Source organism: Panthera onca, chromosome D4 (assembly GCF_046562875.1).
Source record: "Panthera onca isolate mPanOnc1 chromosome D4, mPanOnc1 haplotype 2, whole genome shotgun sequence".
In the NCBI taxonomy this organism is placed as follows: domain Eukaryota; kingdom Metazoa; phylum Chordata; class Mammalia; order Carnivora; family Felidae; genus Panthera; species Panthera onca.
This window is the reverse complement of record NC_138351.1, coordinates 88,555,862-88,673,267: the sequence shown is the minus strand read 5'-3', so window position 1 is coordinate 88,673,267 and position 117,406 is coordinate 88,555,862. Positions and strand designations below refer to the sequence as shown.

Here is a 117,406-nt window from a genome sequence, read left to right as displayed (position 1 = left end):
GGTCCCCGCCCCTGCTTCTCTACGCGGCCGGGGAAAGGCCGGCGCGTGTAGGCAGACTCCTCTTCCTCTTCCGCTCCCGCGGCTTCCAGACACTGGTTCAGAGCCACGCAGAGGCCCCGCTGGCACAGTTATCGGTGACGCCGATCACCCCGGCTCCGCACCCCCCCTACACCCCCCGCGCGGACGCACAGACAACAGCGTGGGCTGTGGGGGACGCATACGTATTTATTATGACATTCTGGACACAAACGAGGCCGCGCAGACCTGGGGCGAGCTCACAACCTGGCGCGGAATCTGTGCGTCCTGGCCAGGGTGACGTGCGGCCGCCCGGCTCTGAGGCGTGGTGGCCGCTGCGGCTCTCTGAAGACTGTGACAAAGGTCAAGGGATTCCACAGCGGCTGGTTCTTTGATCACATGCTGCCTCGGTGGGGAAGGAGCCAGGTAGAGACGGCAGGAGCGAGCTGCGAGCTTCAGCGTCGAGAGCCTCGGGGCTCTGCCTGAACGGCCTGGCAGTTCCACCGACATCTGCTTCTACAGAGACTGAAGGCCACGGCGTGTGGGGGCTTCGGTTCCAGGACCCCTTCCCCATCCCCCACTCACTCTGGCCCCAGGGGCAGCCGCCCCAGCTGCTTCGTCCAGGGGCTTCAGTGCCGCGGGAAGCGAGACCCAGGCCCCCCGTGCTCACCCCGACCGCCCCAGCCGTGGCCTCGCTCGGCATCATCCAGAACATACTTCCACGACGGGCGCGCAACAGCGCGGGGAGGAAGGGGTAGCTTGTGTTTTCTAGCGCCAGCCCCCAGGGAAGCCGCGTGAGCAGCAAGAGACAGTGACAGCGGGGGACCTCTGTCTCATCACCCGGTTCCCCGGTGGGGGCAAGCTCCAGCCAATCCATGGGGCAGCACAGGGACGGAGCTGCCTCCAGAAGTCATCTCTACTGACAAATCCTGCCCCCACCCCGGATCCCGATCGCGCGTGAGTCCAGAGTCGCTAGTGTGCAGGAGAAACGCTGACAGCAGTGTGGGACTCCGGAGCCTGTCTGTGGCCACGGAGTCGGGCGAAGCGGGGCCCAGGGAGGAGCTGGCCCCCGCACCCCGACCTCGCGTGCTCGGCACCCTGCTCCCCAGCTCTGGGCTGTGAGTCCGCGTGCTGGACGGCCACGGTCCCTGACTGCGAGCCCCAGGGACAAAAGCCGGGCCCGAGTTAGCGCGAGGGCGGGTTGGGGACACGACGCTCGTGGCACACGGGGACGGACACCCAAGTTAACGAACGTCGCCGAGCCTCGGCCGTTTGAACAGCCTGCGGTGGATGCGCTTCCTGGTTGTGGCACGACTCGCTTGAACCGAAACAACTTTTCTGCCTCTTTACACATCTGGGTTTCCAAAGTGGCCGGCCTGTCTTCGGGGTACAAACGCGCCCTCTGCTGGGAGGAGGGCGAAGGCAGGGGCCTGTGGGGACACTTGGGGCACTCAGCCCGGCGGGGCCCACGAGAGGGTTTCTCCCAACAGCCTCCCGGAAGGTGTGTTCGGGGACGCGCTCTTCCAACACGCCAGGAACACGAGAGGGTCTCTGGAAAGGGAGGGGACTTACAGACTGGCCCACCAAGTCACACGGCCCGGGTCTCGGCTTCGATCTTCTGCTCCCCGTGTAAGCTCTCTGGGTCCTGGAGCTGGGCCACACTCTGTCGGATGGCGATCTCGGGGCCACCGCCATACAGGTTGTTCAGGTAGACCCAGGTCTCCTCCGAAATCTGCCCATAGTCAGCTCCTGCAGGGCCCAAGAGGGCACCGGGTCGGGGCCGGGCTCACGTCTGCCCCCTCACTCCCTTGATGACGCCATGGTCTTCGGCAGTGGGGGCTCCGGGAGGTGCAGGCCCCGACAGGGAGGGAGCGCAACTATGCGTTTCCGTGCAAAGCGGTGAAATGCAAATCCAGGATGCCCCAGCAGGACGTCTGTGCTCTCAGGACCCCAGAGGGTGCATCTCTGCGCCCCGTTTCCGGGGGTATGGGGTTCACACAAAGGGCAGGTGGAGGCCGACACAGGGCACGGGTGTGAGCGGCGGGGGCTCCTGGGAAGACTGTGACTGGCAGCTGGGGGGCGGGGATGGGGGGGAGCCCGGCCGGCCCAGAAGCCCAGGGCTGGAGCCGGCGAAACTCACCCTGCTTCAGTTGAATGTGGCCGCTTCCCCTGGCCTGTGCGATCCTGCTGTTGTCAATGGGCCCGGGGGGCTCTGGAACAGAAACAGCTCAGGCTCAGCACCTCTGGGCCTCTGCAGCGGCGGGAAGAAACCCCAGCCCCCCCCCCCACCCCCACCCCGGCCCTCCGCCTCTCAACAGGTAAGAGCCATTCTCAAGGCGTCACTCCAACACCTGTGGCCCCCGAGAGGCTGTCCGGGCCGCAGGGGGTCAGTGTGACGTCCTTCCAGGGGCAGGTGTGAGCTCGTGCGTGGAAGTCTGAGAGCCAGAAGGGACTCGTAGCATCCCTGGAGCCCGCATGGGGGACTTCAGGGACCCACGAGCTAGTTTCAGACCCCTCACTGTAGACGGCAGCTGCCACGCGCCGGGCACCCTTCCCGAAACCTCACGGAAGCCTCGACCACCTGATCTGAGAGCCGTCACAGAAGCAGGGGAAGCAACAGCCCAGGTAAGAGCTGGCAGGAATAAGGCTGGGGCCGGAGGTAGGGCTGTAGCTCCAGAGCCCGTTTCTCCATCAGGGCCAAGCCCCACTGCTTCCACCAACACGAGGGAGGCCTCGGGGTGTCCCTGGGACCTTGCCGCCTGACACGGGCTGGACAGCGGTGAGGTCCCTCCCTCCCTCCCCTTTCCCGGAGTCCTGGCTGGAGCTTATGCCCTGAAAGGCAAATGTCCCGTTCACAGAACCCACTGGCTCTGCCGACCCTGCCAGGTCCCCAAGCCCCCCCCCGGTCTGGGAGCCCAAGTGTGGGGCTTGAGGGTGGTGAGGGTGGCCGCAGGCAGGCCAGGGCTCAGGCTCGGCTGTTTCTGACTGCAGGGGACTGCAGAGGGCTCTGGGAGCTGCCTTGTGATGGGGCCTGTCTCCGCCTCTGTAACTCGTGGGGTCAGAGGACACTGTGTCCACTGTCTTTCCTAAGAGCTTGAAGCCATCTATCCACTAAAATCTAGTATTTAGGGCAAGAGAACCCTCAAAGGAAAGGGCCTGGCAGGAGGAAAGAAGGCCTCCTCTGGGCACCAGCAGGGACGGGAGAACAGGAGAGAAGGGGAGGGAAGGGGCGGAGCCAGACGGCTTCTCTCCCACTACAGCAAGAAGGCGTGGCTCCAGGACACTGGGTGGTCTGGCCCCTGCTAGGTAGCCCGGTGGGGACAGCGACCCCAGCGCGCCGGGCTGGCATAACACCCAGTGCTCTTCGCTCCTCCAGGAGGCGGGCGCTCGCCTAAACCTGCTGGGCAGCCACCGACCACCCCAGGCACCCCCTCTCCCGCCTCCTGGGGCCCTCCCCGCAGATCTGAAGCCCCAGGGCCCTCCCGGCGGCCGGGCGGAGTGCCAGGCCCGTGCTCCACTCACCATTGTCCTTGCCCTTGACAAAGGCTTCCCACTCCCGGAACCACTGCATGCTGATGCAGTAGATGACGCCGGGGGACTCCTCGGCCTGGAAGGCTTTGTTGAGCTGGGCCGGCCAGGGGAGCAGAGGGGAGGGTCGGCGGGATGGTCCCAGCACCCCGCCAACCCGCACCCTCGACTCTCAGAAGACACCAGATCCTCCAGGCAGAAACCGCGGGGCCCCCAGACAAGCTCAGAGGAACGTCCCCCCGCGGCCCCGCCACCCGATGTCTTTTCAAGGACTTTAATCCAAGGGAGAAGGCACGCAGATGCGGCTCTCCCGCACTTCACGGACGGCGGCCGATCACTCCCTCGTTAACTATTCTGACGCGTTTTGTTTTCTCGTGGGCACAGAGCGCAGTGTCCTTTAACGTCTTTCACCTACGCGTCTGCTACAGGATGATGGATGGCCCCCGGTCGCCTGTTCTGAACAGCCCCGGGGCCGGGGTGTGCCCGGGGCCCCAGCACCGCACTGCACGAGCCCCTTTCCTACACGGCATCGCCCTGGGTCCTGTTTTGCCACCTGATTTTTCTCACTCAACGCCCCTTTCGGGGTCAGTGGGTAGCACCCATGGTTCTCAGTGGGAGGGGGAAGGGACACTGCCAGCGTCTGGAGGTCATTTTCGTGTGGCTGGCACGGAGGCGGCCAGGGATGCTAACTGTCCTATCACCCGCAGTCCAGTCCCCACGACAAAGAACCATCCAGCCCCGAGCCACGGTGCCCGTGGCTTACCAGCACACCCGGCAGATGGACCTGAGCCTCCCGAAGCCCGCCCTCCTGCTGGTAAAATCTTAAATGTCCGGCCAGGCCTCTGGCCACTCCGTTCTCCCCACAGAACGCGTCTTCCAGACGGAGCCTGGCTGCACGCGGCTCTTCAGTCCCCAAATCCCCGCGTGGCCCCAGCGGAGGCGAGAGGCGCCCCACCCCCACCCGCACGCACCTTAATGAAGGTGTCGATCTCCGTCCGCCTGCGCTTGGCCAGTGCCTCTATCTCCACCTGGCAGATGGAGCACACGTACAGGTGGTTCACGGCAGGGCCGCCCCCAAACCTGCACCGGGAGGGAGGGCCAGGAGGGGGGAGCGGAGAGGGAGGGGGAGAGGGAGAGAGAGCGCGAGCCCTGAGGGGCGGGTTCCAGTAGGGGAGGCAGCAGAACTTGCCAGAGAGCCACGACCGCCCTCCACGTGGTGGGTTTCTCCTCCTCTGGGGAGGCTCCCCAACGCTGCAACCCTGGGTGCCCTGTGCACAGCCCGTTCGCTTTTCTGTCTTCCTCGCCAGTCTGGCAAGGGCACCCGTGTGCCAGCACGACCACGGCACCCGGCACAGGGCCTGCCCCGGCACGGGTGTGTCACAAACAGATGTTTAATGGCTGAAGAGGGATTAACGTTCTCGCTTCCTCTCTTGGCTGCTGGGCGGGAGCCCTTGCGGCCAAGAGCCCACCCGGCCAGACCCCGGGGACGATGCCAAAGGGACGCAGAAGGTTGTCCCTCTGCGGGCAGGAGGGTGGAGCTCCGCGGGATATGGGGACACATCTCCCTGTGGGGCTTGGCCCACCGTCCTGCAACCGGGCAGAGTCCGCGCCTGACCTGCCAGCGGCCGGGGCAAAGCCTGTCCCGACCCGTCTGAGCACGTGCTGGGCATGGCATGTCCTGCCCACCTGTCCACAGAGCCACCTGGGCCTGAAGGCCACCCGAGCCGGGCCTGCCCCAAGCCGGCGCTCCCAGGACTATCTGTGACAGGGACCAACACGCTTGCTTTTGCCTGAGCCGGTTTTGTCCCTCCTGACCGGAAGGATCCAGCTGGATGCCCACCAGTGTCTTTTTCCCTGCAGTTCGTGTGCCAGGGAAGCCCCTGCAGCCGCTTCTGTGCGGCTCTGCCCGGAGTGGAGGGCGGCGTGGGGCCCACGGTGGCGTCCGTTCCCCGAGCTCCTTCCCTGCCCCGCCGAGCGCCGGGCCCTCCCGGAAGAGGCAGGCACGGCACCTACCTGTTGTAGAGGTGTTCCCAGACGTTCTGGGGCAGGATCACTACCAGGTCGTCGATGTAGTGGTATTTGTTGGGCGGGATGCCTGGGGAGGAAGGCAGAGGGACGGGGAGCTGGGGGCTCGGCCGCCCGCCCCGCGCCCCCACCGCAGAGAAGGCGCCCTCACCTCCGTGGGAGCAGAGGAAGGTGTGGTTGGTGATGGGCCCCGGCTCCGCGAAGGTGTTGAACTTGTTAAGCCATTCCCGGGACACGTAGAACCGCAGCAGGCTGGGCTCCCGCATGGCGGCCAGGGATACCACCTGCTGCCGCTCCCGCACAGCCTCCTCGCTGCTCTTCCTGGGGCAGGGGTGAGGCGAGGGCCGGTGGGGTGGGGTAGGGCAGAGGTGGGAGGGGGTTGGGGCAGGAGCATTGCGCGCAGCTGTGCCTGGGCTCACTCCATGCAGGGGCACCAGCCACAGATGGCAGAGGTGTGTTCGGGGCCACCTACCACCACTCCCCCTGCCTGAGCCCCACCCCTGCCCGAGTTCCGGCCACCGTCCCCTCCCACGGGACCACCACGGAAGACCCAAACTCGACTTCTTGGGCTTCCCACTTTCCCGCGGTGGCCACAGGGCTCTTTCTTCCAAACTGAAACCCTTGCTGCCTGAGTCTAGAGCCCTTCCAGGCCCCACCCACCCTGACGGAAGCCCCAGGGGCCAGGGGCGGGACGCCCAGGCCCGCAGGTCACCAGCTCTACCCCGACGGCCCACCCAGGGCCCCCACCTGTAGAAGAGGACGTAGGCCTCGGCGTTCTGCACCACCGTCTCGTGGACCTCGGTGACATACTGGTCATCGAACTCGTACCACTGCCCGTTGATGACGTTCTGGCAGTAGGCGATGTAGTGGCCACCTGCGGCGGGAGGGGCGGGAGGGGCAGGCGGGTCACGGGTGGCCTAGGGGACGGGGACAGGGAGGGGCAGGGGTGGCCGGACTCACTGCCTGCTGTGCCGTGGTGGCAGATGACAGAGAGGAGGTCGTAGGTGGTGATCTGCGACGTGCACTCCTTGGCAAGGAATGGACGCAAGTCAAGTCCCTCGAGGGGGAAGGAGACGTGGCTGCTGATTTTGAACGAATACATGACCTCGTGCCGAAAGCGCTTCAGGTGGATGCACAGGATCTGCGGGGACCGGGGGCAGGTGTCGGTCCCCCCAGACGGGGCTGGCTGGGGCCCTGCGAGCCCTGGTAACCAGGCAGGGTCTCAAGGCTAGGCTCTGGGACACCCGCCAGCCCGCTGTTCGGTCCACTCGGGTCTTGCCATTCAGGTGAAAACAAGGAACCTAGCGGCTAGAGCCTTCCAGAGGCCCAGGCGGGTGGGTGGGTCACACCCACCGAGCCGCCTGAACAAGGGAAGAGCCCCACGTGGGAGCCGAGCTGGCTCGCCGCAAGGCACGAGGAGAGGCACGGGTGACGGCAGGGCCACGCCGACGGCTGCCGAGACGGGCGTCCCAAACCTGCTCGGCACGGCCCCGAGCTCCCGCCTCTCGGGCACCGCTCCTCTCTGCTCAGGTTTCAGTGAGCCCGTTCCTGCCTCGGAGCTTTGCCCGCCGGCTCCTTCCCCCCTCGCCCCCACGAGGCCCACACAGCCCCCGCGCTCAGGGCCCACTCAGACGGACTCCCCCAGAGAGGCCTCCCCGCACACCCACCGTCCCCGGGGTGGCACCCTCCGCCCCACGCCCGCCCCAGTCCCACTGGGACTGGCACAGTGCGGGAGGAGCTGAGGGAGGGCCCACGTCGCCGTCCAGACCCCTCCCAGCAGGCCTCTCAGCCAAAGCAGTGGACTCCCCCCTGAAGTGGTCAACTCTCCCCAGCCCCGGGCTTCTTGGGGGAGGAAGGATGCTCAGTGACAGGCAGTGGCGGGGGCGGGGGCGCTGCTCCACTCACCTCGGGCAGCCGCAGGACCTTACAGTATTTCACCCCGTTCCGCAGCCTGGCAGGGACAACGGGCGAGAAGCAGTGAGTGTCCGGGTGTGGGGGTAGAGCGGCACCCTCCCAACAGGGGCACGTCTGTGAGGTCAGGGTCAAACTCCCCGGGCGAGCAGGGGAAGTACGCGGGACACAGACGGACGGAGGGGTCGGAATGGGAAGCGGGGGAGAGGCCCCAGGACACACACACACTTACTTTTTACACCGTTCACAGCTGTACATGTTGTCACCTAGAGCAGTAAATGCAGACAACGGTTAGCGGGGACAGGGAATGGCAGAGGTGGACACGATCATTTATGCTGACGGCACACAACCCGACGGGCTGCCTGCAAGAGACTCACTTCAGTGTTAAGGGCACACAGGCTGGGAGAGAGGGATGGAAGGAGACATTCCCTGCAAATGGAAACCAAGAGAGCAGAGGTGGCCATATTGGTATCAGATAACACGGACTTTCGGTCCAAATCCGTCAGGAGAGACGAAGAGGGTCACCATGTGGTGATAAAGGGGTAATTCAAAAAGAAGAGGTAACTATTGTAAATATATGCATCCAACCCCACTGGACCTAAATATGGGAAGCGAATATTAACACAACTAAAGGCAGAAAGAGTCGGCAATACGGTAACAGTTGGGACTTTAACGCCCCACTTTCAACGCTGGGCAGATCATCCAGGCAGAAAATTAATAAGGGAACCAGACCTGAAGGACTACAGACCAAGTGGGCCTAACAGACACAGACAGAACATTCTACCCAACAGCACCAGAATACACGTTCTCAAGTGTGCACGGCACATTCTCCAGGACAGATCCTTTGTGGGGCCACAGAGCAAACTTGGAACAAACCTGGGAAGACAGATATAGTATCCAGATCTTTTCCAAACACAGCGGTATGAAACGAGAAACCATTAACGGGAAGAAAACTAGAAAATTCACAAACATGTGGACATGAAACAACACACTCTTCAACAACTGACGGGTCAGAGAAAAACTCAAAAGAACTCAGGAAGCATCTCAAGACAAATGAAAATGAAAATATAACATACCACCACATATGGGATGCAGGAAAAGCAGTCTAGGAGGGAATTTCATAGCAATAAGTGGCAACATTAAGAAAGCAAACAGATCTCAAACAACCTTTTTCGATGAAAGAGAAAATGAAAAATAAACTAAGGCCAAACTTGGCAGAAGGGAGGAAACGACAGAGATTAGAGCGTAAATAAACAGAGATGAGAAAAAAACAATAGAAAAAAAAAGATCAGTGAAACTAAGAGTCGGTTTTCAGAAAAGATAAAATTGAAAACGCTTTTAGCTAGATTAGCAAAAGCAGAGACAGAGAGGATGTAAGTAAATTATAAATGGAGGGGGGCTCTTACAACTGACACCACAGAAACACAAAGGATCACAAGAGGCACTGTGTCCAATTCGCTGTACCCCAAATTGGATAGATAACCCAGAAGAAACGGACAAATTTCTAGAGATATACAACCAAGACTAAATCATGAAGAAAGAGAAAATCTGAAGAGACCAGTAATAAGGAGATTAGAACAGTATTCTTTCCACCTTGCAATAGTAGTAAAAAGTAAAAACTTCCCAACAAAAAAAGTCCAGGACCAGATGGTTTGCCGGTGAATTCTACCAAACATTTAAAAAAAAGAATTAACACCAATCCTTTTCAAACACTTCCAAAAAGCTGAGCAGGGAGCACTCTCAGACTCATTTTATGAGGCCAGCAGCACCCTGATACCAAAGTTAGATAAGGACACTAAAGGAAAAGAAAACGATGGGCCAATATCCCTGATGAATGTTGACGGGAAAATCGTCAAAAAAAATTCTAGCAAACCGAATTCAGCATCACATTAAAAGGCTCACACACCATGATCAAAGGGAATTTAAACCTGGGAGGCAAGTATGGTTTATCACACACAAATCAATACACAGGATACTCTACATTCATAGGATAAAGGGTAAAATCATCTGATCCTCTCAACCCAGAGAGGAAAAGCATTTGATGAATTTCAACACCCTTTCACGATAAAAGGTCTCAGTAGGTTAGGTGTAGAGGGAACACGCCTCAGCATACCGGAGGCCACCTAAGACAGGCCCACGGCCAATGTCATCCTGAATGGTGAAAAGCTAGCAGCTTTTCCTTCAAAATCAGGACCAAAACAAGGGCGCTCACTCTCACCAGGCCTATTCTAGCCAGTACTAGAAGTCCTAGCCAGAGCAATTAGGCAAGAAAAAGAAATAAAAGACGTCCAAAAAGGAGAAGAGGAGGTAAGGAGCTCAGGCTGCCTGTATGCGGATGACGCGATCCTACACATAGGAACCCTAAAGACTCCCCCAAAAAACTGTTAGCGCTGACAGATGAATTCAGGGAAGATGCAGAGCACAAACTCAACATATAAAAACCAGCGGCATTCCTGTGCACTGGCAGTGAAATATCTGAATGAGAAACCAAAAAAACAAACCCATTTACAATCGGGTCAAGGATGATAAGACACACAGGAAGACGTTTAACCAGGGAGGTGAAAGATCTGTACGCAGAAACCACATGTCATCGATGAGAGACACGGACAAAGATGGCCGTGAGACCGTGGAAAATACAGCTGTTGGCCTCTGCCCCAGGTTCCTGGCTCACACTCCCTAAGGTCCTTCTACTTTCCTAAGTGGTAAGAGCACTAGAAGCATCATCTGTTCTGATATTTGGTCTTTGATCCTTTGACCCCACTTCCTGGCAGGCTTCTAAAGGTCTCTTGGAATTTCCTAGGTGATGGCAGTGGCTTTTGTCCTAACAAGGTGACTCTGGATGGCTCTGGGATTGGGGCTGATCACCAGAAAGACGGAGCCATGATTAGAAGTTTGGAATTTTCAGGGGCGCCTGGGCGGCTCAGTCGGTTGAGTGTCCGACTTCGGCTCGGGTCATGATCTCACGGTCTGTGGGTTCGAGCCCCGCACTGGGCTCTGTACTGACAGCTCGGAGCCTGGAGCCTGCTTCGGATTCTGTGTCTCCCTCTCTCTTTGCCCCTCCCCTTTTTGCTCCTCCCCTCTCTCTTTGCCCCTCCCCTCCAGATGCTCTGTCTCTCTCTGTCTCTCAAAAATAAATAAACGTTAAAAAATTAAAAAAAAAAAAAAGTTTGGAATTTTCAGCCCCACCTGTGTCCTACAGAGGGAGGGGCTGGAAATGGGAGTTTATAACCGATCATGCCTACGTGAGGAAGCCTCCATAAAAATCCCAATGGCATGGCGTTTGGCCACCTTCCAAGTTGGTGGACGTGTGGAGACGAGGGAAAGTAGCGAGCTCGGAGGTCAAGGAAGTTCTGCCCCTTCCCACATACCCTGCCCTGTGCAGCTCTGCCGTCTGGCTGTTCCTGAGTTAAATATGTTTTTTTAACATTTATTTATTTTTGAGAGAGAGAGAGAGACAGAGTGCGAGTGGGGGAGGGGCAGAGAGAGGGAGACACAGAATCCCAAGCAGGCTCCAGGCTCCGAGCTGTCAGCACAGAGCGCGACGCGGGGCTCGAACTCCGAACCGTGAGATCATGACCTGAGCCGAAGTCGGACGCTTAGCTGACTGAGCCACCAGGGTGCCCCTGAGCTACATCCTTTCACGATAAACCAGTAATCCAGCAAGTAATGGCTCTAGCAAATTAATCAAGCCCAAGGAGAAAGGGTTGGAACCTTCGAGCTACAGCCAGTCAGAAACACAAGTGACAACCAGGACCCGTGACTGGCTTCTGAAGTTGGGGAGGGGAAGTCTTGTAGGACTGAACCCTTAACCTGTGGGATGTGATGCTGTCTCCAGTGTCAGAATCGAGGCGGATTCTCAATACCCAGCTGGTGTCACACAACTGCTTGGAAGGGGAACGGCACCACGCATCTGGCATCGGGAAGGTAGTAAGAGTGATAGGAGACTGAGTTGTTCCCACACGGTGACCCAATACATGAGAATAAATGAATAAATTCACGGATCAGAATACTAGATATTGTCAAAATGTCCACCCTACCCAAAGCCATCTATAGATTCGATGCAATCCCTGTCACAATCCCAGTGAACTTTTTCACAGAAATAGAAACAAAAAATCCTAAAATTCACATAGAATTATAAAAAAATCCCAAACGGCCAAAACAATCTTGAGCAAGAACAACGGTGGAGGCGTCCCGAGTCCCGATTTCAAACTACACTACGAAGCTACGGTAGTCAGAACAGTATGGCACTGGCATAAAAACACACACAGGCCAATGAACAGAATTGAGGACCCAGAAATAAACCCATGCATATACGGGCAACTGCTGTCTGAGAAGGGAGCCAAGAATACTTGACGGGGGAAAGACAGTCATTTCAGTAAATGGTGTTGAGGAAACTGGACATTCACACATGTGACAGAAGAATGAAACTGGACCCGTATCTCATACCGCTCACAGAAATTATCCTAAAATGGATTAAAGACTGAAATATAAGATCTGAAGGGACGCCTGGGTGTCTCAGTCAGTTGAGCGTCCGACTTCGGCTCGGGTCATGATCTCGCGGTCCGTGAGTTCGAGCCCCGCGTTGGGCTCTGTGCTGACGGCTTGGAGCCTGGAGCCTGCTTTGGATTCTGTGTCCCCCCTCTCTCTCTGCCCCTCCCTGCTCATGCTCTGTCTCTCTGTCTCAAAAATAAATAAACATTAAAAAAAAATTAAAAAGACCTGAAACCACAAAACTCCTAGAAGAAAACATAGGGGAAACGCTCCCGGACGCTGCCCTTGGCAATGACTTTTTGGATAGGACACCAAAAGCACAAGCCACAAAAGCAAAAATAAACAAGCGGGCCGATATCGAACGCAAAAGCTCTCACAACACAAGAAACAATTTGCAAAGTAAAGAAGCAACCTACAGAACGGGAGAAAACACGTATCGGATAAGGGGTTAATATCCAAAGTACGTAAGGAATTCATACAAATAGGAGAAAACAAAACAAAACAAAATCAAAACCCAGATAATCTGTTTAAAAGCTGGCAGAGGACCTGAACAGACATTTCTCCAAAGACGACAAACAGGTGGCCAGCAGGTACACGAAAAGCCGCTCGACATCACTCATCCCCAGGGAAACGCGAATCGACCCCGCGATGAGGTGCCACCTCACACCTGTCAGAAGAGCTCTCCTCAAGAGGAGATTTGGCAAAATGAGATACAAAGTGTCGGCAAGGACGTGGGGAAGGGGGATCCCTCGCGCGCACCGCCAGTGGGAACAGAAATTGGCGCGGCCATCGCGGAAAACAGTGTGGAGGTTCCTCAAAAAGTTAAATAGGACTACCCCGTGATCCGGCAATCCCACGTCTGGGTATTTATCCAAAGGAAATGAAATCGGTCTCGAAGGGACCAGGTACACATCCAGGTTCACTGCAGCATTGTTCATGACAGCCAAACGGCAGAAGTGAAGCCCACGTGTCCACCGCGAGAGGAACAGGGAAGTAAGACGTCGTCTATCAAGAGTACTATTCAGCTCCAGAAAGCGGGGGGGGGGGGGGTTCTGCCACCTGCCACGACACGGATGAGGAGCCCATCACAGGAAGACAAAGACCATATGATCTGACTTAGATGAGGTCCCCAGAGTCATCAAGTGATGGAGACAGAAGGCAGAATGATCGGCGCCAGGGCTGTGGGACGGGAGAAGAGAGAGTTGCCGTTTAAGGGGTAGAGTTTCCGCCTTGCAGGATGAGAAGGTTCTAGAGATTGATTGCATGATAATATGAATACAGGAACGCTACTGAACAGTACACTTAAAAATGGTTAAGGTGGGCAGGGGGTGCCTGGATCGGTGAAGCAACTGACTTGGGCCCATGTCATGTTCTCGCGGCTTGTGGGTTCGAGCCCCGTGTCAGGCTCTGTGCCGACAGCTCAGAGCCTGCAGCCTGCTTCGGATTCTGTGTCTCTGTCTCTCTTTGTCCCTCCCCAGCTCATGTTCTCTCTCTCTCTCTCTCAAAAATAAATAAATGAACTCAAAAATTTTTAATACAATTTTAAAAAATGGTTACAATGGTAAATTTTATGTTATGTGTATTTTACCACAACTAAGTCTTGTGGGGGGGGGGGTTGTGTTTGTTTGTTTGTTTGTTTTTAAGAAAAAGAGCTTTCCCAAAGGTAAGATGCCAAGCACTCAACAGAAAAATGGGAAAAGTCAGGAAGAGGACATTTTAAAATATGAAATACCAACGGTCAATACGCTCATGGAAACTGTCCAAGCTCATCGATAACCGAGGAAATGCAAACTTAAAAGCACAATATCATTTTTGTGCATCAAACTGTTAAACAAAAGAAAACCAGGTGAAGCCCTAAGGGCCACCAGGTGGTAGGGCTGGGAGAACACGCAGTCCCAGGCCCAGCCTGGCAGGTGGGGGGGGGGGGGGGGCGATAACTGACAGTGAGTTCCAGAAACCAGCCGTATGCTGACCCAGCCAGCCCAGTCCACTCACCCTTCAGCTCATCAGCAGCGAAGAAGGCAGCAAGGCAGTCTTCCAGGGTGACGACCGGCCCCCAAAACCAGCTAGGGGTACAGGATACCACAAACCTACGGAGAGAGGAAAGGGGTGGTGGGGATGCAACCAGGGCCTGGGCAAGACTGAGACCTGGCAGCTTTGGGCCCCGGGAGGCACCTTGGCCCGGTGGGTGGAACGGGTAGAGGTCCCAACGCTTGGGAGCACCAGCCGGCAACCCAGGGTCCTTGGGAGAATGACATCACTTCTCCCTGAGCTTTGTCTTTTCACGTGTGAAGGGGCCCTGATCCCACTGGCCTGTCCTCTGGGCAGAGACGGGCTCCTGACATCAGGCGGGTATAAAGCGGGCTTTGCAGCACACAGCAGGGGCTCTGGAAAGCCGCCCACCGCTCTCCCTGCGGGGTCAGGCCCGCTCTCCAGCGGCCGCCCTCCTTTCTAGCTGTCACCTGGTGACTCCCCTGTCATTACCCGCCTTCAGATCCATGGGCCCACCCACCCAACCCAGGCCATTCCCTCGTGGCTGAGGAAGCCCCCGCCCCACTCAGCCAACACCTGCACATCCTCCAGCTTCAAGGGCCCTTCGGGACTCTGCCCTTGGCCCTGTAACTGCCTGGACTTTGCCGTTTACGGCCTGCTGACTTCCAGGGCCAGGGCAGCGTCGTGTCTCCAGCAGGCGGGAAGGCTGGGGTACCTCCGGATATACTCCACGATGAAGGCGAGCCAGCCCTGGGCGGCGTAGCTGTCCCCGCAGGCGCCCGGCTTGGCTGGCACGTTCTGGTAGATGGCCGAGTGGAGCTTGGCCAGGTCCTCCTTGCCAGGAATGGGCAGCGACAGGTCCTGGAACGTCTCTACCGTGGTGGACACCTGTGAGGTTGAAGGTCAGCCTGGGTTTCCACCTTCTAGGGTTCCGTCCTGCCCAGAACAAGCAGAATCTGTACCCCGAGCCCCAGTCACCACCAGATGGCAGGTATAGGGCGGAGGGTCTGCTCCCTAGTCTGGCGACCGGGGCCCTCCCCTACAGAAAGGCAGGGGGCACCAGGCGGAGCCCCCGACCTGGGGGAGGAGCACCGGGGCACTGAAGGCCAGCGCGTCACTCGTCCCACCCCAGGGCACTCACACGGTCACAGGTGAGACACTGCACGAGGCTAAGGATTGAGCCGTCGAAGATGTCGGAGATCACGCTGCGGTAGTGCTGTTCCTTCCGCCTCCGGCTGCCGGCACTCAGTACCTGGGCTGGGGGCACAGCACGGGACTAGGCCCAGCCCCTCCGGCCTGTCTGGGGCAAGGGGCGGTGCTGGGGCTTGCTTGGCCGGGACCTGGGGGGTCCTACGTGCGTCACGTGCCGGGGCTCACAGTTCACCTCCCGGCGCCTCGGTCACGGTCAGTGAGACGGGGCGCCCCCGCTCGCACCCGGTGGCATTAGGAGGGCTCGGAGACGCTGCTGCTCCCAGGGGCAGCCACGGCACGACCCGCGCTCCCGGCCCCGAGCCGCGCGTGCGGCCGCCCTGCCGACCCACCCTCCCCGCCCGACCCCGCCAACCTTTCTTGAGCACGTACGACGGCCCCATCCTCACGGGGCTCGCCCGAGGAGGGCTGCTGGCCAGCTTGGCGTGGCCCTCGTGGTGGCGCACTGGGCTGCAGGGGCGGGAGGCGCTGCGCATGTGGGCCTCGTTGTCCGGCTCTGGGGGCAGAGAGGGGGCCGTGCTGGGCCGAGGCAGCCACGCCGGCTGCGGGGCCGGGTCAGGAAGAGGGCCCGCCGGCACCTCCTAGGGACCGAGGCGGGAGCCCGCCACGCCTCCTCTGGCCCGTGCCCACCCCGGCCGCCACCAAACCCACAGAATGCCTGTCCTCGCTCCAGTCTCCAGCCGAGGCGCGGGGCCGGCTGAGCGGGTCCGCACCTGCCTCGTGGCCGACCCCCGACCCGAGGCTCCGGTGGTGGGACCCCAGGGGGCGGGAGAGGCCAGCGGGCCGGTGCGCGTCGGCGCCCGGCACACGGGCGGCGCCGGGCAGAGCGGGCCGGGGGCCCCGAGCGGCTGTCTGGCACCTGGGGTCCGGCAGGGGCTGGGGGACCGCGGCGACGGCGGCCGGGCCTCGGCGGGCTGGTCGTCAAGGGCGGCCATGGCCGTGTCCACGTCGGCGTCCTCGTCCACTTGCTCCGAGCTGGTGCGCTGCTGGCCCCAGGAGAACTTGCGGTCCTTCATGCGCTCCTTCTCGGAGATGGCGCGGCCCGCCTCGTCGGGGGTCAGCAGCTCCGCCTCGGCCTGCGAGCCGCCACGGCCCTGCCCATCGCCCTCACCCCGGTCGCTGCTCGAGTCACAGGACAGGAACTCGTCCTCGGACGGGCTCCTGTCGCCCTCGCGCTTCTCGTCCGTGTCGCTCGAGTCTGAGTCCCGGGCCTCGGCCGGTGCCGCCGCGGCCGCCACCACGGGCTCCTTGAGCTCCTCGTGCAGCTGGTCCATCAGGCAGCGCAGGAACTCCTGGGTGTCCTGGAAGGAGCGGCCGCGTCAACGGGGCCGTCCCCCCGGTGGAGGCACCCCCGCCGCCCCTGCGGCCGAGGACACCAGCAGGCCCCTCTCGTGGGTCCCGGCGGTACCCCGTGCAGACGCGTCGAGCGGCCCTCACGGGGGCCTCCGTGGCGGTTCCGTCCCAACCCCCGCTCTACCAGGAGCGCCGGGGCCAGAGAGGCCGAGCCACCCCTCCCCAGTCACACAGCTGTCAAGTGGCAGAGCTGAGGTCCCCACCGGGGCCGTGGGACTCCCCAGCTCGTGCCCATAAGCACCTGTAGCCTGGCCTCTACCTCAGTGTGGGACAGTGAAGGAGCCACGTTTGGCCCCAAAAGTCACCTTGCTGCCTGCAGGCGGGGCCCCTGGGGCGGGCAGGGAGACTGAGGAGGGATGAAGGTGACAGAGAAGATGCGTGTCCACGTGACGACCCAGCTGACTTGGGCGGGGGTGATGACGGCCAGCAGGCCCGGCCGCCCGCATCCTCTACCCTTCCTCTGGTTTCCCCCTGCCCTCCCAGCCTTGCTGCCAGCTCCCATGCCCACCCCTCGCCTCGCCAGTGTGGCCGTGGCCCCGGAGGGAGGATGGCACCTTCCCAGAGACGATATATCTAAGCTGTCCCTCCGGGCCGCTTGGGCCTCAAATCACAGCAGTGGCACTTTTATTCTGACCTCTGACTAGATCGCCAAACCGAGCAGGAAGCCCGGGCAGCGAGGCTTCCAGCACCCGCCCACAGAGCCCTGCCGAGAGCGGCGCACGCAAAGAAGGTGCCAGAACGTGGTGGCGGCGGCTGGGCTCCAACAGCCGGGGGCACGTGGTGCCACGCTGCCCCTCACAGTGCCCGGCGTCAGAAGCAGTGCCCCCGGCCCAACTCCTGACCAACACGAGGCTGGATCACTCAGCGGCCAGAACCAGCCAAGCCTCCTCAGCCTCACGTCACAGACGCGGAGACCGGGCCTCGTTCTCTCGGTTCCAGGAGAGGGAAGGGAGGACTCTGGAAGGGTTTCCTCGGGCAAAGTGTCAAACTCGAAGACCAGAGAAAGTAACCACTAGCTTATCTCGCATTAGGGAGTGGAGAGGATTCATGGGTCCCGTTATCAGGGGCGCGGAAAGGTTCTTTTAAGAAACGGGCCTTTGACACGCCATCTCCTTTCCTTTCTGGCTTCTCGTTGTCACAAGAGTACTGTGCTTGGGTTGCTAAAATCTCAAGCCATGTGTGGAAGCAGGACAGCATCCTCTGGCTGTTAACAGAGGCCCACGCCTGCATCTATGTTTCGGACTCAGAAATGATCCGTGTGCCGTGTCTAAGAAGCAGACGAAGAGGTGTTTCTGGAGTCTGAGTACGTGCTGGCAGCAGCCGGGCAGCCCTTCTCTTCACAGAGCGCCTGAGGAATGGCTCAGCTCGGCCTCAGTCCCACCCTGCCCCTAGGTGCTGTGTGACCTGAGCGAGCTGTAGAACCTGAGCCTCAGCTCCTTACCTAGAGCCTGGGGGTGATGACAGGGCTCACTCAGGAGAGCTCTGTCAGGAGAAACAGGGCTGTACTTGCGTGGCAGGGAGTGACAACTTAATAAATGGTAGATGGTGAGCTGTGATCGTGGAGGATGTTATCGCTTTCCAAAAAGGGTGGTGTTCAGGCAGCGCTGGGCTTCTCGCTCAGGAGCCTGGCGATCCTCCAACAGAGGGTGTGAGCAGAGGAAGCCCAGCAGCCCTCAGCCAGGGAAGGGATGGCAGGCTGGGTGGTGGGGGCCGAGGGAGAGGGCGGAAGGCATTCCCCGCCCGACCGCGGCTCTGTTCCCGGGCCCCGCATTCAGGCTGCAGGAATGGCGACCCAGACAGGGCCAGCTCCCCCCGCAAGCCCAGCAGTGAAACCCCGGGCCGCCGGGCAGTCTGGGGCAGGGACCCGGACATGTGAACGATCAGCTCGGCTTGGGACTGGGGCATACAGGTGGCTGCATTCAACTGCATCTTGGTCCCCCGAGGTCACGCCACGGGAAGGATCACTGATTTCTAGAGGGTTCTCTAGACGTACAAAAACTTGTAATGAAACGCTTAGCAGAAGTGAAATGCCGCCTGTGATCTGGAGAATGAAAAAGCATGTTCTGAACGCAGTGCTGAGGCGCCCGGAGTCTGCAGCCTGCCTGAGGTCAAATCTCCCCTCCGCCATGCACCAGCTGTGTGACCTGAGCCAGTGACTCTCCCGGCTGAGACCCAGCCTCCAGCCTCCTGACCTGCCGAGTGAGGAGAACATCCGCAGGCCCCGGGGGGGGGGGGCTCCAGTGTCCTCACACACACCGAGGGCTCAGGCAGCGAGAGGACCCGCCCCGTAACGCCGAGCCGCTGCTGGTGTTTTCCATGCCGGTCTGGGCTTCAGAGCCAGGCCTGGTAACGGCCCTGGGTGTCCCCGGCACAGCTCGGATGGCCTACCTGCTGGGCATAGCCTCGGAACATCGGGTTGACCAACTTGATCCCGTGAGACAGGCTGGTGGGAACCACGTAGCTTGGGCTGTGGGAAGACCAGACCCATTAGCGCAGGTGGCCCGGCCCGTTCAGGGCTGTGCGGTCCCTCGAGGGTCGGTAGGGCAGGCAGCTGGGGTGGCTGGATGGGACTCAGTGAGGTGTCTGCTGTAACTCTGGGAACGGCTGACTTGGCCAGGAGTCCCTGCGGGCTCGCACCTCCCCACACTCAGGGAAGAAGATGTCAAGTCACGGCTCAGCCGGGCAAAGAACTCCCGACTGGGACGGCATCATTTCCCGTTAGTCCACAACAAGCCGACCTGAAAACTGGTTTCTTTCTGAAATACTTCTTGTGGTTTTTCTAATTTCAAAAGCAATCCATGTCCATTTTTGAAAAACCCCGAATTTTAGAGAAGCCCGACAAGGAGACATCACCACTAACAGCACCACCCAGAGGTAACTGCCGCTGAGATTTCTAGATTTTTCCATGGAAATAGATACACCCAGCAAACAAACTTGGCTCCTGACAGAACCGGAATTATACTGCATCGCGCTGTTTTATGATCTGCTCTTACACTTTGTATATTTCTACGCGCTCCTTTTAAATCATTCCCAAGTTTCCCAGAGAAACGGGTCTAATCCAAACTGCCGGCCTTTAAATTTGTTTCGCGCTGCGCTAAACCCCTGCCCTGTCGGCACCGGCCACCACTTATGAGACTCTCTCCCACGTGGACGGGGTGGCTGGGGCTTCGGAGGAGTCATGGTGAGTGTCTCGGCCTCAGCACACGTCTCAGAAGTGGTCGCTGGCTCAGGGCAACACCAGGTTCGAACGCTAGCTCTACCCTTCCCAAGCTGAGTGACCTTGAGCAGGACACGGAAATCTCTCTGAACCTCAGGTTCCCGTTTATAAAACAGCACTGCCATGAGAATCACACGGGTGAGGCGTGGCAGGTGCACAGCAAACAGCCGAAGGCAGAGGTGGTACCCAGTCGAAGGGCTGAGAGGAAAGTCCCCAGCCCCATGCACCTGCCCAGGGTCAGGGGCTCAGTCACTCACCGTTTCCTGTGCCAGACCTCAGAGACCAGCTTCTGGTAACTTTTGCACAGGGCTGGCTTCTTGTCTGTGCGCACCAGGCCTCCACACTCCAAGAAGAACTGGGTGAGCGGAGGGCTAGGGGCAGGGGAGGGAGCCGGGTCAGAAAAGGAGGGGCGCGTGGCATCGGTTAGAAAGAGCTGGGTAGAGAAGAAAAGCTCACGCGGGGGGCATCCTGTAGCCCCCGGAGCCAGAAATGCCTGCGGATGACTAGAAGGATCCCACCTGTCGTGACTGAATCGTGTCTCCCCAAATTTACGAGTTGAACGCTTCAGAATACGACTGCATTTGGACACAGGGCCCCGAAACAAGGCAATTAGGTTAAAATGAGGTCCTCAGGGCGGGCCTTAGTCCGATATGACTGGTGTCCTCATACAAGGAGGAGATTTGGACACAAACATGCCCAGAGGGAAGATGACACAGGAAGAAGGTGGCCATCTAGAAGGCAAGGAGAGAGGCCTCGGAAGCAGCCACCCCTGTCTGCACCATGATCTCAGACTTCTGGCCCCCAGAACAGACAGAGAATACATCTCTGCTGTTTAAAGTATTCTGCCAGGGGTGCCTGGGTGGCTCAGTCCGTGAAACATCAGGCTCTTGGTTTCGACTCAGGTCATGATCTCAGGGTTTGTGAGTTTGAGCCCCATGTCAGGCTCTGTGCTGACAGCTCGGAGCCTGCTTGGGATTCTTTCTCTCTCCCTGTCTGTCCCTCCCTTGTGTGAGCCCGCTCTCTCTCACAAAAATGAATAAAAAACAAATTAAAATAATAATAATAATAGTAATAATAATAAAATAAAGTCCCCTGACTGTCATGCTTTGTTATGGACGCCCCCGACAGAGAAACAGCGCCCTTCCCTCTCCCAGGGCTGCCGAGCTTCCCGCTTCAGGGCCCCTGGGGTCAGGGCGCGGCTGTCGCTGCACCAACAAGAGAGGACCCAGAACCTGCTGCTCCCACCAGCCCGTTCTGTGGAACCTTCCCGAACCTGAAGGCATCTTCCTTTTCCCTCGTGTTTTAAAAACTTATCTCATTACTTAAGAAATACGTATTCATCGTAGAAAGACTAGATGAGCAAACACTAATAAAGGGCTTTAATCCTACCACGTGAAGACAGCTACCCCGAACATTTAGGTGCATAATGTTCCAGACTTTCCTGCAGACGCCCCCTCCCTCCTTCACACATATGCGCACCGAGTCCCCACCAGGTGGGACATCTGTGTACCGGGCACAGGAAATGCCCTGGCCTCACGGACTTAACAGCCTACCCAAGGTAGAAATGACTAATTTTTTCCCCCAATGGGATTGCACCGCACAAAACTTGTAACTTCCTTCCTCCCCCTTGCCATAGTCTGACCCCTTCCCACTCAGGAAAATACTGTCCTACACTTACTGCAAAGTTGGCCTTTATTCTTTTTTAAGTTTTTTATTTATTTTGAGAACGGGAGAGAGAGCATGAGCAAGGGAGGGGAAGGGAGGGGCAGAGAGAGAGAGAGAGAGAGAGAGAGAGAGAGAGAATCCCAAGCAGGCACTGAGCTGTCAGCGCAGAGCCTGACACGGGGCTCGAACTCACGAACCGTGAGATCATGACCTGAGCCGAAACCAAGGGTTAGACGCTTAACCGACAGAGCCCCCCAGGGTTCCCTAAAGCTGGCCTTTAAATTCGGGCCTTCAGATCGTTCCCTACAAACACAGAACATGAACATGGTACAGGTACCACACGCCACGTCTCAGGTCGCCTTCCCGGGACTAACTCTGACGGAAGGGGGGCTGCTGGGTCAAAGGGCACATGTGCTCCAAGAGGGGCTGATACACGTCTAAATACATGCATCTGTGGGCAACATACACAGCACAGCGTGGGGGCTGCTGCCGCTACTTCCGGGGCATCTGGGGACAGGTCCTGGCCTCCCGGCTCCCAGACGAGGTGACAACCTACCAGTTGGACAGGGCCTGCAAGGCGGCGTTCATGTAGCAGGAGTTGCCGAGGTTCTTCATACCCGTGAGGCCTAGGGAGCCAATGCACAGCGGGGAGGGAGGGTGAGGGTGCCACCGCTCACGGATGAGCCGCCAGGACCCAACCAGAGGAGGACGTGGGTGGCTGGTGTCCCGCCCCAGAAGTCTGCCGGGTTAGGTTACTGTGCCTCCTGCTCACGGTAGCTGTGGGTGCCCGAGCATTTCAGACGGACCGCTCTGCCCTCCACCCAGCCCGGCCCACTGTCCGCGTCGCGCAGGCAAGGAGGCCGGGTGTGGAGGGGCCGGCCTGCCCGGGGTCACACGCCGAGACCGGGGATGAGGACCGGCAGGCCACGAGGACTCGGCTGGATGGCCAGCACCCCAAGGGAAGAAGCCACCACACTCTACGGCCCGTCGGCCACGCCGCCCTCGCCCGCCCACACGGCCCAATGTGCCGCAGAACTCCCCAACCTGCGTGGAGGCCCCCGGCCCGGCCTGACAGCTCCCCCAGCTCTGGGGTCGGCTACCTCGAGGTTTCAGGTCGTCATCCTCGGACTCGGACTCTCCTTCGTCGGCCACGGCAATAGGGACAGCTTTCAGAGGGTGCGAGGGCAGCGGAGGGTCCTGCGGGAGAGACCGAGTGAGGAAACTGGGGAGGCGAGGAAGACGGGGTGGGGGGCAGAGGCCCGCAGGCTCCCCAGGGGGAAAGGAAGCCCAGTCGCCCAGCCCCCGCCCCCAGCCCACACCGGATTGGCCCATCTGAGCCGAGGACACCCCGGAAAGAGATGGCTCTGGCATCTTGTATCTTACTGATGGGAAACTTGTATTTTACTGACGCTGATAAAAACGCAGTTATAATAAATTTGCAAAAAAATAGAAACAACGAATCACGACCTACAATCCAACTTGCCTCAGCCGACCACTGTCAAGTCTGTACACGGTTGCGTAAGTTTTTCACCGTTCGTATACACGCGCCCCCAACACAAGATACTGCACGCACACTGTTGCATAGCCTTTTTTGTAAATAACCGTAAACAGCTGCCACGCTTGCAAACGTGTTCCGTAAACATTTACTGAGCGCCTACTACGCGATGGTCGCTGTGTAAATGCGGAAGAGACACGCTCAGGCCTCCCCGAGCTCCGACCCCAGCCGGCCAACCCCGCGACCTGTGTACTGGCCGGAGCCTGAGGCGACCCTCCGTGCGTGCGTCTGCCAGGCCTACCACCTTTAGGTGCCCCACGGTGCCCTGCTCGGTGCCTCGTTAGGGGGGTTTCTGGTGTTTTCCACAGAGAAGAGAACCGCAGGTCACCGTTCGGCATTCCCCGGGGGGCAGGGTTCGTCTTAGGGTTGGGGGGTGCGGGGGGCTCGCCACAGGCCCGGAAGCATCTGCACTGGCCCCAGGCCCAGGCTCGGTCAAGCCCTGCCCTTGCGCGCGGCCCGCCCACGGCCTGTGAACGAACTCCCTTCCCGGAGGACTTTTGTGTCCTCAACCCCCACCCCGTGTGGGCCTTGGCACGCAGCCGGGGCTCAGCAAGGGTTCGCTGGCACTTGAGAACATGGGCCAGGCACAGATGCCATCTGGGACCCACCAATCCCCGCTCCCCCGACGCTTGGGTCACAAGGCCCTGCCTGCCCCCAACACGTCACTACCGACTGCGCTGCCGCCCCTGCACCCCCTTACCTGCTCCGAGAACTTGGGCGAGGGGCCCGCCAGGGGTGCTGCCAGCCTCTGCTTCAGGAACACTTCCTTCTCACAGGCGTAACACCACACCCGGAACGTGGTCAGGTTCACGGTCAGGTTGTGCTTTTTTGCCTAGAGGGCAAGGTCCGAAGTGAGGCTGAGGACACACTGGCCTAACGGGTGCCCTGAGGCTGCATCCAGCGGCCTCAGTAAAAGGCCTGGAAGCAGAGAACATGCTCACCCTCCAGCCAGGAAGGCCATGGGCGGCCATTGACCATTCACGTGTTTGTGATATGGGTGCACCTGCATTAGCTCTGGTCTCTGTTGCAACCCCGCTAGGCCTGTTCCTATTTTATAGACAGAGCCACCGAGGCCCAGAGCGGGCGGCTGGAGCTGGGAGGCGGCTGGAGCCGGGGTCTGAATTCTGGGCCATCTGCCCGCAGGGCCCACACTCCCGGCCACGGCGCTCACCTGAGCGTGAATGGTGCTATGGTCAGCGAAGGATTCTCCGCAGCCAACATAGGAGCAGGAGACCTGGGGAGAGAGGGAAGGAGAGAGGATGGGGGCTGGACCATCTCCGCCACCAAGACCAGGCCTGAGGCCCTGCCGCCCCACAGGAACACGTATGTATGTACCTGAAGCTCCCGCTGGAAAGGACGGCTGCCCTAAAAGCCGCCCCTGCCCGCCGAGGAAGGTGGACAGGGTGCCCTGGGCTACTGGCCTCCTACAAAAAAGCCCAGGTAGGGGCCCAGCAAGACGTGGGCCAAGCTGTGTGGCGCCCAGACCCTCTCCCCTACTTCCTTATGGTCTGGTAATTGAGACCCACTCGGGACCCGCAGGGGGCCTGCAGGTCTCTGATGGCCTTGCCTTTGGCCTTGCACTTCCCTGTCCCAAATCTAGCCACCCACCAGGCCCAGCAAGTGCCTCCACTGCAGGCCTGCAGCCCAACGATCAGCCTGCTTCTCCACAAGAGATCAGCACCGCACGGGCTTGTGAGGGCCTTCCGGTCACAAAGGACACATCCCTTCCTGCTGGGGGGGCTCCCAGGACACAGGACCATGCCACACGTTTCTTGCTGTCCCCCAAGGGCCCAGACGGTATTCTGCAATCTGCTTTAGAACTGGGTGACGGGCCCTGAAGGCCGAGGCCGGAAGAGTCCCCTGGTGGCCCATGTGTCCTTTTTTCTTCTTTTCTACTTGGATTTGTTTTCAAAGAAATTTTTAGTAGCCATTTTCAACGTGACTTTAAATGTAATAAACATATACTTGTAGCAAATTGTGGAAAATGCTGTAAGAATTCCAGAGAAAAAAATGAAAACCATCCCAAATCGTGCTCCTCATAGAAAGTGGCCACGCTGTGATACAGCTCTCTTTAAGAAGCAATGACAATGAACCATGACTGGATTTTCCTGGATCCCGTCCACAGACCGTGCACCTTGCTAAACCCATTGCAGGGGTCATCTTGTCAAACCCACCGCAGCCCCGCAACGAGGGGACAGCTGCCCAGCGACAGTGACCTCTCCTTTACAGGTGGGGTGACGAGGCCCAGGCTGGCCCAGGGACAGGCCACTAGGCAGAAGAGCCAGGGCTCAGAGCCAAGATGCCTGCATCAAGTCTCACAGCCACATGCACGTACAGACCTTTGCCTTTCGTGCAGATGGGATCATTTGGTCCGGAGTCCTGCACAACCTGCTGTTTTCTCTCAACATTCCTGGTGGCTGCCCAGGCAGGCAGGCGGCCAGCAGGGGGACTTGCTGACTCTGGCGCCCTCTTGGCTCAGGCCGTGCACCTGAGACCTCCATGCCCCGTGTCCCCGCCCAACGATCCCAGCAGCGCCGGCCAGAGACGGACATCCCCAGCCCAGAGTCTAGACCAAGCTCCAGGCCCCCAACAGCGGCAAGGGTACTTTACCTGGAGACAGGCCCACAGGTTCGGTCCAGTAACACCACACGACTGACAGGCTCCCTGGGCAAGGGGAGGGGGGAGGGAAAGAGCCAAGCGTGAGCGGTCGGGGAGCCGCTCCAGCCAGAGGCATCACACACAGACCCCACTGGACGCCGACGGCTGTACCCCAGAGCTTTCCACCGAAAGGTTTTTCTGCCTCGGAAAGGCCTTCACCAGCCTGTCGATCTAAACGTCCTTCCTCACAGGGCACTTTACGCTTTACTGTTTGTATTTTGCTTCCCCAGGTGCTACAAAAACATTTTTAGTAAAATCCTTTGAAACGTAAATAAACAGACCTGTTAATATGCATTTTATCGCACCCTCGACTCTTCCTTTGATGACTGTGTAAGCCTTTCTTCCCACCTAGACTCTGGGCTCCGTGAAAGAGGGACGGTCTGTTTTGTCTACCTCTGTGACTTCACAGAGCCTAGTACAAATGGGACATCAATACGCTTTTTTTTAAAGAAATTTATTTATGTCTTTATAAAGTATATTTTTGAGAGAGGGAGTGACTGCAAGTGGGGAGGGGCAGAGAGAGAGGGAGAGAGAGAGAATCCCAAGCAGGCTCTGCACTGTCAGCACAGAACCCAACGCGGGGCTCGAACTCACGAACCATGAAATCGTGACCTGAGCCGAAAACAAGAGTTGGACGCTTAACCGACTGGGCCACCCAGGCGCCCCAAGGGACACCAATACATTTGAGGAACACAGAAAACACCCAGGTTTCTGGCGTTCTGGTGACAGAGCCTGCTTCTTGTCTACCAGTGTCCCCCTTTCCTGCTTTAGCAACAGGATGCTCGGATGTGGGCCGAGCCCACGGCCAGCCAGCTGCAGACTGGTTCTCGGCTCCTCTGTGGTCTTGGGGCTCGGTTCTAGTCAATGAGATGACAGCGAAAGTGACGCGTGCCATTTCCGGGCTGTGCATCCCCCCCCCGCCCCGCTCCTCCTCCTCCTTCCCCTGGAACACAGATGGGACGGCAGGAGCGGGGGCAAGCACCTTGGACTCAGAAATGAAAGCCACGTATTGGGAAGGGAGGGGCTGCCCTGCCATCGTACGTATGCCCGGACTGTCCTATGACAGAAAAGGAAGCGTCGCTCTCATTTAAGGTGCTGTATTTCAGGGTCTCTTCGTTACAACTTAAATCGTGCCTTAAATAATCTTGTCTGCTGCACGTGTCTAAAACAACAATTCCAACTGAGGCTCCACAATGCCCAAGGTGACCCCCTCAGCGGTGAGGCGGATTCTAAGTGCCCGCTCTGACGGCAGTTACGACACGGGGCTCAGTCAGAGCCAGAGCGCCACCTGCCAGGGATGACCACGGCTAAGTTCTTCATACCTCGCTCCTGCAATCCCTGCCAGTGTGCACAGCAGCTCTTTTGGACAGATGAGGAACCGAGGCTCAGAGGGCAGGCTCTGCTACAGAGCAGGTCAAGAGGGGAAGCAGAGGAGCCTGGGTCACAGGGCGCCCCCCCCCCCCCAACAGGAAAGTGGGCTTCCCCCCCCCCCCCCCCCACTCACGTCTCGGCGGGGATTTTGCGTTCTCACCGAGCCCAGTTTCTAGCTGTATCGGTAAAGGGCCCGAACCTGGAGGTCCCCGTAGGGTTGTGGTCAAGAAGGTGGGACTTGAGATCCGCGATCTGCCTCAGGGTCTCCCGCTGAGGACGCTGGGGGCAGCAGCCCCCGACCTTCCCGCGCTTGCAATCTCTTTTCTGATTTTCTGATTTCACAATTCACTTCCCTCTTCCAGGGCTTCCTTTTTGTTTCAGTCTTTTGAATGACGACGGTACCCTATGCTTGTTTGGTTTTTTTCTGTAAGCGGGCTCACCGCCAACGCGGGGCTCAAACTCAAGACCCCGAGATCGAGAGTCACATGCTCTACTGGCTGAGCCAGCCAGGGGCCCTGGAGGTTTGTTTTAACAGTTCAAACGACACATACATGCTGTATACGATCTCAGGGAGAGTATATAACGTGTAATAAATACATACGCTGGAATAACGTGAGGCATATCCCTCCGTGTTTTCACATACAACGTATATGCATACACTTGGGGGAGGGGGTGTGATTTTTAGGAAAAACAAGATCATACTATACACGTTTCTCTGACACGTTTCTGTCACCTTTTTATGGTCATCTTTCCAAGTCTGCACACAGACACTGCATCTTCCCGTCTGCCGTAATGACACGGTGCCCCACGCTACGGGCACACCGTAATTCACCCATTCCCTTCTTTTAAAAAAAAAATTTTTTTTTTTTCTTAACATTTATTTATTTTTGAGAGACAGAGCATGAGCAGGGGAGGGGCAGAGAGAGAGGGAGACACAGAATCCGAAACAGGCTCCGGGCTCCGAGCCGTCAGCACAGAGCCCGACGCGGGGCTCGGACTCACGAACTGCGAGATCGTGACCTGAGCTGAAGTTGGATGCTTAACTGACTGGGCCACCCAGGCGCCCCTCACCCACTCCCTTCTTGATGAGTATTCAGACTGCCACCAGTTTTCTCCTTTGACAAATAAGCCTCAATAAATACTGCTGTCTTTGTGTCTTTATCACTGGTACTCGCACCTCTACGGGATAAACTCCCACACGGGGAGTTGTGTCCCTGAAGTGACAGGAATGCCCACCTCGCCCCACCACGCGTGCGGTCTCCTCCCCTCCATCACCAACAGCCCGGGTCGGATCGGCCTGTGGTTTGTCCGGCAGAGGAAAAATGCCATCATCTCGTGATCCGCGGCAATGTCCCCGGTCACTGGTGAAGTTGAGCACTTTCTTTCAGAAGTTTCTTGGCCATTTCCATCCCCTGCACTGTGCCTGACCTGTTCACCTCCCTGCCCCTTCTGGTATTTTAAAACAATCTTCGTTTCATTCTGCAGATTTCTGGGTGCTCAGAGAAGGGCGGGACACATGCTCTCTGAATTACAGGCCTGAGACGTTCCAGACGTTCTCGGTCCTTCTGCTCCAGAAGGACCTACCACTTCCGAAAGGCTGCCGTGGCCCGGCCCGGATCGCGCCTCCTCGCTCTCCTCTTTGCCCTCGGATCCCCCTATCCCTGCCTCCTCTGGAGGCAAACCCCCTCGGTCTGTCTCATTCATTCCTTGGTGCAGACTCAGAACCCAGCGTGAGTGCGAATGCATCACAGCCTCGCTCTGCCCTCCTCCAGACCACACGAGAAGCGAAAGTGCTTCGAAAGAAGCCACAGGCACTCTGAAGGCCTGATCCCTCCCGCAGGCCCAGGCTGAACCAGCTCAGGCCGAAGGCCACCCAGGACCTGCTGGGACAGGGAGGCTGAGTGAGCCGGCAATTTGTCTAGGAACGCGACTCTAGACCCCGCTGCCCGGAGTGTGCCCCCCACACGCTCGGCCCCCACGTGCGACAACACTTTCAGGAGGCCGTTTATCACGGCACCACATTCACCACATGCAGAGAGCCTGGGTGTCTACCCGCAGAGGCTCAGTTACGGGGTCCACACGACGAGATGCCGTGCAACTCCAGGGCAAACTAGGACAAAGCGGTCTTCACGGACCAGGGTTGAAAGAGCTCCAGAAAGATGTACTGTCCTGTGAAGGAAGCAAGTTGCCAAAGTGTCTAGGGGCATCTGGGTGGCTCAGTTGGTTAAGCACCCGGCTCTTAATTTCAGCTCAGGTCATGATCTCACGGTTAGTGGGTTCGAGCCCTGCATCAGGCTCTGCGCTGACAGTGCTGAGCCTGCTGGGGGTTCTCTGTCTCCCTCTCCCTCTGTCCCTCCCTCCCTCATGCCCTCCCTCCCTCCCTCTCTCTCAAAAATAAATAAATTAAAAACAAGAAAACAAACAAAAAAAAGCATCTATAGTATAGTATGTTACCTTTTATATAATGAAGGGGGAAATGAAAAATAAGCATATTTGCATGTATTTGCATAAAGAAACTCAGAAAAAGTATAAAAGAGACCAATATAAAAGGCTCCCTAAAGGTGGAATTGGAGGGTGGGAGGAGGATGTCTTGACAATGATTTTTTTTCATTTTATTTTTTCATTTTCTCATGTTTATTGTTGAGAGAGAGAGACAGAGCACGAGCAGGGGAGGGGCGGAGAGAGAGGGAGACACGGAATCCGAAGCAGGCTCCGGGCTCCGAGCCGTCAGCACAGAGCCCAATGTGGGGCTCGAACTCGCAAACTGGAAGATCATGACCTGAGCCAAAGTTGGACATTTAACCGACTGAGGCATCCAAGCACCCCTGAATTTTTTTTTAAAAAATTTTATTTTAAGTAGGCTCCACACCCAACGTGGGGCTCGAACCCTGAGACTAAGAGTCCCATGCTCTAGCAGCCGAGCTAGCTGTGCACCCCCCTACTTTAAAAATTTTTTTTATTGACATCGATACTTTTATATTGCTCGATTCTGAACCAGAGAAAAGTATCACCCGTTCGAAACACTTTAACAAAAAAAGACACATTTTTTTACTCCCCACTCAGAGAAGCCCACCTTCTGGCTCTGGGCCTCCCCAGACCCTCCTCGGGTCACGCTCGTCAAAATGCCGGTGGGCTCTCAGAGCATGATTCGTTCCCTGCCTCGGAAAGGCTCCACGGCTAATGCACAGGGCATTAGTGGCTCCCAGATGGACTGATCTAAGTGCTAATTAATGGCTGTTAGGACGCAGCCCCGGAAAGCTTCCCCCACGGACGCCAGCCCTTCCATTTACACAAAACGCTAAGCAGAGAGTGTCGGGAAGCCGGTTCCTCAACTCTTTCAAACCTTCCTTTGGAAACACCTGTACCTTAGGAACGCAGCGGCCCTGGGTGTGGGCCCCAGCTCTGTAAGGTCTGACCCTTTACCTTAGATTTGAACAGCAAGTCCTCTTTGGTCACCTCCCCTATGGAGTCAAGGTGAGGGCAAAGGTCCCTGGAGTCCCCCATGCTGGCCTGGGCTCACCTACAAGAGAACACAGGGAGCCTGGGTTAACGGCAGCCACCGCTGGAGCGAGGCGGGGGCTGCTGGTGCAGTGCACAACTTTGGTCTCAGGTCCTGGCTCTGCCGCATATCCGCCGGTGAGTCGAGGAAGCCACTTAACTTCTCCGAGCCTCACTGTCCTCCTCTGGGAATTGGGTGTGACGGTAACGCTCGGGGGACTCACAAATGGGTACGTGTCAAACTGGCGACACGTGAACAGGCCCTGTGGATTGTCCCAACAGTCCCTTTAGCGGTTGTAACGTCGTACTACGGATATGCCAAAGATGTGGCACCCCTGGGGGAAACTGAGTGAAGGGTACGTAGGCCCTCCCTGGGACATCCGTGGCGACTTCCTGTGAATTAACAATTATTCCCGAAGAAAATGTATAAAAACAAGTAACTGGATTGGCTTCAGCCGCCTCATATTTTAGCAGAAATCACACCTAGGAACCTGACGGCTGATTCTAGCTCCAAACCGTTGCCAAGAAAGTTCCGGGCCAACCGAAGATTTAGTGGAGCCAAGGTGGTTTAACCAAAGGCAGGGGCGGTGTGTCCACTGAAGGAAGTGGACCCCCACCGTCTCCCCGACATGGTCAGCCAGGGGGTCCACTGGCCCAGGCCCCCCACCAGATCAGGTGTTACAGGTGCTGATCAAGTTCCGGGTGGCAGACTAAATGGTTTCCGTGCGTTATTTCTTGGAAAACGTCCCCAGGCAGCTGTGATCAGCCCCGTCTTACAGATTCGGAAACAGGGGTTCCTTCTTGTCTCAGGTCTCACAGCGAGGAATGCTAGAGCCAAGGCGGAAGCTCGAGCTGCTCAGACTCTTAAGGCCTCACGTGTATTCTCTCTCTTTTTAACTTAGGGCAGTGGAAACACGCAGAAGCAGACAGCTCGCTCCCACGTGCCGGCACCCAGCTCCAACAGGGAGCCGTTCACAGCACCCTTGCTTCGGCTCAAACTCCCACTTCCTCTTTTTGGTGGCAGACCCAGATACCGCCTCATTGCATCTGTGTGTGCTCTTAAAAGATAAGGACTTGAAAAAAGGAAAAAAACAAAACAAAACCCATAACCACAATTCCGTTATTTCACCTGAGAGAATTTCCTCTTGGGTCCGTGCTTACGGGCTACGCCTGAAACGGGGAGGCTGTGGGCCTACCTCTGTGCACAGCGACACCCCCAGGGAGCGGCCAGCATCTGTATTCTCCGCGGACAGCCGATGGTGGTGGGGCGCGAGGGCCGGAGTGAGCGCAGGCCTCTGGCAGGGAACCTGCGGGGAACAAACCAGCTCACTTCCTGCAGCTCCATGATTTTAAGCTCACTCCTAGCGCTGACCGGCGGCTACGAAGAGGTCAGAATTCCTCCTGGGAAGGGCAAGTGAAATTTTGGACATCTGGGGCAGCCACGGGCTGGACAGGCTCCCAGTCCATCCACGGGGACCATAGAAACACACTGCTCCGGGGTAGCTAACGAAGGCTGGTGTGGAGCTGGCATAGGTAGGGGCAGCCCCTCCTCGGGGGTCGTGATCCCCGAGAGCAGAGACCCGCAAGGGTCTGCACGAGAGGGCCGCGGGCCTCTCTAGTTATTGCCTTGGCTGCCACAGCCCGTTAACCTCCTGGACGGAAGGCTCAGCCCGTTCCGTGCACGCCCCTGGGACCCTCAGATCATCCTCGGATCCTGTGCTGCTCAGAACCTCTGACCCCCTCTGCACACCCCTGGGACCCTCAGATCATCCTCGGATCCCCTGCTGCTCAGAACCTCTGACCCCCGAGTCTTGAGCAACCCCAGGCCAGAGGCACAACTGAGTCCATTCATGTGTCATCACCGACTGCACCCCCCCAACCCTGCTGGGCCACAGTCTCCCAGACATGGGTCGTTCAAAGAGGGAGAGGCAGTTAGAAGCTAACATTTAAAACGGTCACATGCAATGATGGGTTCAAGGTTCTAAACTCCAAGCCTCTTCACCTGAAGCCAGATTTTTTAGGTTTTGTTTTTTGTTTTGTTCTCACTGAGGTCAAGTGCACCAGGTTGGCAAGCTGCAGTATGGGGGCAGGAGGGGGGCAGGGGAGGGAGTGGCTTTGGTGTGTGTGCCCCCCGTCTCTCCAGCAAGATGGCAGAGCCCGCTTGTGAGCTTGACACCCAGGGCCACAAATGGAGCCCGGGACAAGGACACTGGTGACAAGCCTGTCTTGATTCACACGTGCAGAGAGACCATTCAAGCTCCTCCGTCTTCAGACAGGGGAGGGAAAAAAAAGCAAAGCCCAGTGGATAACGACCCTCCACGTACCCTCGCTGCCCCCGTGCTACAGAAGAAACAGAACAGAGAGCTTAAGGAAGCAAGAGACTTGGCCAGAGTCAGTCCTCAGCTAGTAAGTCGTGGGTGGGGACTCAATCAGATTGTCTGGTGCAGGGCTGTGCTCTAAATCGGGGGTTGGCAAATCATGTCTATAAAGTACCAGGCAGTAAATCATTTAGGCTTTGTGGGCCCTGTGGATCTTTATCACATATTCTTTGTTTTTGTTTTTGTTTTTTTACAATGTGTTAAAGATTTTTTTTTTTTTAATTTTTAGCTTGAGGGCCTTGCAAAAACAATGCTAGCCCGCTGCCACAGTTTGCTGCATCATGCCCTAACTCGCTGTGCTGTTGGGGCCTCATAAAAACAAGCCCGGATCACCAGGATTCCATGTTTCACCGAACACAAAGCACTAGTTTAAATAAGGCAGGTAGCAAAGAAGAGCCAAGAGGGTTCACCTGGCCCCAGGTTTTTTTCTAAGTAAGTATTCAGGATGCATGCAAAGACGGACTGACAAAGATATGCACTATTTATAATGGGGGAACTGGATACAATGTAAACAACAGGCGGTTAGATAAACATGGACACAACCATACTCTGTCTACTGCGCAGCCATTAAAAATGATACATATTGAATCTTCCTATCCATGAACTTAAGTTAGATCTAAGTACATGGAGAGATATACCATGTTCATGGACTGGTACACTCAACACTAAGACATCCACTGTGCCCAAACTGGTCCATAAATTCAATGTAATCTTCATCAAAATCCCAGGAAGCTTTCTTGTAGAAATCGTCAAGCCAACTTGAAAGTTTATATAGAAAAGGAGACCTAGAGGGGCGCCTGGGTGGCTCAGTCAGTTAAGTGTCCAACTTCGGCTCAGGTCATGATCTCACAGTCCGTGAGTTCAAGCCCTGCGTCGGGCTCTGTGCTGACAGCTCAGAGCCTGGAGCCCGTTTCAGATTCTGCGTCTCCCTCTCTCTCTGCCCCTCCCCTGTTCATGCTCTGTCTCTCTCTGTCTCAAAAATAAATAAACATTAAAAAAAAATTAAAAAAAAAAAAAGAAGACCTAGAAGAGCCAAAACAATTTGGAAGAATCACAAAGTTGGAAGACTGAGACCCTCTGGCCTAAGAATTTCTATAAAGGTTCAGCAAACAAGTCAGTGTGGTGTTGGCTCAAACACAGACATACAGCTCAAGGGAAAAGAAGTGAGAGTCTAGAATTAGACCTGCGCATATGTGGTCAACTGATTTCCAAAAAAGGTACTGACAGAATTCAACCAGCAAAAGACAGTCTTTTCAACAGAGGCTCTCCATATAGGGAAATAAATGACCTTTAACCCCTATTGCATATCATCCACAAAACTTATTTAGAAATGGATCACAGCCTTCCTGTAATTGGTGGCCAACAGAAAGCTTAAAAAGAGCTTCCCTTTCCTCTTGTTCTTTCCCAGGGTTCTGGAAGAGTCAGGTTACTCTAAAATGTGTTGTTGATGGACTCCCAGTGTGCGTTCTCATGTTCAAACCGACGACATCCCCCCCTAATTCTTTCTCCTCTAGTCTTTCATTTGCTCGTGGCACTGCTGGAACTCAGCTTCAGAGTCCTTCGGTTTTCGACCTTTTTCTCCGGCTTTCATCTCAAACACCTGCTGCACCTGCAGCTCCTTCACCTTTAGCCACACACTCTCCCTCCTTCCACTCATGCCCCGAGAGCCCTGGGTACGCTGCCCTTTGCTCTTCTTGCCCACTCCACTAACAGACACAGCTGCCGTTTCCTGCTTCTGCACATGTGTGGGCATACGTGATCAGTGACATCTTTCAAGCCTTGCACACGTGTTGTCAACCTACTTCTTAGAACTGCAAAACCTCAAACATCACCATTCTCAGCTCCGGCAGCACGCAAGGATGCCGCCTTCCTCTGACCCTTCTGCAGTTAACTCCTCTCACGTCATCACGCCCTGCCATAGCGAGAGGTAAACAGTCCTTTGGGTTGTTAACAAAGCTTTCCTTCTTCTTCACCTTCTGCTTCTGGGAATTCGTAGGTTTTCTTTTTATGTGCTTGGATTTATCTGTTTTTTAAACCCTTGGCACACCTCTGGTGTGAGCATGTCTGCTCTTGGCAATAAGTGGGATGACGTTCACTTTTTCATAAACCCGGTGTCCGATGGTTTAAGTCCGTCTCCTCAAGGGGCAACACCGCACCCTGTTATCAGGCTTCCGATGTCTGTGGACTAGACACTCTGTGCTTAGGTAGACTTCCCATTTACTATCGACATAGTCAATAATGGACTACCAGCAACGACCTCATCGGCTACATCTCCAAACCCTGGGGTATCAGCTATTGTGGGCAGCAACTGAACGCCACCTTCTTTGATTAAAACTCTGGACTGTTCCAGTCTTTTTTATTTTATTTATTTAAAAAAAATTTTTTTTAACGTTTATTTTTGAGACAGAGAGAGACAGAGCATGAACGGGGGAGAGTCAGAGAGAAGGAGACACAGAATCTGACACAGGATCCACGCTCTGAGCTGTCAGCACAGAGCCTGACGCGGGGCTCGAACTCACGGACTGCGAGATCATGACCTGAGCCGAAGTTGGCTGCTTAACCTACTGAGCCACCCAGTCGCCCCATGTTCCAGTCTTTTTTATTCTGTGGGAAGGACCTGGATGCTCTGGAGAATACAAATACGTGAGGAAAAGGAGTTGATGAACGTCTGCATTCCCAATCGAGACTCGCCTACAGCCACAATGTGAGTTCAAGCCCTCTGTCCACTGATTTTTGGTATGCTTGGTTTGGGAGCTTTGCAAACCTTGCAGAGCCTTCAAGGTCCATCTGTGGAACCACCACGGTGCCCCTGTGGACGTGCCTCCCTCTGCAGGGGTGGGACCGTGCTGACCTACATCCCTGACCCTGCGGCAAGCAGCCCGGTGCGGCCCAGGCCGACGGTTCTCCTGATCTCAGACTTTAAACAACAACTAAAACTCTCAAACTTGTAGAGGAAAACGGGAGAGCATCTTTGCAACTCTGGAGGCCACAAAGATCTTAGGACACAAAGGGTGTTAATTATAACAAGATACGTTGAAAAATTGGACTTTTCAAAATTAAATGCTTTTCTTTTCCAAAGATGATCCTAAGGAAAATGAAAAGGCAAAAGCTACAGACTGGGAGAAAATGTTCACAACACATGTAGGACAAGGAGGCAAGGAGCTATTGATTGACAAAAGTCTTCATAAAGGTGCATTTCTGGGGCACCTGGGTGGCTCAATCAGTTAAGCGTCTGACTCTTGATTTTGGCTTAGGTCATGATCTCATGGTTTGTGAGATCGAGCCCTGCATCAGGCTCACTTGCTGAAGCGTGGAGCCTGCTTGGGATTCTCTCTCTCCCTCTCTCTGTCCCTCCCCTGCTCACATGCGCGCGCTCTCTCTCTCTCTCTCTCTCTCTCTCTCTCTCTCTCAAAAAGAAGAGTCATTTATTGGATATAAATTATACCTCAATAAGACTGATTTTAAACCCTGAATAAAAAAAACCCACACTTTGACTTAAGACCTCTATTATCAACATGGCTAAATCTCAGAGAATGTTGAGTAATGAGAACAAGCTGCACCACCCACACCCATTGGCAGGGCTGCTATCAAAACACAAAAAAACCCAACCAGAAAAAAACAAAACAAAACAATGCTGTCGAGGACGTGGAGAAACTGGAACCTGTGCGCTCCCAGCGAGCCATAAAATGGTGCCGCTGCTCTGGAAAACAGTATGGCGCCTCCTCAAAAATTAAACACGGAGTTACCATGTGGTCCAGCAGCTGCCCTTCTTTTTTTTTTTTTTTTTAAATTTTTTTTTAATGTTTATTTATCATTGAGAGACAGAGAGAGACAGAGCATGAGCAGGGGAGGGGCAGAGAGAGGAGGAGACACAGAATCCGAAGCAGGCTCCAGGCTCTGGGCCGTCAGCACGGAGCCCGACGCGGGGCTCGAACTCACAAACCGCGAGATCATGACCTGAGCCGAAGTCAGACGCTCAACTGACTGAGCCACCTAGGCGCCCCGCAACTGCCCTTCTTGATAGACACCCCAAAGCACTGAAAGCAGGGACTTGAACGGACATTTGTACGCCCGTGTTCGTAACAGCACCGTTCACAGGAACCAAAGGGGGAAAGCAGCGGAAGGGGGCCATCAAAAGATGAATGGATAGACAAAATGTGCTCTATCCATACAACAGATTATTGCTCAGCCTTAAAAAGGAAGAAAATTCTGACTCGTGCTACAGTAAGATGAACAAGGTTCAAAGACGGGCTTTGAGGGCATTACGCTATGTAAAATAAGTCAGACACAAAAAGATAAATGCCGTAGGAGTCCGCTTACATGAACTACCTGAAGGAATCAAATCCATAGAGATGGAAAGCGGAACGGTGGTTGCAGGGAGAGGGAGGGGTTAATGGTCAATGGGGATACGGTCTCAGTTTGGGAAGACGGGGACGTTCTGGAGCCAGATGGGGGTGATGGCGATACAACGGTGTGAACGTACTTAATGCCACTGGACTGCACCCCCAAAATGATGAAGATTTATACGTATTTTACTGAAATTCAAAAAAATGCAATTTTCAGAAATGCAAAATGAAATTCTCAAAACTAAAAGATAAAAATTTCAAAAGTTGCATATACACACACGCACATACTATGACACCATTAAAAAGAAAGTTTAAAATGGGGGGAGGGGCAGACAACGATGATGATGATGAAGCAAAACAGTCCATGACCAGGAAGCACACCAGTCTCCATCAGGCCCCACCATGTGCTGTCCACTGTCTCTGTCCTCTCTCGGCTGCATTGTCCCCTGACCAAGAAAGGCATCTGCGCGCTACCCTGCCGCACCCTGTCCCGTCCCGCCCCGCCCCACCCCACCCCACCTCACCATCCTCTCCTCCAGGGAAGGCCTCTACTTTGCATGCTCGGTAACCATTTTGGTCGTTCGCCCATTTTTCGATCTAATGCCTGTCCCCTCTCAAGAATGTGAGCTCCCCGAAGGACCTGTCTGTTTTGTGCACTGTTGTATCCCAAATACCTATAATGGCACCTGGAGCACAGCAACTTCTCAGTAAATACTTGCTGAACGGATCAAAAGTACAAAAAGCTGTAAAACATGATCACAGTAAAATGCCATTTTGGTAAACCAATCTTGCTTTGTGCCTGCAACAATGATGCTATTGTCATCATTTCTGGGAGGACAAGGATCGAGTTGATTTTTGTTTCCTCCTCTTTTGCCTGTCTGCATTTTCTACAGTGAATTGATGTTGCTTTGGTAACATACAACCTGATAGGTTCCTTCTAATTCTCTTTAAAGTTCCCAGGGGCGTCTGGGTAGCTCAGTTAAAGCACCTGACTCTTGACTTTGGCTCAGGACACGATCTCCTGGTTTGTGGGTTTGCACTGACAGGACAGAGCCTGCTTGGGATTCTCTCTCTCCCGCTCTCTCTGCTCCTCCCCTGCTCACATGCTCGCGCTCTCTCTCTCTCTCTCTCTCTCAAAATAAACACTTAAAAAGTAAAGTTTCCAAAATAAAAAGAACTATGCATCTGTCCTCTTTGGTATGTGCGGTGTCCCTCCTGGGACCTTGCTTTTCCCCAGACCTCAGAGAGAACACTGGGGGAGCATGACCTCCATCCCCTGGGGACTCTCGGGGCCCACAGAGTGTGAACAGGACACCTGAGGTCCATTTAAGAGAGGGTGCAGCCGCTCCAGAGTAGGTTCCAGAAGCCCTGACGGAGAAATGCCTCAGCTGCTAGCTGGGTGGTTTGAAAGTATAACCTTTCACCCTGTGGCTCATTGGTTTGAAGATCTGCCCTTAACGCCTTTGTTTTGTTTTGTTTTGTTTTCCTCATTAACTTCCATGTTAGATGAAAAATTTTCATCTCCTCCTTCCTACCCTGAAAGTAGAAAAAGGTTTTTTTGTGTGGTTTCAATAAAATTAATATTCACCTCTGTAGAAGCTGGAGGGTGTCTTCACTAAAAACTGGAAAAAAAGATGGTTACTGCAGTCTTCTTCATAGGCACCAATGTGTAATTCAAGAAAGGAAACTCAAAACTCCAATATAACAGATACAACATGTATACAAGGTTTTTATGTTCATATCATGTACATTTCTCATGACACTAAACTTCAACAACTTTTTTTTTCCCTAAGGCAGGCTTCACGCCCAGCATGGAGCCCAACACGGGTCTTGAACTCATGGCCCTGAGATCAAGACCTGAGCTGACATGGAGTGGGATGCTTAACTGACTGAGCCACCCAGACACCCCAACAACTTCCTTCCTAATGGCTAAATAATATCCCACATACAACATCAGCTACACCTTACTTAGCCGCTTTCCTATTCTTGGACCCTTAGGGTATGTGTGTGTGTGTTGCCAATATAAATAAGGCAGCGCGAGAAGTATTTTGGAGTATAAACCTTTGGCCACATCTTTGCCCAAGGAAAAACGACTAGGTCAAAATGTATGTTTTGAAGGCTCTGGATATGTATCGACAAACTTCCCTCTAGGTCCATATTCTACAAGTGTATCTGTCTACCCGCACTGTATGAGCACACCCAACATAGAAGGCTTGAGGTTTACTAACATTTTTTTCCCCCAAAGTTAATGGTTAAAAAATCAGTTTGTGTCAAGGGAAAAGCTGAGGGGGTAGTGCCGGGAGCTGTGGGTGTTTACGACTGCGCACACAGGAGCCGAACCATCGGAAGTGCCTGGTCTGCAAGGGCTGTAGTTCGTTTATCTCAGTTCCCTAGGAGTTTGCACGTCGTTTTATCTCGGTACCCAACTGGCTTGGCTTGGGGCAACGGAAAACGTGCCGGGCGTGGGCCCTGTCCTCATGGGGTACAGAGGCCCGTATCTCAACACCAGGGTACCCGCATGCAGCCTCCGGGAGGTGATCACTACTACGTCATCCACCCTTTCCTGGGCTCCCACCCCGTGTCCGTTGCACCATACATCAGCCCCGGAGTTGACTGTAATTACAGAAGGCAAGAAGAGACACCAGCAGCCCGCCTTCAGCTCCTCGCTCGGCGCTTGCTAGGCTCTGTGTCGGTAGATAAGTCGGTCGCCCCTCAGTTCCCCCATCCATGAGATGGGGACAAAGACAGCGAGGAGGGTTACGAAGAGAGTGCAGGGAGACAATGCACAGGGCCGATTTCACCTAATGGCTTCCGATCACGGGTCTGTATTGGCCCGCACAGCAAGAACGCTCAGAAACGTTCTGTACCGTAATTTGGGTTACTGGCCGTGTTTTTTAGATCGGGGAACTGAGACAGGCGGGACTGCGAGTCACACGCCCAAGGGTACCCTCCATCAGCTTTTCAGCCAGGGCTCCGCTGCCCAGGACAGCACTGCCTCCGAGCAGTCGCTATGTCCGGTGCTTCGTCTACACTCTTCACGGAAGGACTGCTGTTTCTCGTCTTAGGAAGAATGGAGCCCCTGGCACAGGGAGCCATTTGTCCAAGACCCTACAGCGAGGACACAGCCAGGAAGGAGCCGGGTCGTATCTGCCTTCACAGCGCTCCCTGCTCTTGCTTCTGTGCAAGTAAATGGAGTGCACGCAGCAGGCACTTGATAAAGACTGAAAGAGACCTGTGCGGCCGAGGGAGCTAGATCCCAGGAACAGGCCCTCCAGGAGCAGCCGGGCTGCTGGGAGTCAGCAAGGCACCTGCCACAGCCAGGGAGCCAGGGCACCTCCCCTTCCCGGCCAGCCAGGCCAGCCTCCTCTCCTGGGGCAGAAAAAGCAGGGGGAGGGAGGCCCTGGCAGGCCTGGCACAGGGCCCACCCAGCTCAGGCCCTGGCGAGGCTTCTGAGACTGTTCAGCCTGAAGGAGGGCAGGCACTCCCCGCCCCCCCCCCCCCCGACCCCGGGGCCTACAGCAAGGAAGGGGGAAAGTGCCCCCTGCCCGGGGGCAGGCAGGCAGCATCTCTGGGCCTGGCACCAGCTGCTCAGACCGGGCCTCGAGTGCCCATTACTCATCATTTTCCTGGCCGTTCTGGCTACGCCCTCCTCCCGGCTAGGAGCCTAGCTCCTTAGGATGGGAGGGGGGTCCTGCCAAGCCCCCGCCAACTTAGGGAGACACCCACCTGCCCCGATCCTTGCCACACTAGCCATCCCACACCCTTGCCCACATCCCTCCACACCCCTCTGACCCTCAGAACGTGTCCCCTTTCCCTCCCTCCTGCCCTCTTCTCTCCATCCTACCTCCAAGCAACTCCATTTTTCTTAAAACCCAAATACATCCCTTCTGTCAACCCAGTCTTAATTCCCTAAGAGCCCGCCATCCTCCTGACTCCCAAAGCAGAGCCCCACAGCCTACTCCTGCCTTGAAAAGTCTTGCTTCCCCCGCACCTCTATTTCTCCTCATTGGCCTTACCCACCTAGTGTCTGCCCGGAATGGCCCGGTGTAATGGAGCTGATATGAACAGACTTCACCGAATCCTTACCACCATCCTGGAGGCCAGGCAACAATGGGAGTTAAACCCATCTCCACCTACGTCACGAAAGGAGGAGAGGATGAGGCCCAGAGAGGTGCAGTAAGTGGCTGGAGGTCACACAGCTGCTGAGCTGCTGATCCAGGGTTTGAACCAAGGACTGCTGGCCCTGAAGTCAGTGCTCTCAACTGTCTGCTCCGCAGTCTCCCCAAACAGCCCCGGCCAGCCTGGAGTGGGGGATGATCTTTACCTCCTCCAGCCCAAACACCCACATTCCGAGGGCAGCTTCCTCTGGCCTCCTTCACAAGAGCCACCTCTGAGGCATGCTTCACACAGAGCATTTTTCTGCTCTGCTTAAACTCCTCAAGTCTAGGATAACACCTCTGAAGCCTAGCACTGCAATTTGTTCCAGGCTCTGGGAGAGTCAGTTAACTGGAAAGGGCATGGGTTCGGGGCCACCCCAGGCTGGCAGTTCTTGGGGGTGAGCAGGCTGGAAGGAGTAAGTGGCCCAGGTCTCCGAGAAGCCATAACTCCTGGAGTAAGTAAATAGAAGCAGAAACTCAGACTAAGACCCCTAACCCCAAAGCAGGAGAGGGTCAGAGAGGGTCACACCAAAGGTCACACAGCCAACAGACGGCAGAACGGGAACTTCAGGGGGGGAGTCACGTGCTAAGTTGGCACAACTGGGGCTTGAACTGAGGGTCAGGACCTATACTTCAGTCCCCTGTTTTATAACGTTACCGACCAAATCACAAATGAGAATACACCAATTTAAATGTGCAACTCAATCCCCCCGCCCACTCGTGATTCCTTTGCCTTGCTCTGTTTCCCTAACCCTCATCACCTTCTAAGACACTTGACATACTTGTGTTATTAGAACCTGACGTCCACCGGATCAGGGACCTTTGTCTCTTTTGCACTCTGGCATACTTCAAGCACCTAGAACAGTGCCTGCTCCATATAGTAAATGCTCAGTAAATATCTGAGTAAGTAAATCAGCCCAGCAAACTTTTATCGAACACTTATTACGGCCCAGCTGTGAACTGCAATCACTTTGCCGGGTCCCAAACTGACCTAGACACGAATGTTCCCTACACCCTGTAGCAAGCCTGGTTCCAGAAAGGAGCTAGCAAACCAACCCCACTTTGAGCCAAATCCATCCATGTCCTTAAACAACCGAACTCTCAAACAAAACGAAAACATGACACATCTCCGAACTGAAGAGAACCCACATTTCCTGGAGGCTCCCTCTGAGAAGCAACTTCACCTCACCCCCCAAAAGGCCCAGCAAGACTTAGAGAGTCCGCAGCCCCTCGGCCCAGCCACCCAGATTCACAGCTGCCGCTTTTCCAGCATTACTTTGGCGAAACAGGTCTCAGATCTGTCATGGCCCAGCTGGTGAGTGGCACTGGGCCAACTCATTTGTAGCGGACGCTCCTCCCCGGGATGTCAGAGGAGAAGAAGGGTCCAGAAATGTCCTTGGCCTTCTGGCCTTCTCTCTAGTGCTGTCCAGTACCTCCTAGTGGGAGGGTCGCTGCAGGGGCGGGGGTGGGCAAAATCAGAGCCACCTCTGAAAGTGTGACACCTGCAGATGTGGACCCCCTGGGTTCCTGCAGCAATTCCCAAGGATCCTCCCCTTCAGTCAGCAGGGACGGGAGGGCCAGTGATTCCCAGGCGCCTCTGGGGTTGGCTGAACCAGACTGCAGAAGGCAAGACTTGGAGATTTTCATATACAGCTTTTGACCAAAGCCAAAAAGCTGTTCCAAGAAGTCCTGGGTCCGTTTGTCTCAGTCCAGGGAAGAGAACAGCAATTATCAGGAAAGACTGTTCCAGAGAGCTGTAGGGCATTCCAGAAGGGCTGCCCTGCTTCTGAATGGTCTTCCAGAAGAGGAAACCAGTCTCCATCAGCACCCCGCCCCCCCGCCCCCCCCCCCCCCCCCCCAGCCAATGGGCTACAACAGCAGCTGCAGCAAACATTTAAGGAGCTTCTGTGCCAGGCACTCTGCGTAACCTGCAGCAGAGTGGGGCCTGCCACTGATCCCCGCCCCACTTTCCAGCTGTGCAACCTTAGGCATCTACTGCCTCTCTGAACCAAAGTCTTCTCATCTGCAAAATGAGAGACCGCCGTCTACTTCGTGGGATTGCTGTGGGAGTTCGCTGAGATAACGCTTAGGTGAGCCCCGAGCCTGCCACACGGTAGCGCTTAAAAAGGCGCAGTGCTTTCAAAGAAAAGGATGGGCCTATATGGAGAAAAGGGAAATTAAGAGGTCCCTAAAAGTCCTGTAAACCATTATTTACACATTTAGTTATTTCCTAAGCGTTCGTTGATGCCTGTTTGTTTTGTTTTGTTTTGTTTTTCAAATAAACTTAACCCTCGCAGCATCCTGGGGGGTGTAAACGGCAGAGGGCAGAGTAACAGTCCTAATGACAGAGGACGAAAACAAGGCCCCTTGAAGGTCCGGGGAGGCGGCCGGCAAGCACCCGAGGAGGGGCCCTCCGCCCTCAAACCCTCCGGAGTGGGTTCAAAACGTCGGACGCGGGGATAAACTGGCTGGAGGCCATCATCAGCGGGGCAGTCGGCGCCAGGACTTTAATTCCCCACTGCTAAGAAGTCGTCATCTTTCATCCCTAAAGGAAAAAACGCATGCCGGGGCCCAGACCCTGGGGAAATAAGTCAGCGCCCCGAGACGCCACACTCGTGCTTTCAACGCTGGGTCAGGCCCCGCAGAAATAAAGGAGATGGCGGCCCCCGTTCCGGAGAAACAACGAGCCCCCAGGGCTCCAAGTGGGGCACCGGGGCCCCAGAGGACACCCCCTGAGCGCCGGCCGGAGGAGGGGAGAGGACGGCGGCGGCCGCTCACCTGGCAGCGGCGTTCTGCGCTCCTGGCAGGGCCAGACCCCAGCCCGCCCGGAGCCAGGCTGGGGTCGCCCCTGCTCGGAGAGGCCCGGCCCCCCGAAGCAGCCGGCGGCAGCCCGGAACTCACCTGCCGTCGCAACCGCGCCGCCGCCGCCTGTCAGTCAAGCGCACCCACCGCTGCACCGCGCAGGGCCGTGGGGCCCGCTGGCTGCGTCCCGCCTCCTCCTCCTCAGCCGCCCAATCGGAAGAGGCGAACGCCACGAATGGGGGCGGGGCCAGGCGGGCGGTGCGAGCCGGGGGCGGGGCCAGAAGGGTTTGGGGCGGGGCAGGGCGGTGCCGGCGCTCTGCGCTCTGCGCTCTGACCTCACTGCTGCGCGCCGGAAGCAACCCGGGCCACGGCACAGGGGCGCGGCGGCCGGACCGCGGGGCCGGCAAGACCATGCCGGTCACCGGGAAGAGTTTCCGCCGGCGCCGGGCCGATTCGGAGTCGGAGGAAGATGAGCAGGACTCAGAGGAGGTTCGGTGCGTTTGGGGTGGGGCTTCCAAGGGGCCAGAAGAGACAGCGGTTTGTGATACTCATCACCGGCCAGGCTCCTCGTTGACTGTGAGCCGAGGTTGTTGTCCCTTTCTGCAGAACAAAAACCTGAGGCTCCTAGGGCTGCGGCCGCCGCCGCAAGGCCGCACAGTAGCGAGAGATTTCCCCCAGGATGCGCGGTGGGTCTGATTGCAATGGGTCTAAGCGCAGGGTTGCCTTCTGGATCATTGTGCCTGCGGCTCAGCAGTTGGACAGGGATGCCGGTCGAAGTTGCCTTTTGAGTCTGAGTTCCGCGGAGGGTGTCTCAGACTGTGCGTTGCCTCTTTGCAGATTAAAACTGGAAGAGACCCGCGAGGTGCAGAACTTGAGGAAGAGGCCCAACGGGGTGAGGTGGGTATCGCAGGGGCCCCGCGGGAAGAGCAGGCGGAGATGACAGACACATGCCCCCGCCTGAGTCGCCACCACAACTATCTCTTCAGACATAGCCCCTTCTCTTGACACACTGTACACCTAACATTGCCCTGAAAGGAGTCCAGTGTTCTTTGCAGACGTTTACCCAGGAGATGGCCCGTGCCGTGTGGTCTTGAGGTTTGCTCCAGAGGTGCAAAAACAGGTTATCAATTCGTGTTTTTATTGCACCTGATTGCGAAATGCACACGAATTGTTAAGTTTGGAAAAAAATTTTGAAGTATAATCGAAAAAGTAAGCAGCACCCGTAATTCTCCCATCCACAGGTAACCAGCGTTAACGTGTAATGTTCTGTCCAGTGTCTCTCTTTTTTGGAGATTGCAAGTGCTCTTATTCCGTTCTGTTTTCAGCTCATCACGTTTTGGGCATTGACATTATGGATTATTTTTCCCAAAAACCTTTTTAGTGGGCTGCATAGTATTCCACTGCGTGTATATGCCATAATTTAACTAATCCCTTACTTAGGGGCTGTTGGTCATTTGTAAATTTTCACCACCAAATATGGGTGCAATAGGTATTTTTCTACATTTGTCTTTAGCTTCCTTTTCCCGGAAGTCAAAATCTTAGAAATGAGATTTCCAAGCCCAGATAATGCCAAATGGCTTTGTAGGAAAGCTTACCACTTCACCCTACCCCCTGACCCAGCATCTAGAGTGCTTTATTTTTAAACTGTTTTATCCTTGTAGGCTTTGCCAGGTGGCTTTGGTGCCCGCTCCTCAGATCTCGCCTTTGCTCTAATGTTGCAACCTACAGACTTTCTAAGTGTTCTGCCTCGTGTCTGAATTGTGCCATTTCTCACTGTCTCTGTCTCTGTCTCACTCTGCCTTTTCTTTCTGCTCAGTGCTGTGGCCCTGCTGGTAGGAGAGAAGGTACAAGAAGAGACCACCCTCGTGGTGAGTTGTGGGGTCCTCCTTGGGAATGGAAAGCTGTGGCTGCTCTCCAGTAGGTGACTGTGTTTTCTTTTTTAAAAAAGGGGGGGGGGTGTGCCCGGGTGGCTCAGTTGGTTAAGTGTCCAGCGTCGGCTCAGGTCATGATCTCACGGTTCATGGGTTCAAGCCCCACGTCAGGCTCTGTGCTGACAGCTCAGAGCCTGGAGCCTGCTTCAGATTCTGAGTCTCCCTCTCTCTCTAATCCTCCCCCACTCACACTCTGTCTATGTCTCTCTCAAAAATAAATAAAGTTTTTTTTTTAAATAAACATTAAAAAAATTTTTTTTAATTAAAAGAAATTACAAAAAAAAAAAACCAAAAAAGACCACTGCCAATTATACAGATGCTTCCTCACAGCTGTGTTTGCTTTCTGCAGGATGACCCCTTTCAGATGAAGACAGGCGGTATGGTGGACATGAAAAAACTGAAGGAAAGGGGCAAAGATAAGTAAGTGGGGGACTCACTGAGATACAAAGTAACCTATAGCCCCTGCCTGGGTCTATGTGCCTCCAAGAGAGCTGGGGCCCACAACAGCAGCTCTAGTGGGGCATTCTGAAGTATCCTTCATGCTTTGTAGTTTAAAAACAAATGAAAGCAATGGGGCGCCTGGGTGGCTCAGTAGGTGAAGCCTCTAACTTGCAGTTCGTGAGTTCGAGCCCCGCATCGGGCTCTGTACTGATGGCTCAGAGCCTGGAGCCTGGTTCAAGTTCTGTTTCTCTCTCCCTCTGCCCCTCCCTTGCTCACGCTTTGTCTCTCTGTCTCTCTCTCACTCTCAAAGATAAACAAACATTAAAAAAATATATTTAAAAAAAATGAAAGCCAGAACTCTTTAAAAGAGTCCTTTAACTCTTCCGCTTAGAGTGCTGTGGGTACTCTCCTTCGGAAAAGGTGCATTGTGTAGTGTGTTTCAGACCCAAGTGGAAATGTTGTTTTTGTTTTTTAAGAAACACATGCTCTGTCTCTCTCAAAAATAAATGGTAAACATAAAAAAAAAAAAAAAAAAAACACATAAGAACACAATTATAAAATAATACATTTGAATAGTGTAAAAGTATCTAGTCATTCCCCAGAGGAATCTGCAACATTTTGCTTGCTTATATTCCTTCTGTTTACATACCACGTGTGTTTTTTTCCACAACCACAAGCAGGATGGGCTTGGGTGTGTGGGTTTTACTTGTATGATATCAGACTTGGCCTCACCGACGTGTGACTCAAAGGTTCCGCTTCTTTGCCCCTCCCTCCAGGATCAGCGAGGAGGAAGATCTCCACCTGGGGACATCGTTCTCCGCGGAAACCAACCGAAGGGACGAGGATGCCGACATGTGGGTATCAGCCTGGCTGTGATCGATGAGGCGCTGGATCCAGCCAGATACAGTCCCGAGATAGCTAGTCACAGATGACATTTCTAGAATCATCCAAAGGCCAAGGCAGAGTTGGCCCCTGTCACTCCACCTCCCAGGCTCGTGAACTTTGAGGGAAAAAAAATCCTAAAAATTCTCTGAAATGATGGTTCTTGGGATTTTAGATGCCCCGACTAGTAATAGTTTTCCCCTAAATATTGTAGGAATAAAACACTGCACTTGCCCACCTTTTCACTGATGAGACTGTTAACCAAATAAATGACCACCGTTGACCGTTGCATTCTGTTTTCAGCGAACCTTAACATCTATTAACAGCAATAGATTGGGAGGACACAATCTCACCACAGAGGTTGGTGCTTTAAAGTCAAAAAAAAGTTCTGCGTGGTGAAAAAAACTCGAATTAATTTTCACGTTTCTCATTTTTGCACGGACTGATGAACACTCCTGGGCCATCACTGCTCTGTGGGCCAGTGTTGGGGACCACTCATTTTAAAGAGAGGTTTTGTGAGCTTCCCGCCTCTCCCTGAGGCCTGTGGGTTTCTCATTTCAGGATGAAGTACATTGAGACAGAGCTCAAGAAGAGGAAAGGGATCGTGGAACACGAGGAACAGAAAGTCAAGCCAAAGAATGCAGAGGACTGTCTTTACGAACTTCCGGAAAACATCCGTGTCTCCTCAGCCAAGAAGACCGAAGAGATGCTTTCCAACCAGATGCTGAGCGGCATCCCCGAGGTGGACCTAGGCATCGAGTACGTTTCAGACCCCGATCTAGCCTCTCTCCTGCCCTGGGCCCACGGAAGAGCGCTCTGCTTTCCGGCTAAGGGGACTGTTTCTTACCCGTCTCCTTGGAAACCCACAAATAACTCTATTTTCTCGGGTAGGCGGAGATGCTTGTGCCCAGAGCGTCCGAAGGATAGGTCAGCGTTGCTAGGGAGATGGCTAGAGAAGGTCTCCTGAAAGCAAAAGCGTGGTGTTTTGTTTGTTGAGATATAAGAAACACATAACGTCATGCTGGTTTCAGGTATACAACGTAAGGATTATTTGTATGCAAGCGTTTATTTTTACGTGGTCTTTGTTCACAGCTCTTCGGCTGTTCTGCTCAGGCCCTTGTAGTCCTCTGTTTTCTTACCCATCCCATGAGCCTCCTTTTCATTTTTGCAAAACACCTGCTCTAAAACAGGATTGTCATGGAAGAAATATGACAGTCAGAATCCTCTTTGGGCGTAAGAGAAAGTTGGGAGGCTTCTGGATCCTCGCCTCTTTTCTGGAACTAGCTTCGAGCCTTAGGTAGTTTTCTTTCCTTCTCTGGGGCTCAGTTTCCCCTTGATCAGAAGAGGACAGTAAGGGGCGCCTGGGTGGCTCAGTCGGTTAAGCATCCCAACTCTTGATTTTAGCTCAGGTCCTAATCCCAATCCCAGGGTCGTAGGATCGAGCCCCATGTCGGCTCTGCTGACAGGGTGGAGCCCGCTTGGGAGTGTCTGTCTCTCCCCCCACCCCCACTCACATGCACTCTCTCTCCCTCAAAATAAGCATTAAAAAAAAAAAAAAGACAATAGATAGATAATGCATCTTCGACAGCCGTGAGAACACACGAGCTGGGAAACTGCGGAGCCCTGTGCTCCAGAGGGTGATTTCCTCATGCGCCGGTGCGTTTCCAGCCTGACTGGCAGTTCTGTCTGAGAACCGAAGGCGGGAGGACTGAATACATGGCGTGACTCCCTTCTCCCCACAGCGCAAAAATAAAAAATATCATTTCCACGGAGGATGCCAAGGCCCGTCTGCTGGCAGAGCAGCAGAACAAGAAGAAAGACAGCGAGACGTCTTTCGTGCCCACCAACATGGCCGTGAATTACGTGCAGCACAACCGATGTAAGCTGCTCTGGGCAAGCAGCCCTGTCCTGTTGGCTTGCCACCCCCCCCCCCCCCCCCGCCCCCCAAGTTCCTGTATTTTGTCTGACGCATCCCCTGGTCTCTTTCGATCCAGTTTATCACGAGGAGCTCAATGCCCCCATTCGGAGAAACAAAGAAGAGCCCAAAGCGCGACCCTTGAGAGTGGGTGACACGGAGAAGCCAGAGCCTGAGCGTAAGTACAGCGGAGGCCCCAGAGCTGCCCGGAGCAGTCATCAAGCCCCTGGAGGCGGGGTGGACTCTGCAGGGGTGGGGCTTGGGCTCTGGGGCCGGGCATCTGGGCTCCACTCCACGTTCGTTTCCCTTCCCCTTGCCCAGCCTCGGTTTGCTCATTTGGAAATGGGGATAGTAACAAAACCTACCGTTAGGGCTTGCTCTGACGATTCACTGGGCTATTAAATATCAAATATAATAGAAACTCGAAAACTTAGCATATTTCAATAAGCAAAACTAAACTCAGAGTTACTCATAATTTTGCCAAAGGTGAGCGCCGTTAACATTTTTATGGGTCGCCTTCCAGACTTTAAAAAAATATTGACGTAGGGGGGCCTGGGTGGTTCCGTCGGTTAGGCATCCGACTTCAGCCTAGGTCATGATCTCGCTGTTTGTGAGTTCAAGCCCCACATCGGGCTCTGTGCTGACAGCTCGGGGCCTGGAGCCTGCTGCGGATTCTGTGTCTCTTTCTCTGTCTGCCCCTTCCCCACTCACACTCTCTCTGAAAAATAGAAATAAACGTAAAAACTATATCGATGCATACAGAAACATATGCCGTACACATACTTCATAGGGTCTCCTCGTTTTTCACTCAGTAGTGTGCCCTGCACGGCTCTCTGGGACAGTAAATATGTATTTTCCCTTTCAGTCACCTCGTGTTCCGCGGCATGGAGCTACTCCGGTTCCCTCTAGTCGGACGCTTACGTGGTTTCTCATTTTCCCCCATTTAATCACTGTCGGGCTGACCCTTTTTGCCTACATCATGTCCTTCGGCTACATGCCAAGAAGTCGCCAACGCTCCTCTAGAAGTGGGGTGCTGATTTGTCCCTCCCCCTCCACTAGCAACATCCAGCTGTGCCCCTTTCCCTCCAAGGGTCTTCTTTTTCGTACCAATGGGGTGAGCCTAAGGAAATGCTAAATTTGCTGAGGCTTCTGAAAATCCAGACTGTTTGCTTTTTCTTCCTTCCTTCCTTTTTTTTTTTTTTTTTTTAATATTTTTATTTATTTTTGAGACAGAGACAGAGCGTGAGTGGGGGAGGGGCAGAGAGAGAGGGGGACACAGACTCCGAAGCAGGCTCCAGGCTTTGAGCCGTCAGCACAGAGCCCGACACGGGGGCTCGAACTCACGGACGGTGAGATCATGACCTGAGCCGAAGTCAGGCGCTTCACCGACTGAGCCACCCAGGCGCCCCCCTCTTTTTTTTTTTTTTTTTTTTTTTTGTAAGATTTTAAGTAATCTCTACACTCACCACAGGGCTTGAACTCACAACCAGATCAAGAGTCACTCATTCCACTGATGGAGCCAACCAGGCGCCCCGCTTTTTCTTTCTTCTTACTTGAGAAATTATTTTCTATACCGTCTTGGGTGCACAGTCATTAATTCCCAAAGAGTTTTGTGTTATTCCCACATAGTAAGCAAGGACTTTGGAGTCACCAGACTTGGGTTCAACTCTCAACCTACCTTCACTTTCCGAGTGACCTTGAGGAAGACCATCTAAGCTCTCTGAACAGTGATGGCAATATGTCCCCGTTTGAATTGCCGCGAGGGTTAAAAAAAGGCATATCTAGGGGCACCTGGGTGGCTCAGCTGGTTAAGCGTCTGACTTTGGCTCAGGTCATGATCTCGCGGTTTGTGGGTTCGAGCCCCGCGTCGGGCTCTGTACTGACAGCTCAGAGCCTGGAGCCTGCTTCAGATTCTGTGTGTCCCTCTCTCTCTGCCCCTCCCCTGCTCACGCTCTGTCTCTCTCTGTCTCAAAAATAAATAAACGTTAAAAAAATAAATAAGCCGTATCTAAAAGTATTTAGCACCAGGCCTTGTACCTAATCAAACTCTCCCTGAAATAGAACACCTGTTGTCACCTGGTCCCATGCTGATGTCAGCATACCCCACCGTACCGTCATCTGACTCTACCCTGTGTTTATTTCACTCACTCAGTAACCAGTCTTTACTGTGGCCCTACTATGTTCCTATTCACCAGGGTAGGCCCTGGGGCTTCTGTGGGGAATAAGGCAGGCGTGGTCCTAGCCTAAGCAGAGCTAAAAACCTGTCGGTTGATTCCAGCACGGCCAACAGCTTCTGCTCTTTTCCTTCTCAGGGTCCCCTCCTAACCGCAAGCGTCCTGCTAACGAGAAGGCTACCGATGACTATCACTATGAGAAGTTCAAGAAGATGAACAGACGCTACTAAGGGTAGCAAAAGGGAGAAGTGCAGGATGGACGTAAACAGCACTGTCCCCTCCCTAACCCCTTGACAGACGGCTTCCCAGACAGAGGTGGACAGAAGTTTATTTGCTACCAGACAGTTCCCCAAACTGATCTCCACTGGTCCTGCCACTTAGCTGCTGGATTTTCTGGGCACTGCGTTTGTGACCTTTGAAACAAGACAATGTGGAGTTTTCCTGTTTGGGGGCAAACTCCGTTCTTGTGTGAGCATTATAAAATCTTGTTCGTAAATCTATCGACTTTCTCTGAATATTTGCCCTGGGTCGGGAAGAAACAGCGGTGTTCGAAGCAAGAGAACACCCTTTCGCTCGTGCTCCTATTACAATATATACGCAATCGTGTCTTGTACTTTCAAATTCCTGGAGGTCGGGAATGCGCCCTCCACAGAAAAGTCTAGGATGGGATCAAAGGGACACTGGTATTTTCTGACTTTTACAAAGTTACCGGTTTCTTTTCATCAAGAAAGAAAAAAAATTTCTATCACTTTCAGCACTTAAGCATTAAATATGAAATGAACCCAACCATACTATCTGTACTGTGTCTCCTTATACCAACCCCAGGTAATGTGTTGAGAGCCTGTGGGTTGGGCAGCGCAAATGCAAAACTCAAGTTACTAAGAGAGACTGTCTCATTTAGTTTAAAGATGTAGGGGCGCCTGGGCGGCCCAGTCGGTTTGGCACCCGACTCTTGGTTTCAGCTCGGGTTGTGATCCCAAGGTCATGGGATCGAGCCCTGTGTCGGGCTCGGCACTGAACGTGGAGCCTGCTTGGGACTGACTCCCTCTCTCTCTCAAAAAAAAAACACAAAAGTAGGCTCCAACCTGCCAGCTCTCGGGTACAGTGCCCCCATGCTGTCATTTTCCTGAGGCACTGACACATGTTGAGATGAGAAAAGGGCAGGTGGGTTGACTTCTGGGCTGACTCATTGTAGGTGTTGCAGCTAGAGGAGTTTGCCTTTGGAGTCCAAGCTCAGCCCTGCTTATATCCTTCAGGCCCCGAGCCTGTTATATCCTTCGACAATCTCTCTCGGAGCCTGTTTTCTCATCTGTAAAATGGAGATCGTTTTTCATTTTTATTTTTTTCCCTCCACTAAAATGCATGGTAGTGAAGGCAGGAATCACCTATGCCTTGTTTTTGTTTTTGTTTTCCCTTGAATTCCCAGGGTCTAGTCCATAACCCAACACATTGGCAATCCTCAACCCTACGAATGAATGAGTGAATGAGTGGAACAATCCTTAGTCATCATGTTGATAGTATGTATCCTTCATATGATGCCATAAAAGTAGCACTCTACCCATGTAACGTTTCCTCCTCGACGCTCATAACCACAGTCTAATCAAAAGAAAAACATCAAATTCCAATAGTGGGCCATCCTCTGAAAGATTTGACCAAGTACTCCCCAAAACTGTCAAGGTCGTCAAAACCAAGGAGAGCTTGAGAAACAGTCTTAGCCAAGAGGAGCCTAAGGAGACATGAAAACTAAATATAACGTGGTATCTTGGGACAGGATCCTAGATCAGATACAGGCCATTAGGTAAAAACTAAGGAAACGCTTTAGTTCTAGCAATATAGGTTCGCTAATCTTAACAAATGTCAACACATTAATATGTTAATACGGGAAGTTATGTGGGAGGATCTATATAGGACCTCTCTGTACTATCTTCTCAATTTTTCTGTAGATCTAAAATTATTCCCCACCGCCCCCCCAATTTTTTTTTTCGTGGACTCCAGCGGCCTCCGTCTTTCACCTCCCGGAAGCAATGAAGCGCCCCGCCCCTCACAAAGATGGTGGCCACAGCGGCGCGAGGAGACCCGCCCCGCACAAAGATGGCGGCCGCGCCCGGGAGGAACCGGAAGCGCGGTCTGGCAGCGGCGCGGGTCCGGGGCAAGCGCGAGAACGCGCGGGCGGCGCGGGTCCGGGCATGAAGCTGGGCCGGGCCGCGCTGGGCCTGCTGCTGCTGGCGCCTTTGGCGGTGCGGGCGGTGGAGCCCATCAGCCTGGGACTGGCCCTGGCCGGCGTCCTCACCGGCTACATTTACCCGCGCCTCTATTGCCTCTTCGCGGAGTGCTGCGGCCAGAAGCGGAGCCTCAGCAGGGAGGGTAGGACGGGGGGCGGGGGCGGGGGCGGGCCCGGGACCCGAAGCCGGAGCGGCCCGGGCGGGGTGGCGCCGGGCTCCCGGCCACGACCACGACCACGACCACGACCACGACGGACCGGGGTTGGTCGGAGACGCGAGCAGGCGAGCTGCGGCCCGGGCCGCTTCCTCCGCCGAGAGTTTCGCTCCTTCCTGGAGGGGCGGTGGGAGCTCGGCCTGCCGATCCGCAGCCCTTTCCGGCCGGGCGGTGCCCGGGGAGGGGCAGAGCTGGGGCGAGGGGCGCAGGGAATGGGCAGGGCTAGCAGGGGGAGGGCCTCGAGCCCTCCCGCCCTCCCCCTCCCCGCCCCGGCCACCCCCGGGGGCCCGGTGCTGACGTACCTCCGCGTTTCACAAGGTGCTCCGAGAGCTGAGCTGGCCTTGCTGGCTTTCACGGGCGCCTGTAACCCTGGGCTAGATTTCGCCAGACACACGGACACCCCGTCCCTGACCGGCTTTGTTTTTCCCAGCGCTGCAGAAGGATCTGGACAGCAAGCTCTTTGGACAGCATCTTGCAAAGAAGGTCATCCTAAATGCTGTGTCTGGCTTCATAAGCAACCCGAAGCCGAAGAAACCTCTCACGCTCTCTCTGCACGGGTGGACGGGCACCGGGAAAAATTTCGTTAGCAAGATCATCGCGGAGAATATTTACGAGGGTGGTCTGAACAGTGACTATGTCCACCTGTTTGTGGCCACACTGCACTTCCCACACGCCTCCAACATCACCCTGTATAAGGCAAGAGCGGAATTTTGGAATCCTTCCTGGATGATGCTGGGTTTCCGGGGTTTCCTTGCTGTGGGGTGGAACGCGGGAATTGCGTGTTGGAATGAATGAGCCGGGAAGACGGCTGCCTGCGCCTGTTCCCCTCTGAAAGGTGTGGAAGTTCGGGGGAGTTTGAGGTGGAGCGGTTAATACCGTCAGAGCTTTGTGACGGTTGCTGGTGAAAACAGGCTCAGTATGCTACTTATTTTAATAAGGGGAGTCTTGGGATTTTGAGATGGACGTGATCAAATCCAAGCTAAAGATCATCGCGCCTAACTCGGGTCATAAAAGAGGAAATGTTTCCAGAAAGGCCTAAGGTGGTTTAGCTAAAGTGTCGCAAACTGCTTTTACGGTTTAACTCGCTGGTAAACAGCCTGGACTTTGGCAACAGACACGCCTAGATGTGAGTCCTAATTCTCCCACCTGCCAGCTGTGTAGTCTCGGGACTGTCCCCTGAGCTGAGACCCAGGTTTTTCTCTGTAAGGCGTGGTTGTGAGAAATCCCTGAGCTCTGTCGAGCTTGTAACATGCCACCTGCCACACGAGCCTTCAGATACATGTCCACTCTTTTTTTTTTTTTTTTTAATTTTTTAAATGTGTATTTATTTTTGAGACAGAGAGAGACAGAGCATGAACAGGGGAGGAGCAGAGAGAGAGGGAGACACAGAATCCGAAGCAGGCTCCAGGCTCCGAGCTGTCAGCACAGAGCCCGACACGGGGCTCGAACTCACGGACCGTGAGATCGTGACCTGAGCTGAAGTCAGATGCTCAGCCAACTGAGCCACCCAGGCGCCCCTCTGCCTTCTTCAAGAAGGCTGGTGTAGGGGCGCCTGGGTGGCTCGGTCGGTTAAGCGTCCAACTTCAGCTCAGGTCACGATCTCACGGTCCGTGGGTTCGAGCCCCGTGTCGGGCTCTGTGCTGACAGCTCGGAGCCTGGAGCCTATTTCAGATTCTGTGTCTCCCTCTCTCTCTGCTCCTCCCCTGTTCATGCTCTGTCTCTCTCTGTCTCAAAAATAAATAAACGTTAAAAAAAAAAAAAAAATTAAAAAAAAAAAAAGGCTGGTGTACAGAGGATACGTGTTAACATCACCATTTTTTTTTTTTAGGTTTATTTATTTATTTTGAGAGAGAGCAAGCAAGAGTGGGGGAAGGGCAGAGAGAGGGGGAGAGAATCCCAAGCAGGTTCCGTGCTACCGGCGCAGAGCCCGACACGGGACTCGATCTCACGACCTGGTCCAAACTCGAGAGTCAGGCGCCTAGCCGACTGAGCCACCCAGGCGCCCCTAACACCGCCATTTTAATGACAGGGACCAGCAACTCAATGACACAGCATCATCATGATCTCTCACAGCACAGGAGTTCTAACCAACCTGGGGCTTCGGAACGAGGCAGGGCACAGCTCAGATCCCAGCTGTCCCACATCCTAATTTTATAATCTTGGGCGAGATGACGAAGCTGTATGCCTCAGTTTCCCGATCTGTGAAACGGGCATGATCGTGCCCCCTGCACGGAGGTGTGGGGAGGAAGCAAAGAGCTTGTGTGTGTAAAGTTCTGAGCACAGTGCCGAGCACACAGTAAACGCTCTGTGAGTGCGGCCGTTGTAGCACTAAGGCTCGTGCCGGTTGTTTTCCGTTGCACCTGCTGAGAACTTCGCCTTGGCTTCTCCCCTCTGTAATTCAGGATCAGTTACAGTTGTGGATTCGTGGCAACGTGAGCACCTGTGCAAGGTCCATCTTCATATTCGATGAAATGGATAAGATGCACGCTGGCCTCATAGATGCCATCAAGCCTTTCCTCGACTATTATGACCACGTGGATGGGGTCTCCTACCAGAAAGCCATCTTCATATTTCTCAGGTAAGGCCAGGGCTGGGACACGATTGAAGCACCCCGGCCGCGAGTCCGTGGGCTCCGGGATAGAAGCCGGTCCTCACTCACGGGAATTCTGTTGCAGCAACGCGGGGGCAGAAAGGATCACAGACGTGGCTTTAGATTTCTGGAGAAGCGGAAAGCAGAGGGAAGAGATCAAGCTCAAAGACATGGAACCGGCCTTGTCTGTGTCGGCCTTCAACAACAAGAACAGTAAGTGCGGCCAGGCCAGCCGGTACTGACCCCTCCCGTGCGTGATCCTGCGTCCCGAAGTCTTAGATTGTCAGCCTCACCGTCGCCTGGGAGCTGGCTCGAAATGCAAATTCTCAGTCCCTTCCCCAGACCTTCCGAGTCAGGATTTCTGAGCGGAGGCCGTGTGAAACTCCAGGTGACTCATACACTCTCCGGTTTGCCGAGTGCTCTTTTAAAGAGAGAGGGACATTCTTGATCTTCGAGGTCTTCAAGATTGGTTCCCTGTTTTCTTTAGTTTAATCATTTTCCTTGGTAGAAGAAAAGCAGGTGGTTGAGCAGGGAAGGCCGCTGTGGGCGCCTCCGAAAGAGAGGACTGGTCCGGTCCCTCTTTCTGTGTGTTGCTCCAGAACTGGGAGGTTCTGTGCACGAGCATAAGGGCCGAATAGCGGGTGGGCCCGCGTTCTGCACTCCACCTGCCCATTTCCTTTATCTTCACGGTGACCTCGTGGGGTAGAAACTGTCATCCTCCTCATTTTATAGATGACGAAACAGGCTCAAAAGAGAGCCGCTTGCCCAAGGCGCATAGCCTGCTCGGTGGCTCTGATTGCAGAGCCTGATCTTTTCGCTACCAAGTTCACGGCTTTTCCAGTGACCCCACACACCTTTGACCTTGAACCCTCAGAGGTGGGAAGTCCCCATGATGCAGAATGACTCACCGGGTAACCTGTGAGCCATGCGGGTGGACTATTGCCATTTGAGCCTGCTCTGTTCGGGTTCCTTCTTGAGCTTAGGGAGCAGAAGTTCTTTGAAACAAGAAGTCGATATTGCTGCAGAGATACTTGGACAGTATGGGGTGTTCATGTCCATTTGTGTAGCTGGAATATTACTGATGGAAGACAGGATATTTTGTAACACGTTCACTGGTTCTCTGGCGAGCCAAACAGTATGAGCACTCGCAGCAGATGCCTTCGCCTAAATGCTTCAGCAAGATGAGGCCAGTTGCCTAGAACCCACATTGCGGGAGGTTACAAAGGGTCCCAGAGTATAAGCTTCAGGATGAGGCGGACCTAGCTCAGCCATTTACTGACTGTGGCCTCAGGCAGATGGCTGAACTCATTCATTCATTCATTCATTCATTCAGCAAATACTGAGCTCCTACTAGGTGGCAGGCACGGGTCCCAGAACTGGGGACGCAACAGCGAACAAAGACAAATCCTTATCCTCATGGAGTTTTATATCCTAGTGATAATACACCAGGAAATGTGTCAGATGATGGGATATCTGTTATCTGTATAGAGGCAGAGATGTATCTTCCTTTCCATCCCCAATAGGTAAAAAGTTAAGTCCATAAAGAGGGCTTGGGGGTGCTGGAATGAGGATGGGTGGTGGTTTTACTAGAGTGGTCAAGGACGGCTCACTGTGAGGGTGACATTTGAGCTGACCCGAGGACTGCGGGAGTGAGCCATGTGGGCACCACAGGGAACAGCATTCCATCAGAGGGAACAGCACACGCAAGGGCACTGAGGTGGGGGTGTGCCCAGGGTCACTGTGGCAGTCCAGGATGAATAAGGGAGAAAAGGGGGTCGGATAAGAGGCAAGTCTTGGCACTGGGGGTGCTGGTCACAAAAGGCCAGGGTCGGGGGGGGGGGGCCTCGGGCAGGCCTTGGGTTTGACTCCCAGTGGAGGAGGGAGCTGCTGGAGTGTTTTGAGCAGTGACGTGACCAGACTTAGTTTATCAGGACCACGCTGGCCACTGGGTGGAGCATAGTCTAAAGGCAGTGGGGGCAGGGACCCCAGGCGGGAGCTGTGGCCTGGACCCGCGTGCTAGCAGTGAGCCGAGTGGGGTGACATGCTGTGATTAGGATGCGTGTTGAAGGTCGAAATCCTCAGAAGGTGGAATAAGATTTCCTAAAGGATTGGTGTGGGAATGAGAGAGCCCCAAGTCAAGGGTCCGGCTTGAGCCATGAGACGGGTGGTCGTGCCCCTTAGGGGGACAGGCCGTGGAGTCGCAGGTTTGTGGGGCCGGGTAGGAGACGGGCGTGGACAGTGAGCAGGGCGCCCCTGCGGAGATGCGGAGCCGATGGCTGGCCGGTCCAGTGGGGTTCCAGCGGGGCGCTCAGGCTGAGGGGACCCACTGGGGAGTGGTCTGTAGATGGTTTTGAAAGAGACTGAGATCATTGTTCCGCCAGAATGCTCTGGCTGTGGTCAGGTTCTAGTCCGGGCTCCGCCCAGACGTCACCTCCTCAGCCCGGCCTCGTTGGCCCACAATGGCAGAGTAGCCTGTCCTCCGTGCTCACTCGCCCCATCTCGGTGCTCACAGCACCACCCCCCCGGCACTATCTGAAATCGTCCGGTTGCTGGCTTGTGGGGCCGTGAACCCCTGAGGGCACTGGCCCTGTCTGCTGGCTCTGGGCTCTCCCGGGGACCCAGAGCTTGCCTGGCCGCAGAGAGGGCCTTCAGGAAATGAGCTGTCCCACGCTGCTCGGCCATTGGTTTTGTTCTTTCCCACGGCCAGACTCCCCCATCCAGGCACTGAGGTCTTTCCTGAGCACCAGTCGTGTGCAAAGCACTGCTGGGAAAGGAAAGCATACAGTCCGGTTGTGGCACTGGGCGTTACGATGAGAAACACGTATTTGGCCTTTGTCTCTGCTTCTGGCCCAGATCTCCTGAAAACACTTGGAACTTCCTAAGTAATAAAGGTGTCTTGATATTCATAACAAACCCCGGTCAACCACATCTGAGTTTGCGTTAATGAGGGGACTTTTGGGAAGCATCTAAAGGGCACGGGGCTGGCTTCCAGGGGAACCAACCGTGTGACTGGAGGGTTGGAACTTTCAGTCCCACCCCCTGATGCCAGGGAACCAGAGGGGGCAGGGGCTGGAGGTGGAATCCGTTGCCAGCAGCCAGTGAATTAATCAGTTGTGCCCATGTAACGAAGCCTCCATAAAAACCTGGCAGGTTGGGGTTCGGAGAGCTTCCAGGGTGAACACATGGAGATCTGGGAGGGGCCTTCTGCCCCTCCTGTCCCTTCTGCCTCTTCCTGTCCCTCCCTGTCTCTCCTGTCATCTGGCTGTTCGGGAGTTAGGTTCCTGTATTGAGCTGAAATTGTAGCTCACCCAGCCCGTGTTGGAGAATTGCTTGGGGGTGTGGGAAAAAAGCCCACACGTTGGAATTGGTGTCACAGACCAGGATTGAGGCACCAGAGTTCAGCGGCAAAGCGGAAGGGAAACTTGGAGGAGTTTCACAACTTGGGGTGTGACCCAGCGGGTGCCGCATGGTCAGGAGGGGGTGCGTGTGTGCTGGGCCCTCCCGGGAGTCCAGGAGGGGACGTGCGTGGGTCACAGGGCGGGTGCAGGCCCCGCACTCGCCCTGGGTGAAAACACACAGCAAAGTCTGTGCCCTGCGGCCGCAACAGGGCACCGTCTTCACACTGTATCGCTCTGAGGGTTCCAGTTCTCGGTCCCCAGATGCGCCGTGTGGTCTGGACGTGCGGGCAGTGGTGGTAGGTTTCTGTCCTGTTGTCGATCCAGCCGCTGAAAGTCCAGTGAATCCCAAGTTCCCCAAGTAGGGGAGTGGCTGGTCCTCTCCTGGGACTCCTCTCCCCTTGTGCTTTCTCTGAAACCCTGCCAGCCTGGGAACCATGTCCCTCCGCGCTCCGCTCTGCCTCTCAGCTTGTTGCCAGCACCCTGGGCTGGCGGGCCTCTCTCCCGCTTCAGATCTGTCAGCCCATCGGAGAGGCCTCCCCTGAGCCCGAGGCTAAGGTGCCCCGTCACCCCTGCTTTGCTTTCGTGGAGGCATCACCACTCAGTCTCGCCCGTGGGCACACCCCCGGGTTACATCTGCCCCCGTGGACCACAGGCTCCACCTCCGGGTGCGGCACCCCTTGGACGCCCGGCGGATGTGTGTCGGATGGCTGGGTGGGCAGGGGGACGATGGATGAACAGCACCTTTTTCTTTTTCCCAGGTGGCTTCTGGCATAGCAGCTTAATTGACCGAAATCTCATTGATTATTTTGTTCCCTTCCTCCCCCTGGAATACAAACACCTAAAAATGTGCATCAGAGTTGAAATGCAGTCCCGAGGCTTTGAAATCGATGAGGACATTGTAACCAAAGTGGCTGAGGAGATGACATTTTTCCCCAAAGAGGAGAGAGTTTTCTCCGACAAAGGCTGCAAAACTGTGTTCACCAAGTTAGATTACTACTACGACGACTGACTGCTTCGAGTTGGAGGAGAAGGAACTCGGCACTTGGCTCCGTGCCCTGGAGGAGGACAGAGCAGATGCTTCCTGCTGGACCGAACGGGAACCTTCCTGAGCAGTTTTCATCCACCGGGGCCTCCAGGCGTCACACCCCCTACAGATCACGGACCTCGGAACAGCCCCAGAGCCTTCCGAGGCGGTGGCAGCGGCCAGCTCCCCGTCCACTCGTACGAGGGCTCATGATTTTTAAAAAAATCATGTTTTAATTTCAAGTGTTTGTTTCAAGGAAGGATGTCTAAGTTTTACTGAAAATGTGGTAACTTTATTTAAAATGTTTTTAACCTCATGAGAAACTTTTCAGACTCTATGTTACTGGCCTTACGTGTTTTTCGAAGTTCCCGTCACCATATCCTAGACACCGATGTCTTTACTGAAAAGAAGCCCAAGGCTGGGTCCTTGGCACACGGTCCCTAGGATGGCAGAACCGGGGACCAAGGCTGGAGCCGTGATCAGACCTGTCACAGGATGACCATCGCAAGGGGGCAATGATGTGTTTGGATACAGGGAAAGTATGTAAGAGGACACACGTGGGGGGGGGGGGGGGCGCCTGGGTGCCTCAGTTAAGCGGCCGACTCTCGACTTTAGCTCAGGTCGTGATCTCGCAGTTCGTGAGTTCGAGCCCCGTGTCGGGCTCCTCGCCGACAGTGCGGAGCCTGCTTGGGATTCTCTCTCCCCGTCTCTGCCTGTCCCCTGCCCATGCTCTCTCTCAAAAATAAATTTAAAAAAAATTTTAAAAATTTAAAAAAAGGAGGACCCACTGAGGCCCCTCACAGATAAGCCTTAAGTACCCTTTCCAAGGGTTTTGATCTCGGTAACATTGTGAACATTCGCGAGAGACAGAGTTTCCTTGCAATAAAAATGTTTCCAGCTTGTCGGTTGCCATTCAGCTTTACAAAGGAAGACCCCTCCCTGTTTTCCATTCCTGAATGAGCCATATGTCGTCTGGCAAGTTTTGCCATATTTTTAAAAGCCATCCTCGTTACAGGTTTTGGTTGTTCAATGAGAATTCCCAAAACCTGTTAGGAAAGCGTAGCTGCCCCCTCCCCCACCCACCCCGATCCTGAGAACGGTATTTTTACTTATAACTACAAAGAGCTACCATTTTACAATAAAATGGGTGTGTAATTTGCGAGTGCATCTTTAAAGGAGACAAAAGCCCGCCCGCTGTAGGTCTTTGGTGCTTCAGCCATGGATTGAGACCGAAGAGGCACAGTGCGGGCTGGAGTGAAGGCTCACGCAGGGAATCTGGATCCGTGCGGCTCTGGCTCTTTGCTCAGCTGCACCGGGTACCGCAAAGTTGTGGGGCTCATGGAGCTCCCGACACCCAGCCGTGGGGTTCAAGTCTCGAGACACAACCCCAGCCGAGGCACCAGGCGGGCGTACAGGGCACAGGAGACTAGACGGACCTTGGTGTTTGCAACGCGCCTGTGTGCCTGCTGGTGGGGGGAGCTCCCGTGGGGTGTGGCGCCCAAGCAGTGCTCACCGGCCCGTTTTTCTCAGGCCCAGAGGACTGGAGGGCCCCCTGCTGCCCCAGGACTCCTCTGCCTCCAGGTACCTGACCCGCACGGAGGCCCTTTAAGGGCATCCAGGCCTCCTAGGGACGGCTGCACGTGTTGGAAGGCTCTTGATGTGGATCGGAAGCTGGCCTGTTGTCCTGTCCCCAGGAGTCACAGATGGGGCTCACCATTCTAAGCCGGCAGCCCCAGCACCTGGGGGTCCCTGGCTCGGGGAACACAGGGGTCCCCCGACTTAATTTGGCAAGTTCATTCTTTGTAGACGAGGCAGGACAGGCTGGAGCGGGAACCACTCTTGGCTGGAGACCAGATCCGGGAAATCCAGTCTCGGGACTTGACCACCTTCAACTGAGAGATGACGGGACTGGGTGGGATGTTGACGAAGAGGGTTTGAACTTTCTAGAAAGTCGCTGACTCGTCCTCAGTCCTGGAAAGAGGATCGGCGTTAACGATTCACTGACAGACAGGAGGCCAGGTGCAGTGCGATCGAGCAGACCCTGGTTAGCTTAACTGGGGTTTCGCTGTTTACCAGTTCTGGTTTACTGATCTGAGCCCGGCCTGGTTCGAATTCAGAGTGTCAGCACGGAGTCACGTCCCCCCCCTACCCCTCAATTTCCTTCCTATGCTAATTTCAGGAGAAAATATTTGCTAGGAATAAGTCCAGCTGTTCTTGGCATTTTCACCCGTGGAACTAGGGCGTATAACCCGTCACCGAACCCCACGTAAGTGTCTCTGTTTGGAGATACCAGCCTTTAAGGTAAATTCTGTCTGATGCAAAGACTACCCTCCGGCATGTCCAGGGCGTGCTGAGACACCCGAGTCGCCCGACAGCCTTTCTCCCAGGCCCCAACTTCTCAGGGTTCCCAAAGAAACTAGGGGAAAAAAAAGTCTGCAAATAACACGTCACACGATAAAATTTAGTCTTTATTTTCTCTTTAGTAGGTCAATTCAAGTCCTCGTCTGCATCCTACACAGGGTGAGGGAGGCTGGGCTGTGGTCAACCGTGGCCTCCCTCTTCAGGTGACAAATCAGGAACCGCAGTCCAAAGGTGGCCCACACGTGTCCAGGGAGTTGCGTCACTGTCAACAGGGAAAATCTCCGTCTGTGCCTGGCCAGACGCTTGCGGGGCTAGGAAAGAGATGTCACTGGGCTCCAGTTCGAGAACACGTACTCAAAATGTGAAGCCTTAACTTGGCATTTTTAAAAGGCTAAACGTGACCCTCCAGAAGGCCCTCCGGGGTCACGAAGACATTCGTTCTAAATTGTACACATAAATTCGCTGCACGTCGTTCTTATCACGTGTCTGCGGGTGCACTGCAGTTATGACACGCACGATTCACACCGGCTGGCATCCGCCTTATTTCCCGGCGGCCAGGGCAGCCCAGCCTGGTGCTGCCATGTAGGGTGTCCTCAGATGACACCCAGGACCAGCCGCTTTACATTGACCTTGTTTGATCTGCATCCGTGACCACGTCTGACCACGCACCTCGTAACAAAAACGCAACTGTTTTTGCTAAGAGTTTCTGATCAAGGAATAGACGATTATTCCATCTCGTGTCCTTTCCCATGCTTTAAAATGAGCTATGAGCTATGTCCTATACGTTTTTCTATCATCTAAGATTCGCGAGTAAAAACATTATAAAAAATATACATATCTTCGAAAACCCTAGCGTTTCTGGTGTGCGATACCTAAGGCTTCTTTGGCAACGCAGAGCCTGCAAGCTGACCACTCAGTGGCCCGTGTCGTCCACGGAGCCCGAGCACGTCCCACGGATTCCAAATGGTTCTCTGGAGTAAAGTGACAGATTGGCCCACGCGTACATTGTAACAGACAAACGTTTCACCACGGCAACCAAGGACTCAAATTCACAACTCACGGTCTCGTTCTGATCTCACCCTAGTGATGACATATGGTTGGGGACAAATCTAGTTCAGGAGAAGGGGGTACAGGGAAGGTGGGGTCGATACCAAATGACGGCAAAGGAATTCCAGGAGCCTGAGAGGCCACCTGTCCCGGTCTGCTGGAGAGGCCTCGGACGGAGACCCCGCACCGCAGGCAGGCCGGTCACCTGGCTGAGAAGGCTCGGTGTGCAGGCCCACATCGCCACCGGACCCTGTGCCTGAGGGTGCCACCGACTTTAACTGAAAATACTTCAAGCCAGTGGACACTCTCTGTGCAAAGGAACAGAGCAGGTTCTTAGCAGGTGCAAACCAAAAGCTCCCCGAATTGCGCAGGGGCCCCGGGACTCCTTGAGTTAGAGCAGCAGCTTCTAGAGCACCTGGAGCAGGTGCTGGGGGTGGGGGGTGGGGGGCAGGGGGGGAGGGGGGGGAAGGGGAGGTCTCACGCACACAGCTGTTTGCAAGGCACTTCCGTCAAGGTCAGTAAGTGAGGGGAGGGATTTTAAAAGTTCACCTTCCACCGCAGTTGACAGATGGACTGCCGTCTGGTCCAAACTGACAGGCGCGCTAGCCAGATCGGCGTCTTTTCAAAACTCAGCTCTTAGAAACTTCTAGATCCCTAAAATCCACAGGTGCAAATGTGCAAACCCCGAAGGAGTCTTCAAAGTGCTTCCGGAAGGGCAAGGCCCTCGCTTGCTGAGCTCCCGGGGGGGCCTCTTCCCCCGCGTGGATGAGAGGTCAGTGAAAATCCAACCGTGACTGCACAGTCTTACAGCCCTTGTCTGAGTAGATTTTCTCGCCTTTGGGGAAAAACGTCATTTCCTCTGCCACCCTGGTGACAATGTCCTCATCTACGGCGGACCCGCGGGCCCTCATCTCGGCTCGGACACACATCTTCACGTGTCTGTACTCCAGGGGGAGGAAGGGGATAAAGTAGTCGATGAGGTTTCTGTCTATCAGCCCGCTGCGCCACAGGCCACCTGCAAAGCAAGACACAGCTGGGTCCCCCCCGTCTCCGTCACTGTCACCTGGCCCAGCTCACTGCTCCTACGGGGCCCATGTGGTTATCCCGACCCGCGGTACGTCCTGCGTGTCTTTACCCGTCGAGATTCTCTTTTCATCAAGGTGGGACAAGCCTGACAGAGGCACCGGTCGGCCACCCCCTGCTAACTGGCTTCTATTACAGGAGGCCCCAAGGAAAAGTCCCTACTTCACGGATTCGGTGGCTTCGTGGAAGGCTTGAAGAAAGAGGAGGCTGTGCTGGCAGGGTCACGGGGAGCCTGGGGGACTCACTGTGTTTATTGTTGAAGACTCCGACGGACAGCACGGGTTCCAGGTCCTTCAGCTGGATGTCCTCCCTCTTTCTTCCTGCCCGCCAGAAGTCAAGGGCGGTCTTAGTTATGAGGTCCCCACCGGCATTGCTGCACGTGCCAAAGCAGAGTAAAATCACACGTTAAGATTCTGGGTCTAAATCAAGCAACATGTATGCTCTGAGGCTTAAACGTTTTTTTGTTTGTTTTTTTTTTAAGTTTTTTACTTGAGACAGAGAGAGACGGAGAACAAGCGAGGGAGGGGCAGAGAGAGCGAGGGAGACCCAGAATCCGAAGCGGGCTCCAGGCTCTGAGCTGTCAGCACAGAGCCCGATGCGGGGCGCGGGCCCACAAACCCTGTGACCATGACCTGAGCCGAACTCGGATGCTCAACCGACTGAGCCACCCAGGCGCGCCCCCCCCACCCCCCACCCCGGGCTGACTTTTTACCCTCAGAGACACGTGCAGGTAATGAAATTGCCTGTTATCAGCAATAATTTCATTCATTTTTCTCCCACCCGCAGCTGCCATGCTGAGAGTAGCAACCCCAAAGTAACAGAAGTCACCAATTCACTTTTGCCAGGCACCTCTGTCCCTCGGCAACAGAATCCTGATGGTTGCCGGGGCCTCCTTCTAGCACTAGGAGAAAGAACGGCTTGCGGGGCCCCCGAGAAATCCCCTCCCGCTCACCTGAGAAACATGAAAATGGCCTTCCGGTAAGACACGCCATCAACCTGCTCGTAGTAGTCTAGAAACGGCTTGATCGCGTCGATGACCCCGGGGTGCAATTTGTCCATCTCGTCAAATATGAACACGGAGCTGGCACACGCACTCACGTTACCCCGGATCCATCCCTGTAACTGGTCCTGGACCAGCCATAAAAGAAACAGAAGCTCAGAGGATGTGCCTGGAGAGGCACACGTGCGACCCTGTTCCTCAGGCTCCGAACGATGAAAAATCAGAGCTCTCTGGGATTCGACAAAGAGCTCTTGGAAACTGCCTCCCAACCGACAGCTTTTCCACAACTTTGTCTATAAAAAGTCGAAACTGGCAGATAGGTGCTAGGGTGTCAAGCCGTTTTTTTTTTTCCTAACTCAAATGACGTGCCGGAGAGGACTTTCTAAAGGTACAAGAGGGGCCAAAGGCATGAAGAGTCATCAGTTCGCTGTTAACCCATCATTTCCACTCACTGTGAACTGAAACCTCAAGTTAATTTCACCAGACATACTGGGGAACAAGAAACTGCACTGAGGTTGGCACAGTGCCCCAAACCAAAGCCTCGTACCGACGCGGCGAACGAAGGCAGTGGCGCTCCCCAGAAAGCACGTGTTCCTGAAACAAAGATACCCAAGCAACAAGCCCTCAACCCCCAGACACGAAAGGCTCCAGAGGCACCCTCACCCCATCACTGGATTCCTAGAGATACAACTCTTTATCCAAGGATTTGGAAAACGAAAATCCCTTCTTATTCTTTCTTTTTGGCAAGCTTCCCTGTCTCACGAACACCCACTTTCAATTCCTTGTCCCGATCAGTTTCTGTTTCTTCTGTAGGCCCCCACCTAACAGTAAGACGATTAACCTTTACAAGGACGACATTGATTTAAATGAGAACCCTACCAGACAACTTATAAATTAAATGCAGGAAGAGTATCTCAAAAGAAAAAGTTATCTCTTAGGATTCAGTTCTTCGCAGCTTTCGTGTGAAGAAAGAAAAGCAACACCAAGGATTTGGATGGGAGGCACAAAGGGAACAGAAGCTGGGGCAGGGAACCCTCCAGTCTACAGCGCTAAACACAGAGTGCTCAATGCACATGCTGCATCACAGGGGAGACTTAAATGAAGCTGTGTCCAAACACATCGTCTGAGACCTGCTCCGCTCCACCAAGGGCTGGGACGGGAATGCCGAACACGCTGGGTCACTGCAGAACGTGGCTAGTGGGAGTTTGGAGAGCTGGGTTCAAGCGTGTGATTTGCCACAAGGCCAGAAAGACTGTAAGGAGCAGGTCCCCTGGCCTCTCTTGGCTCCACCTTTTAATGTAAATAAACGTCACCTGTCCCACTGTATTATTTTGGAACCAAACGAGGAAAAGAAGTGGTGGGAGAGCTCAGCCAACAGCAAAGGGTTACCGTGGGCGAGTGTGCCTTAACTCAGCGGGACCCCGGGCTACTCCAAAGCCAAGAGAGGCAGCAGAGGCCAGAGTTAGTGAAGGTCGCCCCGACCAGAGTGGCCGGTGGACAGGGTAACGGGATTCTCTTGCCTGGTACAGTTTTATGTGCTGCTCGTGAGGGAAGTGCAGAGTCGAGACAAACAGGTGGACAAAGTTACTCTTCAGGCCTTTCGAGTGAAGATTTTCAGCCACAATTTGGCTGACAAAATTCTTGCCCGTGCCAGCCCAGCCGTGTAAGGACAGAGTCAGCGGTTTCTTGGGGTTTTTATTGTTCTTGAAGCCAGTCAGCGCCTTGAGAATCACCTCTGTGGCCAGATGCTGCCCAAACAGCTTCTCCTCTAATTCCAGCTTGAGGGCTGCAGGAGCCAGCCGGAGAACAGAGAGAAAAATATACATTAAACAGGCACCAGAAAAGCAGCGCTTTCCCCAGCTGGCCAAAGCAAGAGGCACCTATTAGCAAGCGGTCCGGCAGGGTGTCTGCCAAACCCCAGGGCTGGCCCGGAGCACAGCCTCGGGTTGCAGAGCCACACGATGCCACTTCCAAGGAAATGCGCTAGATGGATGTCCTGCTTAACACTCCAGGGTCTGATAAGGAAGCTGAACGTGTTCGTTCGTCCAAGGATTAGCCCTCTCTGGACTGCGCTGCGTGCTATTCCCCAGCTACCCCTGCTGAAGTGTAAGAAAACCCGGGGCCAAACGTGGGCTTTCTGGGCAGCCGCTGCACACGCTGCACATCTGAAAACTACTTAATGGGGCAAAGGGCTGAGCACGCTGCTTCCAGCTTCTTTCTGTACTCCCAGGGAATCCGAGGCATTTAAGAAGGAACTTAGGCAGAGCCCCCACGGTCTGCAGACTGTCTCAGCAGGCACGGCTTGCAGGGCGGGAGTCCGGACCGAGGCCCCGTCCGTCCTCCCTCCCGCCCCAGCTCAGGGTGAGCGCCGCGCCCCTCGCGGGCGGACCCGCCCTACCGGACGCGTTGAGCCGCTGCTCCTCGCGGCAGCACTCGGCGAAGCGGCAGTACAGGTCCGTGTAGGACAGGTAGCCGGTGAGGGCGGACGCGGCCCCGAGGGCGATGCCCACGCTGATGGGCTCGATCGCCGCCACCACGTGAGCCGCCAGCAGCGGCCCCAGCGCCACTGCACGGCCGAGCCCCGCCGCCCGCGGCATCGCCCCGCTCACAGTCCGCCAACCTCTGCACCGCGCTCCCAGGCCGCGAAGCCGCGGCCGGACTTCCGGCTGCGTCACTTCCGCCCCGCAGGCCCGCCTCTCCCTCGGGACGGCCATATTGGCGGGGACTGGGGAATCTGTGTCGCCATCTTTGTGCGTGGCGCGAGAGGCGTCCCGGGGCTGGCCTCTCGCGACCCCCTCGCCTGCTTCTTCTCGTTTCCAGCCCCCACCCTTGGCTTTGTCATCCCTTCCCCTGGAGCTGTCATGAGCGTCTCCCATGTCGGCCCACCACCTGCCTTCCTGAAACAGCTGCTCTGCGCCCCGGAGGTCCAGGCCCGGGCCGGGAGGCACCAAGACCGAGGCGCACAATCAAACCAGAAACCCGTCCGGTCGTTCAGCATGCGACAAGGCAGGCCCTTTGCTGGCTGCTGGGAAGACAACAGTGAAGGAGAGGGAGTTGGCTCTGGCCCTCTCCGGTGTCCAGGCTATTGGACAAGAGCCCGTACTGGGCGGTGGGAGAAACACAAGGGCCGTGGAGCAGGGAAAGCTTCTGTCTAAACGGAGAACGAAAGGAGTTAGCCCCGCAACAAGTGAGGAGTGGAACCTTCACCCAGAGAAACAGAAACTGCAGTTTGGAGAAGTGTTTCACACGGTGGAGGCTGGTGACAATGAGGGGGCAGAGCCAGGTGGAGACTGGCATGGGAAGACCTCCAGGGCTGTAAGGAGGCTGGCTTCTAGTCTGGGGGGGGGGGGGGGGGGGGCATAGGGAGCTACGGAAGGTTTTACACAAGGAGCAGCATGGTCAGAACAGAGATCACTGTGGTTGTTGGGTTCAGTGAGGAGGTTGGTCCAGGTAACCTTGGCCCAGACTTGGCTGAAATTGGTTGAGTTTACCCATCAGCCAACCTATCAACAAATATTTAATGACCACTGGTGCCGTGTCAGATTCGGTGCCATATGCTGGGGGTGCAGCAGGTATCCGGGCTGACGGAGCCCCTGTCCTCACAGAGCTCTCGGTCTAGGTGGGGGAGATGGAGGGGCAACAGATGCTTTACATACCTTGAGGTCAGTGCCGTGAGGTGGGATGCACAGAGGGGGGCACCTCACCCAATCTGCAGGCTGGGGAAGGCTTTCCTCCCTAGCTCCGTTTTGACCTGAACGACGAGCAAAATTGCGACGGGGCAAGATCCCACTGAGCACGCTGGAAGAACGAAGGAGCAATATTGTCTTAAAATGTTGGTACAATAGACAGGAGATCGGGTCTTTTGCAGCCATTTAAACTTACGATGAAAAGTTTCAATGTCCGTCTAAAAATGCACAGAGGAGATAGGTGAGCAAAAGGCATGTGAAGACCCCTACCCGAAACCCTATCCTGCTCCATAGGCATTGACTCTTCATCCTTCAGGTGGACTCTGCCTTTACTAGGCCTAGTTGGTGCCTCCCTCTGGATTGGCAGCTGCTAAGAAAGGACTTCTGCGTGGATCTGGGGCTTGGTTCCCCGGCCGGATGGCCTCCTTCCTCTCCACCGTCAGCCCCTTGCTTGCCACACCTTCCCTGTCTCCCCACTCTACAATCCTGAACTGCCCTGGGGCTCTGTTCCAGACCCCTTCTGTCTCCATCCTCTCTCCCTGGGTGGGAGGCCTTGACTTTCTCCCCCAAGACCCTGCATCTGGCTGCACACTGGACACCTCCACTTGGCTATGCACCAGGCATCTCCCCATCCCTACAGTCAAACAGAAGCCTTGATTGTTTTCTCCAACATGTCCCTCCCCCACGGCCCCTGTCTCAGGAAGCGGACCCGCCGTCCCCCAGTTGCTTAGACCCAAAGCTAGTGGTTGCCTTGGATTCTTTTTTCCCCCCAGTCTCCACTTCCAATCCATCAGGAGGTTGCCGACCCTGTCTCTAAAACCTGTCCAAAGCTCTTCAGTCGCCGCCATCTTTTCGGCCACCCCCCCCCCCCCCACCGTCCGAGCCTCCGTCATGCATGACCACAGTAGCCCTCTGGGCAGTCCCCTGCCCCTGCACTTGTGCCCCCTGATTCACACTCCCCACGAGAGACAGGTGGTGCTCTCCCAACAAACCGGATCATCTCACTCCCGATTCAGCCTGTCAATGGCTTCCAAAAATCCTTAAGAAAAAAAAAAATCTATCCTTTTTATTCTGACCTCGAAGCCCTCTGTGATGTGCCTCTGCCTTCCTCTCAGACCTTCACCTCCCCCATACTCTTTTATTCCCAAACCCACAGCCCCTTCTGCCTCCCCACTGTCCGGTTCTCTCTGCCTGGAATCTTGCTTCAGAGTCTCTCCTGGCTGAGAACTTTCAGGCCTCAGCTTGAAGTCCACCTGCCATATCTAAAGTAACTCCACTTCCACCCCCAGTCACCTACTCTCCCTGTCACCCTGTTTGTGTCCCTGTCTGGTGTCCAACTTTCCCACTGGCCCGCGAGCTTCCGGAGGGAACTTAACTCTTGTGTTCTGTTTCTCGCAGTTCTTGGGACTGTGCCGCATACACAGTAGGAACTCAACAAATATGTTTAATGTTCAAGGTTGCGACACTGTCCAAGAAGGTGGGCTCTGATCTGGGGTCCAGGGATGCTGCTATGGACTGAATGTTCTCATCCCCCCTAAATGTATATTCTGAATGTGATGGTATTAGGAGGAGGGGTCTTTGGGGAGGTGGCTGGGCCATGAGGGTGGGACCCTTAACATTAAGTTGCTAATAACAGGGAAAACTGGGTGAGGGCTCTATGGAAACGCTCTGTACTAGCTTTGCAGGTTTTCTGTAAATCTAAACTAAAAGGTTTCTTTTGTTTACAAAAAGCAGTCCCGTCTGTGCTGCGTCTGACCCTCAGTGATACTGTAAAATCCATAATCACACAAGCTTTAATTCTTCTAAACTGAAGTGGGTTTGTGAAAGTGTGGAAGTTGCACTTGTTGGGCAGAAAGGCTCAAAAGACTGAATGCAGTGTGTGTGAATGGATAAATTATCTATTTTAAATCCGTGAAGAGGAGGGAGGATCCCAGGGGTGGGGCGTGTAGGACACAGTGGCAGGAGCTCTGGGGCCTCGATGCTCTGCCACTGTCCTCGGGAAGAGAGAATCTGATTGGCCCAACCTGGGTCAGGTATCTCGACCTTGGATCAACTAACCATGGGCAGGGATGCTGTGCCAAAGTAGGCCCCCATTGGTACTATTCTATACATATCCGACATTTTGTTCCCCTAAAAAGTGAGTATTTCCTCATTTGTCTTTTGGTCCCTTATGGTGCAGTTGGCCACTGGAATCCATGGAGGGGCCTCAAAGCCGCCTCCCAAAGAACTTTCTGGGGGGTCAAGACACATTGGAACCCAGGAGTGGACATAGCTGAGCCCCAACAGTTGTCCCCCAACTGTGTAATGATCCTGACACTGCTTTGCACTCCATTCCTGCTCTTTTAAGAAAGTTAAATTTTTTTTAATGTTTATTTATTTTTGAGAGAGACAGAAAGGGAGAGAGAGAGAGAGACAGCATGAGCGGGGGAGGGGCAGAGAGAGGGAGACACAGAATCGGAAGCAGGCTCCAGGCTCTGAGCTATCAGCACAAAGCCCCACTCTAGGCTCGAACTCATGGACCGCGAGATCATGACCCGAGCTGAAGTCGTACGCCTAACAGACTGAACCACCCAGGCGCCCGAAGAATGTTAAAAAATTTTAATAAAACAATTTATATATTTCAAATTGGCAAAAATGTACTATCATTTAGAGTATCTTAGGATACATTGCCTTAGAATGGGAACTCCCAGTACTCTGAATTCCGCAAGACATAGCTAGAAACTTTGTTTCTATAGAAAAGGAGGACTGTTTAAGTCAGATCAGAGGGAAGGTAGTGGAGGCCTATGTTTCTTTTTTATTAATTGCTGTGATACTGGCTGCGATACTATTCCTTTCATATTCATTTCTGTTACAAATCTTACAAAGGGGAGTGCTTCTGGGTATTTAGATCCACATTCTATCTTAAGGGTGTATGTTGGGTTTTCATAAATTGTCCAAGGCTGTGGGGGCTGCTGTCTTGTGTCACTGTCACTGGAAGCCTGGTGCCTTCCTCACCCTCCACCCAATCCCCTGGCCCTCATTCTGCACCATTCTCTTTACTCTTTCTATCATCGCTCTGTTGGAGCATTGCTTACAATGTTTACATTGTTGATCAAAAACACTCAAAGCCACCAGCTTGACTCCTCGAGGCTGTCATAAATGCAAAGAGCAACGAGAAAAGTCTTGGAAGGGTGATTCTGGTGCAGACAGGGCTCAGCCCTCTGGTGTCGCGGCTGGTTGAGATTTTCAGGACCAGAGACAGCACCCCACTCCCCACCCCCAACCACACCTGTTTCCCCGGAAGCCTTGGGTTTGACCTTAAGGAGAGACCTGATTGACTAGGAAACTGGAAGGCTGGGAAGACCTGGGGAGGAAAGCACTAGAGGGTGCTAGTGAGCTACTGGTCTGAAGACTGATAATCTGTTCAAATTTTGACTCTATCACTTACTACCTTCTGCAACCTTCAGAAGGTCACAAAATTAACGACAACAAAAAAATTTTCAAAATCTTAGATTACTTAAAATGCCAGGATGCCTGGGTGGCTCAGTCAGTCAAGCGCCGGACTTCAGCTCAGGTCATGATCTCACGGTTTGTGGGTTCGAGCCCCATGTCGGGCTCTGTGCTGACGGCTCAGAGCCTGGAGCCTGCTTTGGATTCCGTGTCTCCCTCTCTCTCTCTCTGAACCTCCCTCCCTCACACTCTGTCACTCTCTCTCTCTCTCTCTCTCTCTCCCAAAAATAAATAAACATTAAAAAGAAAGCCAATTGTTGGGGCACCTGGTGGCTCAGTTGGTTAAGTGTCCAACTTCAGTTCAGGTCTCGATTCAGGTCATGATCTCACAGTTCCCGGTTCGAGCCCGGGGTCGGGCTCTGTGCTAACAGCTCAGAGCCTGGAGTCTGCTTCGGATTCTGTGTGTCCCTCTCTCTCTCTGCCCCTGCCCCGCTCATGTTCTATCTTTCTCTCTCTCTCTCTCTCTCTCAACAATAAAAATAGACACTAGAAAAAAAATTTTTATGCCAATTATTTGCACTGAGCCCTGTTCTCATCCAAGTTTTTTTAGTGTCTATATTATACAGAGGTGCACTCCTGGGGTTTCCAGTGTTTGGTGTTCTCCTCTCGTTTGTTATTCTGCATACGATGATACCCAGTTTGTTTCTATGAAATCTTACAGCTATATAATGTTACATATGCTTTTAAACAGCTCTGTTGAGCTCGAGTTGACATACAACCAAGGGCACATATTCAAAGTGTACAATTTGATACGTTTTAACACATGCACACGCCCACGAAACCATCGCCATGATCAAGACAGGGAACATCATCCCAAAAGATCCCTCTTGTCATTTTGTCATCCTTCCCTCTCATCTCCACCCCCCCCCCCCCACATTCCCCCCTCCCCTACCAGCCACGGGTTTGCCTTCTATCCCTGTAGATTAGTATGCTTTGTTTTTTTTATTTTTTTTTAACGTTTTTTATTTATTTTTGAGACAGAGAGAGACAGAGCATGAACGGGGGAGGGGCAGAGAGAGAGGGAGACACAGAATCGGAAGCAGGCTCCGGGCTCTGAGCCATCAGCCCAGAGCCCAACGCGGGGCTCGAACTCACGGACTGCGAGACCGTGACACGAGCCGAAGTCAGACGCTCAACCGACTGAGCCACCCAGGTGCCCCTAGTATGCTTTTTATAGAATGTTGCATGTTTTAGAAATGACATTATGTATTATTTTATTTGTTGCATGCTCATAAATGCCAGGCTCTGGGTGCATTAAGTCATTATCCAATTCAATTCTAAAGCAACGCTGTGAAACAGCAGTGGAAATCTCCATTTTACAGGCGGAGAAGTTGAGAGGTTTAACTAACGTGCCCGAGGAGCTCACTTCAGGAACAGAAAGTGGTGGAACCAGGACGGACACTCGGGCCCTTTCAAGGCCTCCCTTCCCCCCACCGCCAAGCTCCCACCCACTGACCTGTCGCTCTCCCTCCTTCACCAAGCAGGAGACAAAGTGCCTGGATTCAAATTCTGCCTCTGCTATGACCGTGTGTGTATGACCCTGGGCGGGTCACACAACCTCTCCGGGCCCCGGGGTTCCTCATTTGTAGAATGTTTGTAACAATAGTCTCTGCCTTATAGGGTCGCCCTGCGGGTCACTTGAGATGATGTCGGGGGCACCTTACTTAGCAGAGGGCTCGGGCAGGATGACTGAACGCGCGGCCAGGGTGTAGGGTGGGTGCAGCGAGACAGACGTGCAGTGCATCATGGGAACCTGGGAGGAAGGAAGGGGGGCGTTGGCGTGGGAACCAAGACTTCTGGAAAGGTATCTCCTTGAACCCCTGGACCATTATTGCCTGTTCTACTCGTGTTGGAAATGCACCCATCCATCTTCTAGGGGTCAAAGTCTTCCTGTGTGTTGGCCACTGCCCGCGTTCCTCCTTGGGATTCACAGCGAGCAAGAAAGACTTGGTGCCCCCCAGCAGGGCTCCCATCCGGTTGGGGGAGTGGGCCGCACATCCCAGCAATTATAGTTTAGTGTCCTCAGGGCCATGGCAGGGGCAAATATTTTCCCATTTCCCATTTATAATCCCTTGAAACTTTTTTCCTCCAAGTTCTACCAGTGTCACCTGGGACTGACCAACTGCCCCACGGACAATTCTTTATAAACACAACGTTACTGAAAAACACCCCAAGGTGTCACCACTGCTGCTGTTGAAAACTTTCTGAAGAAGCTTTCTCTGCCTTGTGCTTATATATTGCACTCCAACCCCTCGCCATTGTTCCCTGAGTGCCACCCTCCAGTCCCCCAGTCAATCACAGGTGGATGACCCGGGGCTGGGCTTGGGGGATGACTGGCCTGGCTTGGAAACCCAGCCACACCACTGCAGGCTGTGTGTCCTTGGCAATCGTTTATTTCAAGGCCCAGGTGTTCACTCAAGAATTCTCTGCAGAACATGTTTAACGCAAAGCTGGTTTCTTCTCCCCCTGGGACCTGGCCACGCCCTCTGACCTCCCAGTGGATGTGGGCTCAACAGTTGCCAACTCATTTGATAAGCAAAACACAACGGGAGGAGGAAATCTGCTGTCCAGATCGATCACACGGCAGAGGTCCAAGCCCAACGCTGGAGAAGATGGCCAGTGGGTTGCATCCATAGGGACTACACATTTTAAGCCAAAGAAAACACCAGAGCTGGATTAAGCAGCAAAAGGAACTGGGTCATCAGGGCCAAGGAGACTCACAGTAACTCATCTACCATGCAGAGGTGCTGGGGGCCGAGGGAGGGACCTGAGTCAGGTCCAGAGCACCTGGCTCTCCCCCTCCTCCTCTCTCATCACCTTCCCTTTGTGGATCTGCTCCATTCTCCACAGGGCACCTGGCTTTGTGTGTGTGGCTCTAGACACCCAGAGAGACCACACAGTCACTGTCTTCTTCTCCCCTGCCCCACTCTCAGCCCCAATTCCAAACTCCCAGGGAAGGGATTTGATTGGCCCAGCCTGGGTCAGGTGGCCCCTGATCCAGTCAGCTGTGGCCAGGGGTGGGGGCAGCATCCTCCCCCCAGTATGAACCACGTGAATGAGGAAAGGGCCGCTCCCAACAGGAGATCCACCTCTAGCGTGGATCTCCCAGTCTCCTCCCACACGGTCCCCGAGCCCCCCATGCCCTTCCCGCTCTGCCCAGCATCCCTGCTCACTCCCATTCCAACACCTAGGTTCATTCATTCATTCGCTCAGCCAAAGAATTCCTTTTCACTTGGCCTTTTGTTCTACTCATACCTTCAACAGGTTGGATGAGGTCCACCCACAGATGTCGATAAATATTTGTGAAATGAATGGACGGTTGGTTCTCCACGGTCCTAAGCTGCATCCCCAGGAAACGGAAGTCACCCAGATCTTCCGGGGGAGCAAGAGCCCCCCAAAGTCAGTTAAAGAGATAAGGTAGACGACAAGACTACTTTGGCAATACCTGGCTTAGCTGAAGGTCGCATGCTCTGTGGCCCCCAAATTCCACTGTTCAAGCCTTTATCATGTTATGGCACATGAAGAAAAGGAAACGATGAGTGCGTCCCTCTGTGGAGAGACTGCTGGACGAAGCGACTGGACTCAGGGCTCCGGCCTCCCTAGGTTCTTCCCAGCTGCCCACCTGCAGCCCATTCATAGCATGGAGGGTGCAGAACCCAGCCCCAGAGGGCCGCACACCTGCACACAGGGGACACATTGGAGGATGTTGAGGCTCCGTTTGCAATATTACAAACCGGAATCAAACCTAATTGGCCATCACTAGGGGAACGGATAAGCAAACCGTTGTCTAGTCCTACAATGGAACATTATGTGGCGGACCAAAATGGATGAACTTGAATCGTGTGTGTCAGTGTCTGTACATCTCAGGAATAAGAGTTGAGTGGACACGTAGCAAAGGATACGGCACAGCACGTCACTTGCATATTAAAAATGCGCATGTGCTCCAACATCAGGTTATGTTACAAAGCTGTAGTCACCAAAACAGTATGGTACTGGCACGAAAATGGACCCAGAGATCAATGGAACAGAGCAGAAATCTACAATTACGTGGGCAATTCATCTTCAAGAAAGGAGGCAAGAATATGCACCGGGAAAAAGACAGTCTCTTCAACAAATGGTGGGGGGAAAACCTGACGGCTCCATGCAAAAGAACGAAACTGGACCACTTTCTAACAGCATACACAAAAATAAACTCAGACTAGGTTAAGGACCTAAATGTGAGGCCTGAAACCATAAGAATCCTAGAAGAGAGCACAGGCAGCAATTTCTCTGACATCAACCTTTCTAGATCCGTCTCCTGAGGCCAGAGGAATAAAAGCAAAAATACACTATCGGGACTGCATCAGAGTAACAAGTTTCTTTCTGCACAGCAAAGGAAACAACCCATGAACCTGAAAGACAGCCTATGGAATGGGAGCAGATACTTGTGCATGATGCATCTGACGAAGGGTCGTTTCCAAAATATGTAAAGAACTGATTCAGCTCAACGACCCAGAAACCAAATAATCCAGTGGAAAAAAATGGGCAGAAGGCATGAACAGGCACTTCTCTAAAGAAGACGTTCAGGTAGCCCACAGACACGCAGACAGACGCTCAACAGCACTCGTCATCAGGGAAACGCAAATCAAAACCACAGTGGGGTATCCCCTCACACGTGTCAGAATGGCTAAAACCAACAACACGGGAAACGGGTGTCAGGGAGAAAGGAACCCTTGCGCGCCGTCGGTGGGAATGCGACCTGGTGCAGCCACCGTGGAGAATGGCATGGAGGTTCCTCAGAAAGTTAAAAATAGGACTACCCTTACGATCTGGTAATCGCACTATTGGGTATTTGCCCCCAAATCTAAAAACACTAATGCAAAGGGATATATGCACCCCTATGTTTATTGCAGCATTGTTTATAATAGCCAAATTATGGATACAGCCCAAGTGTCCACTGACAGATGAATGGATAAAGAACATGTGGGGTGTGTGTGTGTGTGTGTGTGTGTGTGTGTGTGTGTGACTGTATACCTAAAATGTATACATATGTATACATATACGTGTATACATATGTATACGTATACATATGTATACATAAAATATATAAATACATGTATAAATAAATGTATACATATAAAATATGTAAATTATATAAAATATACAAATAAATGTATACATATAAAATACATATGTATACATTTTATGTATACATATGTATACGTATACATATGTATACGTATGTATGTGTACATATGTATTTTATATGTATACATTTTATGTATACATATGTATACGTATACATATGTATACATATACATTTTATGTATACATATGTGTACATATACATTTTATGTATACATATGTGTACATATACATTTTATGTATACATTTTATGTATTATACATATATAAAATGAAATATTACTCAGCCATGAAAAAGAATGGAATCTTGCCATTTGCAACAACATGAATGGAGCTAGAGAGCATTATGCTAAGCAAAATAAGTCAGAGAAGGACCAAACCATATGATTTGACTCATAAGGGGAATGTAAGAAACAAAACAAACGAACAACGGGAAAAGAGAGAGAGAGACAAACCAAGAAACAGACTCTAACTATAGAAACACCGATGGTTACCAGAGGAGAGGTGGTGGAGGGAATGAGTAAAATAGGCGATGGGGATTAAAAAGCACACTTCTTGGGGGCGGGGCGCCTGGGTGGCTCAGTCGTTAAGCGTCCGACTCTCGATTTCGGCTTGGGTCCTGCTCTCACAGTTAGTGGGTTCCAGCCCCACGTCGGGCTCCCCACTGACAGCACGGAGCCTGCTTGGGATTCTCTGTCTCCCTCTCTCTCTTTCTCTCTCTCTCTCTGCCCCTCCCCTGCTCACACTCTCTCAAAAATAAATAAATAAGCTTATTTATTTACACTCCAATTTCGGCAGGGAGATGACTTTGGGGGAGGATCACCAAAGGGATGGGGTTTGGGGCTTTCCTTTTATGAAAATACAGAGAACTGGAGGGACCACTATAGCAAAATGTAACCATCTGTCACATCTGGGGTGTGATGTTATTTCCTTCCACGGAATAGTTTATAATCGAATACAAGAGTTAGGGTGGCCTCCAGAGAGGTAGCTTGAACCCATCTGGAGAATCTGGTAACCTGACGAATGTGGCTAACGTTGCCCCTGAGAGGAAAGCGCTAGAAAGGCATCCATTTCCCCAAAGCTGGCCTCACCTGGTCAAAGGGAAGCTAGTGTACTTCCGGGGTCTGACCACTAGATGGGGCCAGCAGATGGGGCGACTCCAGATGGCCCCAGCAACTTCCAACAAAGTAGTTTTTGCAAGACAGAGGCAGAGAGGCAGAGAATGTATCTGAGAACACGAGAGGCAGGTAGAGGTAGAAAGCAGCGCCCAGGTAACAAAAGGACCCCTAGTTGGCGCGGCAATACCGTTCGCTGGTGTTGATCGAGTGTGTCTTTCCTAATCCTTGAAATCACACAAGATGCGGGTCTTAGGCACTAAGACAAATGTCAACAAGGGGTCCAGGCCCCACGCCCACGTCTGACATCATCCCGCTCCCGTCCACTGAACGCCCCAGAGGTGTATGCACCCTGTGGAAAGTGGAACGATCCATTTTCAATCTCAAGTGCCTTGACTTTGGCAGAAAGGCCCTGAGTCCACCTCCCGGCTCTGCTTCTCATCAGCTGTGTGACTTTGGGCGATTGTCTTAACATCTCTGGGCCTCGGGGTTGTGGGGATAATATTAGTCCCTACTCTGGACTGTTGCAAGGGTTAACTGGGATTACATACGTGAGGCCCCTGGCACGTAGTAGGCCTTTCCTAAACGGAAGAAACGTCAGGTGCTGATGCCCACAGCACTCAAAAGTAAGTAATCCCAGGGAGCAAGGAAAAGGTGTTAACCCAGCAACACAGTGAGCAAAGTTTAACGCTCCCCTGAAGGGTAAAGATATTCCCAAGCACCCAGCCATGGCGGAGGGATGTGGTTGGATATGTGATGACCGTGTAGAGAGAGCAGCTAGGGGGACGCCCCCGGGGGGGCTCAGTCGATTAAGCATCTGACTCTTGGTTTGGGCTGAGGTCACGATCTCAGGGCTCATGAGATCAAGCCCCGAGCTGGGCTCTGTGCTGACAGCGCGGAGCCTTCTTGGGATTCTCTGTCGCTCTCTCTCCGCCCCTCCCCACTGTCAAAATAAATAAATAAACATAAAAGGAGCAGCTGGAGACCCTGCCACTAACCCGAGGCGGCGGGGGGGGGGGGGGAGGGTGGGGGCGACACCATTCCTTCCTTCTTTCATCGCTTCGGCAAGTATTTAGAGGCCAGCTTGCTGTGTGGGCTCTGGGACACAGCGGTGAGCAAGACGGACATGGCCTCCCCCCTCCCCCCGCCAGGGACGCACAGCCCAGTGGGAGCCAAACAGATGTGTGAGGGCTTGGGGGCAAAGGAGAAGAGGTCAGGACTAAGATCGTGAGTCCTGGGTGTCCGCCAGGCGTGGGCAAGCCTGTCAAAAAGAAGGTTCTCTGACACAAAACAAAGCAGAGCAAACCCAACCCAAACACTAGTAGTCAATACGTGTGAGCCCAGTAACATTTTAAAATTGCATCATCGAGGCTTGTTTGCCTACCGCGTGGTTCACGCTTTTCACGTGTGCGACGTTGCGATTTTTAGGAAACGTACCAAGTTACGCAACAACCATCCCCACAGACCAGCCTGGAACCATCTCGTCTCCCCAGCGTGCTCCCTCACGCACGTTTACCGTTCTCTCCCGTCCCCACCCCGGGTAACCACGAATGTACCTTCTGTCTTTATAGCTCTGCCTTTTCTGGATATTTCACATACATAGGCCGATAACCCATGGTCTCTTGTGTCCGGCTTCTTTTCCTGGGTGTCATATTTTGAAGGGTCATCCGTGTCATAGCGTGTATCTGTAGGCGGTTCCTCTTTATTGCTGAATAGTATTCCATTATAAGGACATACCACATTCTGGCCACCCATTTACCAGTTGATGGACACTTAGGCTGTGTCCCATTGCTTTTTTTATTGTTATTTCTTTTCTCCTTTCTTTTTATTTTTTATTTTTTTAACGTTTATTTATTCTTAAGAGACAGAGCAGGAGCAGGGGAGGGGCAGAGAGAGAGGGAGACACAGGATCCGAAGCAGGCTCCAGGCTTCGAGCCATCAGCACAGAGCCCGATGCGGGGCTCGAACCCACGAACCGTGAGATCATGACCTGAACCGAAGTCGGACACTTAACCGACTGAACCACCCAGGTGCCCCTATTTTTTCTTTTTAAGAGAGAAAACGAGGGAGCAGGGGAGAGGGACAGAGCGGGGGGGGGGGGGGAGAGAGAGAGAATCCCAAGCAGGCTCTGAGGTCAGAGCCTGGGATTGTGACCTGAGCCGAAACCGAGAGTCAGATGCTTAACCAGTTGAGCCACTCAGGTGTCCTGGTTGTGTCCCATTTCCGTCTGGTCCATAAAATTCTAACGTAGGGCCAGCGAGTGGACTCCACACATTCAGTCAGCTTCTTGACCCAACGTGCAGAATGAATGAGTGTGATTTTTATGAGAAAAGTCCTATAATTTTCACAGACTCTCAGAACACACCTTGACCACCCTACCGTCTACAGAAGCAGGGATGAATTCTGGACCAAGCGAAGCGGGCTCGGTGAGACCAGCCTAAATTGGGTGGAGTTATTTCTCGTGCTGGTCAAAGAATGTGGGCCTTTGGCGTGGGGACCCTGCTCAGAGGGTCTCCTGATGGAGGGTGGGGGATGGTGGCCAGCAGCGGCCAAAGGGACACGATCCTGAACCAACATCCAGGCTGTGCCCGCCCAGCGAGGATGGTTCTGGAAGTAGGCTTGTAGCATAGAAACAGCCTATGCTGTTTCTCCCTGGAAACAGCATAAACAAAAATGGCGGGGTTTCCAGGCTAGCCCAGCTGGGGGTCCTGAGGGTGATACAGGGGAAAGAGAGAGAGAAGGGGGAGAAAAGTTTCCACCCCCGTTCCTGATGCAACAAGAAAGCAGGAGGCTCCTTCTTAGAAAACTGATAGCATTTTATTTGGGGGGGGGGGGAATTGAACCTCCAGAAAAGTACAAGACTACGGTGAACATTCGTACGCCCTTCACGGGGACCCACCCAACGTGAACGCACTCCCATCTGGTCACCTCTTTATTCCTTCTGCTGACCCGTTTGAAAGCCCTTTGCAGACATCATGACACTTCAACCCTAAGCCCTCCATCACGTGTTTCCTAAGGTTAAGGACAACTCCCAGAAGGCCATCCTACACAACTTACCTTCAGTGTAGTAATATTATCGATTATACAGTCCCCATTCAAGTTCCCCCAATGACCCCGATACTATCCTTTAGAGGTTGGTTTGTTTGTTTTAGCCCAAGATCTGATCAAAGATTCAGCCTTGCATTTGGTTGTCAGGAGAAGCCAGATTTGAAATCGAACGAAAATTGATGACAATTGCTAGCCTGGGGGAGACCTTGAAGGGAACCAAGGCACCCCAGGGAAGGACTGCGCAGGGGGCATCTCAAGGAACCCTCGGAACAGCCTGGGTGGGGGCTGCTGCCCACATTTGTAGGCAGAATCCTTGTGAGAGAGCTGAGCTGCGATCCCCCCGGGGTGGGATAGATGAGGGAAAACCCGCAAAGCTTGCCCGAAGTCCCCCAGCTTGAGGCGGGATGTGAACCCTGCCTGGTGAACTCTGGGCCCCGAGACCCTGCTGAAGCTTAGGTTCTATCCACCGCCTGCTTTGCTGACCCCGCGGCTCCTTCCCATCCGGGGCGCAGTCCCGTGCCCGCTGGGTTCTGCACCGCGCTCTGACTTCTCCCTCCCTGCGGTGGGAAGCGCCCGGCTCATGGGTGTTGAACCCCAACACTTTTGTGACCCGTGGGATCAGGCCAGGGTCTGAGTCTGGGGTGGGGGGTCGCCGGGGGAACAGAAGTGGGACACCAGAGCTGAGCGCAAAGGCCACGCACAGCTGGACGGCATGGTTGGGGAGAAGTCAAGGCGCAGGGCCCCAGGGCGCTCGGTGCCGGGGCGCAGGGCTCGGGCCCTGGCGTCCTTGCAGTTCCCTGGGGAAGGGGGGGGGGCATCCCAGACCTCACCTAGGTTTTGAAAGACCCCGAACAACAACGGAAAAAGGGTCTAACAGCGGAGGCGGGGAACCTTAGGCCGCCACTCATCACTTCCCTTGACTTGACAACTTAAAAAAATAAAATAAAAAGCACCCATAATGTGTGTGTATATTTTAAAATATTTTTTCAGGGGCGCCTGGGTGGCCCAACTGGTGAAGCTAACCACTCTCGGTTTCCGCTCAGGTCATGATCTTACGGTTCCTGAGTTCAGCCCCGCTTCTGGTTCCTTGCTGACGGTGCCTAGGATTCCCCCCCCCCCCCGTCTCTCTCTCTCTCTCTCTCTCTCTCTCTCTCTCTCTCAGATCCTCCCCTGCTCATGCTTTCTCTCTCCCTCTCACAAATAAAAAATAAACTAAAAAAAAAATAAACTAAAATACTTTTTAATCACAGAAATAGGACATGTGCGTGAAGAAAATTAGAAAATACAAAGAAGCAAAAATTAGCAAATATATCATATGCCTGCCACCCAGACATCACGGCTGTTCCAATACTAGATGCTTCTAGATCTTTCACCAGGCAGGTGCTTTCCTAGGCTAGGGCTTTGTTTTCTGGACTGAGACCTCAGACGACCAGATCACCGGATGAGGAGACGCTGTGGCTTTACAGAAGGTCGATTGTTCTTAGGAGGGGCCGATTTAATGATTCTGATGTGATTTCATTTTGGGAACCGAACAAAATACACTATTTCATGACCTGCTTTAATCTGTCAGTGACTTCCATGTTTTCATTTCAGACAGTTCTCATCTTACCTAAAATGAGATTTTATTAAGATTTCCCAAGGGCCCCTGGGTGGCTCAGTTGATTAAGCGTCTGGCTTCAGCTCAGGTCATGATCTCACGTGTGTGAGTTCAAGCCCCGCATCTGGGGTTCTGTGCTAAGCTCTGCGCTGACAGCTCAGAGCCCAGAGCCTGCTTCGGATTCTGTGTCTCCCTCTCTCTCTGCCCCTCCCCTGTTCATGCTCTCTCTCTCTCAAAAATAAAAAAAACATTAATTTTTTTTTATGATTTCCCCGTAACCCCACAGTGTTTCCCTTTTGAAAAAAAAATTTTTGTAACATTTATTTATTTTTTGAGACAGAGAGAGAGAGAGAGAGAGCGTGAGTTGGGGAGGGGCAGAGAGAGAGAGGGAGACACAGAATCCGAAGCAGGCTCCGGGCTCCTAGCTGTCAGCACAGAGCCCGACGCGGGGCTTGAACTCACGCACCAAGAGATCGTGACCTGAGCCGAAGTCGGACGCTTAACCGACTGAGCCACCCAGGCGCCCCCCCACAGTGTTTTTTCGTAGCTGGTTTGTGCATACTGGCATTCAAGCTGGGCCATGCGGTATTCTCATTGTAAGCTAGTGTGCCCCTTTTTGCGCCAGTGACCGGCTGGCGGGAAGGGGCCAAACGCTCCAGGGAAAGCCCCACCCCCTAGCTTTTTCTCTTACTGCCTCCTGGTGTGACCCAGCTCATGGCTCCCGCCCCCTACCTCCTCTAAACTGGAAGTTAAAACGAGGCTGGATGGCGTGAACTATGAACCTGGGATGACAAGGCTCCCACCACACAGGAGTGTCCAGTTAAGGAGAGAAGGTCACCCTTCTGGTCCTTCTCCGCAGAGATGAACACTTGTTGGCTGGCTGCTCCTCCTTCCGGAACCTTTTCTCTGCTGATACAAATGTGGGGCCGTTCCTGTGCTTCCGATTGTGCGAAAAGGGGATTGATACGCTAGCCATTGTTCTGGGACTTTTTCAAAACCGTGACCATGTATCTCGGCCCCCCTCTCCATGCCCTGATCGTGAACCTCTGTCATAGATTGTCACAGATCACATCCATCTGGTTGACTAAAAACCATACTTCTTCTGTGCATAAGCTGCCGTTCGTGGCGAGTCTGGAGGACCTAAATGCAAATTCGATAGACAAGATAGCATCTAACTTATTCAGCAGGCTCTTGACTCCTCTCCCCGCCCCCATCCCTGCAAGCCCTTCGCCCACAGCCATCAGATGATCTTTTGCAGGGCCTTTGCATGTTCTAGGCTCTTTCCTGCAGTGCTCTGGCCATCTCTCCCCACCTCCCCCCTGCTCCCAGCTCCTTCAGCTGTGGCTCGCCAAGATATCTTTCCCTGTCTATAGAAGAAAAGCCACTACGAACAGCTGATCACTGGTTTCGGGCCCACGTTGTGGGCAAGCATTTTCGGTGTGTGCGCCCCTTCAGGGTTGAATGGATCCCTCTGAACAAGAGGGTCCCTCTTCCTACCCTGATCTCCATCCCACACTGGGAGTTCCAGGGAGCGGGTGACAGCAATCTCCCCGTCTTGTTTGCCGTCACATCTCTAGGACGCCGGACAGGGCCTGGCACAGAGCTGGCCCCCGGGGAAGGAACGGATGGCCAGATGAACGAATGCTGTTAGGAACACACGCTGGGGAAACCTCGTTGCCAGTGGGGATCCAGAGTCTTAAGGACACGCTCTGATCCAGAAACACTACTTGTAGGAACTCATCTGAACGTGCACAAGTGGCCTCCTGGCATTGTTTACCCTGGGGAATGCACTGGGAACGATTTAGATGTCCAGCAGTCAGTTCAACACAAAGTGGAATGCTTGATGTTTTTCTTTCAAGTTCGTGTTTCCTCCGGGCTTCCCATCACAGTCAGTGGCATCCCTGCCTACTGAGCTATTCGAGTCAGATCTGGGCATTGGGATTTTATTTCCTTTTTTTAATGAAACCCGCCCAGAGGGAGACAGACATCTCTCAGCACCCAAGAAGTTCCCTCGTGTCCTATCCCAGTCCACACCGCTCCTCTGCGCAGAGGTAAGCACCGTTCGGACCACTACTGGCATTCTGTCTTCCTGCTTCCTCCTGACAGCCAGCTTTGTCCCGGAGGCTCACCAGTTCTGTGTTCTGGCTTTCCTCAGGCCCCGTCACCTCTCATCTGGGCAACAGCACCGGCCCCCCACCGGTCCCCTATCCTTGGGCACCGCTCCCCGACCCTGAGCAGCTGGGGACATGACGGAAGAGAAGACTGGCCTTGACCTCAGCAGAGATGAGGGTCTCTATCTGCTTGGCATCTGAACCCTGGCGTCAGAAGGCTGAGAGGCAGGGGAAGGCGGGCGAAGCAGGGGGGAGGGGGGGTGTGTGTGACCCGGCAGGGCCTGTGGTTTGAGTGAAGAAAGCGATTGCATAAAAATGGAGAGCCTTACCACAGCCTGGGTCCTGTCCCTGCCTGAGTCATGCTAGAGAGACAGGGAGGGGACGGCAAGAGCCCGAAGCCCCTCAGATCTCAAGCTGGCCAAGGCCTTGGGTGTGACATTTCTGAAGTCATCACCGATGAGCTCAGGCAGAGGCGCGCCTGGGGACAGGGTAAGAGGCAGGAGGGAGGGCTGAGGTTGTCTCAGCAGAACTCCAGGTCTGGGTTGGCAAGAGGTCACGGGGTGGAGAGTTGGCCCCGGAGACAGCTCCAAACCACTCCCAAGGCCAGGGCGCCTCTGACGTGAGCCCCGTGTCTCCGACACCAGCAATGTGTCTGGCACACTCAGGCTTCGGGGGTCAGTGGATGAACGGGCCAGAAGAGCGCCTCTGAGGGGCACTCCGGTCCCCCACTTTAATCCTCTAACCTTCAGCAGTGGCTGTGCTGGGGCCTCACGTGTCCCTGGTTCCCACGACAACAGACCCTGGTATTCTGGTCATGAGTTCCCCCCCCCCCCCCCCCCCCCGTTTGCACAGGCTTAGGTGTGTGGCTCAGTCTATGCAGAGCTGGGGGGATGACTGAAACCTGGGTATAGATCTGGCATCCAGCCAGGAGGAAGAAGCATTTTTTTTTTTCCCTCCAAGATAATGTGTAACTCAGAGGCCACAGACTGCTGCCCCCAGGATAGGACAGGAGAATCAAACCTGATCACCTGGGTTCCTGGCTGCAGCTTGTGCTGGGGGTAGTGGGGACAGCAAGGGACACATCTGGGCCTTTCCAGACTCCAAGTTCAGAACAATTCCGAGTGCTGTGCTCCTCCGGGAGGGGGACGACTTGGCTCTCGGGACAAGGTGACAGCAGGGAGGCCTTCATGGTGGTGGAGTTAGGGTTGGGGCGGGGGTGGGGTGGGGCGGGGTGGGGAGCTGGACAGGGAAGCAATGAGAGGCTTGCGCAGAAAACGTCGTCTTACCCTACAGGACCCAGAAAACAGGCGAGGTCCAAAGCGGCCTTGGGTGGGGGCCTCGGCTTCCGGTGGGGACCCCAGCGCCCCGTAGAACAGGTGACAGACCTGCGCTGACCAGCCCCCGGTTAATGGTAACTGGTTCCTTGCGTCGTCTCGAGGCCGGGGCTGCTTTGGGGGCTCCGGGATCGAGGGGCTCCTGGTGAGGACGTTCGCGGTACAAGGGGCGCGGGGACGCAGGTGACGACCCCCGGGGCCGACCAGGAGCGGATTCGGATTCGCGGAGGTTCTCCCCAGGCCACTCACAGCCACCCCACCCCACCCCGGGGCCGCTGAGCTCAGCCTCCTCCGGCGCCCAGGTCCACCTTTCCGTCCCCCGCTGGCTATTCTCCGTTCACACCTGCGAGGCACCTGCTCAGCGCGCTCTGCGCTCATTGGCTGTTGGCCAGCCTCCCATTGGCCGCCCTGTGCTCAGGCGCTCTCCACTGTCCAATCAGAGCCCGGAATTGCCCGGGGCTGCGTCTGCCCGTGTTTGTGTTCCAGAAGAGGGGGGACCCCTTACAGGGGCTCGGGCAGGGCTCCCGTTCTAGGCCTTGTGCGCTACACCCTCTGGCTTCCAACCAGCTAATCAGGTTCCCGGAGGACCCAGCACAAGCACCCCTTTCTCCCCGCCCCCCCCCCCCCCCCACTTCTCCCCTGAAACACGCACCCACCGCTACGGGTTCTTATCTTGTTGTGATGTAATTAGTTCTTTGCCCGTCTCTACCGGCCCTGGACTGATGATTCACGGGGCGGGGGGTAGGGCCGGACCGTCACACTCCGTATCTGTCCAGCCCCCCGGGCGCTGCCTCGGGGATGACTCAGGCCTGGTTGAAGCTCAGCGGTTAACACACCAGCCGCGGTGACCGCTGGCGATTAACACGAGGCACAATGTCACGTGTCACCTGGGTTATCTCAGTAATCCTCCATGGAAGGTGTATTATCACACCCGTTTTAGAGATGGAGAAAGCGAGGCCCAGAGAGGGGAAGTATGGCGCTCGGATAGGAGGCAGTGGTTCGGGGCTTGGGTTTCCGTCCTGCTCCTCAACCGCTGAGCCACGGCGGACAGGCTACTTGGTCAATCCGGGCCTCAGTGTCCCCTTCTCCAAAAGGGAGAGAAGCAGATTTAACATATGAGGTGGCCGCAGAAAATCAGTGGTTTTCAAGCTGCAAAAACTCAACCCCGAGGTTGGCATCGTTATCACAGGTGGGAGGAGGAGCTTGACTGCTCTTTCAGCAATAAATCGGGCTCTGCAGACTTGACCTTCAAGTCCAGCTTGCTTGAAATCGGCCCACGATTTGGGCACATACCTCAAGGACAGCGTTGACATTTTGATTCACAGATCTTGAGACCGGAACAGAAAGGCCTACACCTCATCTGAGATTCTCAGCGCACCTGTGACCTTTGTGCCGTGTCTTAAAGCAATCAAAGAACCAGAAGGTCCTAGACCACTCTGCGGCACAGTGAGAGGTCAGTGACAGTAGCCCATCTCTTTATGTAGAGTGGCCAGATGTGGCCTTTGATCTCCCAAAACGTGGTGAGTCCAAGCTGAGATGTCTCATGACCGTGACGTTCACACTGGTTTTTAAAGACTTCACATGAGAACAAGTAAAACACCTCACTAATAATTTAAAAATACTAACTGCACGTTAAAGTGATCATGTTTTGGGGAGTGCCCGGGTGGCTCAGTCAGTTGAGCGTCCAACTTCAGCTCAGGTCATGATCCCACAGCTCGTGGGTTCGAGCCCCGCGTCGGGCTCTGTGCTGATGGCTCAGAACCCGGAGCCTGCTTCAGATTCTGTGTCTCCCTCTCTCTCTGCCCCTCCCCTGCTCAAGCTCTGTCTCTCTCTCTGTCAAAACTAAATAAACATTCTAAAAGGTAATAATATTTTTAAATCATTACCGTAATTATTAAATATTATTATCTTTTAGAATGTTTATTTAGTTTTGAGAGAGAGAGAGAGACAGAGCATGAGCAGGGGAGGGGCAGAGAGAGAAGTGTCAGCACAGAGCCCGACGCGGGGCTCAAACCCATGAGCTGTGAGATCGTGACCTGAGCCGGAGCTGGCTGCTTAACCGAATGAGCCACCCGGGCACCCCGAAAGTGATAATGTTTTTTTTTTTAATTTTTTTTAACGTTTTATTTATTTTTGAGACAGGGAGAGACAGAGCATGAACAGGGGAGGGTCAGAGAGAGAGGGAGACACAGAATCTGAAGCAGGCTCCAGGCTCTGAGCTGTCAGCACAGAGCCCGACACGGGGCTCGAACTCACGGACCGCGAGATCGTGACACGAGCCGAAGTCGGCCGCTTAACCGACTGAGCCACCCAGGCGCCCCAAGTGATAATGTTTTTGATACATTAAGTTAAAATATTCTTTTTTAAAGTTTATTTATTTATTTTGAGAGAGAGAGAGAGAGAAAGAGCACACAAGCAGGGAAGGGCAGAGAGAGAGAATCCCAAGTAGGCCCCACACTGTCAGGGCAGAGAGCCTGACTCGGGGCTCAGTCTCACCAACTGTGGATGATGACCTGAGCTGAAATCAAGAGTCAGGTGCTTAATTGACTGAGCCGCCCAGGCACCCGGATATATTAGGTTAAATCAAATACATTATTATAATATGCTGCATAATATTCCAAAGATATCAGTTCCTATTCCTGGAACCCGTGTTGCCTTTTGGGAAAAGGGGTCCTTCTTTGCGATTGTGACACAGTTAAAGATCTCAAGATGGGGAGATTACCCTGGGATTACCCAGGTAAACCCCGAATGCGATCACACGTATCTTGATCAGTGAGAGACAGAGGGAGATTTACACAGACACGTGGAGAAGAGGAGACAGCAGGCTGGAGAGAGGTGGCCACAAGCCAAGGAATCCCAGCATCACCAGGAGCCAGAAGAGGCAAGGGACAGATTCTCCTGGACGCTGTGGCAGGGAGCAAAACCTTGCCAACGCCTTGGCGTCAGACTTCTGGCCTCCAGAATCATGAAAGACTAAATTCCTACTCTTCTAAGTCACCAAGTTCCGGGTAATTTGTTACAGTGGCCACAGGGAACTCATACGATTATAGAAATTAATTCCACCTGATACATTTTTTTTTTTAACATGGCTACAAGAAAATTTTTTTTTTTTTAATTTTAGAGAGAGAGAGCACGCGTGAGCGAGGGTCAGAGGGAGAGAGAGTGCAGAGTGCGGAGCCCAGAGTTGGGGCTCGAGCTCGCCCGAAGTGGGACTTGAGCTCACGCAATGCGGGGCTCGAACTCACGGACCGGGCGATCACGACCCGAGCCAAAGTCGGACGCTTAACAGACTGAGCCGCCCAGGCGCCCCGACACGGTGACTCGCAAATGTCAAGTTCCACGTGTGGCTTGCACTTGGCGTGTGTGTTAGGTTTCTGCTGGACAGCGCTCTCTGGAGATCCAACCAGAGCTACGTTCGCTTGTTCTGTAGACACACGAGCACCTCTGAAAACACAAGAAGGCGGGGCGCCCGGGTGGCTCAGTCAGTTGAGCGTCCGATCTTGATTTCAGCTCAGGTGACGATCCCAGGGCCGTGGGATCGAGCCCCGCGTTGGAAGCCTGCTTGAGATTCTCTCTTTCCCTCTGCCCCCCTCTCTCCCCCGCGCACACGCTCTCTCTCTCAGAAATAAACATAAAATCAATCAAATAAAAACACAAGAAGGCACTGTATGAGTGATGTAGAGCTGTAATACCTAATGACCACAGACTGTTCGGCTTAAAGCAACAGAAAAGGATCCTCTCCTAGTCCTGGACACCGGAGATCTGAAGTCAAGGCGTTGACTGGGTTGGTTCCTTCTGGAGGCTCTGAGGGGGAAACGCATCTCGTGGCTGTCTTCTGGTGGCTTCCGGCAAGCCTCCGCCTCCCCCGGCTTGTGGCCACATCGCTCCAATCTCTGCCTCCCGCTTCACCTGAACTTTTCCTCCGTGTGTCTGAATCTCCCTCCGCTTTCCCTTACAGGGACACGGGTCATTGGACTCAGACTGAGCTCCGTGTATATACGTCTCTCCTAAGATCACATTCACAAATACTGTAGGTTAGGACTCAGACATATATATATATATTTTTTTTTTCGGAGGACACTATTCAACACACTACAGACCTGTTATGTGGGCTACTGAAGGGTAGAGGTTGAACTGCAAAGGGCGTGGGCTCTGTGGCCGTGTGATCCTGGGTTTGAGCCCTCCAGTCGCGATCTCTTTGCTATGGTTGCTCCCTCCCAGGCGCTTCAGGAACCTTCTCTGGAAACTGGAGGTGGTGTCGTTACGAGTGCTTCCTCCAAAATGCTGTGACGAGACCACTTGTCAGTTCCGTAACTGAGTGAGTTACTCAACTGCTCTGTGTCTGAGTTTTCTCATCTGTCGAGTGGGAATAGTCGTAGTACCTACCTCAACAGGATGTCGAAGATCAGGTTAACATTCCCCCAGGCACATCGTGAACACTGTACAATGTTTTCTTTTTTCTTTTCTTTTGAAGTAATCTCTCCGCCCAGCGTGGGGCTCGAACTCGTGGCCCCAAGATCAAGAGCCGCACGCTCTACCGGCTGAGCCAGCCGGGCGCCCCTATGCAAGTGTTGTGGTTGTTCGTGTCGTTATTTATGATAAAATGTTGTTCATGTTGTTATTTATAATAGAACGTTGGCATCGTTTACATTGGGCAGAGGTGATGAAATGTCCTATCGAGCTCTCGTGTTATCCTTTCTCTGGCTTTGATTCGGACCTGACTTCCTTACTCAGCTCATGTTGAATGACCCTGAGCACAGAATCAGGGCCAGTTCATGCAGCCACACGGGGTCCCGTGGGGCCGACTCACCAGTCCACTGTCAGCCGCCTGAAACTCCCGACAACGTTTGAAAAGGGACTTTGCGTTTTCATTTTGCGCGGGGCCCACTGATTTCTGTGGCCAGACCTCCTTGGAGTCACAACTCGTCCTGTGCTTGCAGCAGTGAGGGGTCTCCAGCGAGGGGTGGCGGTCCCCCTCTGGTCTCCGAGGGACCTTTACAAACTAGGTCGCGGCGGCTGGGAAAACACGGCGTCCGAGGATGAGCCAGCCGACTGGGGCCGCGTTTGTTTTGCCTGCAAGAGGAGATTTAGGGCTGACCTGGTGGTGTCCTCCAATTCCCAAGGCCTGTGGCGAGGAGAAGGGAGCATGCGTGTGCCCTGCGGCCCCGAAGGGGCAGTTCGGCTCAGCACAAGGAAGGAGATCTGAACGAGAGTTGTGCAAGAATGGAACAGCTGGCTTGCCTTCAAACCTCGGCTCTGCCTGCGGGGGTGGGGTGGGGGGGGTCGCTGGTGAAGAAAGCGGGCTCTGGCTGCCGATAGCTTCACCTCTGCCCAGATCCGTGATCTTAGGGCAAAGTCATTCATAGCCCTGAGCCCGTTTTTCCACCGAGAACGCTGGCTGATCAGGCTCTATCATCCAGGGTGACAGCGCGAAAGATAAGACAAGGCAGGTGGATGCATGAATCACGGAAATGGTGCCTACCTCCTTGACAACAGCTGCTGTTTTCTGGTTGCTGTTTTATTATTATTATTATTATTATTATTATTATTATTATTGGAAAGTAGGGAGTCCCCCCAGACTGGCAGGGTTCCAGTCGAGAGGAGCCATCAGGATGTTGCAGACATGACCTCGCGTCAGAGCTGAAGGAGGGAGCACGCGCTCTGCCCCCTTAACGATGTCCACTTCTGTCATATTTGGACGATTCGTTTAAAAGCCCACGGTTATAGGGGGCGCCTGGGTGGCTCAGGCGGTGAAGCGTCCGACTTCGGCTCAGGTCAGGATCTCACGGTCAGGGGTTCCAGCCCCCGGGCCGGGCTCTGTGCTGATGGCTTGGAGCCTGGAGCCTGCTGCCGGATTCTGTGTCTCCCTCTCTCTCTCTCTCTTTGTCTCTCTCTCTGCCCCCGCCCCCGCCTCTCTAAAAAATAAATAATCATCGTAAGTAAAAAAAATCAAAACCTGGCGTCATAAAATAGTGTTGTCCTTGTGACAAAGGCCCCGGGGGAAACCCGGTGGCACTTCTTGTGAAACTGAGGAAGTTCGGGGTCCCGGGGGCCCCCGGAAAGCCGGAGGGTTCCCATCATCGCTGTGTTTGAAAGCCCCGGCCCGCTGTCCCCTGAGCCATCGCTGGCTGAACTGGGATCCCAGGAATGCAAAACTCCCTTCCAGGGCCTCCTAGGAAAAGGCTTCCTGATGCGTCCGAGGGCCGGACACGGGAAATGCCCCCGGGGAGACAGCATCCGGGGGCGGTGCGCGTGCGTGGGCGCTGGCTGGACGCGTCCCCAGCCTGGGCACGGGAAGGTCTTGGCTGCGGCCTGATCCCGGAGCCTCTGCCCAGAGGACTGCCCCTTCTCTGCAAAGGTCTTGGCAGGAATTCGTGCTGAGACGAACATTTCCTCCCCTCCCGCCTCCCCCATCCGCCTCTCCTGTCAGCTGTGTGCCGTCCTCCCCCCACAAAGCATCCAGGAAATGCTCCTGCCTGTGCCGACCCCCCCCCCCCCGCCCCCACCCCCAAAGCATCAGGAAATGCTCCTGCCTGACCGCAGCTCTGCGCATCCGTAACCGGATCTGAGGCCCGCGGTCAGGGGCCAACAGATGGGCTCCATCAAGGGCGGCGCTTGGTCGGAGTGTGAAGGGCCCCACGTGTGCTCCTCTCTGCGGCGACAGGAGAACGGGACGGCCCGGGAACGCGCAGTGTGTCAGGCACACGTTCAGGTGGCCCGTCTCCCGACAAATACCTGCGAAGCCCAGCTCTGTGCAGACGCCACACCGGGTGCCGTGTGTACAGCCGCGGAGAAGCCAGCAGCCCAGGTTTTCCTTTCCCCTTTTTCTTTCCAACGTACAATGAATCACTGTGGGGGACGCCTGTCTGGCGGGGTCGGTCATGATCCCAGGGTCGTGGGATGGAGCCCCGCGGTCGGGCTCCGCGCTGAGCCTGGACCCTGCTTGGGATTCTCTCCCCACCTTTCTCCGCCCCTCCCCTGCTTGAGCCCTTTCTCTCAAAAAAAAATAAATACTAAAAAAAAAAAAAAAAAAGTAACCATCTTGAAATGTACAGGTCAGTGGCACTAAGTAGGTTCAGGCAGTAGTGCAGCCATCATCATCGTCTCTAGAACTTTCCCGCCCTTCCAGAAGAAAGCCCGGTGCGCGTTAAATGGTCGTTCCTATTCGGCCTCCGTCTACACCCTGGCAGCCACCGATCCGCTTTCTGTCTCTAGGGATTTGCCCATTCTGGACATTTCTTATAAACAGAATCATATGATATGCAGTCTTTCGTGTTTCTGGCTCTTGGCACGATGCCTTCCGGGTTCATCCACCTTGTAGCAGGTGTTAGTAAGTTCGTCCGTCTTAAGGCTGAACAATACTCCACTGTGTGGGTGAAGCCGCCGGGCTTTACAGCTGAGCAACCTTGCTTTCATCCTCACTCCCAAGAGGGGAAGAGCCCCCCCAGGAGGTTCCTGACTTGGGGAAGCCTCTGGAGAGGAGAGGAACCTTCCCTTACGCATTACAGATCGCTGCCTCTTAAGGTGCTGACCGGTTCCCCTGGGCCACAGCCCACAGCCCCGCAGCCAGAACAGCAAAGCGTCGGTGGCAAGAACATCCCCCTGGATCCAAGCCCAGCTGTGAGAACCGGGGTGAGTATAACCGCCAATCTGGGCCTCAGGCCCCACATCTCTAAAATGGGATCTAATAGTCCTATCTCCCTCAGGAGGGTTAAATACGATGGCATCTGTGATTAGGCCAAGGTTGGGTCTGAGAGCATTGCCCAGTGATTGATCCTCTGGCCGCCGCCCTATCTGACTGTGGTCCTTAAGCAGAATGGCATCATCCTTCAAGGCCATCTTGGCTATCTCAGGAATGGGCTGAGGGGCCAGGCTGGCCTTGAGAGCCCAGGAAGCAGCCTGATCGTCCCCATTTATCCTTATGAGTAAACGTCAGCTGCTGACCTAGGCTTCTTCCCTGGCTCTGTGCCTGTCAGGAGAGGCAGCCAGGCTCCCCCCAGGGCATTCCAGGAAGTAGGCGGGCAGGAGTCAGGACCCTGAACCAAACTCTGGAGCTCTTCAGTTATCCGGGTCTAGACTCCTTTGGTTATAAAGAAAGAAATCCCAATCAAGTGAGCTTAAATCAATTCAGTGAATTACAGTTGGGTCTGTATGTCAGGCACGGGACCGGTGCTTGTGGCTCATCAGCAAACAGGACTGAGACCCCCCCGCTTCCCCCCAGGAATCCGGGTGTTAGACAGTAAGGACAGGAAATAAATTGCATGGCGTGTCATTGAATGAAATGGGCCGTGGAAAGAACAGAGAAAGCACAGGCAGCAAAATGACATCAGAAGTGTCTGGGGGGGGGGGGGGGGGCGGGCTGCGCAGCGGATTAATGCGGTGGTGGGAGCGGGGTGGGGAGTGGGGGTGGAGGAGGCGACACCTGAGCAAAGACTTGAAGGTGAAGTGTCAACACAGCCCATGTCCAGGGGAAGAGACTTCCAGGCAGAGGCCGCCGCCAGAGTGAAGGCCGGGAGCAAGGACAGAGTGGCTAGGCTGACAGAGCGAGCGGGGGAGGAATCCAGAGAGAACCGGATGGAGACCAGATGGGACGGGGCCGTGGGCCACGGTCCAAACTTTGGCTTTTACTCTGAGCAAGACGGGGGCCACCGCAGTTTGGAGCCAAAGACAAACGTGATTTTGACTGATGTTTTGTTTAAGCGAAGAAGGAAACTCTTAAGACTCCCAGGCCCGGGTGAGTCAGAGGTTGGGGCCTTGTTGCCCCCAGAATACAGGCCCCCTCCACGTGGGGAAGGCGGGGGGGATAGTTCCACGCAGCTTCAGGCCGCTGAGGCCCCAAGCCTCAGCCCTAGAGCCAACGGGGGGGGGGGGGGGGTCTCCGGAGGGGGAGGTCACAATATAAACTCCCAGGGAAGCCTCTGATTGGCTCTGCCAGCTGCCAGGACCATTGGGATTGCCTTCCCTGGGTCACGTGGCCCACCCCCGTTCCCAAGAAAGGGAGTACTGGGATTGGCTGCCCCTACGGTCCCTGAAAGGAAAGCTGTGCTTTCCCAGGGTTAGTTAGGAGGACGCGGTGGTTCGACAGCCCTTCATGGCCTTGTTCACTCTGCGAGGAGTTCAGGGGTCCCACCTGGAGCAGGGGGGAGGGGAGCGGAGCCGGAAGCTTCTGCCCCAGCGGGGCCCGCACGCAGCGCCATGGGAAAGCGCCGGCTAATCCGTGGGTTCGCACGGCACCCCTTCTCAAGGGTGGGGAGAAGTGGCCGATGCCAGCCGGGACGACTGCGGCGCAATACAAATCTGCCTCAGGTCGCTCGAGCCACGGTTCTTTCTCTTCCATCTCCTGGCTGGAGAACGTCCAGGCGCCTCTCACCGAGGTCAGGAACCCAGCCGCAGGGGTGGGGCTGCTTCCTCCTCTCTCTTAAGCTCCTCTGAAGTCACAGACAATGAACCGGCCCAAGAGCTGGGTCTCTGATCCTCAGGAAATGCCGAGGAGGGCCAGCTGGAAGAAGCCACATGGGGGCTTGGACAAAGCAGCCCCTCTTTGCTCACTGTGACCAGAGAATTCTTGCGTGTGTGTGTGTGTGTGTGTGTGTGTGTGTGTGTTTAACCCAGCAAAGTCACCACTTAAGATACATCTCAGGGAGTTTTTACATCTAGATTCACCGGTGTAACCACCACCCAGCCGTGATGTAAACACATTTCTGACCCCCAGGACGCCTCCTCCTGGGGGACACCCCCCCCCCGGGGGTTTCGTCTTGCCTTCATTTTCAGGCAGGCGCTGCTGTAGTCCCCCCCACCTCCCGCGAGGCAGGGGCACGTCTTTTGCAGGCAAAGAACCTGAGCTCCGAGAGAAGCGTCACCACCCTCACCACCACCACCAAGAACAAAACCGCAGCTTCCCCAGGCGGAGGGAGGCTTTAGGGAAATTCTTGGCCGGAAATCAGAGGAGACCTCGTCCCGTCTGTCTGCCAGGCCCTGGCTTGGCTGGTTCGTTCCCGCAGACGTGGAGGAAAAGATTCCTACCGTGAAGTCATCAGCCCGCAGGGCTTCCCCACGAAGTCCCTCTTATTTTCCGCTCCAGGTGACTGATGGGTAACAATCCGCCCTTTGCCCGCGCTGGTTTCTCTAGCCTCTGCTGGTGAGGTTTCTGTCTCGTTTCAGAAGCCCAAGCAGGGCCCAGCGCGCTCCCTCAAACACCCAGGCAGAGAGAACGTACAATGCAGGACGTCCCCTGCGTCCTCTGTCCCATCCCTGATTGTGACTTGCCATGTATCGTGTGGGTCTGGGACGACCCCGGCTGGCAGCCCCATGTCCCAGAAACACGGGTGTCGGCTTCCAAGCACGTCTTTTGTCCGGATGAAGGAAGGCTTGGCGCACAGCAAATGGACAAGCGATCGACCCCCACCCCCTACCCACTCCCCGCTCCAGCAGCAAGCACGGGGTGCTTCCAAGAGCCTCCCTCCTGGCAAGCCAAGCGTTACCCCCATTTGGAGGAGGAGGAAACTGAGGCTCAGAAGCTCATACAGATCAGGGCTTCCTAGGTGCCCGGTGTTTAATAATTAGACACGACTCCCTTTCGTTGAAGACAAGGATTCGGAGAAGGAACCTGCTCGCCCGAGACCACACGGCTGCAGTCGCCAAGGGCTGGCTCTGGGACCCGACGTCAGCTGAGTCGGGCTCCGGAGCACATGGCCAGTGTCTCTGCCCTCTGGCCAGTCTTTTCTCTTGGTCTCTGCTGCTTTGGGGGCACAGCCCAGACGGACACCGCGGTCCCTTCGGGGCAGGCGCCAGGGCGGAGAAGGCACAGGACACTGAGGTTTCCCTCTTGCCCCCCTCCCCAGGGGACCCCCGAGCAAAGCGAGCGGTGTTGGCGAACCTAAAGGCAAAAGATTCCTGCCTCTGCTGACATCCGACTCTCCGTGCCAGCTCAGGTCATGGGACGGAGCTCGCGTCGGGCCCCGAGCTGACAGCTCACATCGGGATTCTCTCTCCCTCTCGCTCTGCTCCAGCCTGCTCCTTCTCAGCGCTCGCTCGCTCTCTCAAAATCAATAACTAAACTTAAAAAAAAAAAAATCAGAGTCACATCAAGGTAGGTATGACTGTGGTTCAAGCGTCCAGGCTGAGAGTGGGGACAGATGGCCCAGTTCTCCTGCCCAACACCTGTGCTGACCCGCGGGGACGGGGACAGACACCAGAGCTATCGGCCACCTGTGGATGTCCCGCCAGGCGTCTGCCTTTGTCACACACACACACACCCCTCCCCCCAGAAGGCAGGCCCTGCCGGACGCCCCCATGTTGCAGATGAAGAGACAGACTAGAACGCGTTTAAGGATTTGCCAGGGGAGGGGTGTCTGGGGCCGGAGGCTGGACAGGGGACACAGCTCAGCCCTGCGCCTCCCCCAGCATCTGGCCGCTGAGAGTGGGCGTGTGCTGTGTGCAGACAGGCCTCCTGGCGGGCTCTCCCCGCCTCCTCCAGCTCGTAGAGACACAGCCACACGCGCCTGCTGCGGCCGCCTGCCCCAGAGCTCCCGCCTGCCCATGGAGATGCCTGCCCCTGTCCTGGCATTGGTGAGAGGCCAGGCGCTGCCGGCCTTCCTGCTCTGCAGCACGCTGCTGGTCATCAAGATGTACGTGGTGGCCATCATCACGGGCCAAGTGAGGCTTCGGAAGAAGGTATGCTCCCCTGGAGCACCCCCCCCCCCCGCCTCCCCGGCCCCAGCCCTGCTGGGAAACTGCAGGGATGGGAAACTTGGCCGAGGTGTTCTCCGGGCCAGAATGTGAGGGCCCTGGAGGCCTTTGGGATGGCAGGACCCGCACCTTCTTGTCCTCTGTTGTAAGAGCATTTACTCACCCCGCCGTGCTACCAGGTAAGTTCTGGCACGACGGGTGCTGCTGAGCTCTGCTGGGTGTCTCAGAGAGAAGCAGGTCCCGGAGGGTGGAATGAGACAGCAAGAATGCTTCCATCAGACCCGGCAGCTTCCCAGCACAGGAGATCGGAGATTTGGGTGGAGTGGAAACCGGCGACGCAGGAGCCCCGGGAATTTTAAGTGGAAATTCCCAATTCATTGGCGAGGTGGCTTACGAACGCACGGCAGCGTCCAGAGGCCAGGTCTCGGCCGGCCTGGGCTCCACTGGAATTTTCAAGGAGGAATTCCCCACCCCCCCCTTCCCCCGGCCACCCCACCGATCCCAAGTCCCCGGAGCCAAAACAACAAAGAGGCTAAGATCGGAGCCTGGGTGGGCGGGACGGCCCATTCAGAACAGCTCTGCTCGCATTGGACACGACCAGAGTCAGAGAAGTTTTGGGCCAAGCCGGCCGGCTGTCTTGTTTTTCAATAGAGGACTCGTTTCCAGAAACCATGGCCCCTTTGTCCGCCTTTGTCCCATTCAAAGGCAAGGCAAGGTTAGCTCTGGTATCACGTTGGGTGTGGACACCCAGGAGCGGGGATCTTGCTGGGGAGTCGGACTCAGCCCCTGGCATAGGCGCGGGCAGGGGTGAAGGCGGGACGGCTTTAACGCCCAGAGGCACAGACACAGGCACCCGGATGACCCCTGCCTCCTCCCTGCCTCACCCCGGTCCTGGATGCGGGATACGGGGAACCCAGCAGGGACAGGTGCATTCAGCCATTAAGTCCTTCCTTGGAGCTGAGCGTTTAATAGGTGGGAGCCACATTCACCTTGTCTTCCGGGAGAGGACACCTGTGAGGCCACGCAGCAGGGTTTGAACGGGGCTGTCCGGCCCCACAACCTGTCCGGAGGGGGCGGGTGCGGGGATAGAATTCTCAACAGCAAAGCGCAGGGGTCCGGAGCCTCCCTCTTCAATGTGAATTCAGGGATAGAAGGAGGGAAACCCGAGAGTGCCTTTCTCTCTGGTGGGTGGAGAGTGCCAGAAAGAAACCTTCCCTGGGGCTGTCCCCCAGGGGCTCCTTACCGTCTGTGAGTTTCCCTCCCATGCCAGGAAGGAGCCTGGAAGCCACATCACTGGGCAGGTGACAGATAAGGGCTCTGACTCGTCCACCCTTTGCCCCTGGGGCGAGTCTGGGGGCCGTTTCCTCATCTGTAAAGCGGGGGACAGTCACGCTCGAGCCGGGCGAGTTCGGCACCTGGCGCAGAGCAAGTGTGAGTTCTCATTACGAACAAACAACTGGAATTCACTCGAAGGCCGCAACCACAGCTCGGTCCCGGGAGTGCATCCAACGGCCTGCCCCCTTGTCCCAATTAAAGGTAGCAATTCTGGCTTCGGACGACAGCGGTTCCTCGGTCTGCCCTACAACCGGCTCCCGGCCCAGCGGGCTTGTGTTCCGGTTCTGTCTTTAGGAACGAGCCACCCCTCGGACCCGGGCCTAGGACCCTTTGAAGGGAGTCACGGGTCCACGGACTCTGTGCCGGCCCATCGGGATTGGTGATTCCACGAGTGCAGGGCCAGTGGAGAGGAATTCTGGGTGTGGGGGCTCTGATCTTGACCCTGACGGGCCTCAGGCGTGGGACAGGTGGGACGCACCAGAGCTTGGGGACAGGGGTCACCAGGGCTCATGAGTCAGAGGCGGGAGTATTTGCCATTGGATGAGCAATCCAGAAAGCGTGCTGCTGAGATTCGTGTTTGCTGTGGGGTTGGTGAGCGCTGGGCGTGGGCCTCCGGTGACCGAAACGTGACCTGAAGTTTCTGCTGGCCCTAGACTATTCGTTGAGCACCTTCCCCATGCCGGTGCTCCCAGTGCCCGGCATTGGGCGGAGGCCTCTCCAGTTCTCCCCTTCACTCTTCGCGCGGGAAATGAGCCCCGCTTGATCCAGAGTTCACGGATGAGGGAGCTGAGGCTCAGGGAAGCGAAGAAATGGGCAGCTAGTCTTTGTGGAACTGTCAAAAACCCTCTCACTGCTCTTAGTTCCAAGTCCAAAGTCTTAGAGTGCCCTCGGGACCCCAGCAACTTCATCTTGGGCCTCTGTCCCTCGCTCTCTATACTCCAGCCACGCTAGGTTTCTGTTCTTCAAACACCCCCATCTTCTTCTGACCCCAGGGCCTTTGCACATGCTTTCCTGGATGTCTTCAATGCTCTTTCTCCAGCTGGCCCTCACCGGGCTCATGTTGTTGCCTCCTCCAAAGCTTAGCTTGAATGCCCCTGCCTCAGAGAAGCCGCCTCTGACCCCCAGGCTTGATCAGGTCTCCTGGAAACATTCTCAAGGCCAACCTTGTCTTCTCTCTGTTTAACACTCACCACCTGGTCTTCCCTGGTTCGTAGGCCATTTCCCCATCAGACTGTGAGCTTCCCACAAGCCAGGACATGAGGGCCTTTGCCTTCGTCCGTTCTGGCTGCTATAAGAGTGTCGCGGGCACACGGGCCTGGACTGGGGGGGGGCGGGGCTTGTAAACAGCAGAGTTCTTTCTCACCATTCTGGAGGCAAGGTGCCTGGAGATTCCGCGTCTGGTGAGGGTCCACTTCCTGGTTCACAGGTGGCCGTCTTCCGGCTGTATCCTCCAGTGGCAGGAGGGTGAAGGAGCTCTCTGGGGTCTCCTTTCTAAAGGCACTAATCCCATTCCCAAGGGCTCTACCCTCCTGACCTAATCACCCCAGAGGACCCCACCCCCCACCCCCCAACACCATCACCTTGGAGGTCAGCTTTCAACATACAAATCCGCGGGGCACACGTTCAGCCCATAGCGGCCTTGGTCATGGCGAGTGCCAGCACTTGGCACGTGGAGGGGGCTAGGCCAGTAACTCTCGCTGACGTGTTCCAGGCTTTTGCCAACCCCGAGGATGCCCTGAGACACGGAGGCCTCCAGTACTGCCGGAGTGACCAGGACGTAGATCGCTGCCTCAGGCAAGTACTGTTGGGCCCCAGCCTGGCCACGGTCTGCCCCCGCCCAGGCTCCGCTCTGAGCACCAGGGCCAGGGGTGGGGCACCCAGAGGACCGAGGTCTCCTGCCTTCCGGAGCCCCTCAGACAGCTCTAATTTATTCATTGATTTAATTTCTTTCTTTCTTTTTTAAAATGTTTTTATTTATTTTTGAGAGAGAGATTGAGAGTGCGAGCCGGGGAGGGGCAGAGAGAGAGGGAGGCACAGAATCGGAAGCAGGCTCCAGGCTCCGAGCCGTGGGCACAGAGCCCGCGCGGGGCTCGAACTCACGAACCCCGAGCTCAGGACCTGAGCACAAGTCCGACGTTTAACCGGCTGAGCCGCCCAGGTGCCTCCAGTCCCTCCACCGTGGTTGGGTTCTGCCAATGGGATGGGTGAACATTTGCCACGTTTTGGTTTTATTTTGCATTTCTTTCGTTCGGAGTGAAGCTGAACGTCACTCCCTCTGCCGAACAACCCCCCAGTCGATCAAAAACAATTTTTCTCATCGTGAAAGTCAGAACTGCTGACGATCGCCGGCGACCTGGGTCGCACTGCAAACACACGGAGGGCAAAGGGAGACCGGTCCCGACTCTAATCCCCGCTAACCTCTAACACTGTGTTCACCCAGCTCCTCTTTGTAGATGTTTCCCAGAAAATCCCGTGTGCATTGTGTGCCCGGGGTGGGGTTCTGGTATTTCTTTTTCCGTGAACGTTATTTGGTGAGCACTTTCCGTGTGGGCAAATGTTACTCAAAACCTGATTCTTTAAAAATAGCCGTGTAAACTGGGGCGCCTGGGTGGCTCAGTCGGTGGAGCGTCCGACTTCGGCTCAGGTCATGGTCTCGAGGCCCGTGAGTTCGGGCCCCGCGTCGGGCTCTGTGCTGACGGCTCGGAGCCTGGAGCCTGCTTCCGATTCTGTGTCTCCCTACCCCCACTCTGCTCACACTCTGTCTCTCTCAAAACTAAAAATAATAAAAACATGGGAAAAATGGGGAAAAAAAGATAGCTGCGTAAAATCCCATCGGAGACTAGATGTGGATTGATTTCATGTTCCTGATCTGAATGCTGTGGTTTTGGCAGTTGGCTCTCCCCTGGCTGACCCCGGTGGGCTGGAGAGGGAGGAGGCAGCACTTCCAGGGGACAGGGACTGCCAGCGGAGTTGAGGGACAAGCGGAAGGACGGGCAGCTGCACAGGCGGGGACAGGAGACAAACTCTCACGTAGTTGCCAGGGCATTCCCGTGCACCGAGGGCAGAAATGGGTGGGACACTGGAGTGTAAATAAGAGATTCTTTTCTTCGAGGAGAGCGTTTTTTTTCTCTTCGTTTTCTTGCCCGTTGAAAATAATACGCATACTTGTGGTTTTTAAGAATGACAGAGATGTGTAAGGTAGGCAGTGAAATCCTGTGCTGTTCTAGTGTTTCTGATATAAGTAGGGTATGTAGTTCTTCCTGTGAGGTCCATCCGTCCGTCCATCCATCCATCCATCCATCCACCGGACACGTAATGAACAAGTGGACAAAAGCCGTCCCGATACCCGAGTCCATACCGGTGACCCTTATCCCGCCCACCCCCTTGGTTGGCCCGACTCTCCTGGGCGGTGGAGAAGGGCCTGAGCAGTCGAGGCGGCCGTGACCGTGGATAGCCTGGGCTGGCTCACCGCAGCCACCGAGGGGGTTTACTTGGCTTTTCACAGGGTACACGCGTCCTCCGTAGCGAAGCTTACTTGTGGCACAGGAGCGGTTACGTGAGCCGACGAGCACTTTGGTTTATTTTTTACTGGCTGTAAGCAAGCCGAGGAGAGATAACAGACCCGGGTGGTGCTGAAATGTTTCTACGTACCCAGTACAGCTTCTTCTTCCGATCAAAATGACCCTCTATCGATAGTGGCGATGCTCCAACGGCTGGAGTTCGATTCAGCGCTTTTTAAAAAAGGTTTATTTTTGAAAGACAGACAGAGTGTGAGTGGGGGAGGGGGCAGAGAGAGAGGGAGACACAGAATGTGAAGCAGGCTCCAGGCTCCGAGCCGTCAGCACAGAGCCCGACGCGGGGCTCGAACTCACGGACCATGAGATCATGACCTGAGCCGAAGTCGGACGCTTAACCGACTGAGCCACCCAGGCGTCCCAGTTCAACCCTTTTTGAGCACCTCTTACCAGATAACGTTTTATGTCCATTTGGCAAGTGTTTATCGGTGGAGGGGACGTGTGACGTACTGGTATTTATTGGAGACTTACCACGGCATGTCTGGGGGTTCCTGGTCCCCCGGGGTCTCCTCCACCTCCTGCCTTCACAGAACGTCGTGGAACCGTGAAGGTGCAGGGCTCAGAGAATCACACGTCCCGTCATCCCCTGCTGGAGAACTTGCTGGAACCTGAGGGGGACATGCCCTGGAAGCAGACGTTAGTTAAATATTAGACCAGAGTTTATGGTGCAGTCAGGGTCACCCTCCTGCCCAAACAGGAAAGCACTTACGTCTTGGTTCTTGGAGGATAAATCTGCCTTGCAGATTAGCCACACGCCAGAGCCAAAACGAACGTGAGCCCGGCTCTGGGAGAGGTCAGGAGCCGGATTTCCAGGGAAATGATGAAACCCGGCCACCTTGTTTCATGACACCAATCCCAGCCTCCTGCTCAGGTGTCTTTGGGCCAGATCCCGAGTCCGTGTGTGGGAAACCTCAGGGAGGGAGTCTCCGAGTGGCCCCAAGGGAGGCAGACGGGCACGGGGCCCATGCTTGGCGAGGTTTCTGACTACTCGGAACACGCAGCCTGAATCCGACTGAACCGGTTTGTCCAGAGATCGGTCTCTGAATCGCAGTCCTAGAAGTCCCTTCGATGTTGTGGATGGTGAACCGAGGCCAGGGAGCAGGTTAGAGGGACGCAGAACCGCGGGCTCATGCCCGGCCCTCCACTCTGCGGCTCCACACCGGGTTTCATTCACCTGGCCGAGGCAGGAGAGGCTGGCAAAACCGAGAGGGCGAGATTAGCGTTCAGGGTCGTGCCCCAGACCAGGCCGGCGATGGTGTCGAGGGAGAGGAGGAAGACGGCAGGTGCATCGGGGCGCAGCCCCTCCGCGGCAGCGGGGTCCTAAGCACCTTGTCGATAGCTGCCAACCCACCGGGCCCCCCAACAGCCTCCCCGGGGAGGGTGCTGTTATCTCTGGAGGCAGAGCAGGCTTGCCCTAGGCCACGCGGTTGAGCCCAGGACCGCGGGCTCTGTAGGAACGCGGTTTTGCTCGGCTTTATGCCTGCCCTTGACGCTGAGCAGCGGGGGACCTGCGTTCCAGGGCACGGCCAGCGTGGGCGGCGGGGAGGGCCAGGGATGAGGACGGAGGTGGAGGTCGCGGCAGCTGTCCCTGCCAGCTGCCTGGGGCTACTCGCAGACCTTCTCCCCCGCCCGTCACCTGCCGTCATGCAGCCGGTGTTGCAATGGCCAGGGGGTGGGGAGGGGCGGCCCCGTGCCACAGGAAGCCCAGCAAGTCCGGTCTGGCGGGGATTTGCTTTGGGTGACTTTTATGTTAAAAAGTGGCTGTTATTGGAATGACACGTTTTGCCCAACCACGTCTCTCTGGTACGTGACTCCCTCCACGTCTGTGAGTTCACATCCGGGCCCCCCGGGGAGGGGAATGAGTTTTCTTGCCTCACCTTTGATTTCCCCACAGCTCCCTGTCCTCAGCACCACTTGCGGGCTTCGTGGGGAACCCTCGCTTTGATCCCTACCGGAGGGAGGAGGGAGAGGGAGGAGGGCCGGGCTGGGCCAGCTCTCAGTGGGGGGTGGGGGGTGGGGTGGAGGGCGGGGTGCTGAGGGTCAGAGCCTCAGGGCTTTCTCAGCCCCCAGCCACCTCTCCTCCGTCACTGGCGACCTTGGGCTGGAGCTGGGAGGTGGGGTCAGGACCACCGCTTGGTTTTCTGCAGGGGCTGCACCTCCCCGCCTCTCGGTTCTGCCCCGAAGAATGGGTCCCCACCTGCCACGAACCTTGCCCATCCCACCCTCCTCTCCACCCTGCTCCCCTTTGTCGGCTCTTTGGGGTTTGGCCAATGTCAGCTCTCTAAAAAGTGACTCACTCATCCGATGTGAATACCTGCTTTAAAAGACAGTATCCGGATGAATGGGTTTCCATACCAGTGGGTGCTTTTCCTGAAACTTTCAGATGAGCGTGTGACAGAAAGGCCCATCCAGGTGGGTCAGCTGTGAGAGGCAGACCGATTTCTGGGACACGCTGACTTCATTTAATGTTTATTTATTTTTGAGAGAAAGAGAGGGAGACAGAGCGTGAGCGGAGTGAGGAGCAGAGAGGGAGGGAGAGACAGAATCCGAAGCAGGCTCCAGGCTCCGAGCCATCAGCACAGAGCCCGACGCGGGGCTCGAACCCACGAACCGCGAGATCATGACCTGAGTCAAAGTCGGACATGACTGACTGAGCCATCCAGGCGCCCCATCACTGACTTCATGTAAAGTAAGCTTTCCAGGGGCGTCCGGGTGGCTCAGTCGGTTCATCGTGATCTCAGCTCAGGTCCTGATCTCACGGTCTATGGGACTGAGCCCCACGTGGGGCTCTGCACTGACAGTGGCTCCCTCTCTCTCTCTGCCCCTCCCCCTGCTCTCTCTCTCTCTTAAAATAAGTAAATAAACATTAAAGAATAAGAAGAATAAAGCACGTTTCCCAAGGGTGTCCCTCTAATGGGGGATGTTGGGGGGCACAGCCCCATTTCCATAGGGTAGAGGGGTCTGGAGGAAGCCTTGCTGTCCCCTCACAAGTGAGGTAAGGGACTTGCTTGATCAGGGAGCCGGGGGACGGGGCGGGCCCAGCCTAGTTTTCCCTCTTCTTCTTTCCCATGGCCAGGATCTGACCAGGGCCTACGACTTGCTCTCAGGCACAGGCAGGCGGCAGGGCCTCACCCAACTGGGTGTCCCCGCTGTGTCCCGAGTTTCGCCTAAGAACGGTCCAGGCCCTGCTGGGTTAACGGGGGCTTTTGCACACGCGGATTGAATTCCAGGCCCCAAGCCCCCCCTTCACGAGCCCCCCCCCCCTCCTGCTTTCAACCTGCCTCGCTCCCTCTCATGCCACCCCATTCCAGACACGCTCCAGGGTCACTTTTCGGTGCCTCGAACACCCTATGCTCAATCCCACCCCAGGGCCTTTGCGCCTGCCCCTCCTGCTCCCTGGAAAGTTCTTCCCCTGCACCGGTGGTGACCTGCTGATGATCCCTGATCATTCAGGCTTTGGTGCAAACATCTCCTCCCCTGAACCCACCCACGCCGGTCACTCGGCAGAGACCCCTGCAGCACGGGGCAGCCGAGTTAGGGCCTCTCCCGTGCCCTGCCCAGCCCCATTCCCTAGGTCAGGCCACACACCAGGCCCTTGCCTAAGGCTCTGCTTGCAAGTGGGAGGGAAGAGGAGGGCTGTGTTACCGGCCGTCACACAGGAGCTGCTGGGCCGGGCCCGGCCCGCGGGCGCACAGCGTTGGGGGAACGCATCCCAGCTGGAAGGCGCACCTCGCTTCCCGCCCCCGAGTCCCCCCTGCCTCACACATGCGGCCTTGTCCTCGGGGGAGGTCCCAGCCCCGGTACTAGGTTCCTGTTTATTCTTCCAACATAGCGTCTGTGGCCTCAGGCACGGGTTCAGTCTCTAATTTATGAGACTTGACCTCCTCACCTCTCCCCAAGGAAGCTGTCCATTAGCGGGAGTCATGGAAAATGTGACCCAACTCTTAGCAGACGCGGGTGGGTTTTCTTTCTTGGTCATTTATTTACGCCAGGGCTATACTCAGCCCTTGCACTCCCCCCGCGCCACCCCACGTGCTCACGCGCTTGACCGTTTTGAACAAACAAACACGAAGACACAGGACAGCGTAGACGAAATGAAGAGCTTTACCGGGGCGGGCGGGGGGGGCAGCTGTTCTGTTATTATTATTATCCCCGAAAGAGGCAGGAGGGTTTGCCGACATCTAGGGGCAGGACAAGACGGTTAGGCAAGGGTTTCAGACATGTGCTCTAGCCCACGCCCCTGGGGAGGGCCCAGGCACCTGCGTTCAGAAGGAGGGTGCCCCCACCCGCCCCGAAAAGCCCTGCCCGGGGGGGTAAAGGGCGCGGGTTGGAGTCAGACCTAGGCTCCACCCCCGCTCTCAACCCCCTCTGAGTCCCACTGTTCCCGGCTGGCGTCCAAGGCCACACGACGGAAGACGGTGGGGAGCGTGGCCGGGGCCAAGTCCTGGGGAGCCCCAGGGCTCGGTAGGAAAACCCCGGCTAGCTGCCTGTCACGGCCACTGGCCCATAAGTGGGGTTTTACGTCCTGGCAGCAGCTGACTTGGAGTTGCTGTCGCTTCTGCCTCCGTGGTATCTCTTCCTCCCGGCCACGAACGGACTCGAGGCGGGCACCCCGAGATGGTCCCCAGGGGCGTGGGGCCCTTCGGGGCAGAGGGCCCCGGCTTCCACGAGCGTCTCCATGCTGACGCCCAGCTGACCGCACACCCTTGCCTTCCCAGAGCCCACCGGAATGACATGGAGACCATCTACCCCTTCCTGTTCCTGGGCCTCGTTTACTCCTTCCTGGGGCCTGACCCCTTCATCGCCCGGATGCACTTCCTCGTCTTCTTCCTGGGCCGCGTGGTGCACACCGTGGCCTATCTGGGCAAGCTTCGGGCACCCACCCGCTCCCTGGCCTACACCCTGGCCCAGCTCCCCTGTGCCTCCATGGCCTTCCAGATCGTCTGGGAAGCTGCCTGCCACCTGTGACCAGCAGCCGACAACTGCTCAGCCAGCAGACCGCTGGCCGCGAGCCCCCGTGACTGTACCCGGAGGGCGCTGGGCGGCCCTTGGGGATTGTGCTCAGCCCAGGGACCCGGTTTCTTGGCAACCCACCGAGCGCGGGATTCTGGGCTCCGCGGGCCTGTGTGTGTTTGCCTACGTGTGTGCACGCGTGTGGGCGGGCGTGCCTCTCGGACTTCTGGGTGGAGTGGCTGCCCGGACCGTGTGGAGATGGCTTCTCAAGACTGACAGAAAAATCGTCCCGCTCGAGCACCAGCGCATTAAAAGCCATGTTCCTTCTCCGTCCCTGCGAGTGAGAGAAGAGTCCGTTCAGGTTCCCCAACAAAACCACCATCCGGATTCAGGGCTGTACTAGCCGCAAGCTTCTTAGACCCACCCCAGAGATTCCGATTCGGCTAGTCTCGAGGGGACCCTGGGCATCCGCGTTTTTGTAAAGCTCCGCCGTGTCCCAGCGGTGTCCGGGCCCCGGCTCCACACTACCCCTTTCCTCCAGAAGCAGGACCCGGCACAGGGTGGGGTGTGATATTGCGATTTCTTTTGTGGTGGGAGTTTAGCGAGGGGGGCGGGGGATTACGTTCCCCGGCGCCCTGTTGACACTCCCCGTGCTTAGTCTCCGTTCCTTTGCTGGATCCTTCTCTCCTACGTGCAGGTGCCGAAAGGCGGGGCCCATAGTGAAGGTCGCTTCTCTTCCCCGGGGGAGTCAGTCACTGGTTAAGGGCCATAAATAAAGCAAGAGAATGGGCCCGGCATGACCAACCGCTCAAAGGAACTTTCCGGCTCCTTCGGTACCCGCAAGATTTGAAAAGTACAAATGTGCACCCCTGCGGGGAATCTGTGTGTGTGTGTGTGTGTGTGTGTGTGTGTGTGTATCTCCTAGACTCTTGTTCTAAGATGTGTGGAGCCTTGATCATTCAATGGAAGGGTCTGTCCGGCTTGGGCCATCACCCTGCAACCCCTTGGCTGCCCGCCCCTGGGGTCTATCGCTGCCCGAGTGGGTCATTTTCGCTGGACACTTTTGTTAGTGCGTGTCTGGAGCCACACTGACGGGACGACGTCTCTGGAAAATACACAAATGTGCCCTGACCGGGGGGGGGGGGGGGGGGGGGGGGGGGGGGGGGGGGGGGGGTTAAGTCCCACGCAAACATGCAGGCTGGGTGCTCGCGGGCCCCCTCCTGCCTCCTTCCCACGGGTGAGTAAGGTGGTCTATCAAGTCCATCCTTTACAGATGAGGACACTGAGGCTCCAGGAGGTGGGCCCCTGACGCGCAGGGCCCCGCTCTGAATCTGGCGCGTCCGCCTCCGAAGCCCCGCTCTAACCACCGTCCCCTACTGCCTCACCTCCCCTGACCGCCTCTCAGCGCTGCCGCTTCTCTCCAGGGTCTGGAGAAGGCGCTGGGCAGGTGTCCCTCCCAACAGCCCGAAGCCGCTGAACTGCCCTTGATGCACCTGCCGGGTGGGGGCCTCGTGGGGACCCCTGGCCTCTCCAGAAATTCCAGCTTCCCCCTGGTCCCTGAGGCTCCGTGGGTGGGGAGGCGCTCACAGCTGGGAGTGGACAACACTGCCCTCTGGTGGTGAGATGAGACTCTAGCCTCCGGAGGGAGCCGAACGCTCACCCAGAACAGGGAAGGGCCCCGTCGCAGCCCGAGAGAGCCTGCCGTTTGCTAAGCGCTGGCTGGGCGCGGTGCTTACGATCTTTTTTCACGCGATCCTTGCACTGATCCCGGGAGGGAGGCATTTCTGTTTTCAGTTGGCGGAAGTAGGGCTCAGAGGGGAGAGGTCGCTTGCCCACTGTCCCCCAGCTGGGGTGTGGTAAAAGGCCAGGGGTGTGTGTGTGTGTGTGTGTGTGTGTGTATTTGTTTTAGAGAGAGAGAGGGCCCCGAGCCGAGTCGGGGAGAGGAGCAGAGGGAAAGAGGAAGAATCTTAAGGAGGCTGCGCCTCAGCCCGACGCGGGGCTCGATCCCACGACCCTGGGATTGGACGCTCAACCGACGGAGCCACCCAGGCGCCCCCCCCTCCCCCCACTTGTGTGTATTTTCCCTCGTGGAGAAAGAGGGGCTGAGAGGGCACAGCTCAGAGCCGGGTGAGGAGGGAGCCCTGTGAACCTGGATGGAGGGGGTGGCCCCGTGGAGCCACGGAGCCGATGAGCCCCTGCGCCTTGCCCCCCAGCCATTCACCTCTGTGGAACCTCCTTAGATGCTGGGCCAGGCCTGGGGGACAGCAGGACAGCACAGTGACCACCTAGAGTGCCGGCACCCTAATGGGGGGGGGGGATGAGGCAGTGGGGGCACAGGGAGCGCCTTAGGAGCCCTGCGGAGACAGGCTTCCGCGGTGGGGGCGGGGGGGGGGGGGGCAGAAGTCACCTGGGAATAGAGGTGAGACAGATCTGTTTTAGGGGGATTATCCAAACGGAGGAAACTGAGGGGCAAAGAGGAGCAGAGCTCTCGCCGCTGGGATCTTGCAGTGGGGATGTGGAGGAAAAGTAGGGGGTGGCAGGGAGGGGGGTGGAGGGAAGATGGGGGCGGTGGAAGGGAGGTGGGGGGTGGGGGGGGCGTGGGCATGGAGGGGAGGGGGTGAAGGGAAGGCTAGCGGAGGAGTGGGAGGAGGGGAGGGGAAGGGGAGGGGTGTGCAGAAAATGAGGCTAAAGGAGTCAGCAGCAGCGGGGCTCATTTGAGGCTCTGGGGCCTTGTTGGGGGTCTTTGGAGGGGGGATCGGTAGAGTTGGGGTCTGCGTCCTCAAAGGATGTCTGAGAAAGCCAGCAAAGTAGGGTTGACCGCCAGGCGGTGGGCGGAGCAGAGCGGGAGGGCCCAGGGGAGAGGCAGGGGAGAGGCAGGTGTGAGCGGAGGGCTGGGAGGGGCCAGCCCAGGGTGCTTTCCGGGGGCAGCTGGCCGGAGCAGGGGAGGAGGACGCCCAGGGATGTGCTGTGCTCCTGCCAGCCGGGCAGACCCAATCCAGGGTGGGGGAGGGCTGGGAGCCCCGTGGCCGCACACCCGGGCCCGGGAAGCTGAGCTGGCCCTGGTTGGGGTGTCGTGTCTGGGGGCATCTTCTCCTGGGCTCTGAGTGAGCAGGAAAGGCCCGAGCCGGGCTGGGGTGTCACAGAGACCCCAGGGTCAAGTTGGGACCCTGCCCCCAAAATGTTGCCAGTGTGGTCTAACGTCATAGAAGCTATACCCCCACTCCAGCGTGCACACATTCTACGGAGGAAGCTCAAGACAGGTGATGGCTGGGGGCCCCTGTCCCGTGAGGGCCCCTGCCGGGAAACCCTGGGGCTCCCTGGTCCAACGGATTTCTTGGCTCGAGGCTTCCAAAAGCTTCCCCAGTGTGAGAGGGACCTGAGAAACCAGGCAACTATTGAGAAGGCGAAGAAGCCTGGATTTCAGTCCGGGAGGCAGGGACAGGATCTGGGGACCCCCTGCAGAGGCAGAGCCCGGTTCCCAGAGGACCCACAGAAGCCTGTGTGTGTGTGCATGTGTGTGTGTGTGTCCCCAGGAGGCTGTTGGCCAGGGAGGAAAGACCCACCCCTTCTAAGCGGGCTGGGCCTTGGCGGGGTGGGGGTGGGGGGGTCACAGCAAAGGGGCTAGGTGTCCGGCTGGTGAAATCCAATCAACCTTGCCAGGAGAGGTATCCTTTGAACTGGAACCTGAAAGGGGGGTGTTGTTTGTTTGTTTGTTTGTTTAACTCATTAAAAAAATTTTTTTTAACATTTATTCATTTTTTGAGAGTGAGTAGGGGAAGGGCAGAGAGAGAGAGGGAGACACAGAAACGGAAGGAGGCTCCAGGCTCTGAGCCATCAGCACAGAGCCCGACGCAGGGCTCGAACCCACGGACCGCGAGATCGTGACCTGAGCCGAAGTCGGACGGTTAACCCACTGAGCCACCCAGGCGCCCCGAACTGTGAATTATAGGTATGACCAGTGGTCAATGTCAAAGGTTCGGGAGCTATGGGAAAGCTCGAAGAAGAAAATAAAAACCTCCCGTACTGTCACCACACAGAGGCAGTCCTGGGTCGCCCCCCGGGGGCTCTGGGACCCTTGTTCGTGCCCGTTGTGATGAGGGCTGGGGTCATCGCGACCACTTCCCAATCAGATCCCTGCCTCTCCCCTCGCCTCCCACTCGAGGGACGCTGCCTTCTCGCGAGGCTGGCCGCTTCTTTTCTTCGTTGTTGGTCTCTTCCTGTAGAGTGCGAGGGGCACAGGGGTGTGGGCCTCTGCCGTTTTCCTGCTGGGCCCGTGTCCCCAGGCCTTGGAAGGGCGCCTGGCTCCTAAGGTGTTTGTGTTAAGTGAACAGATAGTGTGTAAAATGAACGTGACTGTGTGTGTACGTGCAACACAAGGTAAGGCTTCAGGATTGCCTTTATCCGGTGTGGGATTCCACGACCCAAAGTTTTTGTGAAGGGCTTCCTGGCGCGTCACAGACCCGGGTGGCATCCGGGCTCGGGGCTCCCACAGTCTTGCAGCGACACGCGGGACCGGCTTTTTTGTCACTGCTGGAGGTTTTCCTTAACGGTACATTTGCACTTCCTCCCGGGGCTTTCGATGGTCAAGAACGCGAGTTTTATCCCCCTGGTTTTTCATCATCCCGGACAACCTCATCATTTATTTACTCGGCCCTCATCGTCGGATAAATCAATTTTCCAAGGCCGCGTCGGGATCAGCACTGCTTCCACGAGCATCTTCGAACATAAATCTCCGTGCACGTCCGTTTCTTGAAGGTACGTTTCTAGAAGCAAAATTGCTGAGTGAGAGGCATGTGTTTTTTTGAGGCTCGCGGTATAGAGATTGTGCTCCAAAACAACAGTCCCCATTTGGATGGGATTTTAAAAAGAGTTTTGATGGGGCACCTGGGTGGCCCAGTTCGTTGGGCGTCCGACTTCAGCTCAGGTCATGATCTCACAGCTCGTGAGTTCGAGCCCCGCGTTGGGCTCTGTGCCAACAACTCAGAGCCCGGAACCTGCTTCAGATTCTGTGTCTCCCTCTCTCTCTGCCCCTCCCCTGCTCATGCTCTGTCTCTCTCTGTCTCAGAAATAAATAAAAACATCAAAAAAAAAATTGTTTAAAAAAAAAAAGAGTCTTGTCAAGTTTTAGTGCCCGCATGGGGAAATTTACAAGCGTGTATATAAAGAGCAGAGACCCCCCACGATCCCGCGTCCCTGAGAAAAATCACCGTTCACATTATGGTTTATTAGTTGCCAGATTTTTTTTTTTAACCATGCATATTACAAACATGCATATGAGATGTAATAAGCATAATATATCTGTGCATAGTAGATACATGTAAATGTGTCAGTGTATAAATAATACACTTATATATGAGTGTGTGTGTATATATCTCTCCAAAGAGAGAGAGAGAGAGAGACGGTGAGGCATGTCAGGTTTCTTCACCTCTGCTCCCTGGAGAGCCTGTCGTGTGGCCACCCACGGGACAAGGGTATCTGTGCCAGCCAAGAAGATTCTGAGCCGCTTCCCTTTCCAAAGCTCGAACCTTGAAAATAATAGGGTTCTCCTTTCCATTTCCAAATATAAAATGATGACATTGAATTATTCTTTTTCAAACTTCACGCAGCTCCCCAGACATGCAGAGGTATCTGCGGGCTGTCTAGAACTTGACTTTGTTTTTTTAAAAAGCTGACACTACAGGGGCACCTGGGCGGCTTGGTCGGTTGAGCGTCTGACTCTCAGTTTCGGCTCAGGCTGTGAGCCCGGGGTCGTGGGATTGAGCCTCGTGTTGGGCTCCGTGCTGAGTGTGGAAACTGCTTGAGATTCTCTCTCTGTCTCTCTCTCTCTCCCTCTTTCTCTTTCTCTCTCTCTCTCTCTCTCTCTCTTAAAAAAAAAAGTTGACACTGCATCGTAACCCTCGTTGGAATGCATTTTCACGGCCATAAGAGAGCAGCCAGAGGAAGGAACAAGACAGGGAAAAGGAACCGTCTGGAGGGATCGTCTGGAGTCTGGGGTGGGGGACAAGGAGGGGTTAAGGCTGGACAGGAAGAGCAGGGCTAGGTGGTGGAGCCCCGAACACCTGGCCTGGGTGATGGAACATCGTTGAGAGAGCCCTCGGGAGCCGCAGGAGGCTTTAGACAGGGAAGGGACATGATCGGAGCTGGGTTTTAGGGCAAGAAATCAGTCAGCTTGTACAGAAGGGCCCGGAAGGAGGTGAGAGGGGAGGCTGTTCCTGTGGCCTGGCAGATAATTCGAGCAAAGGCTCCAGGTCGCCTCCGTGGTGGGTCTGGGGTCCTTGGGCACCAGGTCCTTGGGTCCTGTGCCACGGGCAGAGGGAGGCCCAGCTCAAGGTAGACATCCAAGCTCTATCTCCACCTGTGTTCCTGTCTATGCCGTGTAACAAGTCGCTGCAAACGTAGTGGCTTAAAACAACACCCATTCGTGATCTGACAGTTTCTGTAGGTCAAGAGTCGGGGCACAGCTTAACTGGGTCCTCTGCTAGGGGTCTCGCGGCAGTCAAAGAGGCCTTTGGGGCTGGGGTCTCTTGTGGAACTCAGTGTCCCCTTCTAAAGCACATTCACGTTATACGGGGAATTGAATTCCTTGCAGTCGGCTGTTAAGACTGAGCCCCCACCCCCCCACCGCTGCTGGGGGCCGCCGCCCCCAAAGGCAGTTCACAACAGGGCTGTTTGGTTATAAGGCCGGCAGGCAAGAGAGCATCTCTCTACTTTGAGCCCCTTCTTTCAGGGAAGACCGGAGTCTCTTTAGAAGGCTCACCTGCTTAGGTCAGGCCCACCCAGGATAATCACTCTCCCTTTTGATTAAGTCAAGTCAACTGATTAGGGACCTTCATTAACTCTGCCAACTTCCTTCATTTTCGGTTAGAAACAAGTCAGAGTTTCCACCCACACTCAAGGAGAGGGGATTTCACAAAGCTGTGGTTACCTGGGGGTGAGAATCACGGGGCCATTCTAGAAGGATGCCTACCGCACACCTCTCCTTTCAGTGCTTTTTCTTTTCCTTTAATGTTTATTTTTGAGAGAGAGAGCATGTGAGCAGGGAAGGAGCAGAGAGAGAGCGAGCGAGAGAAGCCAAAGCAGGCCCAGGCTCCCAGCTGTCAGCAAAGAGTCCGATGCGGGGCTCGAACTCATGAACTGTGAGATCACGACCTGAGCTGAAGTCAGACGCTTAACCGACTGAGCCACCCAGGCGCCCCAACACATCTTCCATCTTTAAAGAGCTTCTTCGCCAGTGGAGATGATTACGTGGGCCTGTTTTTGTTTTTCGATAGGGTTATCAGCCACGTCACAGAAAATACGCAGACGAGCGGATTGCAAGCCGCCCATAAAACGTAAACTACAATATTTACCTTTTGGTTCCCTCCTTCTCAGGGTTTTTACACCGCGGGGATGAAACGTGGGGGAAACGGCTCAGCACGCATTGGTTTTGATTCCCCTTTTGGATTCTTTCTCAACGTGGGGCTGACAGATGGCATCGGATGGGACACGTTCCGGAAGGCTGGTGCCAGTGTTTGCGCTGTGACCCCTGCTGGTGATTTAGGATTTGTTCGCCCCTTTGTGTTTCAAGAGAAGGCTAGGTCAGGGGCCCCCCTACTAGGCCTGTGGTTCTCCCAGCTCTGTGCCCGACAGTGGCCTCACAGCGCCCTCCAGAGAGGGATGCCACAGGGGTGGGACGTGGGGATGCCATTTTGCTTTGGTCCTCAACTGGCGTTCCCCAAGAGCGTGGGCAAAGAAGGGGCCCTGAATGGTGTGCACCAGGTTCTCCGGGCAGGAACGCTGTTCACTGCACCCCGGGACCTCAAACTCCACTCTGCGTGCTGTCACCATAAACACCAAAGTGCCCGTTGATAGAAGGTAACTCTGTGCCAACAATCCTGTGGCGTGGCTTCTGTGATCATG

The 117,406-nt window shown here is 55.1% G+C and overlaps 5 protein-coding genes, 2 long non-coding RNA genes and 1 pseudogene across 13 annotated transcripts; 4 read left to right on the top strand and 4 right to left on the bottom strand.

The window, feature by feature from the left end:
• Positions 1 to 205: 205 nt before the first annotated feature.
• USP20 (ubiquitin specific peptidase 20) lies at positions 206 to 44,363 on the bottom strand. Of its 5 annotated transcripts, none has more exons than XM_078436379.2 (26): positions 44,271 to 44,363; positions 31,618 to 31,795; positions 30,414 to 30,510; positions 25,572 to 25,625; positions 24,133 to 24,195; positions 23,662 to 23,793; positions 22,507 to 22,603; positions 21,963 to 22,032; positions 19,999 to 20,112; positions 18,913 to 18,991; positions 16,031 to 16,472; positions 15,527 to 15,667; positions 15,104 to 15,219; positions 14,678 to 14,850; positions 13,966 to 14,060; positions 7,712 to 7,745; positions 7,474 to 7,519; positions 6,529 to 6,709; positions 6,316 to 6,442; positions 5,720 to 5,889; positions 5,557 to 5,638; positions 4,515 to 4,623; positions 3,538 to 3,640; positions 2,156 to 2,227; positions 1,588 to 1,764; positions 206 to 1,445 (listed from the first exon to the last, which is right to left on the bottom strand). In XM_078436379.2, exons 3-25 carry the CDS (start codon positions 30,492 to 30,494, stop codon positions 1,604 to 1,606), a joined length of 2,742 nt encoding a protein of 913 aa, XP_078292505.1. In that variant the 5' UTR covers positions 30,495 to 30,510; positions 31,618 to 31,795; positions 44,271 to 44,363; the 3' UTR covers positions 206 to 1,445; positions 1,588 to 1,603. The 5 variants fall into 5 exon arrangements, with proteins under 5 accessions (XP_078292505.1, XP_078292503.1, XP_078292507.1 ...); XM_078436377.2 differs by having other exon boundaries at positions 31,685 to 31,795; XM_078436381.2 differs by having other exon boundaries at positions 206 to 540; positions 31,685 to 31,795.
• Positions 33,898 to 44,584, bottom strand: LOC132663907 (septin-7 pseudogene; annotated as a pseudogene).
• On the top strand, positions 44,503 to 52,014 carry CD4H9orf78 (chromosome D4 C9orf78 homolog). Its single transcript, XM_060608388.3, has 9 exons — positions 44,503 to 44,665; positions 45,009 to 45,068; positions 45,988 to 46,039; positions 46,452 to 46,522; positions 47,320 to 47,397; positions 47,987 to 48,184; positions 49,168 to 49,304; positions 49,420 to 49,518; positions 51,653 to 52,014. Exons 1-9 carry the CDS (start codon positions 44,583 to 44,585, stop codon positions 51,742 to 51,744), a joined length of 870 nt encoding a protein of 289 aa, XP_060464371.1. The 5' UTR covers positions 44,503 to 44,582; the 3' UTR covers positions 51,745 to 52,014.
• A 1,587-nt stretch (positions 52,015 to 53,601) lies between these two features.
• TOR1A (torsin family 1 member A) lies at positions 53,602 to 61,864 on the top strand. Of its 2 annotated transcripts, none has more exons than XM_081790959.1 (5): positions 53,602 to 53,878; positions 54,381 to 54,646; positions 56,353 to 56,528; positions 56,626 to 56,753; positions 60,794 to 61,864. In XM_081790959.1, the coding sequence occupies exons 1-5, from the start codon at positions 53,701 to 53,703 to the stop codon at positions 60,838 to 60,840; spliced, it is 795 nt and encodes a 264-aa protein (XP_081647085.1). In that variant the 5' UTR covers positions 53,602 to 53,700; the 3' UTR covers positions 60,841 to 61,864. The 2 variants fall into 2 exon arrangements, with proteins under 2 accessions (XP_081647085.1, XP_060464368.1); XM_060608385.3 differs by having other exon boundaries at positions 53,616 to 53,878; positions 60,697 to 61,864.
• Positions 61,865 to 63,409: 1,545 nt separating this feature from the next.
• Positions 63,410 to 69,182, bottom strand: TOR1B (torsin family 1 member B). 2 transcript variants are annotated; one of them, XM_078436382.2, is made up of 5 exons: positions 68,852 to 69,182; positions 67,974 to 68,239; positions 66,406 to 66,581; positions 65,699 to 65,826; positions 63,410 to 65,385 (listed from the first exon to the last, which is right to left on the bottom strand). In XM_078436382.2, the coding sequence occupies exons 1-5, from the start codon at positions 69,165 to 69,167 to the stop codon at positions 65,144 to 65,146; spliced, it is 1,128 nt and encodes a 375-aa protein (XP_078292508.1). In that variant the 5' UTR covers positions 69,168 to 69,182; the 3' UTR covers positions 63,410 to 65,143. The 2 variants fall into 2 exon arrangements, with proteins under 2 accessions (XP_078292508.1, XP_081647086.1); XM_081790960.1 differs by having other exon boundaries at positions 65,192 to 65,309.
• Positions 69,183 to 86,929: 17,747 nt separating this feature from the next.
• On the top strand, positions 86,930 to 92,345 carry LOC145713035 (uncharacterized). The gene is made up of 3 exons (XR_014135987.1): positions 86,930 to 87,111; positions 89,282 to 89,409; positions 92,178 to 92,345. It is a non-coding gene; the product is annotated as an uncharacterized LOC145713035 (long non-coding RNA).
• LOC132677120 (uncharacterized) lies at positions 90,344 to 92,429 on the bottom strand. Its single transcript, XR_009609215.3, has 3 exons — positions 92,343 to 92,429; positions 92,057 to 92,240; positions 90,344 to 91,963 (listed from the first exon to the last, which is right to left on the bottom strand). It is a non-coding gene; the product is annotated as an uncharacterized LOC132677120 (long non-coding RNA).
• Positions 92,430 to 99,012: 6,583 nt separating this feature from the next.
• PTGES (prostaglandin E synthase) lies at positions 99,013 to 110,386 on the top strand. Its single transcript, XM_060608389.3, has 3 exons — positions 99,013 to 99,629; positions 102,691 to 102,773; positions 109,273 to 110,386. Exons 1-3 carry the CDS (start codon positions 99,171 to 99,173, stop codon positions 109,520 to 109,522), a joined length of 792 nt encoding a protein of 263 aa, XP_060464372.1. The 5' UTR covers positions 99,013 to 99,170; the 3' UTR covers positions 109,523 to 110,386.
• Positions 110,387 to 117,406: the final 7,020 nt, after the last annotated feature.

Excerpts from the sequence above, each read along its gene's own strand:
- PTGES (XM_060608389.3), top strand. The coding sequence starts at position 99,171 with ATGTCCCGCCAGGCGTCTGCCTTTGTCACACACACACACACCCCTCCC. Across the intron at positions 99,630-102,690 it reads AAGTGAGGCTTCGGAAGAAG|GCTTTTGCCAACCCCGAGGA; the intron begins GTATGCTCCCCT and ends GACGTGTTCCAG. Across the intron at positions 102,774-109,272 it reads GACGTAGATCGCTGCCTCAG|AGCCCACCGGAATGACATGG; the intron begins GCAAGTACTGTT and ends TTGCCTTCCCAG.
- USP20 (XM_078436379.2), bottom strand. The coding sequence starts at position 30,494 with ATGGGGGACTCCAGGGACCTTTGCCCTCACCTTGACTCCATAGGGGAG. Across the intron at positions 22,033-22,506 it reads TGACGACCTGAAACCTCGAG|GCCTCACGGGTATGAAGAAC; the intron begins GTAGCCGACCCC and ends TTGGCTCCCTAG. Across the intron at positions 7,746-13,965 it reads CGCTGCTGATGAGCTGAAGG|GTGACAACATGTACAGCTGT; the intron begins GTGAGTGGACTG and ends TTACTGCTCTAG.
- TOR1B (XM_078436382.2), bottom strand. The coding sequence starts at position 69,167 with ATGGCCGTCCCGAGGGAGAGGCGGGCCTGCGGGGCGGAAGTGACGCAG. Across the intron at positions 68,240-68,851 it reads GCAGCGGCTCAACGCGTCCG|CCCTCAAGCTGGAATTAGAG; the intron begins GTAGGGCGGGTC and ends TGGCTCCTGCAG. Across the intron at positions 65,386-65,698 it reads AGTCTTCAACAATAAACACA|GTGGCCTGTGGCGCAGCGGG; the intron begins GTGAGTCCCCCA and ends CTTGCTTTGCAG.
- CD4H9orf78 (XM_060608388.3), top strand. The coding sequence starts at position 44,583 with ATGCCGGTCACCGGGAAGAGTTTCCGCCGGCGCCGGGCCGATTCGGAG. Across the intron at positions 46,040-46,451 it reads AAGAAGAGACCACCCTCGTG|GATGACCCCTTTCAGATGAA; the intron begins GTGAGTTGTGGG and ends TGCTTTCTGCAG. Across the intron at positions 49,519-51,652 it reads GGAGAAGCCAGAGCCTGAGC|GGTCCCCTCCTAACCGCAAG; the intron begins GTAAGTACAGCG and ends TTTCCTTCTCAG.
- TOR1A (XM_060608385.3), top strand. The coding sequence starts at position 53,701 with ATGAAGCTGGGCCGGGCCGCGCTGGGCCTGCTGCTGCTGGCGCCTTTG. Across the intron at positions 54,647-56,352 it reads CCAACATCACCCTGTATAAG|GATCAGTTACAGTTGTGGAT; the intron begins GCAAGAGCGGAA and ends TCTGTAATTCAG. Across the intron at positions 56,529-56,625 it reads GCCATCTTCATATTTCTCAG|CAACGCGGGGGCAGAAAGGA; the intron begins GTAAGGCCAGGG and ends ATTCTGTTGCAG.